We start from the raw sequence: 144179 nt of genomic DNA on the forward strand, positions 1-144179 counted from the left end.
ATTACCGAAAGCTGAACAAAGCCACAAGGAAGGATCATTTCCCTCTTCCATTTATTGATTAGATGCTTGACAGGTTGGCTGGTCATGAGTATTATTGTCTTCTGGATGGCTACTCAGGGTATAATCAGATTTGTATTACACCAGAGGATCAAGAAAAGACTACCTTCACTTGTCCATTTGGCACGTTTGCTTTTCGCAGAGTTTCGTTTGGTTTATGTGGCGCACCGACCACTTTTCAGAGATGTATGATGGTTATATTCTCTGACATGATTGGAAATAATGTCGAGGTGTTCATGGACGACTTCTCCGTCTTTGGACATTCGTATGATGAATGTTTGAATAATCTTCGTGTCGTGCTCAAAAGGTGTGTGGAAACTAATTTGGTGCTCAATTGGGAGAAATGTCTTTTTATGGTGCGTGAAGGCATTATTCTTGGGCATAAGGTCTCTAGAAAGGGTCTTGAGGTGGATAAAGCCAAGGTGGGAGTCATTGAAAATCTTCCACCACCTATTTCTGTGAAAGGAATCCGTAGTTTTCTTGGTCATGCGGGTTTCTATCGGCGGTTCATCAAGGACTTTTCAAAGATATCTAAGCCATTGTGCAACTTGCTTGAGAAAGATGTGCCTTTCAAATTTGATGATGAATGCTTGACGGCATTCGAGACTCTCAAGAAGAGTTTAATCACTGCACCAGTTATTACAGCACCGGATTGGACAGAGCCGTTTGAGATGATGTGTGATGCGAGTGATTATGCGGTAGATGCAGTTCTTAGGCAGCGCAAGAATAATCTCTTTCATGTGGTCTACTATGCTAGTAAGACCTTAAATGGGGCCCAAATGAACTACACCACTACTGAGAAGGAGCTCTTGGCTATAATCTTTGGTTTCGAGAAATTTTGATCTTATCTGCTTGGGACAAAAGTGACAGTATTCACTGATCATGCGGCCATTCGCTATTTGGTTGCCAAGAAGGATTCGAAGCCGAGACTCATTCGTTGGGTGCTCTTACTTCAGAAATTTGAGTTAGAGATCAAAGATCGAAAAGGTATTGAGAATCTAGTAGCTGACCATCTCTCTAGATTGGAGAATCTCGAGTCTACTTTACAAGATAAGACATTGATCAACGAATCTTTTCCGGATGAGCAGTTGTTCGCAGTTCAGGAGGAAGAGCCATGGTTTGCAGATATTGTAAACTATCTTGTCAGCAATATAATGCCTCCTAATTTGACCTCAGCTCAAAAGTAGAAGTTTCTGCATGTGGTGAAGTGGTATATGTGGGATGAACCATATTTGTTTAGACAAGGAGCTGACCAGATCATCAGGAGATGTATCCCATTCTGTGAGACGGAGGGGATATTACGAGACTGCCACTCCACAGTTTATGGTGGACACTATGGTGGTGAGAAGATGGCAGCTCGTATTCTGCAAGCAGGTTTTTTCTGGCCTACTATGTTTAAGGATGCCCACCAGTTTGTTTTAAGGTGTGATCGTTGCCAAAGAGTGGGAAATTTGACGAGAAAGGATAAGATGCCGTTAAATGTGATGCTTGAAGTCGAGGTCTTTGATGTTTGGGGAATCGATTTCATGGGGCCTTTTGTCTCATCCTGCAATAATCAGTACATCTTGCTGGCAGTCGATTATGTCTCAAAATGGGTAGAAGTCAAAGTTCTACCAAAAAATGATGCAAAGGCAGTGTTGAATTTTCTTCATACGCAGATTTTCACAAGGTTTGGAACGCCTCGGGTAATCATAAGTGATGAAGGGTCACATTTCTGCAACCGTAAGTTCACTTCTATGATGCAGCGTTATAATGTGAATCATCGAGTTGCTACTGCCTATCATCCACAAACAAATGGTCAAGCGGAAGTGTCTAACAGAGAGATCAAGCGCATTCTAGAGAAGGTTGTTTGTCCGTCAAGGAAGGATTGGTCTTTAAAGCTTGATGAAGCTGTTTGGGCCTACAGAACAGCATACAAAACTCCACTTGGTATGTCCCCGTTTCAACTGGTGTATGGTAAGGGATGTCATTTACCTGCGGAGCTTGAGCATAAGGCCTATTGGGCGTTGAAAAAGTTGAACCTGGATTTAGATGCAGCTGGTAAGAAGAGAATGCTTCAGCTTAATGAACTTGATGAATTTCGACTTCAAGCATACGAGAATAACAAAATGTACAAGGAAAAGGTGAAGAGGTGGCATGATAGGAAGCTACATCCTAAGTTATTCGTGCTGGGGCAACAAGTTCTCTTATTCAATTCTCGTCTCCGACTTTTTCCTGTGAAGTTGAAATCAAGGTGGTCTGGACCTTTTATTGTCAAAACTGTGTTTCCACATGGAGCGGTGGAGATTTTTGAGAATGATCCGGACCAAGCATTCAAAGTTAATGGTCAGCGTTTGAAGCACCACTATGGGGACACGGCAAACCGAGAAGTGGTTAGTGCCATTTTATTGTCAACTTAAGGAAGGTACGCAACGTCAAGCTAATGACGAAAAAGAAGCGCTGCGTGGGAGGCAACCCATGAATTGTTGTTACAGGAACCCTTAGAAGTTAATAACCTATACAAAACCACAAAAAAATCAGAAAAACGGGCTCGAAAAAAAAAAATTCCAGAGACCCCCTGAGCGCCTGCTCAGCTCTGCTGAGCGACCGCTCAGGGGTCGACTGCCAAAATTTTTTTAAAGTTCAGAAAAAAATCAGAAAATTAGAAAACCAATTACAGCCCCACTACCCACGATTTCTTTTCCCATTAACCCATGATTTTATCCCTCAAACCCACTCCTAATCTAATTTTAACCTAATCCATACCCTATATATACATACACTTATTCCATACATCTCCAACACACCTTTTACACTCAAACTCTCTCCCAAACACAAAAACACTATTTTCAAGCACTTTTATTCAGATTCAATGGCATCCAAGAGAGCAAGGACTATGACAGCAGCAGCACGGTCCCTACTGTTGATTCATCGAGGGGTACTGCTGCGAGGTCTCGGTTGAATGACAGAGCTGCGGAGGAGGAATACACTAGGCTTTTGGGGAAGCCGATTCTGAAGGAGAGGGGGTTTTTACCATCGGGGAGGGATGGTGAGTTGCTACCGATGATTGCTGAGAAGGGGTGGATAGCTTTCTGTGAGTCACCTGAAGCAGTACCGATGAGCGTGGTTCGCGAGTTCTATGTGAATGTGAAGGCTGAGAAGAATGGGTTTTCTGTGGTCCGAGGGCTGACGGTTGATTATCACCCATCGACGATTTGCTGTGTGATTGGGCAGCGAGAGAGGAAGCCCGAGGAGGAGAACTGGAATGAGAAGACGGCTGAGGATTTTGACTTGGATTTGATTTGTGCTACTCTCTGTAGGCCGGGCACAGTTTGGACCTTCAAAACAGGAACTAATGAGTATCGTCACTTTCCGGCGATCGCTATGAACAGGTATACCCGTGCATGGAATGCGTTTATTTGTGCTAATATTCTGCCTTCTTCACATGCATATGAGGTCACAGTTGAGAGAGCACAGTTGTTGTGGGGAATTTTGAATGAGGAGTACTATTTGGACCTTGGTGAGTTTATCTACCAAGGAATTCTAAAGTTTTTGAGGGGAGCTAAGCACATGAACATCCCTTATGCATCCACGGTCAAGAAGCTTTGCCGAGCAGTGGGAGTGAACTGGCCGTCTCATGAGCAGTTGCAGTTGCCGGCCGCTCCGATTGATTCTGGGACTCTGAATGGGATGTAGGAGTGGACCGGTGGTGAGCCCGAGGAGCTTGGGCTGGGTTATCGTCTTCCAGGAGGGCATCCAGCATGAGGTGCTACTATGGCTAGGCCTCAGCGTGATGAGGTTGGTTCTTCGAGAGCTCAGGAGGGTGCTGGGATGGTTGACGCCCAGTATAGGAGGTTGTCACGGCGGATGGATGCCATGTACGAGACACAGAGCAGGTTTGCTCAGGAGCTCACCCTTGCGTTAGGGACTGCTTTTCGGGGCCTTGGAGCTGACATCCAGTGGCCAGTTTTTGGTGAGGACTCTGCATACCCGCCGCCTGATACTCCACCCACTGAGGGTGATGATGATGATGACTCCGAGTAGGTATACCCTGTGTTCCTTTCTACTACCTTCACTGGGGACAATGAAGATTTTATGTTTGGGGGTGGTAGTTAAGGAATATTTTGTGTGTGTGTCATATAGCTGGTTGTATAATTTTTGCCATATAGTTTTTTTTTATTTATTTATAGCTTTATTTGTTTATCATGTCATGTAGCTCATGCATATGTCATGATCCCTTTTGCGATGATTTACCGACTGAATTAAGATATTGATACAAGTGTAGTGATAGCATTAAAGTGATGTTGAGTCGTGTAGGTTGATATGCATGCTAGAAAGACTTGTATTTTCACTAAGTCTTAGAGAATGCGTAAGGACTAGATTGTTGTTATGATCTGATTGCTTTCGAGGTTAATCTATTTATTATGCTTAAAATTTGATAATAGGTTCTTAGTGATAAAGGCATGAAAAAGAAAAAAAATGGAGTAAAAAATGGAATTTGTTGCTAGTTGTGGCTAGGCGTCAAATGGCTAGTAGCTGGCTCGCATGTTATGCGAGTAGTCTAGGGTTGAGCAAGATGGAGCGAAACGCACTTGCTCAGAAATTTTTAAAAAAAAAAGAAAAAAAATATAGAAAAGAAAGAGAAAAAAAGAAAAAAAAAGAAGTATGTGTTTATGCATAATTGATCACGAGTGGGCTCTTTGGTATTCGAGTTATTAAGTTCTTAGGGGACTTTGTGCCTAGTGACCTAAGGCTTTTAGAGTCTGGGATCCGCTTACCTAACGCTCGCTACATGGATGCCATTGTATAAGTCTTTTGTGGACCTCACTCATTGCACGGTCAAATAGGCATTATTGTTGTGAATAAAAAGCATGATTCCGTAATAAGCTCCATGATTCTCGTAGTGTTATAAGTCAATTTGTGCCTAGAATTTTTATTCTTTGTATAATCATGTGATTGCCTTGATGATAGTTGAGTTATAATAATTGGTCTAGTTCTGAAGCATGTCTGTTAAGCATCTGCACACACCACGTTTCTGGCTGTATGTTAGTTGGCATAATTTGATTGATCTTTAGTCGCCTAGCTGCATTTGTTGAGATGTTGTGAATTGGTTGGTTTGTTTGTAGTAAGGGGGATCGCTGCATTTCATATAGATTGCATTCATGCATGTTTTTATTTGTTTTTGAGTCTGTGACGCTTGAGGACAAGTATCGATTTAAGTTTGGGGGTGTGATAAGTGGCATTTTATACCACTTAGAACATCTTAAAATAGCTTAAATTGGTGTCTTGAAATCAAGTATTTTGTGTATTTGATGCGTTTTTCTAGTGTTTGTGCATTTCAGGTTATTAGTTGCATTTCTGAGGAGTAATCATCAAGAATAAGCCTTGGCATGTGTTCAGCATTGCGAGAGGAAAGAAAGGGGCAGATTACAGCGAAGAAACGGAGCAAACTCAGGAAAATTCCAGTAGGGTCCTGAGCGCCCGCTCAGCCATGCTGAGCGGCCGCGCAGAAAGCTGAGCGCCCGCTCAGCTATGCTGAGCGGCCGCGCAGGGTCGGGAAATTTGATAAATTATTTTAGACTTCTACTTCTGTTTGGCTTCCAACTTCTATGTAATCTGAGTTTTGTGAGACTATTATATAAGTAGATTTAGAGACGTTTTCACGAGATTGGATCGTGGTATTAAGCAAGGAGAAAAGGAGACAAGGAAGAAGACCGTGTTAGCACACCGCAATGAAGAGGAAGCATATTTTCTTGTGATTCTTATTTCGTTGTAACGTTGGATGCTAGTTTTCTTTGCTTTGAACCTATTACTCTTGTGACGTACTCTGGTTTAATATAATTAGTTTAGTTATTATTCTCTTGTGTTTGTTTATCATGTTTTCATATGAACCCATGATGACGATAAGTGCTATCATGGGCTAATCGTGATCATAGGGTCGTAACGGATTTACTATGAAATTCTTTAGTTAGTTGTTTAATACCTTAGTGTGTGATGATTGTATGATATCTAGTATTGGTTGTGCGTATTCGTCTTATGTGCGTCGTAAACATATGAGATAGGGTGTTAATCTCTTGTGAAGCGACAGTGGATCTCGAGATTTAGAACTTGCCATGCTAGCATAGGTTCATGTATGATGTGCATGATTAGTGGGTAACTCTAACCGTTTTATTCGCCCTGTGTAATCAAAAGGAATAACTTGTGCTACAATCGTTATGTTGTCAATTTCTGTAGACATATAGGAACTCAACATAATTGATGCCTATTCAACTTCTATCTTAATTGTGGATGCTTGGTAGAATGGTATTAGTACAATAAAAGTTGGCTTTTATCAGTTTCATGTTATTCGATTAATATCATAATTGTTGCATGCTAAGGGTAATAACAATAACTATTGAAGGAAGTAGTAATGAAGTTGTGATCTCATGAGTGTTTTAATATTGTTAATTCGAAGTTTTAATTTAGTGATTAATTAAGTAGTTAATTGTAGTTAATATTTAGTCAACAATTTTAAGTGTTAGTGTCTTAACATTGAGAAGTAATCATACATTGGTGAGTGAGTTTAATTGAACAGTAATTAGTCTGAGTCTCCGTGGGAACGAACTAGAAAGTATTCTATATTACTTGCGAACGCGTATACTTGCGTGAATATTAGCGTGTTTTCACCCTAACAATTACCTTCACCAGGGACAATGAAAATTTTAAGTTTGGGGGTAGTAGTTAAAGGAATATGTTTTGTGTGAGTTGCATATAGTTGCATATTCATGATAGTTTAGTGCATATAGTTGCATATTTTTGCCATGGTAGTTTTTTTTTTCAGTTTGGTAGTTTTTATGATAGTTTGTTCATATAGTTTCATGCATGTGCATTATAATATGATCCCTTAGATGATTTTTCCGATTGATTTGTGATATTGATGCTAGTGTAGTGATGTCGTATTTAGTGATGTTAAGTCTTGTCGAATTGATTTGCATGCTAGAGACAGTTGTATTTCACTAAGTCTTATAGGTTGCTTGAGTGCTAGATCATGATCATGGTTTGTTGTTTATCGAGGTTTAATCGCTTGTTTATATTTATAATTTAGGATATTCTCTCAATGATTGAATAACATGGATTTTTAAAAATTGGAGAAAATTGGATATCATTGCTAGTTGTGGTGGCTAGGTGTCAAATGGATAGTAGTCGGCTCATATTTATATGAGTAGTCTAGGGTTGATCGAGATGGAGCGAAATGCACTCGTTCAGAAATTTGTGAAAAAAAAGAAAAAAAATAAGTGTCATGTATAATTGATCATGAGTGGGCTCTTTAGTACTCGAGTTATTAAGCTCTTAGGGGACTTTGTGCCTAGTGACCTAAGGCTTTTATAGTCTGGGATCCGCTAACCTAACGCTCGTTACATGGGTAATATTATATAAGTCTTTTGTGGACCTCACTCATTGCACGGTCAAATAAACATATTTATGTTATTTTGTTGTAAATAAAAGCGTGAATCCATGTAAAACTCCAAAATAAGAATTGAAGTGTTATAAGTTAATTTGAGTCTAGCTTTTATTTTATTTATAACCTTGAGATTGCTTTGATGAGTAGTGAGTGATGATTATTGATCTATTTGCGATAGTATATCTGTAAGCAGTTGCACACACGTACGTCTCTGGTTTGTAGGTTGATTTGTAAGGTTTGATTGATCTTTATGCGAATCGTTGCATTTGTTGAGATGTTGCTTATTGATTGGTTTAGTTATTCTATTGAGGATCGTTGCATTCATTTAGTTGCATTCATGCATTTTCTTCTTGTTCTTTGAGTCTATTTATGCTCGAGGACAAGCATCGATTCAAGTTTGGGGGTATGTTGAGTGGCATTTATGACACTTTATTATGCTCCGTAAAGCTTTGAATAAGTGTATTTTTACTCGAGTTGTTGGTGTTTTTACGTGTTTTTGTATTGCAGGCATTTTCCAGGTAATCAGGTAAATTAGCATGGTTGTAGTGCTAATTTGGTGTTTAGATGGTGTTGGAATAAAGGCTCGTGAAAAGACCGGCTCAAATCAGCAAGAGAAAAAAAGAACAGAATTTTATTCAGGAGGACGGCGCGCCCGGGCTGAAGTAGCACGCGACCGCGCCCAATGAGCAGAAACTCAGCGCGCCCGTGCTGGTCAACCTTAGTATCACGAATGTGTTTCCATTCCGAATACTACCACAACTTTATTACTCCTTTTTCAGCTATTTCTATTTCCCAAAGTTTGATCAATCATATAGAAGTAAAGGAATTTGTTGAGAGATCACTATGATCATGAACACTTGTTATATCGCATAGTTAGTACAGAAGGTGGCCAGCCTTTAGTACTTGACAAGCAATTAAATAATAGATGGTATCCTACTAGGCTTCTATCACACAGATAGATAGAGGTTTGTCATAGGAGAACAAAACATATATGTATTTATATCAACATCAAGTATTATAGCATCGTATTTCACATGCCTAAATATTTTTGCTATTCCGTCCATCATTCTATGGACCCATGCTCTTCCTCGAGCTTATACACAATCACCTTTGAAACTCCCTCGATATCGAAAATTGAATCTGGGATCTCATTCTAGACATCATCGTTACTAGAATTCTATGCTTGCACTGCAACCTTCCTCATATAGTAATACGACTCTCTTTTCATAAGAGAGAATAAATATTCAATAGGTAGATACTCTACTTAATTAGTCTATCAATGATAACTTATACACTACCACGACCCGATTAGTGGTACTCAATCTCAACATCCATTCCAATACAACTCTCACGGTTGTAATCAGCTCATTACTCGCAGAATCATTGCTGCATTACTATGGTCCACTACTGACCTACTGTCGTCATTTACGTTCCATGAAATCTTAATATCTAACCATACGGAGTCCATACATGTCGTACCAAATCCTTCTAAGGAGGTAACATAATCACCATTCATGATTCATGAAGAACACTCCTGATCCTGACATACATACATGACATGAAGCAGATAAAATTGCAGAAGAGTTTCAATCAAAGCAACGATAGCAGGTTAATACCATTCTTAATCGTATGCCTTAAATAGAAGACTTAACTCAAGGGTTCATCTAGTCCTTTTTGAAACATGGTCCTGGCTTATCTCAAGATAGTATCTTCTGAGATAGATAGCCCGCTCATGGCGATTACACGAATTAAACCTTTACCAACTACTATTACGGTTGGGTATTGCACAGTCATCAGAAGGAATATCAATCTTCCAAACCATAATACAACCTTCAGCTTTAACCATCATCACTGTATTCCTTTGGCACAAGCGCCTATAATTATCCTCTTACCTTTAAAGTGTCGGCCACCTCTTTGGCATTTCTTGTTAGTAAAATTTCCTTACAGTCAATGTCATTTTAACCACCTCCAAATAAATTTTCTACTTCATTTCAATCACAACTTATGTGAAGATGTTTTCCTTAAAATCTGATGAGTAAAAAAAAATATCATCATTTTTCCATAAGTTATTGCCTCAGTCTTTAAAGGTTAATCACTGTCACGACCGACTCTCATTCATACTTAGAACATCTTTTATCTTAAGTCCTAATTGCCCTGAACAATTTCGACCATTACTGGTTCGATCCATACTTTCTCGTGGTTTAACACGTGCCCCACTTGGCATCATTATAATTACGTCATATTTCCTTTATCAACATTTCTATTCTTGAGAATTTTGAATATTACCTTTCTCCTTGTAAAACCTTTAAGGTTATCCATGAATCGTTCCTCATGTATTCCCTAGATACAGGGCATATCAAGATACCATTTATTAATACCAGAATCATTGTCTATATACTTCTGGAAAAAAAAATCTCCACTGATTCTTAAAGATTGTTATTACCTTAATCCTTTCCAATTCATACTGTCAAAACTCATACTATCCCTATTAAGGGTGAAATGCCAACCTTTATGCATTCCCCTAGGATTCATTTTAAGTTATCGATGTTCTATCCTTAATTCCACCTTAAAAAGGTACATGCATCCTTCCATGGATAAATCAAGTCATATATCCTTGATAGATTATCTTATTCAATCATTCTCACCTCAATAGTCTATACCAATTTCACAATAGCATCCTTATTCAAACTGAGGTCAATCAATATGGCCTCCAAAAGATAACAACGGTTATCCGGTTGTCTTGCCTAATTTGGTAACGATAACAAGGATGTTTGGAAGATATTGGTCGTGTTCAACGTGAACTTCTTTTTAATAATTCCTTATTTACTTTTGTTGTTTATCTCAACAGTCACCTCAATGTTGGGATATCTTTCATACCTGGCGTCTCCCTTTCTGGGTATCAAGCCACCGGTCTTACACTTCACATTCTTGAAGGTCACTTCCTTCATCCAATTTTCCTAATTTCTTACTTCCTTGTCTCCTCAGTCTATCCGCGTCTCATTATTTATCCTTCGAACTACCTTAAGGTTTCCTTGAATCCTCCCAACTTAAAGGGGGTACAATATATGTATCTCTTATGCCTTCAACCATCAATTTTAACTCATGGTGAATCACCCTCATCCTAACGATTACATACTTTTCTATTTCTATTGCTACGAGTCTTTAGGGTTTCCTCATACCCAACTCCTTTATCATTCCTCAAACTCTATTGCCTTTATATTCCTTTCCACTTCAGTTTCTTTTTATTTTCCTTTCTCTTATCATTATTTCATGAACCAACACAACATAAGCATTGATTTCAAACATCCCGTCATTCTGGATTCGTGTCCTCAGAACGAATCTTGACAACTTTTACAACTTAGATTCATAATTCTTCATACTCGTTTGCCTTTGTTCTGGCTCTAAAGCTTTTACACTATCTCCATAACCTTGGGAAGTACTATCCTGAAAATAATTGACTGAACTTAAATCAGTTTATTATAATCTCTTGCTCCGTGCCTTCCTTGGCCTTTCACCAGCGGGTGGTCTCTCTCTTAGGAGGGTAAGTGACAAAAACAGTCTTTTGTGATTCGTCAATCATTCAAAATCTCAAATGATTCCTCTATTTCCTTTAGCCAGGTTCTTGCCTCGACTGGGTCAACCTGTTCCTTGGAACTCTGAGAGCTTAGAGACTTAAAGGTCCTGAAATAATTTCACACCACATTGTTTCCTCAAGGTGGTGGTTGGGAATAAAGTATAAGTTCTGTTTAGACAGGTCCATGAATTGTCGTATAGGAGTACCGTCTCGGGTCTCCTTTCCTTACTCGACTTTCTATTTCCTTAGTCTGGACGTTCCCTCCTCTTCCCCATAATCGGGGTCATCCTACATGTTTTAAATCCTCATTTTCCACTTCATTATGTTATGGGTTCCTTTTTTTTATCTTGATGGCGACCTCCCTGACTATCACGTTCAGGGTTTACTCTAAATCTTATTCCTCAAACTAGCTTTCATCTAAGATCTCATCTTTAAGCTCTTGAACATTTGGAACCCAAATTCTGTAGAAATACCTCATTATTCCCTTATCATCTTTCTCGGTATTAATCTTTTATCTAATTGTTGGCTCTCTGCCTTCATTCATCACTTTTTCTAGCATAATATGTTCTTTTCCAATAATTCAGACTGTATTGCAATCTCAACATCTTTTCGGTACCGGCTCCGGTTACCTTCACTTCTATTTCCATTTTCTCAAAATCTCTTATAAACTCTCTCAAAGACATTATCATCTTGAGTCTCTCCTTTTTACTAAGGGCATCAGCCACCACATTGGCTTTCCCCGGATGATAAAGAATCTCATAATCGTAATCCTTGATTAGCTCTAACCACCTCATTTGGCGCATGTTGAGCTCTTTTCTGCGTGAAAATGTACTAGAGCACTTATGGCTTAGGTAATTCTCGCACTTCTCTCCATACAAGTAGTGCCTCCAATCTTTAGGGCAAAACTATTTCCATGAGCCCAAGCTCATGGGTGGGGATATCGAATTTTATATTCCCTTAATTTTCTTGACGAGTACGCGAGTACCTTGTTGTGTTGTATAAGAGCACCCTAATTCCTTATGCGAAGCGTCAATACAAACCACAAAATCTCCTTTTTCCATCCGGCAATGCCAACATAGGGGCCATCACCAATCTTTGCTTCAGTTCTTGAAAGCTGTTCTCACATTTCTCTGTCCATTCGAACTTCTGAGTCTTACGAGTAAGTCGTGTTAAAGGGGCTGCTATCTTTACAAACTTGAACGAACCTTCGGTAGTGACCAGCCAATCCTACCTCTGGTAATTCCCCTAACCATGGTCATCAATTCCTCAGTGGTCCTTAATTCATTCTTGTCAGGATCCTCCACGGGATCCTCCCCAGCAACAATCCCTTCTAGGACAACATCCTCAACCGCTACATCCTCAATATGAACATCATCCGGTCCTGCGTTAGGATGCTCTATTGGATCCATAATCTGATCTCCAATAACTAATAAAACATCATCGCGTTGCTGCTCCTCAACCTCAGGGTTCGGAGTCCCGCTACTATATACGATAACGAACTACGCTTCTATCACGATATTTATAAGGGTTCCCATAAGGGTTGTAACTGTCAGTACTACGTTAGGTAGCCCGACTATGAACTTGGCAAGAGTTCTTATTATCTTAGTGAACTTATTATCTTAACGTCACATCATCTCTGAGGTTTATAATGCTTAGCTCTGATACCATTTCTGTAACACCCCCAAATCCGGGGTCGGGGATCCGGGTTGTCACGAATTCCATTTCCCTTAATAACACCCAATCTTAATAAATAATTAACTACTCTGTACTGTGACCCCACAATAAACACACACACTACAAGTTATAGTCTCAGAGATGAATATCCAAAAATAATCACAAGTCATTTTATTCCACAATTATCTGCTAATACACCTTAAAAGGGTTTCTGAATAAATTTACATTTCTTTGCCATTATTACAATTCATAAATATACATAAATCTGGTACATCAAAAGTTGAAGCCTAGCCTATTGGTAGTTCCTACCTCAGCTACAGCGACATCAATGCCTATAGGAAACTGCGGAACGTTTCCTATCCGCTCGCGAATTGGGAGCTTGGTCATGTTCATCTTTTCTATCTGTTGTTGTGTGATGAAAGAAGAAAGCAAGGGTGAGCAGCAAGCCCAGCAAAATAATATGTATAATGATTTATAATATATGAGCCTTCTCATAGTACTCATGAAAGTCTTGGTCAAAAGAAATGAACCAAGTTTGATATCTTAATACGATGAAGTCGTAAAATATTCAGTATATATACATATATACTTTTCAAAATCTTGGAAGTCCTCTTCCATGCATAATATACACAGAGTTCCAGTTTATAACTGTATAAAACTATCGTTGCAAGGTGATCTCATATATCTAACCTTGTCTCAACGTTTTTCTGAAAATCTTTGACATGCATAAGATAATCATTTACTAGATATAAGTTTAAAAGATGAAGTTACAAGATACTCCAATATACTTATATCTTTTCCAAATACTACTTGAACTACCACCGTTCAAGTTATAATTAGTTTCAAAAGTTCATCACATAGATGAGACTACAAGACAAGATTTGAATAGATTCAATCTTTGAACGTCATTATAAATATTGAACTTACGAGATACTTCATTAAGTCCCGATATATATATACACCTATATATATATACATTTCATACACTCCTTGAAAACCTCTGTTATGAAAATTATAAACAGAGTGGCAATATCCAATGAATTTGGAAAGAAAAGAATTTTGGCATAAACCTGATATCTTGCTGATCAGGCAAAGATACCAATAAGTAACCTTTTCTACTAGTAGATGGATGAATCCCCCACCGGTCATCACCCTGGCCACATAAGGACCTTGTGCTGGACCGCCACCCGTCCTCTTACGCGTTGATGGACTGCCACCCAGCCACTTACACTTTGATAGACCGTACCCCGGCCTGTCGCTTATGCCAACTCAATTAGATGGACTTACTTCCCGAACGTTGGGCAAGTAATCAATTCATTTATCAAAACAGCAATCTCGTTGCGAATATAAAATACACCACAGAGCCGGATCCCTCAGGTTTTGAGCGAGTATTTAAATCCCCTTTAAAAGGAAGATCTTAAATATAAAAATGAGTTTTGGGATCCGCTCTAACTTTTAAAATCATTTTGAAGACTCGAAAATATTTTTAAGAATGTTTGGAGTAATGCTGATTTATTAAAATAAATCAGTCCCGATATATTAGAAATATATGAATATTATTATTTAAATAATATTCTCATAAAGATAATCCTTATAAAAATAATCGAAGTAGAAGTTTTAAAACTCATACTTGAAATGAATATTAAATAACCAAAGATATACTTATACAAAAGTACTATCTTTATTTGAATAATCGAAAATAAGTTTGATTATCGAAACATTATTCTTTAATAAAATAAAGAATATTATTAAATAATAAGCGGAGTCATAATACCTCGAATGAATATTATAAATAATATTCATTAAATAAAATAAAGTGAGTCATACATCCTCAAATGAATATCCAATTAATAATCATTAAATAGAATAAACAGAGTCATAAGTCCTCGAATGAATATTCAAATAATATTCATTAATATAATAAAGTTATCGAATAAACCTTATTCGATCAATAGTTTTGAAAACTATATCCATATATATATATAAATATATATATATATAATATACTCGGGAACATCGACTCCCGGTTTAGAAATATGTTCACCTTTTGATCCCCTATACTAAGGGTAAACTCAAATACTGCTTATTTCTAGCATAGGTATTATGCAACTATAAGCATTTGAACCAACAGATATATGAAACAGGCATGCATATATACCATATCACATGCTACAATATATCGCAAGAATTTGCTAATAACAAATATGCATTTATCGCAAGATCATGCATATACACATATACATCACAACAACAGTTATACGGGTAGAAAACTTGCCTGAGTGCTCCCGGATAGACTTAAGCTTAGAGTGGGTCCGATAACCTATGAACAACAACATAAGTCGGAATTAAACCCCGGTTGCTTAAGAAACTAGATTTTAACCATTTAGAGTCCTAACGTTTGCTTTCGCGCTTAATGATTTACTTAAATCGCTCAAGTACCTTTGGCTCCACCATTTTTAATAAATTAACCATTAAGGGTTTTAAGGCGATTCTTTCGCGAGTACCTTACCAACTGCCTAATCCACTTTACATAATTTTTTCTTACCCCAATTAGTCATTTAAGGTCCTTAACCAAGGTTTCAAAGTAAGGCGAGGGGTAATGGTTCGGTCGCGAAACGCCGTTACTTAAAACGGTCGTTTCTCCTAAACCGTACATCGGATTCAAACGAACCACATATCAAAACGAAGCTCGTAACATGAACTATCTAATCATGGCAATGGTCCAAACGTAACAGTGAGTTCTCGGGTCCTGATGTTATGAACAAAAACAGTCTAAAGTAAATCGGACATTACGACGGCTATGTTTACGCGATTTCCAATTTTTATTCTACTCCAACCAACTACCAATCATCCACAATTCATTCATACAACCAAAATCCATCCATACCATACTACAACAGCCCCAACAACTCAATATTACCAATTCATACTTATTTCTCAATTATGAACTAAGAGTTTACTTAAGTTCATTCACTAATAACCAAGATTTCCAACTCCAAAAATATCACAAAACCAACCAATCTCTAAACACACAATAATCATGCCTCTCATCAACTAAACTACTCATAACAAGCTCTAAACAGGATTACACACCCATTACACTAACCCATCATCTAAACATTAGGAAATCTAAACAACAAAACTTAAGACTAAGATCATGAAGAGTTATACCTTCCTTGAAGCTTTTAATCCATGAAAGATCCTTGGAATGCCCATGGAAGCCTTAATCTAACCTCCTACAAGCTTGATCTTTCAAAGAAATCAAGAACACAAAAATTAATTTCAAGAAAGTACTATTCACCATCTTCTTGAATGATTTATAGGAAATGCTAGGAATGGATTTTGAAGCTAAGATTCCTAGGAAGTATGTAACTTAACTAGGAGAAGCTAGGATAATTACCTTGTAAATTAGCAAGTGGAGGAGCTTGGACTTCCCTTTTCTTAAGAAAGAGGCCGAGAGCTTCAATGGAGAAAAAGAGGTGAAGTTGTGTTTTTGGTGAAATGAATGGTTGGTTGGTTGTTTTTGGTGTTTTTGTTTTGTTTTATTACTTTTTACCATGGTAACTTTTGTGTGGTTCTTAATCAACCAATAACACACCTTTCTTTGTCATGCTTATGTTACCTTGTTATGTCATCCTCCCCCACTTGTCCTCCTCTTATTGGTTTAATGACATCATCCTCACTAACCTCTTTGATTAGCTTCTAATTACTTGGCCAATGACCGCTGATCTGTTATACGGTTCGCTTAATTTTCGTTTTCGTTTATCGTTTGAAGGATCATACCCGGGATCTTATTACTTGGGTTTCCTTAACCTTTCTCAATACATTATATCCCTTTTATGATCCTCTCTTATAACCCTTGAATTTAAATCCTTTTTATCATGTTACCTTATACTCAATTCTTTCGGTATCTGGTGGATTTTCAGGAAAAATCAAAGTGTTCGGATTTGGATTCTGACGATCTTTACATACACTTATATCCCATATAAAGTACTAATAAGATCTCAGAATAACAATAAAAGAACCCCTACATAGTGTGGCATGAAAAGTTTTCTTATTCAGCATAATCTGCAAAATCACTATTCATAAGGGTTTCAAAAATTTCCAAAAATTGGGGTTATTACAGGTGCAGTGACTGGGTCTTTAGCACCAGTTTACACTAAGTGTGTGCTCTGTGCATCCCCAAGGATGTTTGGTTTCTTCTTTCTGATATAGGTTTGGGGTGAGCTTGTGTGCCTTATCCTCTTGGCCTGTGCTCTTCGCTGAGAGCTTTGTTCAATAGTCACATCCTTCTGGGAGGATGCAACTAGTAATGAGCATAAATCCTTTTTAAGCACTGCAGTTTGTTGAGAAACTGTAGTGTGGCTAGGCTGGGAAACACTCACCTCTCCAACCTTATTCTTAGGGCTTCTTTGATTTTCACCCTGTCCCTCACCTTTCTTACCCTCCTTCACACTCCCCTCTTTAGGTTTAGTAGATTTTACAACTGATTTCTTTTGAAAGAAATCAGAGGGGGCTTTCTTAGCTTTGGATTTTGGAATTTTTGTTTCGGCAGCTTGGGTAGGCATCTGTTTGGTCATTAGCACAGATGTCATAGCTACACTAGAAGGCAAAGAAATATGTGAGGTTGGAAGAGTAGAGACAGTAGAAATTACCTTACTTACCTGAGGTCCCTCTATTGTTGGAAAATAGTATAAAGGTACCTCCTTGTGATGATTTGCTCTATTAAGATCTGCAATTATTCTTCTTTCTTAAACCCAACAATTCAGCTTGTTGGTTGGGTTCTCAATCACAATATTCTCAATAAGATGGTTAGCAAGCATCATAAAGAATCTAGCATAATAGACATTTTTACCTCTCTTATTAAGTTCTCCTAACTTAAAGCCTAACTCAAACAAAACCAAGTCACTGAAATTAAAGTACTTATCAGTAACTAACATGTAAAGCATGTTGAGCATGGATATATTGATAGAATTAAAATTGCTAATCTTACAAGAAAACACTTTAATTACCACATCACACAAATAACTCCATTCTTTCCTAAGACCAAACCTTCTAATTTCACTTAACTTAGAGGTAGTGAGTGCATAGCCCATAAAGTTAAGCATGTTAACAATGTTAGGTGTCTGGTGTGAAGTAGTTACAGTATTATCAGGAATCCTAAAGTATGCTTTGACAATATCACTATTTATGCAAAACTGCTTACCTTTTAGAGTGAAAGTGATGGTCTTGTCTGTTGAGTTGTACACTGTAGTTGTCCACATCTCCTTTACAACCTCACAGTAAATGGTGGGAGATTCCAGCATGGCATAGTTGAGTTTGCAGTTCTTCACAAAATTCATCATTTTGTGATAGTCACCGGACTGTTGAATCTCCTTGTTTACTAAAGCTGAGAAGTTGTTTTTCTCATAGATGTAACCGGTTTGAGACATGATTTTCACTACAGGTGCCATTGCTAAAGATTTGAAAGTTTGCAGAGAGAGAGTTTGCTTTTGAGAAGAAAGAAATTAGAGCAATTGAATCTTGAGAATGATAAAAGAAAAGAATGAAAAAGAATTTAGCTTTTATACTATCTCAGAGATAAACTGACAAAAATGATAAAGTGTAATAAAGGATCAATGAAAATTGCCAAAAATAGCCGTGTAAAAATGAATAAACTGTAAAAATTCCGTCACTTATCCGTTGTGTCATGCTTACAAACTGTAAGTATACTCGATGGATAATGTTCAGAGAATTAATGGCTAAGATTGAAATAATTCAACGGATGAAGATAAAACAGTTATCCGTCGAGTTATAAAATATTCCAGAAAAATAATTGATTTTTATTGACAAATTATATTCCGAAGGATGATCAAACTCGATGGATAATGATCATCCGTCGGGATGTAAATTTTGACTTAGCCAAAATTTCATCCAAAATAGAAAAATCAATTAAATTTCTGGCTACATTGTAACTTGCAAAAGTATCTGAAATGATTCAAGAAAAATTAAGCATACCTAACTCACTTACCAACCTTGAAAAGGTGGATTCATCAAGTGGCTTGGTAAATATATTTGCAAGCTGCTTTTCACTTAGAACAAAATGCAGTTCCACAATACCATTCATCACATGTTCCCTTATGAAGCGGTACTTGATGTCTATGTGCTTTGTTCTTGAATGCTGTATTGGATTTTCAGTGATGGCAATTACACTTGTGTTATCACAGAAAATAGGAATCCTATCCACTTATAGACCATAGTCCAACAATCGGTTTTTCATCCATAAAATATGTGCACAACAACTACCAACAGCAATATATTCAGCTTCAGCTGCAGAAGTAGAAACTGAATTTTGCTTTTTACTGAACCAGGACACAAGCTTGTTCCCTAGAAATTGACGGGTTCCTGTTGTACTTTTTCTGTCTATTTTACAACCTGCATAATCTGCATCTGAATAACCAGTTAGATCAAACCCAGAATCTCTAGGGTACCAAATGCCAAGTTTTGGTGTTCCCTTGAGATATCTGAAAATTCTCTTAATAGCTACTAAATGGGATTATCTAGGATCAGCCTGAAATCTAGCACAAAGACAAGTAGCAAACATTATATCTGGCCCACTAGCTGTTAAGTACAGAAGTGAGCCAACCATGCCCCTATGGCTTGAAATATCCACAAACTTTTCAGTAGTGTTTAATTCAAGCTTAGTTGCAGTGCTCATGGGAGTTTTTTCAGATGTGCAATCCATTAGTTCAAACTTCTTTAAAAGATCATGAATGTATTTAGTTCGACTAATGAATATTCCAATCACTAATTTGCTTAACTTGCAAACCAAGAAAGTAAGTTAGTTCTCCCATCATGCTCATTTCATACTTACTTTGCATCAATTTGGCAAACTTTTTGCAAAGTTTTTCATCTGTAGATACAAATATAATATCATCTACATAAATTTGAACAAGTATACTAGATCCATTAACATTTTTAAAGAGTAAATTTTTATCAACAGTACCTCTTATGAAGTGATTTTCCAAAAGAAACTTTGATAAAGTGTCATACCAGGCTCTAGGTGCTTGCTTCAGTCCATAAAATGCTTTCAAAAGGTAGTAAACATGATTTGGGAAGTTTGGATCTTCAAAACCAGGAGGCTGACTAACATAGACTTCCTCCTCCGAATCTCAATTCAGAAATGCACTTTTGACATCCATTTGATAGAAGTTGAAATTGGCATGAGCTGCATAGGCTAAGAAAATTCTGATGGCTTCAAGTCTTGCAACAGGAGCAAAAGTTTTATCAAAATCTATTTCTTCTTGTTGACAATAGCCCTTAGCAACCAATCTAGCTTTGTTCCTTACTACTATGCCATTTTCATCCATCTTGTTTCTGAATACCCATTTAGTGTCAATTGGATTCTTTTCTTTAGGCTTGGGTACCAGCTTCCATACTTTATTCCTTTTAAATTGGTTTAGCTCCTCCTACATAGCTAAAATCCAATCAGGATCCAACAAAGCTTCTTCTATCTTCTTTGGTTCTTCCTTAGATAGAAAGCTGCTATAAATGAGCTCACAGGGGTGATCTTTTGTCCATTTTCTTTGTTGAGGTAGATTAGCTCTAGATGAAGAGGCCTCATTATTGTCTTGATGTGTGTCTGAGTTTTGATTATTAGAAACTCCCCCTGAGTTTGTGAATCTTTGAATAGAGAAAGCGGAATTTTCTGTTAGTGATCTATTCTGACTTTTAGCTTCTCTTAATGACCCGACGGATGGTGCATTTTGTGTCCCGCCGGATGAAGCTGATTGTCTCCCGACGGATAAGGCAGATTGTCTCCTGATGGATGAAGCATTTTGCAACTCGACAGATGTTAAATTTTGTGCTTCATTTGTAGTAGATTTTTCTGCATTATCCTTTGCCATTATTTCTTGATCACTTTCATCATCACTATCATCACTTACCATCTCCACATTATCAAACTTGAGGCTTTCATGAGAATCTTCATCTTGCAGTCCTTCAATCTTTTATCATCAAACACAACATGTATTGATTCCATAACAATGTTGGTTCTCAGATTGTAGACTCTATATGCTTTTCCCACAGCATATCCAACAAAAATTCCTTCATCTACTTCAGCATCAAACTTCCCATGTTGATCAGTTTGATTTCTCAAGATATAACATTTGCAGCCAAAGACATGAAGAAAATTTAGAGTTGGTTTCTTGTTCTTGAACAATTGGTAGGGTGTCATACATTTTGCTTGATTATTCAAAGAAATATTCTGAGTGTAGCAGGCAGTATTCACAGCTTCAGCCCAGAAATATGTTGGTAACTTTGATTCTTCAAGCATTATCCTTGCAGCTTCAATAAGAGATCTGTTCTTTCTTTCCACTACTCCATTTTGTTGTGGAGTACTTATTGCAGAAAACTCATGCATTATCCCATTCTCTTCACAAAATGATCTTATCATAGAATTCTTGAACTCAGTTCCATTATCACTCCTAATTCTTCTTACTTTAAAATCAGGATGATTGTTGACTTGCCTTATGTGATTGATAATGATTTCACTAGCCTCATCTTTAGACTTTAGGAAATATGTCCAAGAGAACTTTGGGAAATCATCTACAATTACTAGGCAAAATCTTTTCCTTGAGATGGACAACACATTGACTGGTCCAAACAAATCCATGTGTAGAAATTGCAAAGGTTCTTCAATTGTTGAATCAAGCTTATTTCTGAATGATGTTTTAATCTGCTTTCCCTTTTGGCAGGCATCACACAGTCCATCCTTAGAAAACTCGACTTGAGGAATACCTCTAACCAGTTCTTTCTTGACAAGCTCATTCATGGTCATGAAGTTTAGATGGGATAGCTTCATGTGCCATAGCCAACTTTCATCTTGACTTGCTTTAATGAGAAGACAAGTAACAGATTCTGTGTTTGATGAGTTGAAGTCTGCTAGATACACATTTCCTCTTCTCACACCAGTGAGAATCACTTTGTTGCTCCTTTTGTTTGTCACAACACAGGCTTCTGAGTTGAAGGTTACTGAATTGCCCTTATCACAAAGCTGGCTAATACTCAACAATTTATGCTTGAGACCATCCACTAGGGCAACCTCCTCAATGATGACATTGTCTTTTGAAATCAAGCCATATCCCACAATATAACCCTTGTTGTTATCTCCAAAGGTAATATTTGGGCTAGCTTTCTCCTTGAACTCTGTGAGCGGGGTAGAATCTCCAGTCATGTGCCTTGAACAACCACTATCTAGGTACCAAAGATTCTTTCTGTTTCCCTACACATATCAAAACCAAATCAAGTTGATTTTGATACCCAAGTTTCCTTGGGTCCTGCCTTGTTAGCTTTCTTCTTTGGTTTCTTAGGTTTGATTTCATTTGACTTGGGAATTTCTGATTCATCCTTAGTCATTTGAGTTGGGCCTTTGAAACCAGTCATTAATACAGAATTATCATGCACACTTTGATTAAAAAGGAAAGGCATGTTGTTTGTAAGCATGTTATTCCAGTAAGGTATGCTAAATGGCATTTGAGGCATACTAAATGCAGCATAATAAGGATTAGGTGCAAATGGCATATTAGCAAATTGTGCATTCATATTCTGAGCAGACATAGAATTCATAGGCATAGAAGGCATGGCAGTCATATTGGGAAAAGAAGAGGGTACAGATATGGGAGTTGGCCTGGCAAGTTTGTAATTAACAGACAAATGATTAACACTACCACACTTAACACAGATTTTTCTTGGAGCATATTTATCAAGAGTGTAGTTATTATGTTTGTTAATCCCTACTTTCCCATTTCTATTATTTTTCCTTTTAGCTTCTGTTTTAATCTTAATCTTCTCCAATCTGTCATTCAATTGCTTGATAGACATATGACCAACATTAACTTTCTTTTCTTTCCTCACTTGACTTGATTCTCCTGGAACAAAGTTTTTGGAAACTGATCCATATTTCTCATTCAGCTTGGCCAGCTTGGCTTTGCTCACAGATTTGCTTACAGCCGACGGATGAGGACTTGTGTCACTCGACGGATAATCCATTTGATTATCCGACGGATTACTCTCATCATCCGTCGAGTCCACATCTGTTAGTAATCCTTCAACCAAATTGGATTCCAGCTTCTCTTTACTCTTTTTCCAGACTGCATCACAAAAGGACTTAATACCTTGAACTTTAATAATTTGTGCATGAACATCTCTAGATGATTTCCATGCCTTAATCACCTCTTGTTCTCGTTCAAGATGCTTCTTCAAAATCTATTATTTCTTCAAGGACTTAGTTAATTCATCATTATCAATCTTACATTCAATTCTCAATTTTTCAAATTCAATAAACTGAGATTCTAGCACATTATTCCTCTCACTTAAAAACAAATTATTTTCTTTAAGTTTAGCATTTTCTTTAGTGAGTGACTTAAGTGTAACACGCAAGTGATATAATTCTGTAGATATGTCATTAATTGCATCATTACACTCAGCTTTAGATAAATGTGCTAGGTTAGTGGTGATTACCTGATTACTTGAAGAACTAGTTTCTGTTTCATCAGACATGGCCATTAGGGCTAGATTGACATAGCTGACATCCTCATCTTCATCCAAACCATCAGCTGCCCAGTCATTTTCCTGTGTAATGAAAGCCCTTTCCTTTTGCTTGAGCAACTCAAAATATTTCTGTTTGTAATCAACAAGCTCAAACTTCTTTTTGCTGGAATCTGACTTTCTACACTCACTGGCACAATGCCCTGCCAAGCCACATTTGAAACACTTGAATTTGGATTTATCCACCATATTTCTATTTGGCTTGGCTGCTCCAAAGTTCTTTTTGAACTTGAGCTTGTCAAATCTTCTGGAAAGGAATGCTAAATGCTCATCAATATCATCCATGTCATCTTGGCTCAAATGATCTTCATTCTCAGCTACCAGCCCTTTACCCTTGTTCTCACAAACCTTTGAAGTAGACTCAACAGCTTCTACCTTCATCTCTTTCTCTTTCTCTTTCTCTAACTCAGCAACCAGTGCTATGGACCCTCCTTTCTTCCTTCCTTTATCCATCCTTTCATCTTGCTCTATTTCAAGCTCATAAGTTTTCAGGATGCCATACAGTCTCTCCAAGGTAAACTTCTTGTATTCTTGAGAATTTCTCGATGAGACTGTCATTGGTTTCCATTCCTTTGGAAGAGATCTAAGGAACTTGAGATTGGAGTCTTTTATATGATAGACTCTTCCATGCAACTTCAGAGCATTTAGTAGTTTTTGAAATCTACTAAAAATGTCAGTGAGAGACTCACTATCTTCACAATGAAAGTGCTCATATTTCTGAATTAGCAGTTGCATCTTATTATCTCTTACTTGCTCAGTACCATCACAGATAATCTGAATTGTGTCCCAAACCTCCTTGGTTGTTTTGCAGTTGATGATGTTATCAAACATATCACCATCAACTCCATTGAACAATATATTCATGGCCTTCTTGTCTTTCCTGACTTGCTCAATATTAGGATCTGACCATTCATGCCTAGGCTTGGGAACAGATGGTTCATTGCTTGTTGCACTTCTCATTGGTACATGAGGACCTCTCTCTATGCAATCCACATATGCCTCATCTTGAGAAAGGAGATGTAGGTGCATCTTCACCTTCCAGTGGTGATAGTTGTCTTTGTCCAGAAATGGGATCTTAACTCAAACATCCTTCTTGTTCATCTTGTTGTTTGTTGTGATCTTTAAACTCTTTGTACTTCAAGAGCTTGCTCTGATACCAATTGTTATTCCCTAACAATACAACAAGAATTACAGAAGGGGGTTGAATGTAATTCTGGCTTCTTTTTGAGATTTTTAGTAGTGTTCTAACTCAATAATATATAATTGTTTGATTTGCAAAGTGCGGAATGAAAGAATTAAATAAATCAAAACACAAATAATAAAAACACAAGTCTTTAAAACTTTTTGGTGGATTTGAATGTATCCACCATATATATATATATATATATATATATATATATATATATATATATCGAGGGAACCCTGTGAAGCTTGAATAGCTCACAGCTGCTTTTACAAGTGAACAAACAAACTACAAAGAAATTCTTAACAGTTACAGCTTTTTCTATTTTTCTTCTAAAATGTGTTTGCTTGGTTGTTTTTTCTACTAGCTACACTTGGTTTATATATATCACCAAGTTTACATGGTAATAAGACAGGATAATAAAACAAAACCTATCAAGTCTAACTCCATGCTGCTTCACTACTCTATTCCAGCATCTTTGAAAATCTTAATAACTTGCATGGAAATGGTAATGCTTCTTTGTTCTCATTTTCCTGCTAAACAGGCTGCCACATTCCTTTTTGCAAACACCCAACGCATGTGACTGTGTTGTCACTGTCAACAGATATTTGAATTGATCATCCATCGGGTACTTTCTTGACATCCGTCGGGTAGCTTTGTTGCTCATCCGTCGGGTAGCTTTGTTGATCATCCGTCGGGCAGCTATTTGACACTTGACTTCATTTCACTTATACAGAATTACAAGACATCTTATATTCACAATTAATCAACCTATTCTGCATATCTACTAGTAGTCAACATGACTCATATGTTACTACAGAATCTACACAAAGTTGTTTGCAGAAATGTGTTGCTATACTTATTCTTACATAAGCTACTCACTCGATGGATATCAACTCATCATCCGTCGGGACTATATTGAATCATCCGTCGGGACTGCATTTGATCATCCGTCGAGTGCTACAAAATTCACTAAGTTAAATCTACTAATGTGTTTTGTATGAATTATCATCAAGTTCACAATATATTCCTAACAATTTTGCACTTATATTATAATTGCAACTCAAAATATCATTATTGACTAATTAAACATCTTTTCACTATTAGGTATAATTTATAACTATGCGCAATAATGAGACAGTTATATAATCAGGATAAGCAAGAACATGAAATCAACCAAATAACGAAACAAAATACGAAGGTAAACAACAAGGTATCATCAGTAACTGAATTGACAAAGAGAGAATAGACCACTTAGCTCTAACAGAAGCTTTAACAAAGAGAAATATGAAAGAACTATCAACAGCTGAGGCGCCTAGCCTTGAGAAGTCTAGACTGTTCTTGAAGTGATTAATGCCCCACTTATGATGTGATAGGTTCCACAATATTGCTACCAGTATACAACAACATCGAACAATGCGTCCACAATCACGTAAAGCTCAACAGAGGCCTATACTTCAGTTCGCCCAGAAAAACTATGCAGAAAACTGTATGTATGTGGAGAGAAGAGAGAAGTAGCAGTTAGGGTTTCACAAGTATTTGTGTTCAGTATATCTTTTAACAAACGTTTAGTTCTGTATATAATACAAAAATAAAAAGTAACTAAAGATATTACATTAATTACAATAGATATCCTGACTTAATATGCATTTAATAGAATATATCTCAGAATCAGAAACGTAACAGTGAGTATCAGTGTTTTTAAAATCCTGATACACACAGCCCAGCACATCAGTATTTACCACGGCAAATCCTAATTTATTCAGCCTAAGCAAATCCTGATCCAGGCATCAGGATTTATTCAGCCTCAGCAAATCCTAATCACGTTAGGATTTATTCAGCCTGTGCAAATTCTGATCCAGGAGTCAAGATTTATTAAGCAAATCCTGATCAGTATTTATTTCAGCAAATCAGAGTTTGTAAATTTTGATTAGCAAATATTGATATTCCCTCTTACACAGATTCAATATTCATATTAAAATAATATAATAAGTCAGTAAATATTTTAATTAAACAAGAACAAAAATTTCTCTCCCAGGTCATCTCGTGTAGGCGAGACGCCGAGATATTCGCCCAAATTACCCTTCGACCCGACTCGAGTCGAGTCAAGTCTTGTCGTGTCATGGCGAGGCAAGGCGAGGTGGCGGCGCACATGTGTGTGCGTGCGAGGCACACAATAACAACATGCACACCCACATGCCTTAGTAGTTGTATACTACTCTTGGACATGGTACTATATAAAGTATCCAACCCCTCTTTACCTTATCAATGTAGGATAAACCCACACAACCCATTTCAAGCTGCTAAGTTCACCTCAAATTCTATATGGATTCCACTAAGAAAATGACTTAGATCCAAACATGAAAATTTAATTCCTCATATCAAGGATCAACCTCCAACAATTAGTTTTAGGAAATTGCATCAAGAACATGTCTAAAACAAGTCTCAAACTTTCCATTTTCTACTAATCCCCCACAAATCCATACAGAAATGCATATCAAATTTTATCATGACTTGCTTTTCAAAGTCGGAACCCTTCCGGGTTTGAACCCTTCTAAGTCCCCTACTTCGATGGTTACCGAATATAGATAGAATGTTTCACCTTGAATCTCTTTCCGTTTGGTATAACCACACTCAATAGACGATGACAAGTCAAAGGCTATGGTGCAGATCTACGGCTTTAAGACGTTATGGTCGTGTCTAGATATCGTTTGTTGAATGCTTCAAGGAATAACCCTTTCCTTTAATTGCGACCTTACAATTATATTTGCTTAGTTGGGCATCTCCAAAGATGTACTGCCAACATCTTTTCTTATGACTTGACCCCATTCAGAGTTTATAAATCCTGACATAGTATTTGGTCCATCAGAGTTTATCAAATTTTAATCCAAAACTGTTTCCATCAGAGTTTATTTAAACTCTTGTTAACTAACAGTTCATGTACCTCTTAAGGTTTATAGAGGATATACTCAGATACATAAGTATCTAAATGTATATGGTATAGGTACTACCAATTCATCCTTACAAATTGTTATTACCACATTAAATACAATTCAGTCTAACTTGGATGTGTCTCTTAATTGTCTTAGCATTGTACTTCACACTTCTGATCTTATCGATAGTTGTACGACTATCACAACGAATAGAAATGGTAGGAAGCGGTTTTCTTACTATAGGTAACATAGACATAAGACCATGTAACCATTCAGCCTCCGTCCATGTGGCATCAAGTGCACACAATTCAGCCTCAAAAGTAGACCGAGTAATCAAAATCTGTCTAGAAGACTTCCAGGACACTGCTCCACCCGCAAGGGTAAACACATATTCAGTCACTCCTTTGGAACCGGATTTCTTAGCTATCCAACTTGCATCACTTTACCCCTCGAGTACCCCCAGAAATCTCTGATAATGCAAGCCAAGGGAAATAGTTCCCTTAAGATATCTAAGAACTCTATATAGTACCTCCCATTGAGTCTTGTTTAGACAACTTATATATCTAGCTAACTTAGACACATAATAAGAAAAATCTGGTCTAGTCACATTAGCAAGATATTGCAAACTCCCAATAATCTGAGAATACCTTAACAAAGACACAGGAACTCCTGAACTATTCTTGACTATAGCAACTTTCGAATCATATAGTGTACTAGCGATTCTACAATTTGAATAAATGTACTTCTCAAGTATATAGTTCTCTATATAATGAGACTGTGACAATATTATTCCATCAGTTGACTGAATTAACTTGATCCCAAGAATCACACTAGCCTCACCCATATTCTTCATTTCAAAGTGCCTATTCAAGAAACTCTTTGTCTCATTAACAATCTCAATATTAGTTCCAAATAACAAAATATAATCTATATACAAGCACACAATCATATAATCATTACCTCTAACCATATAGTAGACACATTTTCACTTTCATTAACTAAAAACTCGAAGTCTAAAATAGTTTCATCAAATTTATTATTCCAGTCTATAAGTGCTTGTTTAAGGCCATAAATAGACTTGATTAGTCTACATACCTTTCTCTCATTACCAGAAGCAACAAATGCCTCAGTCTGATCCATATAAATGTCTTCTTCAAGGTCACCATGAAGAAAAGTTATCTTTACATCCATTTGATGGATGATAAGACCATGTACTGACTCCAATGCAAAAAGCAATCAGTGCAAAAAGCATTCTGATTATTGTTATTCGGGCAACAGGAGAGTATGTATAAAAACAGTCAATGCATTTCCTTTGCCTAAAGCCCCTAGCAACTAGCCTAGCCTTGTACTTATCTATTGAGCCCTCAGGGTTTAGCTTCTTCTTGAAGATCCATTAACATCCAATAGTAGAACACCCATGAGGGGAATCAACTAACTCCCATGTTCCGTTAGAAATAATTGAGTCAATTTCACTATTCACAACGCCTTTCCAATGCCTTGATTCCGAAGAATCCATGGCTTGATGAAAATTTAAAGGCTCATCCTCGACGTTGTAAGTGATACATTCATTTCCAAAGTCCTTGACTACCTTTACATGCTTACTCCTTCTTAGTTCCTCTACTTTGTTAGGAGTAGCTAGTACCAGTATCCGCCCCTATATTTGTCATCTTTTCCATTTGATCAAGAATAAAACTCGATATGTGAGTGGGATCATCCTCAGAATAACCCAAAGGTATACCAGTCTTCATCGGGAACACTTCCTCAAAGAAAGTTGCATCACGAAACTCAACTATCATATTCGCCACAATCCCATCTATGTCAGATTTTAAAACTAAAAATCTCATAGTAGTTGTGGTTTCAAGATAGCCCAGAAAGATACAATCAACAGTTTTTAAACCTAGTTTATTTCTCTTGTGTTGAGGGACAAGCACCATAGCAAGGCACCCACACACATGAAGATAAGTCAAACTTGTCTTATGCTTTCTCCATAATTCATAAGGTATCTTGTCCATATATTTCAGAGGGACTCTATTCAGAATATGACAAGCCATATTCAGAGCCTCTCCCCACATGTACTTAGCCAACCCAGAATTAATCAGCATATAGTTAATCATATCTTTAAAAGTTCTGTTCTTTCGCTCTGCCACCCCATTAGACTCAGGTGTGTATGGTGGAGTAACCACATGAACTATACCATTGCTTGCGCAAAATTCATTGAACAAGGTATTAGTATACTCACCACCTCTTTCAGACCTCAAACGTTTAAGTACTTTGCCATTTTGTGTTTCAACTTCATTTTTAAACATAATAAATTTATCTAGTGCTTCATCCTTATGTTTAAGAAAATAAACATACCAATATCTATCACAATCATCTATAAAGATAATTAAATATCTACATAATGAAGTTTTCTTCTAGGCATATTCTATCTCTCACCAGAGTGCATCATGTTCCCGCTATTAGTAGAAATATAATAAGTGGGAGTTGTTTAGTTAAGAATGGCTTTGAACTTTCTTTGAAATGTAATAAAGTAGTGATTACTCACACTAGTACATTTTTTGGCAGGGGTTACTTGTCTGATGGTTTTTTTTGATAAATGTTGAACCCGTTTTGGGTGATTTTATTAAAGTGTGTAGAATAAGGATTACTGTAGATATTTCATTACCTTTATAGATTATTGTAGTAGATATTATTATGTTTATTTGCTTAAACATAAGGATGAAGCACTAGATAAATTCATTATATTTAAAAATGGAGTTGAAACTCAAACAAGTAAAGTACTTAAACGTTTAAAGTCTGATAGAGGTGGTGAGTATACGAGTACCTTGTTTATTGAATTTTGCACAAGCAATGCTATAGTTCATGAGGTTACTCCACCATACACACCTGATTCTAATGGGGTGAAAAAGCGAAAGAACAGAACTTTTAAAGACATGATTAACATTATGCTGATGAATTATGGGTTGCCTAAGTACATGTGGGGAGAGGCTATAAATACGACTTGCCATATTCTGAATAGAGTCCCTCTGAAACATATGGACAATACACCTTATGAATTATGGAGAAAGCGTAAGACAAATTTGAGTTATCTTCGTATGTGGGGGTACCTTGCTAAGGTGCTTGTCCCTGAACACAAGATAAAGAAATTAGGTCCGAAAACTGTTGATTGTATATTTTTGGACTATCTTGAATCTACAACTGCTATGAGATTTTTAGTTTTAAATATGACATAGATGGGATTATGGCGAATTGGATAGTTGAGTTTCGTGATGCAACTTTCTTTGAGGAAGTTTTCCCTATGAAGACCGGTATACCTTCGGGTAATTCTGAGGATGATCACACTCACATATTGAGTTCTATTCCCGATCATGTGAAAAAGATGACAAATATGGGGGCAGATCCTGGTTCTAGCTCTACTCCTAATGAAGTAGAGGAACCTAGAAGGAGTAAGCATACAAAGGTAGTCAAGGACTTTGGAAGTGATTTTATCACTTACAAGGTCGAGGATGAGATGTCGAGGATGAGCCTTTAACTTTTCTTCAAACCATGGATTCTTCGTAGTCAAGGCATTAAAATGGCATTGTGAAGAGTGCAATTGACTTAATTATTTCTAACGAAGTATAGGAGTTAGTTGATCTCCCTCATAGGTGTTCTCCTATTAGATTAAATGGATCTTCAAGAGGAAACTAAACCATGACGGCTCAATAGATAAGTACAAGGCTAGGCTAGCTGCTAAGAGTTTTAGACAAAATGGAAGTGATTGACTATTTTGATACATACTCTTCTGTTGCCCAAATGACAACAATCAGAATGCTTATTGCATTGGCTTCTGTACATGGTCTTATCATCCATCAAATGGATATAAAGAGAGCTTTTCTTCATGGTGATGTTGAAGAAGAGATTTATATGAATTAGTCTTAGGGATTTGTTGCTTCTGGCAATGAGAGGAAAGTATCTAGACTAGTCAAGTCCATCCATGGCCTTAAACAAGCACATATAGACTGGCATAAAAAGTTTAATGAAACTGTTTTAGACTTCGAGTGTTTAGTTAATGAAAGTGACAAGTGTGTATATATAAGGTTAGAGGTAATGATTGTTTGATTGTGTGCTTGTATGTAGATGATATTTTGTTGTTTAGAACCATTATTGAGATTATAAACGAGATAAAGAGTTTCTTGAAGAGGCACTTTGAAATGAAGGATATGGGTGAGGCTAGTGTGATTCTTGGGATCAAGTTGACTCATTCAACTAATAGAATAACATTGTCATAGTCTCATTATATAGAGAAATATATACTTGAGAAGTACGGTTATTCAAATTGTAGAATCGCTAGTACACCATATGATTCAAAAGTTGATATATTCAAGAATAGTTCAGGATTTCCCGTGTCTCAGTTAAGGTATTCTCAGATTATTTGGAGTTTGCAATATCTTGCTAATGTGACTAGACCAGATATTTCTTATTATGTATCTAAGTTAGCTAGATATACAAGCTGTCCAAACAAAACTCATTGGGAGGCACTGTATAGAATTCTTAGATATCTCAAGGGAACTATTTCTCTTGGCTTGCATTACCGAAGATTTTTGAGGGTACTCGAGGGGTACAGTGATGCAAGTTGGATAGCTAAGAAATCCGGTTCCAATGGAGTGACTGGATATGTGTTTACCCTTGCAGGTGGAGTAGTGTCCTCGAAGTCTTCTAGACAGACTTTGATTACCCGGTCTATTTTTTAGGTTGAGTTGTGTGCACTTGATGCCACATGGACAGAGGCTGAATGATTTAATGGTCTTATGTCTATGTTACCTATAGTAAGAAAACCACTTCCTGCCAATTCTATTCATTGTGATAGCCGTACAACTAGACAAGATCAGAAGTGTGAAGTATAATGCTAAGATAACGAGACACATCCAAGTTAGACTGACGTCTATAAGGGGTCTTATGTTTGATAAAATTATTTCTATATAGTTCATTGAAACTCAAGAAAATATAGATGATTCGCTGACTAAGGGGCTTAAGCATGCTGTAGTTCTTAAGTAGAGGTTGGGGATGAGACTGGTAACCCATTATGATTTATCAACAGCGGGAATCCAATACACCTGAAAGGAGATCCTTCGAAGTGTATTCATTGTGATAATAACAAGTTGTAAGGATGAATTAGTAGTACCTCTATCATATATATTTAGATACTTTTGTATCTGAGTTTATCCCCTGTAAACCTTAAGAGGTACTTGAACTGGTAGTTAGCAAGAGTTTTAATAAACTTTGATGGAAACAGTCTTGGATCAGAATTTGATAAATATTGATGGACCAAATACTGTGTCAGGATTTATAAACTCTGAATGGGATCAAGTCGTAAGATGAGATGTTGGCAATATAACTTTGGAGATGCCCAGCTAAGCGAATGCAATTGTGAGGTCGCAATTAGAGGAAATGGTTATTCCTTGAAGCATTTGACGAACAGGATCGAGACACGACCATAACGTCTCAAAGCCGTATATCTGCACCATAGCGTTTTGACTTGTCGTCGTCTATGGAGTTTCGTTACACCAAACAGATAGAGATTCAAGGTGAAATATTCCATCTATATCCGGTAGCCATCAAATTAGGGGACTTAGGAGGGTTCAAACCCGGAAGGATATCGACTCTGAAAAGCAAGTCTTGATAAAAACTGATATATATTTCTGTATGGATTTGTGGGGGATTGTTAGAAAATGGAAAGTTTGAGGCTTGTTTTAGACATATAATTTCCTAAAACTAATTGTTGGAGGTTGATCCTTGATATGAGGACTTAAACTTTCATGTTTGGATCTAAGTCATTTTCTTAGTGTAATCTATAAAGAAATTGAGGTGAAGTTAGTAGTTTGAAAGGATTGTATGGGTTTGTCCCACATTGATAATGTAAAGAAGGGTTGTGTGCATTATATAGTACCATGTACAAGAGTAGTATTCAACTACTAAGGCATGTGGGTGTGCATAGTGTTATTGTGTGTCTCGTGCGCGCGCGCGCCGCCGCCTTGCCTCGCCACGACACGATTCGTTGCTGAGGCTGATAAATCCTGACGCCTGGATCAGGATTTGCCAAGGCTGAATAAATTCTAATGGGTTGGGCTATCTGTATCAGGATTTGACAAACACTAATACTGACTATTACGTTTCTGATTCTGAGATATATTCTATTATATGCATATTAAGTCAAGATATTTATTTTAATTAATGTAATATCTTTAGTCACGTTTTGCTTTGTATTATATACAGAACTAAACATTTGTAATAAGATATACTGAACACACAGACCTGTGAAACTCTAACTGTTACTTTTCTCTCTTTCTCTCCTCCATAACATACAGATTATATAGCATAGGTTTTCTTGGAGAACTGAGGTATGAGTCTCTGTTGAGCATTACGTGACTGTGGACGCATTGATCTGTGTTGTATCTCAGAAGTGATATTGCTGGAACCCAACACAGCGTACATAGGGCAATAATCTCTTTAAGAACAAGTTAGGCTTCTCAAAGGTTAGGCGCCTCAGCTGTTGATAGTTCTTTCAGATTACATATTTGATAAAGCTTCTGTTTGAGCTAAGTGTTCTATTCATTCTTTATCAATTCAGTTACTGATCATATCTTGTTGTTATGCCTTCGTATTTTTTGTTTCGTTATTTGGTTTATTACATGATTTTGCTTAGTCATGATTATATAACTGTCTCATTATTACGCGTAGTGTTAATAATTACCCAACAAATATCACCCTTTATTTTCTTACAATATTCATGTGTAGATTTCTTATGTCACAAAATTGTATGAGTTTTTTTCCGACTCGAATGCTAAGTGATTGCATCTTTAATTTTACTACTATAAGTTTTCTACTTGTTGATTAGGTGGCAGTTACAACATGATAATCTTGATTGAGACTAAGACATAAGTGAATATTAGGCGTTTTTGGCTATAAGAGTATGGCATTTAATGGAATTCATGCGGAAGCAGTGGAATAACATTGACTTGTTTGTGTTTGAAGATTTTTTTATAGCTTATGTGGCATATCAACTGTAGAAAATATTTGTTGGTTCAGGTTTTATCAATAACTCTCTTTCGTTTTGTACAAGTTGCACTACACTTATTTTGGTACAACGTGGCTGTGAATTTAGAGGTCATTTGAGCTCTTATGATCACAACCATAAACAGGTAAACAATGTTAATATATAGAATGATATTATATTATTTGATAGTTTCACTATTATAATAGTTTTCTTATTAGGATATTTTTCTTTATTATATTTAATTATTAACTATATAAGTCCCTTTTCTATTGTAATTGAGAACAAGTCAGTATTATAATAAAACCCGACTTTTCTCTCTTCTCTATACTTTATTATGATATCAAAATCTATGATTCGATCCGGGATAGGTTAATGATGAGTTATATCGGGTTGTGTTCCACATGTTGAGTTTAAAACATGTGTTATAATTATTTTTTCTTCTTGTCTTCTTCTTCTTCTTATTCAAATCATTTTTTTCCTTTTTCTGGATGATTTTGAGTTTTAATCATGACTATTTTTTTTCTTTGATTTGGTTGGATTTCTCATGGGTACTTGATTTTGGATGAAGTTTTTTTTTCTCCGCTGGTTTTGGTTGAGACTCTCATACAACTTTTCTGCTGGTTCTGGTTGAAATTTTCATATAATTTTTCTACTGGTTTTTGTTGAGACTCTAATACACACTCTCGGTCTCGTTTTGAAGATATTGGCTCCTTGATAATGTTTATTTTCTTTTCTTTCTCTCTCATCTTCCTTTCCTTTCTCGTGTTGATTATGGGGGTAGTTCTAGGCACATCTGTATATTTCTCCTCCTTTTATTTTATTTTATCTGGTGCTCTAGGCACAATGGTCCTTCGTGGGATTGGTGTATGTTATTTAGTGCTCTAGGTATATTAGTTTAGTATATTTGGCACATTGGTCCTACGAGGGATTGTTTAGTTTATTTGATACTCTAGACACATTGATCCTTTGAGGGATTGATTCAGTTTATTTAGTGCTCTAGGCACATTGGCCCTTCGCAGGGATTGATTAAGTTTATTTTGTGCTCTAGGCATATTGATTTAGTTGATCTGGTGTTATAGGCACATTGACCCTTTGGGGGATTTAATTAGATTTGAATACAATTTAAATTGGGATGCAATTTTTACTTGATTGAGGATTTGATACAATTTGTTGACTTGGATTCAGTTATTTGGAATTTGTATTGGGTTGGTTATGGAGTTTGGTTTTGAATTTGGATTCAGTTTCGCATGCAGTTTTGGTATTGTTTTCGATGGTTGCAGATTTGTTACTTTGGTTATTTGATTGTTTTATTTTCTCTTGGGTTGCTGCGTCTTTGAACGAATTCTCTTTTGTTGCTGCGTTCTCTTTTGTTGTTGTATCTTTGGATTCGTTTGAAAGTTTTTGATTTGTTTGGATTGATAACTCTATTTTTGGATTTATCTGGATGCACTTGAATTTGGTGTTACAGCTTTTGAATTTATTTGATTACGTGGCTCTGTCTCTTGATTGACAAACTACCGATTCAATATAGGATGTCAACATATAAAATAATATAATATTATTGGATATTTTCATTATTATAATAGTTTTATTATTAGAATATTTTATAATAATTGAGAACAAATTTTATTATAATAAACCCTACTTCTCACTTCTCACCATATTTTATCAAACGGAACTATTAATGACTTTATGTACCTTTCTGACCTTGGTCACGTCTATTGTCTTCAAGTGTACCGGTTATCTATTTCTTGTATCTAGAAATTCAAGGAAATGAGAAAAAAAAAGTGTATGGAAGTAGCAGTTGTGATGATAGGCAGAAGCGTGAACCAGGGCCAGGAGAGGGAGATGACAAAATTTGCTTAATTGGGCACCTCGCTTAATTAAAAATTAAACATTTATAACTCTTAATATTATGGCGATCAATTTTACAAAGTCATTGTTTACATCTGATTTTTTTTAAAAACACTTTTTCCATCCACAATTTTTCTAACCGCACGACAATTTTATAGTAATTCCAAACAGAATCGTAGTCACTCTTACAAGTCACGGGGAAAGCGGGGGGAAAGCGTTACCGTGCTTGCTGACCAGGATCATCAAGGTGCTAAGAATTGGGTTTTCGTCAGAAGGTGGCACATCCAAGGTAGACTCAATTCCAGAAGAGATCCAGGGCGTGACGCAAATAAAGCATTTTGTAGGCATAGATGAGGATGGTTCTGAATGGGGGAAATGGGTTGAAATAGTAAAATACAAGTTGATAAAGATGATACAATTCTTCTTGAGGTGATAGGTAAACCAAATGACCATGTACTCTTCATCTTATAGTATTGTATTTTTTATTCTTTTTGTCCAAATTAATGATGCAGAATTTTATTTCAAGGTTAATGTGTTTATGAGTCGTAATCTCATTTTATGTATTGAAATTTTGCTATATATATATATATATGAGAATGATCAAATACAAACTAAAATTAAAATATAAACTAGGAATAAATTTAAGCATTAAATCTACCTAATCTAATGATCCCCTAAATCACCCCACCCAACTACTTTGCACCCCTCCCACACCCAATTTCAGTTTTTCCCCTTCGTTTTTAATTTGATTTTTCCCGTCAAACCATATATAGGGGCTACTTCAATAGAAATCAATTTAGAATAGAAACTAGAAACTAAATAATTTTTTTAAAAAAACTAATTCGAAATATAAAACATATGATATGTAAATCGATTGTTGAGAGATGTAGAAAAATATAGTGAAATCGAATTTAAAAAAAAAAACTTACGATTTGACGGGAAAAATCAAATTAAAAATGGAGGGAAAAAACTAAAATTGGGTGTGGGAGGGTGCAGAGTAGTTGAGTGGGGTGATTTAGGGGGACCATTAGATTATGTAGATCTAATGGCTTAGATTAGTTCGTAGTTTCTATTATAATTTTAGTTTGTATTTGATCATTCCCGTATATATATATATATATATATATGATTCCCGTATATATATATATATGATGATGATTGAAATGCATGATGCATTTCCATTTCGATTGTATGATGTTTTATTCTCATTTTCATTTTTTTTTCATTAGTGCCATTAATTCTAATTTTTTTATTCTCATTTTCATAAACAATCTAATCATGCATAATATTAATATTTTGACTAGATATTACTTTTCTATATATAAAATCTAATTAAGGTCTAGTTGACATCATATGAGACTGTTTAAGTAACATATCATCTCTAAATAGTTAAATGATAAAATAAACGATCTAAATTTGAATATGTTATCATCTAATGATTTAGAGATGATATGTTATTTAAACCATGCCCTTAATTAACTACATGTTCATATTTTCATTCACGATCAACTGTGTCAATAAAAAGCACTACATGCACAAAATATGTTTTAATTGAGCTGTTGATGTGAATAGAGCCTCATTTCAATCAACACCTACCACATGCCCATTTTATAAAAAAAATTATAAATAATTTTGTGAATCTAGCATTATTCAATAAAAGAAAAAAAACCAATTAGGGGGTGAAACAAGTCTACACGAAAACAGAACACAATTGATAGTCCTAAGGGAAGCAAGACAGAAAATTTTGGGGCCAAAAACAAGTGTACAAAAGAAAGGAAGTGAAACTGTCATGCCAGACAATTATACAACAAAGAAAAAGCAACACATTTCATATCAAGACACTTGACAACCAACACACTTGCACCAACATAGATAGCCCAAAAGCTCGCGAACTTTCTTGGAATTTTTAGGGCCTAGTTCCTGCCTGTTAGCTGCATTCCCCTTGTCCGAACTCGAAGGTGAAGCTTAGTAGCTGCAGCCAAAAACTCGATACACTGAACCGGACTTAAAATCTGAGTCACCTTCCCCACTGTTGCAACTCTCAGAGAATCAGCCCATGTTAACACCGTTTCCATACTCGTCCTCAATCCTCTCAGTACAGTATCAACCTCAACAATCTCACCATCAACCAAATTCTCCATCTTCTTCACCGCTTCCATAATTGCCTGATCAATAGCCACTTTCTCCTGAGTAGACGCCATCTCTTTAGCTACATCAGCTTCCTCTCTTGCCACATTATCCTTCAACATATTCATACGTTGTCGTTGCTGCTCCGTCAAGTCCTCATTCTTAATCACCGTCTCCATCACCTTAAAGGCCAAGCTAGGCCTAAACCCTCCGACCCAAAAGAAGGTTTTCTCAAACGGTGTAAACCAGGTTGGAGAAAACACAATGAAAACATTGTGAGTTGCCATTTCTGATTTTCTTTCGTAATAGAGATGGTAGTGAGATAAAACCTTAGAGACCAAGACAGTAAGATCATCTTCATCATGTTGGTGAATGTTTTCGAGGGTGGTTTGAAGTAGTTGATAGAAATGTTGTTGACGGACTAACCAGCCTTGAAGAAATGTTTCAAAGTCTGTAGAACAGGAAATATTGTTCCTGCTTGGCCCTGCAGCTGGAGAGTTGCTAGAAGACATTGAGAGAGATAGGTAAGTATGATGCTGCAGCAGTATTGCCTATGAAGCTGTTTACTAAATACACACAAAAATAGGTTGCTAATGTGTGTCTACTATACTTAATTGCGAAGATACCTAGGTGTAGACAGTTAACTGTTTACAAGTGGAAGGTGTAGGATGAGATGCTTCTAGTGTTATATTGAAAATTGGGGAGCATGGTGACAAGTGTACGCATGCATGCAATACTAACTTTTTTGGGAGTTACCAACAGGAAACAGCATTAATCACACAGTTCACTCCAGTAACTTAAATTTGGGGTTTTCTGGTATGCATTCTTTGTAAGGGGGCATTTTTGACGTTATCACCTAAAAGCTTACTGTATTCCCACGACCACATCATCTAACAATGTTTAAATTTATTTAATTTTTGTGATTGACCTCTAATTTCTTTTCATATAACTTTGTCACACAGATAAATTTAGTCAAAATTTGAACTTTTTCTTATGAAAACAGTTTTACCCCTACAAAATGAAATATGTAGGATGTAATATATATAGTATCAAAAGATTTAAAAATTATAATAATCATAAATTATTCAATTTTAACATTAAAGAATCTATAACCTACAGTGTTATTCAATCAAGATTTTTTAAAAGTCTAGAACCTTTATTTTACAAGTATTGCATTATTCATAAAGGACTTTAAAAGAGAATGACCTTAATAACCTTTTTTTTAATCTATAACTACATAACTTGTAAAAAAATCGTCTTTCTTTCACAAGATTTGACATAAAATCTAATAACCCTATGAGAAGTCACCTGGAATTCCAATAAATTCAATAGAAATAGTTAAAAGTATGTAAAATTGATGAAAATCAGTTACTTGAAAAAAGTCATTTAAAATAATCCTTAGACTTGAATTACAAAGAATTTCCAGCCAAAAATGGAGAGATATGGGCACGAACTGAACAACTTGGGCTTATAGTGAGGGCCCAGTTGTTTGTCCTTGAGTGCATAAGCCATCGAAAAGAGTCCCAAACACTGACATTATAGATGAGGTGCGGGATCATTATCCATGCTTTCTCTGTAGTATTTAACATTAACCTCAACTACTCCATACAGTCAGATAAACATCAAGAGAGAAGTCTGTGGCTCAATTCATGCTTATCTTACACAAATGCATGCACCCTAAATGTATTACACTACAAAATGACTTGCCTTCCCAAGACAGACCTAATAATCAATTCACGCAATGCAACATATAAATATGGTCGAACTACAATAACATAGATATGTATAGTTCAAATTGAGTGCAACAACATTCTCATAACTCGAAATTAACCAAATGAACTGGAATAAATGCAAATAAAGAGGGTTTCTGGAAAATTCTTAAGGTTGAGCCTTTTTTTCATGTGAATCACATAGGACTAGTTCTTTAATAAAGGAAATAAAGTGTTATTACCAAGATTTATCTCTTCTTAAATCCATATTTTTTCCTTTCATAGAATAGATCTGTTTTAGCACTTCCCAAATTTACTATTTTGGGACACCCATCTCTGTCTTTTTCCTGCTGAGTGCACTCTTTGCAGTAATATGCATCAGAAATTCCTACCCCTCCGCATATAACGCACCTCCCCTGGAAAGATCCGTAGTTGCACTCATCACATACCCGAACAAGTGTACAAGGACGAACATATGAATCACATATTACACACTTGCCATCACATTTCTCGCATAAACGTCCTATAGCAATTCCTGGTTGCTTACGGCACATAATCAAATCGGGATGATGCTTGGCCATTCTTTCTCTAAAGCTTTCTCAAGTTGCTCTGCAGGCATAATTGAAAATACAATTTAAGTATGTTCACATTCAAGGAAACAAAAGAGATGCGGTGATAAATAATGATTAATAATTACCAACTCTGAATTTAAAAACAGACAACGACTAGATCAGTTACCAAGACACTTAATCTGGCTAGAAATGTTTCCAGTTATACCACATTCTATAAGAATTATGCAGTTGTAATAAAATTTCATGAAGAACTTAATTCGTTATTAGAATTTTTGACTATAATTACAAAATTACATTTTAAACCACCCAGGACCAATAACAGAAATTGATCTACTGCAGTTCATTTCTGCCCAAATAATTGCTTCAATAATTAGTTAAGTCAGACAATAGGATAGTCAAACCAACAAGCACAGGCATGGATATATGAACGCTTTCAAAAGGGTCATAAAACATTTTCAGGAAAACTGCATAACAAAAACACATTGCACCACAATATATAAAAACATGCTAATTGTTTATTTACATTCTGTTATTTTTCATGCATATCTAAAACTAAGACTTTTGAGCTATTTCACTCCTAATTTTAAGTGAATGTATATAAAAGATATGATTATGCTGCTTACCGTGAGACTGTAACTATAGCATTATTCACAATAAACTGAAAACTACTTTTGTCCGAAATCCTAAAAAGGGGACTTCCCTTAATTCTAGCCAAGAAAATTGACTTGCCCAAACCAGAAAGCAGGATATCTTGGCTTAGTGACAAGATAAGTTAGATGCCAATTTTGTTGGGGTAAAATAGCTAGTAGCCTAGTAGTGTTTGGTGGCCGGTTCAAAACCTGATCTCTACATATACTAAAGAGCTACTGGTTCAAGCACGCATAAACCAGAGGGTTGAATCGTCAATCCTGTATCTAGAATATAAGATACAATGCCTCTCCCTTTTTGATTCAATAAATGGGTAAAAGCAAGAATTATGGGCCCGCGCCCATGGCGCCAAGCACTTTTTATTATAACCCCCTTTATTCATGTGACGCCCCCGACCTCGGGGTAACCTCAGGAACCCGACCCGGGGACGCCAAGCTAACTACAAACTCGTTATATGCTTACATAACCATAAACTTAATTAATAATATAAAAATTCGTACAACATTTTCAGTCTATAACAAAAGTTTACGATACATTTTAAGACCCTAACTGGTACAAACATAAGTCTATTACATAATTTTTTTTTCATTATTATACTACATATTTCTCGTCATCCACTAAAACCTTAGTTCATCACATTTTTATCCTTTCCCGAACATCCTTCTCCGAAATTCTTTCCCGTGAAAGTTAGTGACATAAAAGAGTGAGCTCATAAAGCTCGGTAAGCATATATCGTATATTTCAACTGAAGTTTATCTAGAAACCAGAATTTCAAATCATCCAATAAAATAAACAACTTTAAACAAGAGAGTCATCGAAAGCTCATCACGATCATCAAGAGTTCATCTTAACATAATAGTTCTCGCAAGATTAAAACGGAATATTCAAGCACGATAAGTTCATCAATTCATCAAGTTCACCAAGTTGGGATCCCGGCCAGCTAAACAATTGGTTTAGCTTGCTTCCAAAAGAAAGCATCATCATCAGTTCATCAAGTATCAGTGCAAGAATACTCATTTTTTTCCAGTAAATCATCAGTCGAATCAAATCAATCATCATTTAAAGATCAAAACATCAACAGTGGAATAGTACAGTATATACTTACCTTAAATCGCTTTTAATACAACTTCTAATACAATTTCATTCTCGAGTCTCAAGTCCCTTTATTCTTGACTTAGTACCCTAACAACATCATTCACAATTCTAAGTGACATAATTTTTATTATTTAACTAAAATCTAAATCTTACCAAGTAAATTCTAATATTTACTTAAATTAACTAATACAAATTACTATAAATAATAATAAAAAAATAATAGAGGAGGGCGTAAGAAGACTTACCAACTTAGAAGTTTTTCTTTTAGCTTCTTCCACCCTCTTTAAAAATAACCCACTTCATTATCTTATAGGTAGTGAAACTTTGCTACTTCTTTTCTTTTTCGATGTGGTACTCAATTTGACAAGTTTTAAAAAAATAATTTTTTTTTCATCTCTCAAGACAAGTCACAAAAGCGGACAAGTAACCCCAAAGGCAAGCCCTGCACACAACAACCTCAAAGCTTGCTCAAGGCATGGTGCACACAAGTGCACTTGCGCCTTGGCCACAAGTATGCTAAAGACTTCCCCATTTATTCTAGTTTATCTTATATTTTCTCCTCAATGTGGAACTATGACATTCTCATATGCTCTTACATCCCAAGTCCCACATTGCTTATGTTTTGAAGAGACTCACTCCCATCTCATCTATAAAAGCAAGGCTTGGGGCAGCACAAGCCTTAGTTAACTCTTGACATTCTTGGTTCCCACATCGAGAGTGAATAGACACAAGGCTATACTCATCTCCTATATAAAGGAACCTATATAAAGGAAGGGGTGGCAAGTAATTTATTTTTAACAAGTGTAAAAAGGATTTCACTCGACTTCTCTAAGTCAATATACTTAAATAAGCTAAAAATTCTTTTTATCAAGATAACTAGATTTAGAGTTTGATCTGAACTAGTTATCTAGTCCCACATTGACTAGATTATGATTCTAAGACTTGCTACAACTCTATATAACTCACACAATGGGTGGTTTTGAGTTGAGAGTTCACAACTTTGAAAGGCAAGTTCAAATTTATCCCACATCGAGGGAGTTTTGAAAAGAACCACATCTCCGCTCTATTTAAGGGACTTGGGTTTTAAGTATTGAAATCATATCAATTTTTATTTGGCTCTACAACCGAAATAATGTTAAGAATATAAAATATTTGGAGCATTACTAATGCAAGGAAAAATTAGTTCAAAATTTTTAAAATGCAAGAAAAACAGAAGGCACTAAAATGTATTTGGATGTTTAAAACATGATAGTATTTCGTCCCAAATCGAAAGAGTGTGAAACTAGTTGTCTAACATTCTCTATATAAGCATGTGTGGGATCTATTTAGGATCACAATTAGTGCACTTGGAACACTTGTTGTTTCATTGAACTAAATTCACTTGTCCCACATCGAGGGGATTAAAGTGAAGGTTCCCTTATTTCTCTATATATGCACACATTAGCTTTGCATAACAAAATAGCATGGCATAATATGGGGCTAATACATGTTGGCTCTTTGAATTAGTTCAAAATTTCATCTTTTCTTTCTTGGGCATCCAACCCTCTATTCTCATTCCTCTTAATCTTTCCGTGTTTCTCTTTCTTTCGTTCATTTTCTTTGGCCCTCGATTAATTTCGGGCCTGACTTGTAGTTAAATTTTATGGGAGCTTCGATCCAAAGAAGCAAACCAACACTCAAAATAAAATAAAATAAAATTTCATACTAAGTATTATTATTATTCAAACAAGTCGAATAATGTAATAAAAGCACTTTATTATATTATATAATCAAAATGACTTGGGATATTACACTTCATCCCTACAGACTCTAACCTCTTACAGTTACATTTATTATCCACCAAACCAACAAACCACATCCAACTCCGAAGTAGGCCTTTTTCCACAACGTACATAAAACCCAAGCCCTACATCTGTTGCGTCTTTGCACGCAAGTCAATACAACAAACACATACTCTTACAAACATCAAGTTTCATATGTTATTTTATACTAGTCGCATTACACTGTGATAGTTGACAGGCAAGCCGCTCGACGGGCACATGATGTTAAACAAAAAAGAAATTACGAAAGCACTAATATGTACTTCATATTACTATTTAAGAATAAAGTTAATGGCAATATCTCATTAAAGTTAATTTTAACCAATTAGAAGTAATTACCCAAAAGGGACTTTCCTTGATGCTCAAATTAGGACAAAACCCACATTATATCTGGAGGGGTCCTAGAGAGACGGACTCGGCTAAAAGGAGCTAGGTAAGTGGTTGTATTAATATTGTTTTGGGGAAGCAGGGGATTCCCTTCAACGTACAACTTTATGTTTAATCAAATCATATAGGTTTGGAGGGGATAAACATTAAGAGCTTGATGGTCGTAGGAGCTATAAGCTGGGATGTAGACATTATTGGAATTTTTTTGACCAGTGGGACAAACAATTAGTCTACAACATTCCTCTATCATAGGGTGATAAAAAGATGGGTGGTACCGGACTCTGGTAGCATATGGACTATGGAGTATATTCAGTCAAAAGTGCATATAAAAGGCTTATAGAAGATGTAACTATATTGATAATTCTGGATTCTGGAAGAAGACATGGAAACTTAGTATACCCCCAGTAGTAAGGAATTCGTTATTGAGGGCTAGTTCAGGTTGCCTTCCAACTTTAACTAAGCTTTAGGGGAGGAGACTGGAGGTTAACAATGTTTGTCCTTTTAGTTCCTTGGCTACTAGTTCACTGAACATTTGCTAATACATGCTTGGCAATTGCAGTACTGAGTTTTACACGCCATAATGCTAATAATTTTGGTAGACTTTTTGAGTATGTTATGTCAAAAAAAGGGGACATGGCTCCTTTGGTAGCTGTGGTCTGTTGGGCAGTAAGGAGAGCTCGAATGAGCTAGTTTGAAACACTAAATGGTCAGTGTTTGGCGTGATTACACATTGCAGAGGATTACCTTTCACAGTTGAGAAGTCTCCAAAATAACGAGATTTTACCTTGGGAAACATTACACAGGTGGATATGTTGGAATCTGGAGGAAACCAGGGGATAATCGTCCTAAGGTCAATCCCGATGCTGCCACAATTTGAGCCAAGTCAATATATGGTATGGGTTGAATTGCTCGAGTCTCGAGATACAGAAACAGGGGTGATCAGGGCTTATGCTATGCCTTATGATGGTGATGTAGATCCTCATTTCGTAGAGATGGTCGCAGACTGGGAGGTAAGGAGGCGCTAGGCTGGATTAAAAAGTAGCAGGAGGGGATCAATGATACGAACAAAACTAATATACTTGAAACTGATTGTCATATGGTGGTTAATGCCATTAGATGCCCTGTCCTTATTCTATGACCTTTTGGGACAGTAATTTTGAGGTAAGGCCTTCATATAGAGTTTAATTGATGCTTCAATACAGTTTGATAAGCAATTTGGGAACGAAGAAACTGATTTTTAAGCTCGCTTTTCTTTATCAAATCCATGTTTTGCTGGGAGGGGGATGTCCCTTTCTGTCAGGATAGCAGTACAGCAGTATAGTAGTAGTGAGTATTGGAGGTCATATAAGTAGCAAGGGTAGTTAAGTACTTTACTATGTCTTTACTTGTAGCAGAAGTTGTTAGCAGTAGTATATATAATACTGGAACTTTGTAAATCAGGTATGCATATTATGAAATGGAACTTGTTCCACAAGTCTCTCTCTTCTCTCTCTAGGGTTTCTCTCTAGAAATCTATCTTCTTCTTCAAGTTATTATCTGTTCTGTCTCTCTCTCTACAATTTCTGACTCCATCTCTCTGTTTCTGCCTCTAATCTGTTGTTTCTCTCTGTTTCTTTGCTATATCTAGCTGTTATCTCTCTCTCATATAACTAGAAAATACCAAAAACAGTTACAAAACTAGTTCACGAACCACCAATTCCTGACAAATTGGTATCAGAGCATCAGATTTGATCTTATACTGCTTTTGATGTGTTCAACACTCGAGCAGATCGAGCTAGGTGATGCAGTAATCTCAGCTGCAAGTTCAGAAATTTCTCAGAAAGTGATCAGGTGTCTGTTTCTAGCTTATCTCTTTAGATCTGTTAAAATTCGATTGTTAATAGCTAGAACTTAAGATGTTTAAGATGTGTGAACTCGTTTTCATTCAAGTAGTTGTTATTAGCTGTTGTTAGTGAAGAAAGGATCTCTGTTGTGAAGTAATTACAGTTCTGTGGAGTTGTAGTGTTGCTTCACAGGTGTTTGAGTAATTGTCTGTGAGGATGAGCTATTATAGGACATTGCAATCCTCCTGTAGATCTGAATTTGAAGGAGAGCAATATGATGAGATGTTGCAACAAATGCAACAACAGATCCAGATGTATACGGAAAGGACTAATGCTAAACTACAGATGATTGAAGAGTTAGTCAACTTAGCAGTGTTGAAGGTGCAGGATCAAAACAGCAAAAATAATGAGTTCATCAATCCTTTTGGAGGATCAAAGAGTGTAGTCGGCAGTCTTTGGGAAAATGAGGCATTAGAGACTCTTAGACACCTCAAGTTGAATTTTCCCCGATATGCTGAAGGTAAAGGAGTAGCTGAATGGATTGAAGATTATGAACTCTACTATGAAATATTTGGAATTCAAAATAGTAAGAAGGTAATGATTGTTGGAATGCATCTTGAAGGAGTGTCCAAGAGTTGGTATAAGAGTATGCTATTGGAAAATTGGAGTTGAACTGGTCAGACTTCTGTAGTCAATTTACAGCAAGGTTTGGTGTGAGAAAATGAATTGTTGTTTGAAAGGTTTAAAAACCTGAAACGGGAGGAGTCTGTAGAATTGTACTGTAAACAATTTGCAGAGTATATGGGATAGTTGAAGGTTAGGATGCCACAATTAACTGAAGAGTACTACATAGAATGCTTTGTAAGTGGTCTTCAGAAAGAGATTAAGCAAGTTATGAAGCTGTTGAGTCCCAGCAGTATGGAAGGGGCCTTCAAAAGAGCTAGATACTGTGTGATGGAAGGTAAACTTGGGCACAGTAAGAAGAATGGCTAGACACATCCAGGAAAATTAGATTCTGTGGTAGCTGTTAAGGGAAAACTATCTCAGATGCAGAGCACAGGACCTGAGACATCACTTGAGGCTGTAGAAGGAAAGACTAGCAATCAAGGCTTAATCAGGAGTACCAAGGATATTCACTGTGACAAGAAGCAGCAGCTGACTGAAAGAATACTTAAGGAGAGTGTTTTGGAGCATCCTGCAAAGGAAGCAATGATAAAGGAAAAAGAGTCAGATTATACACTTACCATGGGAGTTTCAGTTCATGCTATAGAAGGAGATTACAACAATCAGGCTATCACTCTTCCTGGTACAAGAGGAAACAAGGAATTTTCAATATGGTGGATGGAGGAAGCACCCACAGTTTTCTGGATGAAAAGACTGCAGTAAAATTGAGGTGTGAAGTAGTTGAAACAGTACCAATGCAAGTACTGGTGGCTAATGGTAATCACTTGGTTAGTAAACATGAATGCTCAAACTTCACTTGGAAGGTAGGAGATCAAGAGTTTCAAACATCTATCAGGACTCTGCCCTTGGGAAGTTATGATCTAGTGTTGGGTGTGGACTGGTTAGGTTCATCGGGACCAGTGACTTTTGACTTTAAGAGTCTGTTGTTACAATTCGAGAAAGAAGGTAAAGTTGTAACACTACAAGGAAACAACAAACCTGAGAAGCCCAGCCTACAGCAGATGTCTGCCAAAGATTTTGTAAGGAGTTGTGAAAGACAGGAACATGGGCTCATGTATGTCATTTATGCAAATCCTCAGTTAAATGCAAAGCCAGTTGGTGATGGAGAATCAGGTTGTTCTCAGGAATTGCAGCAGCTCTTGAAGCAATATGATGATATTTTTCAGCCACCAGAGGGATTACCTCCACATAGGGGAATTGAGCATTCAATTGAACTAAAAGAAGGATCACAACCCTTCTATATCAGACCCTACAGGAACTCCTTTGATCAGAAGAATGAGGTGGAAAAACTTATAATGGAGATGTTGGATTCAGGAGTCATTAGACCAAGTAGTTCTCCATTTGCTTCACCTATTCTCTTGGTGAAGAACAAGGATGGCAGTTGGAGGTTTTGTATAGACTATAGGAAGTTAAACTCCTTAACCATCAAAAACAAGTTTCCTATTCCTTTGATTGAAGAGCTGTTAGATGAGTTGAGTGAGGCTAAGGTATTCTCTAAACTTGACCTTAGAGTTGATTACCACCAAGTCAGGATGAAAGAAAAAGACATAGAGAAGACAGCCTTTGGAACACACTTGGGACATTATGAAATCACAGTAATGCCTTTTGGCCTTACTAATGCCCCTGCCACTTTTCAGAGTTTAATGAACCAAGTTTTTGCTCCTTATCTCAGGAACATGGTTGTCATGTCGGTCGACTAGTCGCGACTAGTTGACGACTAGTCGACTAAGCAGTATTTGGAGGTCGACTCAACATGTCGACTAGCTGAATGTCGATATTTCGGTCGCCTGGTCGTCGACTAGTCGAGCTGCTCAGTTTATATATTTTTTACTGCATAATTTTTTTTTTACATGCTGCACTACCACATCAAATCACAGTTGTATCAGACAATTGTTATTGAATAATTGTTACATATTTCACATGATTGCAAGTACTTTTTTTTGTTGTACTAAATTGTTAGATGATTGCAAGTACTTTTCTTTGTTATCATTTGTTAGATCTTCTAGCTTTTTAATCATTCTCTCCAAGTGTTGGATTCTTAATTCCTTACAATCAGAAATAAAACATTGTGGAATGAGTTGGAACTTAAAACCTAGAACTTAGAAATCTAAAATACATAATATATATACATTTGTGTGTGTGTATATATATATGTATATTGTATTTTTAATTTATAATAATATATTATTTTTTTGTCGACTAGTCTACGACTAGTCCACGACTAGTCGACTAGCGGGAGGTCCGTCGACTCGCCTCGACTCATCGACGTGACAACCATGCTCAGGAAATTCACATTAGTCTTCTTTGATGATATCCTAATCTACTCAAAGAATGAAAAGGAGCATTTGAAGCAACTGCAGTTGGTATTTGAGGTTATGAGGAAACAGAAGTTGTTTGCTAAGATGCCTAAATTTGAATTTCTACAACCTCAGGTGGCATATCTGGGTCATGTGATTTCAGGAGAAGGTGTAGGAGAAGGTGTGGCAGTAGATGGTAACAAGGTGAAGGATATGCTAGCTTGGCCAGTACCTAGAAGTTTGAAGGCTTTGAGGGGATTTCTAGGGTTAAGTGGTTACTATAGGAAGTTTGTTAAAGATTATAGCACCATTGCCAAACCTTTAACCATGCTATTACAAAAGGATAATTTCCTTTGGAATGAGAAGGCTATTGAAGCTTTTGTGATGTTAAAGAATGCCTTGGCAAGCATTCCTGTGTTAAAGTTGCCAGATTTTTCCAAGCCTTGATGCTTCTAACACGGGCGTTGGGCCAGTGCTCACTCAAGAAGGCAGACCACTGGCATTTTTTAGTAAAGCATTAGGGGTTAAGGGACAAGCAATGTCAACCTATGAAAAAGAATTAATGGCTGTGGTTTCAGCTGTTAAAAAATGGTCACCTTATCTGATGGATAAGCATTTTGATATAAAAACAGATCACTAGGCACTTAAGTTCTTGACTGAACAGAAGATAAGCAATTCATTGCAGCAGAAATGGGTCAGCAAGCTCCTAGGGTACAACTATACTATACTCGACAGAAAGGGCAAGGAGAATACTGTAGCTGATGCTCTTTCCAGAATGCATGAACAACATGCAGATACTGACAACTAGAGGTGGCCAAACGAACGGTTTGGCTCGGCACGATCGTGATTCGGCTCGCCAAAAACTCGTATAACTCGCTCGTCACGTGCCGATTCAATATTCGGCACAAACCGTGTATTTAGACGAAGCGAGCACGAATTAGACTTTGTTGAACCGGAACCGGCCCGGAACCGGCACGCGGTTCTGAACCGGCACGCAGCTCGGACCGGCCCGCGAATTGAACCTCCAGCTTGATTCATATACACAGCTTGATTCATATACACTTGCACTTGATTCATTCTGTTCTTTGATTAAAATAAATAATTTTAATTATTATTATATTAAACACGTGAGATGTGATCATGTAAAAGCTGACAAATTAAAATAATCAATTATTTATGTTGTGTTGTGCTTGCACTTGTACCACCTGGATGTCTATTACACCTTAATTAAAAAAAAAAATATAGCTCGTGTAAATCGGCTCGCCAAACTCGGCATGCCCAGCTCGCCGTCTCCACTCCACAGTTCACACGTGGCAGCAAATCGTCAAATTCGTCTGACTCGTGTAAATCGTGAGCCGTCCACGAGTTGCCGTTTGTCAAACCGGCCCGAACCCGGCACGGCTCGTCCTGTCGTACGGGCCGTTTACGAGTTCATAGTTAAAAAAAACGGTCCGCCGAAAATTCGGCACGGCACGCACGGCACGTTCGTCTGGCCACCTCTACTGACAACTCTAGTGGTGTTATACAAGACAACCATGAGGACATGGTTCATTTGAAGGGGGAAGGGTTGTCAGGATAGCAGTACAGCAATATAGTAGTAGTAAGGAGTATTGGAGGTCATATAAGTAGTAAGGGTAGTTAAGTACTTTACTATGTCTCTCCCTTTACTATGTCATATAAGTACTTTACTATGTCGAACGCGTAAAAGGATCCAATGACTTCGAAAGAATTGAACGAGGAGCCGTATGAGGTGAAAATCTCATGTACGTTTCTGTAGAGTGTCAGTAAGGGTGACTTATCTGTCAACTTTTCCACTATCACCCCCAAAAAACCAAACTCTGCCCTACGTAAAGTTGCCAGAGTACGATTAACCTTGGATTTGAAATCACTGCTTATATACCCGGTATTGGCCATATATTTCATTCTGGTTGTTGCCACCAAGTCTCTTGCAGAAGTTGTTAACAGTAGTATATATACTACAGGAACTTTGTAAATCAGGTATGCATATTATGAAATGGAACTTGTTCCACAAGTCTCTCCCTTCTCTCTCTAGGGTTTCTCTCTAAAAATCTATCTTCTTCTTCAAGTTATTATCTGTTTTGTTTCTCTCTCTACAATTTCTGACTCTATCTCTCTGTTTTTGCCTCTAATCTGTTGTTTCTCTCTGTTTCTTTGCTATATCTAGCTATTATCTCTCATATAACTAGAAAATACCAAAAACAGTTACAAAACTAGATTCAGGAACCACCAATTCCCGACACTTCCAAACTGCAACCTATTTTTGAAGCCGGCGTGATTTAATATATACAATTAGATTGGTTTGAATATAATATATATATATATTGGATAAGAAAAAAAATAGAATTTAGATATATGGTAATAGTTATTTACTAGGAATCTAGATAATTGATAAGATTAGTTCCACAATGTCGAAGATAGAATTATACTCCTATAAAAGAGATGTATATTTTTTTTTGTTAGAGGCTTAAATTGAAGTTGAGATTATTCTCTACTGAATTGCAATAAGTAACTTTGTCCCTTTTGTGGTTAGGAAATCGTAGGGATAGTGGTTCTTTAGCGTTTAATTTACCTTAGTGATGCAGGACAAGTATTGGAAACAGTGAATTTTCAGAAAAACAAAGAAAACGTGAATTTGGATGGATTAACTGTAAAAACTTTACTCTCGTAAGGTGACTCGACTGCAAAGAACCATTACCACTAATATAATTAAACTTTATAATAAAATTCAATAAAATCTATACCTAAGTAACAACAATATATAGTAAGACTTTTTTCACTATCAAGCATTAAACTACTATGCACACAAGCATAACACTAGACTAAGCTCTCTATATCCCAGAATGATCCTGCCCCACAAACTCTCAAGTAGCAATAGGCCCTAACCTCAGAACTCCTGACTGCTAAATTCCTCAATCCTATATAAAATTCAACCAATCTAATTCAGCATCTCTAGAACTGGTTCTTGACCATATGACGGAGTTTCATCCAACTATTTTATCTTTATAAATATATGTCGCTAGCTTTTCATATATAAAAGTATTGAGCTTCTTCCGGAATAGAAATTAAAATAATGATTTATTTATAGAAAAATAGTAAGCTTCTTCCGAAATGAAAATAAAATACTGATTCATGGATGCACTAATACCACTAGCACAATGGAAAATTAAATTGAGATCCCTTCAAATATAAATCCTTATATAAACTAAATAAACAAATAGTTCCTTCTATTGTTTTCCATTAATTTGTTTTAATTTATCTTATTAATGATCTTTCGTTGGGTTCCGTTATCAATTCATTGCATTGTGTTTACGTGAGATGATGACATGATTTTCACCAACAAAATTCTGAGCTGAAACCAGGACTCCTAAACCACATTCGCAAGACCTAACTCATAAATCAACCGAGTACACGAGAAGAGCCTAGAATGCAATGAAACTTCAAAGTACAAACACAACATACACTACTAAAAATGAATATAAATTGCCTAATTTTCGCAACAAACTTAAGTATCTAAATCGAAACAGATTAAGAACATATAATAACAACATAATTTATAAAAACAGCAGAAATTGAAGCAAAATTAGGCATCAATTGGTGTAATTACAACTAAACCCTAGATTGAAATTGATGTATGTAGCAACAGAAACTGATAGATAAACAACATATAAGATAGATGCATACATTATACATACATGGAAATGCTAAAAAAGGATTCTAACCTTTGGTTTTGCTGCTGCTGCTGATTTTTCACAGGATACCCGAGTATATTACTTCACGGGCTATATTTGAGCTTTTACTTTTAATTTTTTAGAGGTTTTCCTTCGTGATTTTTAAGTAGATAAATAATAGAGCAATTTTGATGAAAAAATAAATATGTACGGGAAAGTCACATTACACCCTTTAACTTATATTAGCTTAAATTCCGTGCTTAAATTCCATGTGATTTACGATTCCCGTTAATATTTAAATTTTTTATTTATTTAGTTATATTATAATTTTAAAATTATTTATATAAATATATAATAATAATAAATTTATGAAAAAAATAATAGCATAACTTATGATCGTAGTTTTGTAGGATAAGTATATTATATTAAGTAATTTAACAATTTAGTAGTTTAACGGGGATATAACACTTTTTTTAATAATAGGATAAATTGTGGTTGTAGTTTAGTACAATAAGTAGACTATGTGTGTATTAGTTTAATAATGTAGTAGTTTAGTAAATATATAATACTATTTATTTATTTATTTTTTTAATAACCAAAATTAGGGGATAACCGTTGAACCAAATTATACGACATTCCGGTTATTATAGTATACTAGCTTAAATTCCGTGGCTTCCTGTTAATATTTAAATTTTTTATTTATCACATCATATTATATTTTTAAAATATTTATATAAATATATAATGATTATAAATTTATAATAAAAATAATAGGATAATTTGTGCTCGTAAATTAGTAAAATAAGTAGAATATATCTAGTAGATTAATAATTTAGTAGTTTAATAGATATATAACACTATTTATTTTATCTCATTATATTATATTTTTAAAATATTTATATAAATATATAATGATTATAAATTTATAATAAAAATAAATTTAGTAAAATAAGTAGATTATATCTAGTAGTTTAACAATTTAGTAGTTTATCGGATATATAACACTATTTATTTATATTTTTAATAATAGGATGAGTTGTGGTCGTAGTTTAGTAGAATAAGTAGACTATATTTAGTAGTTTAACAATTTAGTAGTTTAGTGAATATATAACACTATTAATTTATTTTTGTAATAATCAAAAATAGGGAATAACTGTTGAACCAAATAATATTTAATTCCGGTTATTATAGTATAGTATAAATATATATAAATATATATACTAGTTTAAAACTCGTGCGATGCACGAACGGCACAAATTTTTTTTTAACATTATATAATTTGAAAAAAAAATACTTGAATTCAATTCTTAATTGTGTTCATATAAAACTTTAAATGATATAATTTCATGATAATTATATATGTAAACGTATATGCTCATAACTTTTTAAAATATTTAAACTTATTTAAATTGATAACATTGGTAATACAGAAATATTATTATAATAAAATTATTATTTTATTGAGTGTAAAAATATAATGTCTCCAATATGTTGGTATCTTAAAAACTATTAATTTAGCATGGTGATTACTTAATCGATTAACTATAACTTCATAAAAGATATTTGAAAAAAGTAATATTACTCATTGAACGAAATAATTTTATTGATAATTCTAAGTGTATTTAAAAGAATTATGTTTTAAATAAAATTTGATTTTTTATTTCACATGAATATGATACGAATTATACTTAGTCTAATATTAATTTGATTTATCTCGGATCAGTGATTTACATTATTTTATCTTAGCCCAGTGTTTAATACACCGACCAAATCAACCTGATTATTTTTATTTTAGTTTTATTTATTTTTAAATTCCGGATCAATAAGATAATTTTATTTTAGACTGAAAATTTAGTATATATATTTTTTTATTGGTCGAATTGTATTTTTATTTTAATTTCGTGTTAGTCTGAACCAATTACATAATGTATTTTTTTTATCCTTGATAAATAAAATATATTATTTTGTTTATCCAAGTTCATTAGTATAACTTTTTTAGGAGGATTGACAGTATTATTATTTTATCTTAGTCCGAGTCACATTATATATCAACCAAATCTTAAGAATTATATTTAGTTTGTTCAAATTTAATTTAGCCCGAATTATCAAATTAGAATGATATAGAACTCGATATGGATTAAAATTTAAATTGGTAGAAGATGTTGAATTTAACATAAATTATAGTGATATAGAGTTCGATATAAAATAGAATTGAAATTGGTAAATTAATATAGGAAGTTGATTTCAATATCAATTAGAATTATAGAATTGATAAACATAATAATTAGAATTAGAACAATTAAGTAAAGGAAATTAAGCAATTTCAGCATGTACCGACTACCAAACTTTTAATGTTTAGTCTATTATAATATAATATATATTTTGTTTATGCAAGTTCATTAGTATAATTTTTTTAGGAGGATTGATAGTATTATTATTTTATCTTAACTCGAGTCATATTATATATCAACCAAATCTTAAGAATTATATTTAGTTTGTTTAAATTTAATTTAGCCCGAAGTAACAAATTAGAATGATATAGAACTCGATATGAATTAAAAATTTAAATTAGTTGAATAAGTTGAATTTAACATAAATCATAGTGATATAGATTTCGAAATAAAATAGAATTGAAATTTATAAATTAATAGAGGAAGTTGAATTCAATATCAATTATAATTATAATTGATCGACCCAATAATTAGAACAATTAAAGAAGGGTAATTAAGTAATTTCAGAGGCACTGACCGACCGACAACCAAACTTTTAATATTTCGTCTATTATAATATAGTATAGATAGTATATAGATTTTAGCAATTGTTATCCCTTTTCATAATTTCACTAAATTGGAGAAGGGTAAAATCGGAAATTTAGCAAAAATATTAAGTAAATTGAATTTTATATATTTTAAATAATGTTAAAAATTGAATTTTGATACAAAATTGTAAGTTTTTAATTTTTGAATGATAATAATAATTTCAATTTTGATTTTGAATTTATATTATTATTGCTTATATTTTGTAATTCTACAAAAAAAAAATTAACAATTATTTTGTATTACATAATAAAATTTAATTAAGTAGAGTAATAAAATTTTGAAATTGATATTATAAAAATGAAAATCAAATGTAAAATTAATAGTTCTATTTGAAAATTAAAAAATTATTATTTTATAGTTGATATAAAAAACATAATTTTTTTAATATTATTTGAACAATAAATTTTTTATTTTAATTAAGTATATTGCTGAATTTCCGATTGTACCGCTTCCAAGTAAACAAAATTTTGGAAAGAGGAGCATGATGAATCCCAAAGGGGTGTAATGGTACAAATTTGTTTTTAAAGAAATTAGTAGGGTGTAAAGTGCATTTAATCCTAAGTAATAAGGTAATCTATCTTCATAGGCAGGCATAGGGTCCCAAAATATTTTATATCCTTTTTTTGGGTAAATGGTAATCTCTTCATCTCATTAAATTATATACGTTTAGTTTATGTAGGGAGTTTAAGAATAATTGTAATTTTGTGACAAAAAAGTAGGCACGGAGGTCAAAAATGTAATTTTGCAGGAAAATAGGAAAAGTGGGTAAAGCAATGAGACCCATCAATATTTAAATACATACAGTTAGTGTGGTGGAAGAAAATAATGGTTTTAAGTGGGATGTAGTTATTTTTTATTTTATAAAATTTTGCCATTTTTTATATGTTTTGAAATTTATAGAAATGAATAATACATCAAAAAAGGAAAGTACATAGAAATGAATATGAATAAATATTTTGTAATTTATTGTTTTTGGGTGTTTTTCATGTTTGGGTTAACATTATCTTTACTTGTAAGTTACATTTTTATCATTGAATTTCGCTTTACTTTATAATGTTTGGAACAAAATTGTGTTAAAAATTATTGCATTGACCCTGATTAAAATCGGAATAAAGGCTGCACCTCATAATTTCAAATTCTAAAGATTAAAAGTTGATTTTAGGGATATTATTGAGATAAAATCTCAACTTATATTAACCAAATAGAAATTATAATCAAGCCCTAACAGATTTTATCCTCTAAATCACTAAAAGATGTAAGAAAAAAAATAACTCAATTTTAGGGTTATTATTTTGAATTGGAGATTATATTCATCGTTAGAATACATCGTACAAATATTTTAAATTACTTTAATATTTAAAATTATAAAAAATAAAATTATATTATGTTGTACCATTTAATTTAATCCATTTTATGTTATTTAAAAAAATACATTGTTCAGTAATTTGAAAGGATTAAAAAGTTCAAAGTAATAATTATAAACTTATATCAAATTAAAAATTATTTAATTTTATGAAAATAATGTACAATGTTATCAAATGAATATATGCTTAGCAAAAAAAAAGAATATAAGATGAAAGATTAGAATCATAAGGAAAGAAACTTGAAAACATTTAAATAATGATATTAGTACAATTTTTTTCTTCTATTTCTTCAAAAAAAACTCATTAATATCAATAGTTAATTTTTATAATTTATAAAATATTTTTAAGTCACAAGCATGCTCGGTTGAATAAAATTAAATATAAATTGTTTGTTGGTGATATTAGGACTACAAAGTATAAATAATTGTAATGTATCTACTAGATAATTATTATAATTTTTAGATAATATAAATGCATATAATTTGAGTAAACAACTAGCTTAGTAAATGTTAATATTGATTAAACATATATATTAATAAAAAATTTAGCATATTAATAAAACAAAAGCACCACAGTTTAATCTAAAATATAACTAACAATAATTTAGATACACATACAACTTTATATTTACTAATTGTAAAGGATTTACATATATATACATATACGACTTTATTTTTACTAATTGTAAAGGATTCATTATTAATGTTGTATTCAGATTGATGGATAAAAACAATAAAAAAAATTATGTCGTGGAAATGACAATAATCAAGGGGATTTTTTAGATGTGTAATGTGAGATTTTTTTAATATATTAAAAATTATATAAATTAGGTCAGTTTTAATAAATAATATTATAATTGCAAATTATAAATTATATAAATTAGGTCAATTATATAAATTATGTATTTCAGTTTAACCCTGCTAGCAATCACTTATCTTGTTATTCTCACATGTTGTGGCTGTTTCTTCTCTCAGCTGTGAGACTGAAACTAATTGTTATTGTTTTAGAATGATTCTAGTAAATGGCACCGATACTAAAATGATGATAAAAATGGATACAATATCAGTGTAAAATTGTAATAAATATTTTATGAAAATTCTAGTTACAAGGCAATTTTAGAAAATAATATGCCAAAAATTCTTGTCACCCTAGTTTGCCAAAAATGACTTTTAACATGAATACCTCCATGACTCCAAATTAGTTTCATTGAAAGTCAAATTGTCATGGATTTCTCCTAATTCACTTGTTTTTACAAAACTAGTTGTTATTAGTACATCAGTATAGTTATAGTTATGTATCTTAATATACATAGGTAAGATTATCAATTAACCTATGTATAGTTATTTAGTTAAGAATATATACTTGTATAAACGACCAAACCTACTAGCTTTAGTACTTAGTAGGATTATAGAACAGTTAAGAACAAAAATAGTTGCAAGTGACTAAATATACAAATTTAAATGTGGACACTTATATTATCATTGTGGAATATTATGTCCTTGCATGCATAGGAGTATGATAAACAAAGCAAGTTGATTTCTGTCATTGCCAACAAGTTCATAGGCTGGTGCAGAAAGTATGCAATAAAATCTTTTTGGTGATTTTATAATACACAACAGGCTGCTGGATGCATCAAACAAGAACTATCAACCATAACTAGCTAAAATTCCGAAGTTAATTTATTGTGTACAAACAGATAGCAGAGGTTTAAGAACTAATTGTGCAAATCTCTAATTGATCATACTTAAAGACAGACATTACAAACCTTTAATTATAAAATTGAAAGGAGGAAATCTCTATAGATGTTTATAGCAGCAACATTTAATCATAAGAGATTGATTACTGGATATAAAGAAGAAAATGCATGCAGCTCTTCCGTATCAAGCATCCTTTTTAGGCACAAGATTGAAGATACCTCCCAAGACCCAGCTACCAGCTGACTTGTGTTCTGCACATAAAAAATCACATTGTTAGGTTTTAAATCACTAGATTCGGTAAATAGATGACATATGTACTCGAAAGCACCACTACTTACAGGATGATGCACGCGTTCATTAGGAACTATATTTTGCTGAGATTAAGCTACTTATAACATATGCAGGAGTTAAGTTATCCTACTCAAATTAATTAATATTTTTAATAACTGATGAAAGCATCCTTTGGGTAATTATAATTCCTCAGGTAGCAGCTGACTTGTCTTCTGCACTAGTGGCAAGAAAATCGTATTAGAAAAGAATTTACATGACTTCAGACTGAATGTGCTTCACATGTACAAAACACTTACAATTTGGAACAAACTGTATGGCATTAACAACTTTTATATATAGAAATTAGACCAAACAATGTCAAGCTATGCTTGAGCTGTAACCTCGGATGGACCATAGACCAGTGCTCATCTAGAAACACAACCTCTGTGTAGGGGTACCATCATTACTTTCGTGGTAATCCCATCTGCCTCAGAGTGTTAAAATCTAGTTTAAATTATATTGAAGTTCAGAACAATGACAGTGCATGGATTTTGCAATTAAAGAAGTCATCAGACAGGAAAAACTAATATAATATCATATTGCTGTTTATTTATAAACTTGACAACAGAGTGAATCTTACATTAGATATAGCCGGACCTTGACCTTATATCTTATATGTTATTAGACCATACAACAAAATCAGAAGCTAAACGTTGCAGAACATATTACACATAAAATCTTCACATATATTTTGAAAAATCAAGTATTTAATTGTTATTATTTTAGACATCCAACATATCATTCCTATTCCTAACCCTTTTCACCTTTATCCACGAACGAGATGAAGAGATGAAGAGAGGGAGCAGGGAAACTATGAGAGGAACACGTAGCAAGCCCACAACCTTTCACTGGCTAGCGCTCATTAGGCTGAAAGTTAGAAGATAAATTTCACCTCCGAGAGGAGATAAAAAAAATTCTTACATAATCTTCGCTATTAATTATAACAGTATTTCCAAAAATACATAGATAGGTTATTCACTATATAATTAGAACATAAATATTATACTTACTAGATCGCCAAGTACATATAATTCTTTAAGAGGGTTTGTTATTATGGCTTTTATTCTAAACTCCTTCAGTTCCAAATACAGCAAAAACAGTAGCTTATTGGAATAATTTTGGCAGCATGTAATTGGTTTACTTTTCTTCATATGTAAAATTAAGACATCCCTAACTTGGGTCAAACTGGCTGTGAAGAAATTGGATCAGATCTTTACTTGAAAGTCACAAGTCAACAGCCCAGTTAATTACATTCCCAAAAAGCTTTTCTTAAAAGAAACCGAAATACAAAAATTGTGCAGAAATAGAGGTTCCTGCAGGTAGCACGACCTTTGTAAAAATGATTTACCCAAAGCAAAATAAATAGTTGAAGGACATAAAATTTGCAGCCTTGTAAGAGTAAGCACTTCTAGAAATTGGAAGCATATTTTAGAGCTATGCTGGACTGTTCAGTTTAGGACGATCAATATTGCTCCACTAATGGCAGAGGAGACTGCCAGAATTAAGGCAAACAAAAATTTAAACTAATATTTTGTGTTTTTAGCTTATGAAGCCTATACAATGACTGTTACAGACTATATCTGACTAAACTAGTGTAGCAAAGTGCTTATCATTGGTTATAACCTAGTCTCTTATATCAGTTAGGCTACTTAAGGGATTTTTTTATATAACAGTTCTTAAACTATTAAATTGATTGGTTTAAAAATCAAAACCAATTTATTCATAACCGGAAAGTTTAAAGATGAAACTGAACCATTAATTTGGTTATGGTTTTTATCTTTAAAAAATGAACTAAGTAGCTACAACTGTGATTTGACTCTAAAACTGAGCTGGACGATTTGACTCTAAAACTGAGCTATGCTCCCGTCTTGGTACCGCACAAAGTGTTCGATTGGTGGATATGTTAGAAAGTTCAGTGGAGGAAGACAGTGGATATTGATAGAAAGAAATTGTGAAGTAGTGGAAAAGAAAAATAATTTGTTAAGCACTTAATATGGCAAATAAATATCGACCAACTCTCAGACCTAATAGCAGGCAACAAATAGAAAGACCTTTGAGAGGATCAGCCAATCACTATAGACAAAACATCTACAATTAGAGGAAACCTAGATACGCCTTCATCTATATTTATTTCTAATTTCTGGTGACCTAAATCGGCAACAGTCATTTCATCTTTAAAACCCACAACCTAGTTACCTTGGCAAAAGTTAACGAAGAAGAATCACAGAAAGATATTTATGCAATAGAATTGCTCCCACCAATATACGAGTTCCTGGTAGACCATGTTTGCAAAAATGAGTCTGGCAAAGCATATAAAGAGGAAGGGACAGGGACTTTGCAGCCTTATAGAAGTGTCGAGTTTCAGGACATGTAATAGGATTTAGGCTTTGTCACATGGATGGACTTAGTAGTACTTTGAAAAATTGACATGCTTTGGCCTGAAAAAATTGCCCAAGTCTCTATACCCATGTCCAATACTGGTACTCGTGGCAAAATGAAGAGTCGGGTAACAATGAAAATTTGGGGCTATTTTAACTTTGAGGTCTGGATATTAGTTGTTAATGGCAGAGAGGAAAATGAGTTGTAAAACTTAGATTTTATGCTTCCAGCTTATAGAAGTCATGCAGGCATTTACTTACCACATAATAGTGTTCAGTGGTCAAGTTAAAAAGGTCTAGTGGAGGAAGATTATAGATATTAAAAGAAAGATATCATTAAATCGTGGAAAGGAACGAGAATGAAACAATTCTAGCCTACTAATCTGCTAAAAAACATATGAGAAAGACAACCTGGGGTAAGCATATATAGTACGTAATAATTTAGTAATTGGGCACATAAATATTGACCAACTCAGAAACCTAATACCAAGACAAAAAAACAAAGAGACCTATGAGAGGTAGGCAATTAAGGCGAGAAATCCAGGTAAAGCTTCCTCTAATTATCTTTCTTTTTACTAGTAACCTAGAAAGGATTAAATCTTAACGTGACGTCAAGAGGAACGAGCTGTGACTCTGCTGTGCATCACCTATCTTCCAGTCATCTCAAACATTTAAAAAGCAAAAGAATTACATATTCAATTAAGAAACTACCATTTTAAATGCCATTCTTAAACAATGCACCTAGTAAATATTTCATGGCAGATTTTAAGGCTAAAATAACAATGCTGAGAGAGAAAACTGGTGAAAAGAAAAGAAAATAAAATAAAGCTTAGTGCAGAAATTGTACCTCATACACTTTGTTATTCTGAAGAGCATGTAGCAGAATCAATTAAAAGAAAAGTTTAAGCTTGCAAGTTGTTGATTTTCTTTGATAGTTTAACAGTTCTTTCCGGACCCTTTTACCTCCCCGCAAGTTTGATAAATTAATTGATACATTTCTTAACGCACTTCCAAAAGCTAGCAAGTATTCAACGAATGACAACTCATCATCTGTTCCAGAAAATTCTCTGATATCTACTGTTTTGAGATGCGTTGATAAACATTGTGCAGTATGTGACCATGACCAGGCCCACGTGAAGCGCCAAGTTTCATCAGAGAGAGTATCAACAAGTCCCTAACAATTGAAAAGAAAGGGAAGTCATAAGTTCAGAACCAATTGTACAAATCCGTCACATCTCAGTTGTAAAACTCACCTGTGGAAACATAAGACTTTCAAGGTTTGGTGAATTCTCAAGGAAGTCATACAGTAAAGTTTGGTCACAATATACTTCAACAGTAAGCTTCAACTCGGTCAGGTTATGGAATGGAGGAAAGGCATTATGAATTGTGCTATAATCAGAATCATATGCGCTATTGAGGACCTTCATAAAAAGAAGACAAAACATGATAGTCATATAAATTCACAGCAAAGATGAAAATTATTAGTTCATATATGTTAAGATTTAGGCAAAACACTTACCTCGATAGTTCTACCACTTAAACTCAAAGATTTGACATGGTTAATCTTTTTAAGCAGCCCAAACGTGCAATCACCAAACACACCGCTTGGTGCAACTCCTTCTACTATCTGTTCAACATGGAGATAAGCGTTTGTTAGGAACGGCAAATTCTCCTTGATCAAGATATCATCGGATGCGAAAGAATTAAGTGAGAGAGTTTCTAATCCTGGTGTATCTATTAAAATTTCAAGACAATATTCTTCATCAATTGGCGAAAGAGAAAGCAATGAAAACTTCTTCAATGCAGATCCACTAATACTCAGACAATATCCGCTAAGCCATTTGCAACCAAAAATTGATAGATCTTCAAGCACCGGACACTTGGTCAAAAGCTCACCAACTGACTCGTAGCTCGAAAACGTAACTTCACTGAATTTAAGAACTCCAAGGCTCGAAAACTTAACATCCTCCGGAATATCAACTAATATCTTACAAGTTAGTTTAAGCTTTTCAATACTGGTACACAAGAACACTTCATCCATCAATTCGAACATCTCTTCGAACCAGAACAAAAGGTCTATCTCTTTTACATCACAGTCAAGCGCATGGAGTATCCAGTCATCAACACGGTCCAAATAGTAATCTCCGCCACAATGTAAACCAAATCTATCGAGTTTCAAATCATTCGGCCTATGCATTAAAAATCTATCAACAAAGTTGGCGAAATTTAATGCAGAGTCGTTACGATTTGGATGGTGAAAAACAAAATTTGGGAGTGACATGCAGAGCAGGCGCCACCTTTTCGATAAAATACAAGTACGCACTGCTGATTCAGTTGGAAGCAAAGAAAGAATGATGAGTAGTAGTGAGTCAGGCAAATCGCTGATTCGATCTTTTTCAGAAATCTTTGATTTCTTTGCCATTGTTTTTTAGAAATTTGAATTGAGGGATTTGAAGTTACTAGAAAGGATGAACAAAACAAAGTAGTTGTGGTATTTCTGAATGAAAGAGGACCGATTGACCGATAGAGTCTGTCTGGTGATTTAAGCAGACTTTCTTATCGATACTGTTCTGCAAAATTATTGTCTAGATTCAATGTATATGCCCCTGTATATATTTTATATCGAAATCAGATTTAATTTTCATTTCTATATCAAAGAATATAATATTACCAGATATATAAAAAAAAGAAGAAAAAAGCGACTACTTATGAATATTTATCCTTAAAACAAATTTTTATTTTGTTATCTTGGCCCGATCATATTTTCCATTTTGGTCAAGTAAATATTTTTTTATTTAATATTTATATTTTTAATATATTTAACTAATTTTTGAGTTGAGATCTTACAAATTTATTTTAAATTATATCTCAAAAATACGTGCTCGTTATTTTTGGAGAATGTCCATAATAGTCCCTATTGTTACTTAGAAACGCAAATTAACCATGCTTTTATGAAAAAATGGATTATTGTCTCTTTCTTATTGAGCCAAGAACTTGGGCCCTGAAATATTCTTAATAATAAAAATGTGAATTAAAATTTTCTTTCGTAAAATGAAAATAAAAAATGTGCTTTTGTGTAATATAAAGCGCATTATTTTGAATTGTGAAATTTTATATAAATTTTTATTTTAGTTGTTATAAAAATGAACCAACACCTGTCTTTTTGCTTTTTATTATTTGATCTTTTTTGAGAATTTAATTTATTATGTTGGATCTAATAATATTGTATAATTTAGTCCATTAACATGTTCATGTCTCGGCGAATAATAAAGTTTACAAACTTTCAGAGTTTCATAAGTGTGTTGAAAATTTTAAAATAAAAGTGCCGCAAAAAAAATCAGTAACACATGCAGTGTTTGATTTATACTCATTGAAAAAAACTCATTTATATGTTCAAGCGTCAATGAAAAATAGAGACTGAAATATTCAAGATTGTACTATCAGCAAAGACGTTGTCTAAGTACTAGAAGAAATTACAGTAAATTTACATTGTTTATTAATAGTCAGTATTTGAAATAATGAAGTGGCTACAAACTTAACAATGCAATCAATGCTATAATGCGAAAATCTGAATTGAAGTTAGTCGTCAGTGAAGCATACCGATTGCACTAGGCGTTAACATTTCGTGAAAGAAATACAAGTTTTATTTGAAATACAAGTTTTATTTGTAGAAGGATTGTTAATTTTGAATTTGTACTCAGAAGAAATGTTCATTTGATTAAGTATGACGAGAAGGGAAGACAAGTAAAGATGAAAAAAATGCAAAAATGATGCAGACAACAAGCATTTATGAGTTGCAATATGATACAAACAACAAACTGTTTGGCTTACACAGTAATGCGAACATCGGGATGTTATAGACTCAAGATATGACAAATAACAAATTATTACTCATTCGAGAATATTTTTCCCAAGGAAAAATAATCATATACTAGAGTTGTTGTTGAACCCAAACTCTCCAATAAGTGTATTGTCGACCACAGAAGGCATAAGGGTCGAGACTAGAGTGAAGGGATGTAAAAACTAAGTCATAAAAATGTTAAAAGATGATGTTGGTTGAATCAGGTGATTTGGCCAAGTACCAAGCTCTACCAAGGACTAAATGGTTGAGCCTCAGCACTACTAGATGACATGGTCGAGTGGGCCTCCACAAGGCATCCATATCGAGTTCCAGTCTATTTATAAGACATTTCGTCGAGTTCAGGTGGGATTCTCAGTATAGTTTTTGAATTCAATGGTGAATCAAAAGTTGTTACTCCATAAGTAGTTCGAGATGCTCTTCATATCCCCACCCATTCAAACCTTCATTGGGTATCAGGAAATGAGACGTTTCCTAAAACAGATTGGATATGACAAAGACATGAAGAATCTAGGTCAACTGAAAAGACCTGGATTTCGAAAGAAATGAAAATTTTATTTTGACTACATCACACGTGAATTCAATAACAAAAGCACCAACTCAACTTTGATGCATTGCCCATCATGTCACAATAAATTCGGTACTCTTTGATTCATTCTACTCATTATGATTTTGGTAGAATACTATTATGTTTTATAGGTGATAGGTTGAATATTGATCGTAATATAGTATACTATGCTAAATTTTATCAGCTTATATTTAATCATATTTGTCCTAATGTCGATATTCCCTTTAGTCAAATAATTTCAGTTTTTAAATTAACAAGAAAGAGCATTCTCTGATTTGATTTCCAAGGATGAGAGTGAGGGTATTCTTCCTAATCTTGTTATTCCTGTTGAAGCTAGGAACTTGCTACGTGCAAGACTTCCTGAGACCTATGCACAACAGAATGTGCAAAGTGCTAAATTACAGGTAATTACTAATAAGAACCTCCCCTCCTCGGTAGCTAACCCCAACACTACAACCCAAACACAAAAACAAACACAATCCACCTCAGGTATCTCTCAAAAGGTATCAGTTGTAAAAAAAAAGGCAACAAAGTCTGATGCTCCTCAAGCATCAAGACTGAGACCTTCTCAGATGCCATCCATAAAATCTATGAAGAAGCAGGGTGGAAAACAGGCACAAACTTCTCTATCTACTAAATCTTCAACTACATGAAAAAGGAAAGTTTGTTGCTGGGTTATTAGACTCTGATGAATAGGACAATGCTTCTTTGTCATCCAAATTCAAGAATCTAAAGTCTGATCTAGTTACAGTTGGCCAGGATTCCAATAAAAAGGCCAGGATGATAAATACTGATGATTCACATGACACATCTCAAACTCAAAAAACAGCCAAGGAGTGATAAGGGGAAATCAAGTGTTGAGGGTCCTGTTGGAATTTTTGTTTCACCTGTCAAGGAGAAAAGAAAAGTCAGACATGTTGAGGTCACTCATGAATAGGGGGACAAGATAATGTAAGAAATTTTAGGAAGAAAAAAAGCTGAAGGTAGAGATCCTGCTACAAGATTACCAACTTCTTCTAATAAGAAGTCGAGAAGAGAAAGCCAACACTCATCAAAAGAGAGAATAGTTGTATCTCTCTTTGAACCCAACACACAAGAACTTGTGTCTCAAAGGGATACAGTAGTTACTAGTGGTCCAGTCATAAAAGACCCTTCAACTGAAAGGGTTAAAAATATGACATTGATGCTGATTTTGGTACTGGTGAAGGTTTGTTTGCAAACATTGATGATCCAGTAAAGTCTGATGCTGCACCTCATGCTACAATTGTTGCACATGATGAGTTTGTTAGAATTTTTTTATTCTGATTCAAAAGAAAGCCCACAGAATCTGTTATAAATTCTTCCAAATCTAAGGTAATAACAGCTCTAGTTCCATTCCACACCTACAAACAGAAGTTGCACAAAGTAAATCCACTAAGGAGTTTAGCTCATGATGCTTATGTTGGTGGAGAAGAATGTTGGTTGATGAAGCTGGGAAGGTGCAGAGTATACCAAATACTGATGATATTCTTGATGTTCAGCCTCTCTCTTCCATGCCTATGGATAATTCTACTCCATCTGCACAAGGTACAAATTTTTATTTCACACTATCAATATTTATCTTAAATATTGATAATGTTTCAGAATTTCCGTTTACCTTAAATACTAATAGGATGAACATGGATAGTCTTTATCATAAGGGTACCTCCGTTCATGTGACTATACCAATCTTTTCTCAGTCACCTCTTATTTTTGTAGGACATGAACATCTTAGACTTTCTTGTGAGTTTGTGAGAAAAAGATTTAGAGAAAAAAGAAATATTGAGAGGCAAGCTCCTGACCCGGAAAAAGGAGAGGTAGTTAAGAGAAAGCATTTAGTTAATCCCCGTGAGTAAACTCTGAATCTTAAAAAGTCATGGAATGAGTGGTGTGATAAGTAGTGAGACTACTTTAAAAGAACATATAGATCTAAGTGGTTATCTGTTTTCTTTTGCAGGTGCACAAAGTATAACAGAAACGGATGAGGATCTTCAGCCTATAGTCACTCATACACATTTTGATGCACCTAGTGCATATGCTGATATTCTTTCAGCAGGTATATGCATTGATACTTTCCTGCAGTTCACTTCTGTTATCACATCTCCCATTGTTGCAATCCATGTTTTTGTTGAAGATGAAGTTACAGAACAATCCATTTCAAATATTGATATTTCTGTGTCTACTCCATTCTAAAATATCCAACTCATTCCAATGCAACAAAGGTTTTGTAGGTAGATACTGATGCTATATTCCTATGTTCACCATTCCCGAGGGAATTGAGGTTCACACCATTGATGGTGCTTAAGATGTTGCGATGGAAGTTTTTGAAACTGTTGGCTCTCACACTGTTATTCTTGATGAATCAATACTAAATTTTGATGTTGAAGGGAAAGTAGCATATAAGTTCAAAGAGTCAGTTGCTAATGATGATGCTTCAATTCATTCTGATGATGAAGATGATATTGATTCCTCTAAGATCAATGTGACTTTACACTCTGATGAAGATCTTGATGACATTATTTTTTCTGATGATATTCCAGAGATGGAAAGAAAGCATAAGATGAATGCGAGATTTGCTTCAGTGTTGAAAAAATATTTGGAAGAAGAGTGGAACTCTAAGTGGAAAGATGAAAATTATCCCATTTCTATTCACAGTGCTTTTCAACACTTACAGACAGCGGAAAGAAAAATTACATATCCTAATGTACTTGCTCATCTGAAAGCTTCTTCTCTTATGGTCAAGTCCATTCATTCTACTTAGGTCAAGACTCAATCCCATCTGGATGAGCTTAAATTCTACAGACACAACTAAAGCTTCTTGTGTCCAGACAAGATAGATTGGAAGAAAATCAAAACAGGATGTCTGGTCAACTTGATGAGGTTCAGGAGTCCTTAGAGCTAATTGTCTCTCAGTTGTTTGGCGATGATGCCAAAACGAGGGAGATAATTTCCAAATCTAAATGCAAACAGCTCAAGTCAAATACTAATGACAAAGATGATGTTCCTAATGAAGGTGATAAGGGAGGTAAACCACCCAAGAGTAATAAGGGTGAAGATGATAATAATGGCTCTAGTGGTGTTTCAAAATCCACTAAATAAACAAGAGGAAGAGGAAATGAAAGAACTAGAGGCAGAGGAAAACAATAAGTATACCAGACCGTGCTTACAAAAGAAATGGCTACAATTATGACTACTACTGAAAAGCAAATTTTGACATTCACAAATGCTGATGATGACCATCCTAAAAGGGTGATAGAAGCTGATACTGAAGCTTGACATTCATGCTGACTCTGAAGTATAAAGGGAGAAAGACAAATCTACACTATAAAGATCCAAAACTTTTAGCATTTGTTGTTGAAGTAGTTAGAAGAGTGTTTGAAAGAGATTGTCTAGATGTTGTTATTGAACATGTCAGACAGTTGGAAGAAAATTTCAAATTGCTAAAAGCTGAAGCTGTAAATACTGATGCTGATTTAATATCTAATGATATTTTAAAGGTGGAAAACCTAAGGAGAAAGGAACAGTGATCAAATATGTTAGTCTATTTTCAGATGTTGAATGACCTAACTTTAGGTATCAAGCCATCTTAAATTGTTTGATATATTTGAGATGTCATGTCTAATATGATTCATGATTAGTTTTCAGATCTTAACAAACATGAACATATCAGGACTTACTGGAATCAGGACTTACTGGAAGTCAAAACTTAATATCAGAACTTAAAGTCATATCAGAACTTAAGTGCGGGAAGAATTTCATAAAAGGAAGGAAGCTGATTTACAGTAGAAGATCGAGACTAAAGTAAAAGAAGATATGCATAGAAAGAGTTAGAAGACTGGAAGACTTGTAGAAGATGTCTGATTGATATATTTTAGGAGACAGAATTATATTCCATATTAATTAGAAGTTATCTTGTAACTGTGTACTATATAAACACAGACTTAGGGTTTACACTGTATCTGTTATCATTATCGAGAAGATTATACATTGTAATTTAACAGCTCTTAGTGATATTTGTTCATCACTGAGAGAGAACATCTCCATTGTAACAGAGTTTATCTTATTGAATATATCTGTTTACTGTTACTTGTGTTTAAAATCGATTTGATTGTATAAACACTGTATTCAACCCCTTCACCTAACAATTAATATTAGAGCTTTTCTGTTAACACACATATAGTAAAGATCCAAACAATCATGTCTGAAGAAGCACAAACTCCAACCAAGCCCACCAAAACTGAAGAAACTCAAAAGACTCAAACCCACAGTCGATATAAGACTATTAGGGTTCCCATACTGAGACCTTCTGAGTATCCCATATGGAAAGTGAAGATGGCTATATTTTTGGAAGCTACAGATCCAGAATACCTTGATAGAATTAATGAAGGACAACATAAGCCTATCAAGCTCTCTGTTGTAGTTACTGATCAACCAACAAAGACCATACTAAAGGAGAAAGGTGAGTACACAGCTGAAGACATCTCATCTATTGCCAAGGATGCAAAGGTAAGGCATTTGCTGCATAGTGCCATTGATAATGTCATGTCAAACAGGGTAATACATTGCAAGATTGCAAAAGAGATAAGGAAGCTTTGGAGACAAGATGCTAGGGAACTGATGCTATCAAGAAGAATAGGAGGACTATACTCACTCAAGAGTATGAGCACTTTGACTCAAAAGCTGATGAGTCTTAAACTGACTTATATGACAGGTTTGTCAAACTCTTGAATGATCTGTCACTGGTGGACAAGGAATATGATCTTGAAGATTCAAATCTAAAATTCCTTTTAGCTCTTCCTGAAAATTGGAATTTGAACTCTACTACCATAAGAGACAACTATGACCTTACTGAAACTACTCTTGATGAAATTTATGGTATGCTCAAGACTTATGAACTTGAGATGGATCAAAGGAGCAAGAGGCATGAAAGAAAGTCAAGGACAATTGCTCTTAAGGCTGAGGAGGAATCTCCTAAAATGGCTGCCTCAAAAAGGGGAAAAGGAAAGGCTCTCATCATAAAGTATGATTCAGAGTCATCATATTCTGATGATGATGATTCAGAAACTGAAAGTTTACCTGAAATAGATGCTGATGAAGAGATGATGAAATTGTGTGCTCTTATGGTAAAGGGTATCACAAAGATAGCCTACAGGAAATTCAGAAAAGGCAAGAAGTTTTCCAGGAAAAGTGGAAGTTCTGATAAGAAAGGGTTCAGAAAGTCTGAAGGCAAGGGAGGAAAGTCCGACAGAGGAGACAACTCAAATGTCAAATGTTACAACTGTGGTGAAAGAGGCCACGTATCTCCTAACTGCAAGAAAGGAAAAAGTGACAAAGGCAAGGCACTTGTCACAAAGAAGAAAAGCTGGACAGACACTTCAGATTCTGAACATGAGGTGAACTATGCCCTGATGGCAAATGCTGATAGCAGTCCTGAAACTGCTGAATTGAAGGTACCTCAAACAACTTATATTTTTCATACTGATGATATTACTGAGTTGAGATTATATCTTAAAACCATGTTTATTAGTTATAGAGATCAGACTTTAACATGCGAAAGATTAACATCTGAAAGTTCTGCTTATAAAAAGAGAAATGATTATTTAGAAAAGGAGTTAGTTTTTCTTCATCAAACTAAGAAAGAAAAGGATGATGCTTTATATGTTAGAGATGAAGTGTTAAAATTGAATGAATCTCTAAAAGCTGACTTAGAAAAGGAAAGAGAGATTATCAGAACTTGGACTAACTCTGGTAGAACAACTCAGAATTTATTAAGTAGTAGAAACTGGAAAGAGGGCTTAGGTTATGGAGATGATAAAAGTAAAAAAGGAACTGAACAAATTGAGCCAATTATTGTTAAACAGACTGCTAAGCCAAAGGTAAATCCTGTTAAGTTTATAGCAAAAACTGTAAAGTCTGATTCTGAAAAGATGAAAGAGTTTGTGACAAAAGTCAAAGATAAGTCAACTTCTGACACATTAAAACAGGATAAATCAGCTGAAGTCAACATAGGCTTAATGATAAAGAAGCAGCTTAAGCATAAGCTAGCTAAAAGAGATTAAGAATGTCAACAAGGTAAAGGAAGCTAGGAAAAATAGAAATGGAAAGGAAGGTGTGAATAAAAGCAATAACTATATGCCTGCTCCTAACGCTCCTAGAAAGAAATATTATAACTGTGGAAACTCTAACCTTCTTGCTTTTTTTTGCAGGAAGAATAAAGATATAAACTCTTTACCTCCTAGATCAGGAGTTAAGAGTCAGTCTGTTAGGTTTAAACCACAAAATCCTTGTTTTCATTGTGGTAGTTTATGACATTCCATTTATTCTTGTAAGGAATATCATAGTCTGTACTATGATTATTATCAAATAAAACCTTCTTTGAAGAAAGTTACTGTAATTCCTTCTAGTATAAAGTCTGATATAAATTTTGATAAGCAGCATGTTAGTGATAAGTGGATTTTATATCCGCTTGGAATGCTTTATTACAAGCTTAAATTGGTGTTTTGGACTCAAGTTGTTGGTATTTTGATGTATTTTTGTGTTATTGCATTTCAGGTATCAGTTAAATGAAGAAAAGAGCTTTTAAAGGAAATATGATAAAAAGTGGTCATATTTGGAAGCCAAGGCCATTGTCAAGTTGTAGAGAATCTCAATAGCTTCGCGTGGGCAGTTGAATCGCCTAATTCTGACGAGTAGAACTCAAGTTATGGCCAAAACAAGATTCATCAGAAATTTTTCCAGACAGGAGCTGAGCGCCCGCCCAGGAGAGCTGAGCGGCCGCTCAAGGCGCGGCTGGTCGCTGATTTCGCTGAAAAAGCCTTTTTTGAGTGGAATTTGACGATTTTAAGGGTCCAGGTCCACTAGGGGCGTATATATACTTAAAAAAAGGGTTTTCATCATCCGGGAAGATTGGGATACCAAGGAGAAGACCTAGAAGCATAGAACAACTCCGAAAAAGAAGATCTTGTTTTCAACTTGTGATTCTTTGAATTAGTTGTAACTTTGGATGCTCGTTTTCGTTCTTGTTGAACCTAGATCTCGTTTATTCGTACTTTAATTATTATTCAGTTTTATTATGACCTTGTTTATACCATGCTTTCATTGGAACCCATGGTTATGATGAGTTCGATTATGGGCTAATCGTTATCATGGGGTTGTAGCGGATTTACTTATGGATTTCAATAAATAAATTGTTCTGATATCTTGGTGTGTGGTGATTGATTGATATCCTAGTATTGGTTGTGCTTATTCGTCTTATGTGCGTAGCTAACATATAAGATAGCGTGTTAATCTCTATTGAAGCGACATTGAATATAGAGGTTTAGAACTTGCCATGCTAGCATAAGTTCATGTATTGTATGCATGATTAGTGGGTAACTCTAACCGTTTTACTTGCCCTATGTAATCAAGATAGATAACTTATGCTTAAGCCGTTATGTTGTCAAATTCTATAGACATATAGGGTCTCAATATAATTGGTGCCTATTCAGCTTCTATCTCTTTTGTGGATGTCTGGTAGAATGGTACTCGTGCAACGAAAGTTGGCGTTTATCAGTTTCGTGTTATCTGATTAGTGTCATCACCATCACATGCTAAGGTTAAGAACAATAAGGCTATTGAATGAAGTATTTAATGAAGTTAGAATCCCATGTTTGTCATATATAGTAATTCAACCTCAATTCTCTTAGTTAATGTTATTTAGTATAATCTCTTAGTTTAATCAAAACCCAATTTGTTATTTATCTTAGCATTGAGCAATAACCATACATTGTTGCATAGGTGCATAAATTGAACTTAACCTAAACCAATCTCTGTGGGAACGAATCTGATTTATATCTTATACTACTTGCAAACGCGTATACTTGCGTGAATATTAGCGCGTGTTTTTGCCCTAACAAGTTTTTGGCGCCGCTGCCGGGGACTCGGTGTTAATTTTTAGTTTATGTGCTTGTCATCAGTGGTCGTTAAAGTTCACTGACTCGGATTCTTTTACTTTCACGATTTATTTGTTTGTGTTTCAGGTACTCATTACAATGGGAGATCCAGCAGCACGAACGAAAGCCTTGATGGATTTTTCTCAACCCAAGATCAATGACATTCAATCTAGCATTGTCAGGCCAGCTATCACAGCTAATACCTTTGAGATCAAGCCTGGCATAATTCAATGGGTGCAGAATTCATTCCAGTTTGGGGGTTCTCCAACGGAAGATCCCAATACACACATTAGGGATTTCATAGAGATCTGCGACACCTTCAGGTTCAATGGTGTTTTTGAAGATGCTGTGAAGTTGAGACTGTTCCCATTCTCTCCGAGGGACAAGGCTAAGAGCTGGTTACACTCTCTACCAGCTGGTTCGATTACTACTTGGGAAGATCTTGCTCAGAAGTTTCTTACTATATTCTTCCCTATGGAGAAGACAGCTGTAATCAGGAATGTTCTTACTCAATTTGCGCAGCAATCAGGAAAATCTTTATATGAAGCTTGGGAGCGCTACGAGGAGATGCTTATGAAGTGTCCTCATCATGGAATGCCTGATTGGATGATCATCAATTGTTTTTACAGTGGGTTGGGAGCACAGTCCAATCCCATACTCGATGCAGCAGCAGGTGGAACATTATGGGCAAAGAGCTATGAGGAAGCTTATGATCTAATTGAACTGATGGATGCTAATGAATATCAGCATCCAACCCAGAAATTACCACAGAGCAAGGTAGAAGGAGTTCTTGAGGTGGATACAGCTACGACTATCACTGCTCAACTAAAGGCGTTGTCTATGAAGATCGATTCTCTGGCTAACTATGGTGTTAAGCAGATAATTAGTGTTTGTGAGCTGATATGACACAATAATGCACTATATCTAGTGAATCAGCTCAGTTTGTGAGCAACTTTCAGAGATCACAGCAACCAGTTCCAGACACTTATCATCCTTACAACTGGAATCATCCTAACTTCAGCTGGAGGAACAATCAGAATGTGATGCAACAGCCATTCCAGTAGTTTGGAAATAAGCTATTCAATCCTCCTGGTTTTCAGCAACAATTTGCACCAAAACAACAACTCCAAATTCAACAACAAAATCATGATGCAGGTCTATCTTCGAATGAAAAATCTGAATTGGAGGAGTTGAGGCTTATGTGCAAAAACCAGGCTCTTATATGCCAAAGCCAAGCTATTTCTATCCAGACTCTGGAGAACCAAATAGGGCAAATTGCTAATGCCTTATTGAATCGACCACCAAGAACGCTTCCTAGTGATACAGAAGCCAATCCAGGAAAGAGGGAAGTTGAAGAACATGTGAACGCCATCACCTTAAGGTCTGGAAAGGTCACAAGCCCCAAAATTCAGCAAGACGAAGAGCCTGAAAAGTCTCAAGTTCCAGAATCTGAAGTTGTGGCTGAAGAAGAAGTGCAGAAGGAAGCAGAGGTGGAACCAAGGAAGACTACTGTGGAACAAACTCTTCCTGAGGGTAATATAGGGGAGAAACAGATCTATCCTCCACCTCCTTTTCCTAAGAGGCTGCAGAAGAAAAAGTCGGATAAGCAGTTTGAGAAGTTTTTGGAGGTGTTCAAGAAACTTCATATCAACATACCTTTCGCTGAAGCTCTTGAACAGATGCCTAGCTATGCGAGGTTTATGAAAGGTATTCTCTCTCGAAAAGTGAAGCTCGATGACTTAGAGATCGTTGCTCTAACGGAGGAATGCATTGTTGTGCTCCAACAGAAGTTGCCTCCGAAGCTTAAGATCCTGGAAGCTTCACTATTCCTTACACCATCCGAAACTTATCGTTCGACAAGTGTTTATGTGATTTAGAAGCTAGCATCAATCTGATACCCTTATCTATCTTCAAGAAGCTTGGTCTGCCTGATCTGAAACCAACATACATGTCATTGCAACTAGCTGACCATTCCATCGCTTATCCACGAGGTATAGTGGAGGATGTCTTGGTCAAGGTTGTAACACCCCCAAATCCGGGGTCGAGGATCCGGGTTGTCACGAGTTCCATTTCCCTTAATAACACCCAATCTTAATAATTAATCAACTACTCTATACTGTGACCCCACAATAAACACACACACCACACGTTATAGTCTCAGAGATGAACATCCAAAAATAATCACAAGTCATTTTATTCCACAATTATCTGCCAATACACCTTAAAAGGTTTTCTGAATAAATTTACATTTTCTTTGCCATTATTACAATTCATAAATATACATAATCTGATACATCAAAAGTTGAAAGCCTAGCTTATTGGTAGTTCCTACCTCAGCTACAGCGATATCAACGCCTATAGGAAACTGCGGAACGTTTCCTATCCGCTCGCGAATTGGGAGCTTGGTCCTGTTCATCTTGCCTATCTGATGTTGTGTGATGAAAGAAGAAAGCAAGGGTGAGCAGCAAGCCCACCAAAATAATATTTATAATAACTTACAATATATGAGCATTCTCATAGTACTCAAGAAAGTCTTGGTTAAGAAGAAATGAACCAAGTTGATATCTTAATGCGATGAAGTCGCAAAATATTCAGTATATATATATATATACTTTTCAAAATATTGGAAGTCCTCTTCCATGCATAATACACACAGAGTTCCAGTCTATAACTGTATAAAAATACCGTTGCAAGGTGATCTCATATATCTAACCTTGTCTCAACGTTTTTCTGAAAATCTTTGTCATGCATAAGTTAATCATTTACTAGATATAAGTTTAAAAGATGAAGTTACAAAATACTCCAATATACTTATATCTTTTCCAAATACTACTTGAACTACCACCGTTCAAGTTATAATTAGTTCAAAAGTTCATCACATAGATGAGACTACAAGATAATACTTGAATAGATTCAATCTTTGAAATATTATTGAATGAAATAAAGTTACGAGATACTTCATTAAGTCCCGATATATATATACACCTATATATATCTCTCATACATTTCCTTAAAACCTCTGTCATGTAAAGTATGAACAGAGTTGCAATATCCAATGAATTTGGAAAGAAAAGAAATTTTGGCATAAACCTGATATCTTGCTGATCAGGCAAAAATACCAATAAGTAACCTTTTCTACTAGTAGATGGATGAATCCCCCACCGGTCATCACCCTGGCCACATAAGGACTTTGTGCTGGACCGCCACCCGGCCTCTTACGCGTTGATGGACTGCCACCCAGCCACTTACACTTTGATAGACCGTACCCCGGCCTGTCGCTTATGTCGACTCAATTAGATGGGCTTACTTCCCGAACGTTGGGTAAGTAATCAATTCATTTGTTTTCTCAAAACAGCAACCACGTTGCGAATGTAAAATGCACCATAGAGCTGGATCCCCCAGGTTTTGAGCGAGTATTTAAATCCCCTTTGAAAGGAAGATCTTAAATATAAAAAAAATGAGTTTTGGGGTCCACTCTAACTTTAAAAATCATTTTGAAGACTCAAAAATATTTTTAAGAATGTTTGGAGTACTGCTGATTTATTAAAATAAATCAGTCCCGATATATTAGAAAATATCTGAATATTATTATTTAAATAATATTTCCATAAAGAATAATCTTTATAAAAATAATTGAAGTAGAAGTTTTAAAACTCTTACTTGAATGAAAATTAAATAATCAAAGATATACTTATACAAAAGTACTATCTTTATTTGAATAATCGAAAATAAGTTTGATTATCGAAACATTATTCTTTAATAAAATAAAGAATATATCTCAGCAAATAATCGGAGTCATAGATCCTCAAATGAATATTCAAATAATATTCAATAAATAAATTAAGCTGAGTCATAAGCCCTCGAATGAATATTCGAAATAATATTCAATAATAAAATAAAGGAGTGATAAGTCCTCGGATGAATATTCGAAATAATATTCAATAATAAAATAAAGTTATCGAATAAACCTTATTCGATTAATAGTTTTGAAAACTATAACCATATATATATATAAATATATATATATATAATCTACTCGGGATCCTCGACTCCCGGTTTTAGAAAATGTTTTCACCTTTGGGTCCCCTTTACTAAGGGTATACGCAAATAACGCTTATCTCTAGCATATGTATTATCAACTGAACCAACAGATATATATGGCAAGAATACGAAACAGGCAAACATATATATACTATATCAGCATGCTTCAATATATCGCAACATTTGCTAATTAACCAACATGCATCTATCGCAAGAGAATGCATATACATATATACATCACAACAACAGTATAACGGGTTGAAAACTTGCCTGAGCGACTAGGGGTTACGAATGGCTCGGGACGAGTCTGGTAACCTATAAACAACAAGTAAGTTGGAATTAAACCAAAGTCACTTGTAAATCTATACATTAACCAACTTAGACTCTAACGCTCGCTTTGCGCTTACTGATTCTCTTAAGTCACTCGAGTACCCTCGGCTCCACCATTTTTAATAAATTAACCATTACGAGTTTTAAGGCGATTCTTTCGCAAGTGTCTTACCAACTGCCTATTACACCTTACATAAATGTTTCATACTTCAATTAGTCCTTTAAGGTCTTTAACCTATGTTTTAAAGTAAGGCGAGGGGTAAGGGTTCGTTCGTGAAACGTCGTTACTTAAAACGGCCGTTTCTCCTAAACCGTTCATCGGAATCAAACGAACCACATATCAAAACGAAGCTCGTAACATGAACTATCTAAACATGGCAATGGTAAAAACCTAGCAGTGAGTTCAAGGGTTCTGATGTTAAGAACAAAAACAGTCTACGGTAAATCGGGCATTACGACGGCTATGTTTACGCGATTTCCCAAATTTAAACCATTCCAAAACAACCACCAATCAATCCCAATTCACAATCCAATCAAAACTGCATCCATCCTACATCATAACAGCCCCAAAAACTCCATATTAACAATTTATACTTATTCCCCACATGAACTAAAAGCTTTACTTAGGTTCCTTAACTAATTATCAAGATTTACAACCCCAAAAATACCACAAAACCAACTAATCTCTACAAACTCAACCAAACTTTAAACAATCAAGCATCATGCTTCACATATGCTATATCAATCATATTCATTCCTAATTACTCAAAACTAAAGCTAGGGTTTGGAGTTTATACCTTCCTTGGAGAGTGGAGAATCAAGAGAATGGCTTGGAATCACCCTTAAAGTCCTTATCCAAGCTTAAACTAAACAAAACTTCAAGAACAAAAATTTTAGTTCTTGAAAAACACTATTCACCATCTTCTTCCATGATTTATTGGAAGAGATTGTGAAGGAATTAGAAGCTTAAACTCATGGGATAACTATATCTATGTATAAGGAACCTTAGATAATTACCTCATGATTTAACAAAGCTTGGATCTTGGTTTTGGATTTTTCTTTCCTTTGAAAATGGCAAAAGCCGAAAGCTAGGAAGAAGGAAATGAAAAGTTTGTGTTTTTTTTGGTGAAAATAAAATGTTTGGCTTGGTTGGTTGATTATTGATTTGTTTTGTTTTTGGTTAATTACCTAATTAACCTTGATTTTGTGTGGTTATAATTCAACCACACTTCCTTCCCTCCTATGTCATGCTTATGTCATCTTGTGGTGTCATCCTTCCCTCCTTGTCCTCTTCCCATTGGTTGGATGACATCATCCCCTCTAATCTCTTTGATTAACTTCCTAATTGTTTGCCTAATGACCGCTAATCTGTTATACGGTTCGCTTAACTTTCGTTTTCGTTTATCGTTTGAGGGATCATACCCGGGATCTTATTACTTGAATTTCCTTAACCTTTCTCAATTCATTATATTCCTTTTATGATTCTCTCTTATAATCCTTTAATTTAAATCCTTTTTATCCTGTTACCTTATACTCAATTCTTTCCGTATCTAGTGGATTTCTGGGAAAAATCAAAGTGTTCGGAATTGGATTCTGGCGATCTTTACATACACTTATATAACACATAGAGTACTAATAATATCCCAGAAGACCAATAACAGAACCCCTACATAGTGTGGCATGAAAAGTTTTCTCATTCAGCAAAACACTATTCATAAGGGTTTCAAAAATTTCCAAAAATTGGGGTTATTACAGTCTCCCCTCCTTAAAAGGATTCCGTCCCGGAATCAGATAAAAATGAATAGGGATACTCTCTTAGCATTGCACTTTCTAACTCTCGAGTAAATTTTCCCACATTGTGGTTCTTCCATCAAACTCTGAATAGTTTGATAACCCTTCTCCTAAGCACTTGTTCCTTTTTACTCTATAACCCTTCCTGGTTGCTCCATATAGGTTACGTCGGGTTGCGTGTTTATGTGCTCATATGCCCCTATTTGTCTGGCATCCAAATTATACACTTCCTTAACATTGATACGTGAAACACGTTATGACTTGCTACATGTTCTGGGGTAAGGCTAGCTCATATGCTAACCTCCCAATACTTCTTAATATATCCAAGGGTCCAACAATTGGTGGACTTAGCTTTTCTTTCTTTCCGAATCTCATCAATCCTTTCCGAGGGAATACCTATAACAACACTAGGTCCCCTACTTCCTATTCCTTGTCCTTTCGTGTCAAATCAACATATGTATCATGTCCATCTTGGGCTACTACCAGCTGTCCTCTGATTAGATCTATCATATCCTTGGTCCTTTGGACCACTGCTGGTCCGAGCATTTTGCGCTCTACAACTTCATCCTAACATAAGAGAGATCGACATTGTCTTCCCTCAAGGATCTCATAAGGCGATATCTCAATACTGACATATGATCTATTGTCATAAGAAAACTCAATCCACGTTAAGTGATCATTCCAAATTCTTTCAAGTCTATTGCACAGATTCTCATTATAGCTTCTCGCATTATAGCTTTTGCTTCTCACTACCCATCCTTTTCCAGTTCGTAGTCATTACTATCTTCCGTACATAATATTATACTGGTTACACTTTTGCTCGTTAGCGTTCTATAACCTTTTAATAACCACGTCAACCTTAGTATCACGAATGTGTTTCCATTCCGAATACTACCACAACTTTATTACTCCTTTTTCAGCTGTTTCTATTTTCCAAAATTTGATCAATCATATAGAAGTAAAGGAATTTGTTGAGAGATCACTATGATCATGAACACTTGTTATATCGCATAGTTAGTACAGAAGGTGGCCAACCTTTAGTACTTGATAAGCAATTAAACAATAGCTGGTATCCTACTCGGCTTCTATCACACAGATAGATAGTCATTCGGCAATACCTCCCCTTCTGGAAGGGTTGTTCTTCTCAGTTTATATGAAATGAAAAGAAGAGAAAAGAACGAACTGAAGAGAATTGTATATACGTAAAAAAATTTATTGCCATAAAATATCTGGCTTGGAATCTACCTCTGAACTATAGAGGTTTGTCATAGGAGAACAAAACATATGTGTATATATATATCAACATCAAGTATTATCGCATCGCATTTCGCATGCTTAAATATTTTTGCTATTCCGTCCATCATTCTATGAACCCATGCTCTTCCTCGAGCTTATACTCAATCACCTTTGAAACTCCCTCGACATCGAAAATCGAATCTGGAATCTCATTTCAGACATCATCGTTACTAGAATTCTATGCTTGCACTGCAACCTTCCTCGTATAGTAACACGACTCCCTATTGATAAGAAGGAATGGATACTCAATAGGTAAATAATCGACCTAGTTTTTCTATCAAAGATAACTTATACATCAACATGACCCGATTAGTGGTACTTAATCTCAACCTCCATTCCAATACAACTCTCACGGTTGTAATCAGCTCATTACTCGCAGAATCATTGCTGCATTACTATGGTCCACTACTGACCTACTGTCGTCATTCACGTTCCATGAAATCTTAATATCTAACCATACGGAGTCCATACATGTCGTATCAAATCCTTCTAAGGAGGTAACATAATCACCATTCATGATTCATGAAGAACACTCCTGATCCTGACATACATACATGACATGAAGCAGATAAAATTACAGAAGAGTTTCAATCAAAGCAACGATAGCAGGTTAATACCATTCTTAATCATATGCCTTCAATAGAAGACTTAACTCAAAGGTTTGTTTGGTCCTTTTTGAAATATGGTCCTGGCTTATTCTCAAGATAGGATCTTCTAAGATAGATAGCCCGCTAATGGCGATTACACGAATTAAACCTTTACCCAACTACTTTACGGTTGAGTATTGCACAGTCATCAGAAGGAATGTCAATCTTCCGAACCGTAATTTAACCTTCCCGGCTTCAACCATCATCACCGTATTCCTCTCGCACGAGCGCCTATAATTATCCTCTTACATTTAAAGTGTCGGCCACCTCTTTGGCCTTTCCTGATAGTAAAATTTCCTTACAGTCAATGTCATTTTAACCACCTCCAAATAAATTTTCTACCTCATTTCAATCACTACTTATGTGAAAATGCTTTTCTTTAATATCTGATGAGTAAATAAAAAAAAATATCACCATTTTTCCATAAGTTATTGCCTTAATCTTTAGAGGTTAATCACTGTCACGACTGACTCTCAATCATACTTAGAACATCTTTTATCTTAGGTCCTAATTGCCCTGAACAATTTCGACCTCTACTGGTTCGATCCATACTTTCTCGTGGTTTAACACGTGCCCCACTTGGCATCATTATAATTATGTCATATTTCCTTTATCAACATTTTTATTCTTGAGAATTTCGAATATTTCCTTTCTCCTTGTAAAACCTCTAAGGTTATCCTTCAATCGTTCCTCCTGTATTCCCTATATACAGGGCATACCAAAATACCATTTACTAATACTAGAACCATTGTCTATATAATTCTGAAAAAAAATTCTCCACTGATTCTTAAAGGTTGTTATTACCTTAATCCTTTCCAATTCATACTGTCAAAACTCATACTATCCCTATTAAGGGTGAAATGCCAGCCTTTATGAATTCCCCTAGGATTCATTTTAAGTTACCGATATTTTATCCTTAATTCCACCTTTAAAAGGTACATGCATCCTTCCATGGATAAATCAAGTCATATATCCCTGATAAGGGTGTCTTATTCAATCATTCCCACCTCGATAGTATATGCCTAGTTTCACAATAACATCTGTATTCAAAATGAGGTCAATCAATATGGCCTCCAAAAGATAACAACGGTTATCCGCTTTTCTTGCCTAATTTGGTAACGATAACAAGGATGTTCTGGAAGATATTGGTCATGTTCAACGTGAAAATCTTCTTAATAAATCCTCATTTTTTTTGCAACAGTCATCTCAACGTTGGGATGTCTTTCATACCTGGCGTCTCCCTTTCTGGGTATCAAGCCACCAGTCTTACACTTCACATTCTTGAAGGTCACTTCCTTCCTCCAATTTTCCTAATTTTCTTACTTCCTTGTCTCCCCAGTCTATCCGCGTCTCATTATTTATCCTTCGAACTATCTCAAGGTTTCCTCGAATCCTCCCAACTTACAGGGGATAAAATATATGTATCTCTTATGCTTTCAACCATCAATTTTAACTCATGGTGAATAACCCTCATCCTGACGATTACATACTTTTCTATTTCTATTACTATGATTCTTTAGGGTTTCCTCATACCCAACTCCCTTATCATTCCTCAAACACTATTGCCTTAATATTCCTTTCCACTTCAGTTTCTTTTTATTTTCCTTTCTCTTATAATTATTTCATGAACCAACACAACATAAGCATTGATTTCAAATATCCCGTCATTCTGGATTCGTGTCCTCAGAACGAATCTTGACAACTTTTACAACTTAGATTCATAATTCATCATACTCGTCCGCCTTTGTTCTGGCTCTAAAGCTTTTACACTATCTCCATAACCTTGGGAAGTACTTTCCTGAAAACAATTAACTGAACTTTAATCAGTTTATTGTAACCTCTGGCTCCGTGCCTTCCTTGGACTTTCACCAGCGGGTGGTCTCTCTCTTAGGAGGGTAAGTGACAAAAACACTCTTTTGTGATTCGTCAATCATTTAGAATCTCAAATTATTCCTGTATTTCCTTTAGCCAGGCTCTTGCCTCGACTGGTTCAGCTTGTTCCTTGGAACTCTGAGAGCTTAGCGACTTAAAGGTCATGAAAGAATTTCCTACCGCATTGTTTCCTCAAGGTGGTGGTTGGGGATAATAGTCTAAGTTCTGTCTAGACAGGTCCATAAATTGCCGTATAGGAGTACCGTCTCGGGTCTTCTTTCCTTACTCGACTTTTTGTTTCCTTAATATGAAATGTTTCATCCTTCTCCCATACTTGGGGTTATCTTATACGTTAAAAATCCTTATTTTCCACTTCATTATGTTATGGGTTCCTTCTATCTTGATGTCGACCTCCCTGACTATCACGTTCAGGATTTGCTCTAAATCTTATTCCTCAAACTAGCTTTCATTTAAGATCTCATCTTTAAGTTCTTGAACATTTGGAACCCAAATTCTGTAGGAATGCCTCATTATTCCCTTATCATCTTTTTCGGTATTAATCTCTTATCTATTTGTTGGATTTCTGCCTTCATTCATCACTTTTTCTGGCACAATATGTTCTTTTCCAATAATTCGGGCTGTATTGCAATCTCAAACAGCTTTTCGGTACCGGCTCCGGTTACCTTCACTTCTATTTCCATTTTCTCAAAATCTCTTATAACTCTCCCAAAGACATTATAATCTTGAGTCTCTCCTTTTTACTAAGGGCATCAGCCACCATATTGGCTTTCCCCGAATGATAAAGAATCTCCCAATCATAATTCTTGATTAGCTCTAACCGCCTCCTCTGGCGTATGTTGAGCTCTTTCTACGTGAAAATATACTAGAGCACTTATGGCTTAGGTAATTCTCGCACTTCTCTCCATACAAGTAGTGCCTCCAATCTTTAGGGCAAAACTATTGCCATGAGCCCAAGCTCATAGGTGGGGATATCGAATTTTATATTCCCTTAATTTTCTTGACGCGTACGCGATTACCTTGTTGTGCTGTATAAGAAGCACCCTAATTCCTTATGCGAAGCGTCAATACAAATCACAAAATCTCCTTTTTCCATCCGGCAATGCCAACATAGGGGCCATCACCAATCTTTGCTTCAGTTCTTGAAAGCTGTTCTCACATTTCTCTGTCCATTCAAACTTCTTAGTCTTACGAGTAAGCCGCGTTAAAGGGGCTACTATCTTTACAAACTTGAACGAACCTCCGGTAGTGACCAGCCAATCCTACCTCTGGTAATTCCCCTAACCATGGTCATCAATTCCTCAGTGGTCCTTTATTCATTCTTGTCAGGACCCTCCACGGGATTCTTCTCAGCAACAATCCCTTCTAGGACAACATCCTCAACCGCTACGTCCTCAATATCAACATCATCCGGTCTTGCGTTAGGACGCTCTATTGGATCCACAATCCGATCTCCAATTAGTAATAAAACATTATCGCGCTGTTACCCCTCAACCTCAGGGTTCGGTGTCCCGCTACCATATACGATAACGAACTACGCTTCTATCACGATATTTATAATGGTTCCCATAAGGGTTTTAACTGTCAGTACTACGTTAGGTAGCCCGACTATGAACTTGGCAAGAGTTCTTATTATCTTAGTTATTATCTTAACGTCACATCATCTCTGAGGTTTATAATGCTTGGCTTTGATACCACTTCTGTAACACCTCCAAATCCGGGGTCGGGGATCCGGGTTGTCACGAGTTCTATTTCCCTTAATAACACCCAATCTTAATAATTAATCAACTACTCTGTACTGTGACCCCACAATAAACACACACACCACACGTTATAGTCTCAGAGATGAACATCCAAAAATAATAACAAGTCATTTTATTCCACAATTATCTGCCAATACACCTTAAAAGGTTTTCTGAATAAATTTACATAATCTGATACATCAAAAGTTGAAAGCCTAGCCTATTGGTAGTTCCTACCTCAACTACAGCGACATCAACACCTATAGGAAACTGCGGAACATTTCCTATCCGCTCGTGAATTGGGAGCTTGGTCCTGTTCATCTTGCCTATCTGATGTTGTGTGATGAAAGAAGAAAGCAAGGGTGAGCAGCAAGCCCGCCAAAATAATATTTATAATAACTTACAATATATGAGCATTCTCATAGTACTCAAGAAAGTTTTGGTTAAGAAGAAATGAACCAAGTTGATATCTTAATGCGATGAAGTCGCAAAATATTCAGTATATATATATACTTTTCAAAATATTGGAAGTCCTCTTCCATGCATAATACACACAGAGTTCCAGTGTATAACTGTATAAAAATACCGTTGCAAGGTGATCTCATATATCTAACCTTGTCTCAACGTTTTTCTGAAAATCTTTGTCATGCATAAGATAATCATTTACTAGATATAAGTTTAAAAGATGAAGTTACAAGATACTCCAATATACTTATATCTTTTCCAAATACTGCTTGAACTACCACCGTTCAAGTTATAATTAGTTCAAAAGTTCATCACATAGATGAGACTACAAGATAATACTTGAATAGATTCAATCTTTGAAATATTATTGAATGAAATGAAGTTACGAGATACTTCATTAAGTCCCGATATATATACACCTATATATATCTCTCATACATTTCCTGAAAACCTCTGTCATGTAAAGTGTGAATAGAGTTGCAATATCCAATGAATTTGGAAAGAAAAGAAATTTTGGCATAAACCTGATATCTTGCTGATCAGGCAAAGATACCAATAAGTAACCTTTTCTACTAGTAGATGGATGAATCCCCCACCGGTCATCACCCTGGCCACATAAGGACCTTGTGCTGGACCGCCACCCGGCCTCTTACGCGTTGATGGACTGCCACCCAGCCACTTACACTTTGATAGACCGTACCCCGACCTGTCGCTTATGTCGACTCAATTAGATGGGCTTACTTCCCGAATGTTGGGTAAGTAATCAATTCATTTGTTTTCTCAAAACAGCAACCACGTTGCGAATGTAAAATGCACCATAGAGCTGGATCCCCCAGGTTTTGAGCGAGTATTTAAATCCCCTTTGAAAGGAAGATCTTAAATATAAAAAAAATGAGTTTTGGGGTCCACTCTAACTTTAAAAATCATTTTGAAGACTCGAAAATATTTTTAAGAATGTTTGGAGTACTGCTGATTTATTAAAATAAATCAGTCCCGATATATTAGAAAATATCTGAATATTATTATTTAAATAATATTTCCATAAAGAATAATCTTTATAAAAATAATTTAATTAGAAGTTTTAAAACTCTTACTTGAATGAAAATTAAATAATCAAAGATATACTTATACAAAAGTACTATCTTTATTTGAATAATCGAAAATAAGTTTGATTATCGAAACATTATTCTTTAATAAAATAAAGAATATATCTCAGCAAATAATCGGAGTCATAGATCCTCAAATGAATATTCAAATAATATTCAATAAATAAATTAAGCTGAGTCATAAGCCCTCGAATGAATATTCGAAATAATATTCAATAATAAAATAAAGGAGTGATAAGTTCTCGGATGAATATTCGAAATAATATTCAATAATAAAATAAAGTTATCAAATAAACCTTATTCGATTAATAGTTTTGAAAACTATAACCATATATATATAAATATATATATATAAAATCTACTCGGGATCCTCGACTCCCGGTTTTAGAAAATGTTTTCACCTTTGGGTCCCCTTTACTAAGGGTATACGCAAATAACGCTTATCTCTAGCATAGGTATTATCAACTGAACCAACAGATATATATGGCAAGAATACGACACAGGCATGCATATATATACCATATCAGCATGCTTCAATATATCGCAACATTTGCTAATTAACCAACATGCATCTATCGCAAGATAATGCATATACATATATACATCACAACAACAGTATAACGGGTAGAAAACTTGCCTGAGCGACTAGGGGTTACGAATGGCTCGGGACGAGTCTGGTAACCTATAAACAACAAGTAAGTTGGAATTAAACCAAAGTCACTTGTAAATCTATACATTAACTAACTTAGACTCTAACGCTCGCTTTGCGCTTACTGATTCTCTTAAGTCACTCGAGTACCCTCGGCTCCACCATTTTTAATAAATTAACCATTACGAGTTTTAAGGCGATTCTTTCGCAAGTGTCTTACCAACTGCCTATTACACCTTACATAAATGTTTCATACTTCAATTAGTCCTTTAAGGTCTTTAACCTATGTTTTAAAGTAAGGCGAGGGGTAAGGGTTCGTTCGCGAAACGTCGTTACTTAAAACGGCCGTTTCTCCTAAACCGTTCATCGGAATCAAACGAACCACATATCAAAACGAAGCTCGTAACATGAACTATCTAAACATGGAAATGGTCAAAACCTAGCAGTGAGTTCAAGGGTTCTGATGTTAAGAACAAAAACATTCTACGGTAAATCGGGCATTACGACGGCTATGTTTACGCGATTTCCCAAATTTAAACCATTCCAAAACAACCACCAATCAATCCCAATTCACAACCCAATCAAAAATCCATCCATCCTACATCATAACAGCCCCAACAACTCCACATTAACAATTTATACTTATTTCCCACATGAACTAAAAGCTTTACTTAGGTTCCTTAACTAATTATCAAGATTTACAACCCCAAAAATACCACAAAACCAACTAATCTCTACAAACTCAACCAAACTTTAAACAATCAAGCATCATGCTTCACATATGCTATATCAATCATATTCATTCCTAATTACTCAAAACTAAAGCTAGGGTTTGGAGTTTATACCTTCCTTGGAGAGTGGAGAATCAAGAGAATGGCTTGGAATCACCCTTAAAGTCCTTATCCAAGCTTAAACTAAACAAAACTTCAAGAACAAAAATTTTAGTTCTTGAAAAACACTATTCACCATCTTCTTCCATGATTTATTGGAAGAGATTGTGAAGGAATTAGAAGCTTAAACTCATGGGATAGCTATATCTATGTATAAGGAACCTTAGATAATTACCTCATGATTTAACAAAGCTTGGATCTTGGTTTTGGATTTTTTTTTCCTTTGAAAATGGCAAAAGCCGAGAGCTAGGAAGAAGGAAATGAAAAGTTTGTGTTTTTTTGGTGAAAATGAAATGTTTGGCTTGGTTGGTTGATTATTGATTTGTTTTGTTTTTGGTTAATTACCTAATTAACCTTGATTTTGTGTGGTTATAATTCAACCACACTTCCTTCCCTCCTATGTCATGCTTATGTCATCTTGTGGTGTCATCCTTCCCTCCTTGTCCTCTTCCCATTGGTTGGATGACATCATCCCCTCTAATCTCTTTGATTAACTTCCTAATTGTTTGCCTAATGACCGCTGATCTGTTATACGGTTCGCTTAACTTTCGTTTTTGTTTATCATTTGAGGGATCATACCCGGGATCTTATTACTTGAGTTTCCTTAACCTTTCTCAATACATTATATTCCTTTTATGATCCTCTCTTATAATCCTTTAATTTAAATCATTTTTATCCTGTTACCTTATACTCAATTCTTTCCGTATCTAGTGAATTTCCGGGAAAAATCAAAGTGTTCGGAATTGGATTCTGACGATCTTTACATACACTTATATACCACATAGAGTACTAATAATATCCCAGAAGACCAATAACAGAACCCCTACATAGTGTGGCATGAAAATTTTTCTCATTCAGCAAAACACTATTCATAAGGGTTTCAAAAATTTCCAAAAATTGGGGTTATTACAAAGGTGGATAAACTCTTCTTCCCTGCTGACTTTGTAATTCTTTATTTCGAGGAAGATAAGAAGATTCCCATCATCTTGGGAAGACCATTCTTGGCTACAGGCCGAACTATGATAGATGTACAAAAGGAGAGCTTTCGATGAAGGTTTACGATCAAAAGGTCACTTTTAATGTGTTCAAGGAAATAAAGTAACCCACAGCTAAAGAGGAGTGCATTAAAGTAGAGCAATTGCAGGTTTTGAATGCACCTCAGTGGAAGAGGAAGTTAGATATGCCATTCGATTCTCTTGGGTTAGCAGAGTTAAAATTTTCTGAGGAGCGTTTTGAACCATTTATTCAAGAAGCTCCCATACTTGAGTTCAACCGAAAGCCAGATCACTTGAGTTATTCATTCTTCGGTGTACCCCATGATAAGGGGTTGGGATATATTTTTGATGATGTAGAGAGTGGCTGGACGGATCTTCCAGTGCCTACAGAGGGTTCTTCTCATGCGCCACAGGTAGTTGACAGGACTGGTGTTGGTGATGAGCAGTACAAGCGAGTGACTAGGCGTATGGAGGCTATGCACGACATTAACCATCATTTTGCTGAAGATTTGACACAAGCTTTCGGTACTATTTTTCGAGACACTAGTGGCGAGGTTGATTGGCCACCTGATCCTCAACCCGAAGAGGGTAATCTTTCCGACGACTAGGTATGCCTGAAATCCTTATTATTACATTCAATGAGGACATTGAAAATTTTAAGTTTGGGGGTGATAATGTAAGGATTAGTAGTGTGTGTGTCCATATAGATTCATATAGATTCATATTGCATGTTTAGTTGTAGTTCATTCATATTTTTGCATGATTGTTCATTTAGGACATATTTGTTTATTTTTATGCGATTTCATATAGTTGCATTTGCATGCATATTTAGCATGATCCCTTAAGATGAACTATGATATTTGATAAATTGATGTTGATTTCAGTGTGGTGATGACGAATAGAGGGATGTTTAAGTCCTAATGAATTGATTTGCATGCCAGAAACAAATATTTTCACAAAGTCTTATAGGGTTGCTTTTGATCTAGATCATGATCATACTTGTTTGTTGTTGAGATTTAATCACTTGGTTATATTTAGAATTTGTGATATTCTCGTAATGACGTAAAAATACTGATTTTTTATCTGGAGAAAAACTTGGATTTCATTGCTAGTTGTTGTAAGGCTAGTGTAATATCTGGGATATACCGTGTAATTATTTTTGTTAATTAAATAATTATTATGTGTGTTCAATATATATTCTGTGAATTGACTGTTAAGTGTTATTTGTATTTGAATATTCAAAAATAGTATTAATTGAGTATTTCAATTTTTATATGTCCAAAATAAAATATAGATAATTGTCATATCTTCCTAACTATTTTTATGTTGATTTATGAATTTATATGAATCATATGAAATTTCTAAAATCTTTTTCCGAGTATTTAAAATCTATTTTATAAAAACGGGAACCAACCGACGTCAACCGTTGTTACGTTTTTGGAACCCGAAACTCTTCCGAGAACTCCTTCCTAACCTAATTGTAATATTCCGAGCATTTTCCATGTTTCGACTTTTTCGATCCGGGGTACGGTTTGTCCTGCGCGGGTCCCGGCGCAATATTTTTGATATAGTATTCGTTTCGGTAAATCAATAAAAAAACCCGTATTTTCGATAAACGGGAGCTTTTTGTTAAACTATCACAATTATCACTTCATAATACGTGTAACCAGACGCTGAGACCAAGACCGCAGTACAAATTGTACTGATTTGGATAATTATCCCGAAAACCGATACCGTTTGGATCAGTTTTTATAAATAAACGTACCATTTTACATCCGGAATGATCCAACGGGATACTAATTTTCCGTAAATATAAATAGCCTTTTACCGTATTTTATTTCGTATCAAAATCATTTGCAGACAGATAAATATATAATTTTACAGAGAAAAATCCTATATTCATAAACTGTTTCAAGAATCAAACCAACTTTTGAAGGTGTTATTGATCTTTGTTTGAAAAGCTCGAGTACTGGATTTGAAGGTCTTGAGAAGCTCTATCAGAATCTGTAATCCATACACCTGCAGAATCAAAGGTTTAATTTCTAAAAAATTATTTATTTTCAAATTATTTTTATGAAAAATATGAATTTTTGTTCGGATGATTGTTTATATGATTTGATGATTGCATGTTGTAGAGCTTGTTTTCTTGATGATTTTGGTATATTATACGTCTGATTTGGAGTTCAATAACAAGTTCAAATTTGAGTTTGATTTTCGAATTTTAAAATTAGGGTTTATATCCCCATATGAATGTTTTCAATTGAAATTTGGGGGTTTTTGATTCAGGGGTTATTAGCTGTTGATTTATAGTGGGTTGTGTTCCTTATGAAATTTGCAATCGATTGATATATAGATCGTTAACAGAGGATGCTTGAATCGAAGGGAGTTGTGTTTTAAAGATTTACGATGTTCGCCGGAAACCGGCGATGTTCTTGGCCAATTTCCGGCCAGAACAGGGATGATTAGAATATTTTGATTGCATGAACAAGTTCCTGGTGTTGTGTAGTGTTGATCTGGAGGTGTTGGTGGGGTGAGGACGCCGGGATCGTCTTCTCCGGCCACCCCCGATTTTCCGGCGACTGGAACTGCAAAATTGCAGTTTAGTCCCTGTAATTTTGAAGATGGTGAAGTTTAGTCCCTGTAGTTTGCAAAGTTTTCAAAAATAGGATTCCTGTTTATAAAATGTTTAAAAATCATATTTCCTATTTATTTTTATTATAAAAATTCATTTTTAATTTCTGAAAATTCAAAAAAATTAGTATTTTAATTCCGAAAATTATTTTTAATTCAAAAATATATCTGAATTAATTAGTAAATTAATTTCAGTTAATTTTTAATTGATTAATTGGTCAATTAATTCGAAAATTAATTGATTAATTGATTTAATTAATTATTAATTGATTTTAATTAATTATTTAATTAGATTTAATTATTTAAAGATAATTTAAAAATTCCAAAAAATAGTTTCGAGCTTTAAAAATATTATTCTAAATTATTTCCAAGGCTCGATAATTATTATAAAATTGTTTCGGAGCCAGAATTGGCCAGCCGAACCCTGTTTATTAACCCGAAATTGATCCAACGACCCGTTTTAATTTCGAAAAATGGTTTAAAAATCATTTTAAATACCCGAAAGCCTATTTATAACCCGAGACTTCTTTATAAATGATTTGTCATTGATTATGTGATGTATTATGTGTTATATGTGACTTGTTGATTGACTATCGGTCTATACATTCGGTGTTTACTTGATTATTGCATAACTTTTAATCCGTTAATCGGATTTGGGTAAAACGAAGGGTAGATAGAAGTATGTGTTGAATAGAATCCTATGAGTTGATGATTGATAGATGCTTATAATATGTGAGCAGAAGAGGCAAGACGTAGGAAAGGGAAACAAGTAGTTGAGGAGTAAAACGATTGTGATTGGAAGCGAGTGCAGGATAGTAAGATAATACCAGGCAAGTGTTCTGAACTTTCTCGAGATATTGTAGTACTTGATAGTCTTGTTGACATTGCAAGTGCTTTGAAGCACAGAAACCTAAACCCTAATTTCAGTTATTGTTCTTGAGCCATGAACCATACTCTTTCTAAGCCATTGATTATTGTATACCCAAACATGAACCACAAATCTACGATACCACTCCACAAATACATACAAACTAAATACCAAACACTGAACTGAATTATTTTATACTCAACCCATGGTATCTTATGCTTTGAAAGACTAAATTCTTGAAACCCTGAAACATTGATTCCTTTATTATCCAATTCTTTCATTACCCAACATCCAAACCTTGAAAGTACCTTGTTGATCCACACAAGGGTTGAAACCCTTTCATTTTTAAACACTCACTGTTGTTAATGATTCTGATTATTGTTTATTATTGTTTAATTTTGTTATTATGTTAGAATTGGATTGTTTTCATAAAATTGTGGACCAGATTCTTGGTCAGACCATATAATGGTCAAGTTAGGCCAATGTGTGCCTTGGATCCAGTAGTTAGAGCAATGTTGTGTGCTTTGCTCGGGGTTAGTGCATGACTGATCAGTAGCCTAACCTTGGTTTTAAAATAAAAGTATAGTATCCAATTCTAAATCATAATCCATTATTCACTTGATATCATAACCATATTCACTTGATAATCATTATTCTCAGTTTTGTCATTGTGACTTGCTGAGCTAGTTAGCTCATTTGTGCGATGTTGTTTATACTCTTTCCAGTTAAAAAGGAACCAGTTGGTAGGCAAGGTTCCCCAGTCCAGTGCGAGAGCTAGGGATTAAGGCTGTTGAAGCTGAGCTAGTAGGCTTCTTTTGGAATAATGTAAATTGTAAAAGTTTATAATATGTTTAATACTCAGTTTGAGTTTGAATCGTTGGGATTTAATCGGTATGTAATATATTAGTGTGTTTGGCTTGTGTGCATACTTTAACCTGTTGCGATCCGTGGTAGTTGGTAAGTAGGGTCACTGTATATTATTATTATTATCTTTATTAATGTTATAAGCAGGTTGTAAACAGTGTGTGTGGACCCCAAACTTCTGACCCGGGTTTGGAGGGCGCCACAGCTAGGCGTCAAATGGCTAGTAGCCGGCTCATATTTTTATGAGTAGTCTAGGGTTGAATGAGATGGAGCGAAACACACTCATTCAGAAATTATTGAAAAAAAAGAAAAGAAAAAAAAAGAAAAAAGAAAGAAAAAAAGTATGTGTTTATGCATAATTGATCAAGAGTGAGCTCTTTAATACTCGAGTTATTAAGTTCTAGGGGACTTTGTGTCTAGTGACCTAAGGCTTTTATAGTCCGGGATCTGCTAACCTAACGCTCGCTACATGGTTATTATTGCATAAGTCTTTTGGGACCTCATTCATTGCACGGTCAAATAAGCATCTTTGCTATGTGTTCAATAATAGTGTGAATCCTTGTATAAATCTAGTAGAAAGGAGGTGTTGTGAGTCATATTACGTTTATTGTCTATTCTGTTTATAAACTTTTGATTGTTTCAATGATAGATAAGTTATGGTTATTGATCTAGTATCGAGAGATATCTGTTAAGCATTTCACACACGCACGTTTCTGGTTTGTGAGTTGGTTTATGGGATTTATTCGAGCTCTTTTTAAAGTCATTGCATTCTTAGAGGCATTGGCTTATTCATTTGGTTATGGTTATTCCCAGGGGATCGATTGCATTATCATTTAGTTGCATTCACGTAGTTGCATTCATGCATTAGGTTTGTTTTGTAGTTTTGAGTTTGTTTATGCTTGAGGACAAGCATTGATTCAAGTTTGGGGGTGTGATAAGTGGATTTTATATCCACTTAACGCTTTATTACAAGCTTAAATTGGTGTTTTGGGCTCAAGTTGTTGGTATTTTGATGTGTTTTTGTGTTATTGCATTTCAGGTATCAGTTAAATGAAGAAAGAGATTTTAAAGGAAATATGTTAAAAAGTGATCATATTTGGAAGCCAAGGCCATTGTCAAGTTGTAGAGAATCTCAATAGCTTCGCGTGGGCAGTTGAATCGCCTAATTCTGACGAGTAGAACTCAAGTTATGGCCAAAACAAGATTCATCAGAAATTTTTCCAGACAGGAGCTGAGCGCCCGCCCAGGAGAGCTGAGCGGCCGCCCAGGAGCTGAGCGCCCACCCAGGAGAGCTGAGCGGCCGCCCAAGGTGCGGCTGGTCGCTGAAAAAGCTTTTTTTGAGTGGAATTTGACGATTTTAAGGGTCCAGGTCCACTAGGGGCGTATATATACTTAAAAAAGGGGTTTTCATCATCCGAGAGGATTGGGATACCAAGGAGAAGAGCTAGAAGCACAGAACAACTCTGAAAAAGAAGATCTTATTTTCAACTTGTGATTTTTTGAATTAGTTGTAACTTTGGATGCTCATGTTCGTTCTTGTTGAACCTAGATCTCGTTTATTCGTACTTTAATTATTATTCAGTTTTATTAAGACCTTATTTATACCATGCTTTCATCGGAACCCATGGTGACGATGAGTTCAGTTATGGGCCAATCGTTATAATGGGGTTCTAGCGGATTTACTTATGGATTTCAATAAATAAATTGTTCTAATATCTTGGTGTGTGGTGATTGATTGATATCCTAGTATTGGTTGTGCTTATTCGTCTTATGTGCGTAGCTAACATATAAGATAGCGTGTTAATCTCTATTGAAGCGACAGTGAATATAGAGGTTTAGAACTTGCCATGCTAGCATAGGTTCATGTATTGTATGCATGATTAATGGGTAACTCTAACCGTTTTACTTGCCCTATGTAATCAAGATAGATAACTTATGCTTAAACCGTTATGTTGTCAAATTCTATAGACATATAGGGTCTCAATATAATTGGTGCCTATTCAGCTTCTATCTCTTTTGTGGATGTCTGGTAAAATGGTACTCGTGCAACGAAAGTTGGCGTTTATCAGTTTCGTGTTATCTGATTAGTGTCATCACCATCACATGCTAAAGTTAAGAACAATAAGACTATTGAATGAAGTATTTAATGAAGTTAGAGTCCCATATTTATCATATATTGTAATTCAACCTCAATCCTCTTAGTTAATGTTAATTAGTATAATCTCTTAGTTTAATCAAAACCCAATTTGTTATTTGTTTTAGCATTGAGCGATAACCGTATATTGTTGCATAGGTGCATAAATTGAACTTAACCTAAACCAGTCTCTGTGGGAACGAATCTGATTTATATCTTATACTACTTACGAACGCGTATACTTGCGTGAATATTAGCGCATGTTTTTGCCCTAACAAGTTTTTGTGATAATGTAAGGATTAGTAGTGTGTGTGTCCATATAGATTCATATATATTCATATTGCATGTTTAGTTGTAGTTCATTCATATTTTTGCATGATTGTTCATTTAGGACATATTTGTTTGTTTTTATGTGATTTCATATAGTTTCATTTGGATGCATATTTAGCATGATCCCTTAAGATGAACTATGATATTTGATAAGTTGATGTTGATTTCAGTGTGGTGGTGACGAATAGAGGGATGTTTAAGTCCTAATGAATTGATTTGCATGCCAGAAACAAATATTTTCACAAAGTCTTATAGGGTTGCTTTTGATCTAGATCATGATCATACTTGTTTGTTGTTGAGATTTAATCACTTGGTTATATTTAGAATTTGTGATATTCTCGCAATGACGTAAAAACACTGATTTTTTTATCTGGAGAAAAACTTGGATTTCATTGCTAGTTGTTGTAAGGCTAGGTGTCAAATGGCTAGTAGCCGGCTCATATTTTTATGAGTAGTCTAGGGTTGAATGAGATGGAGCGAAACACACTCATTCAGAAATTATTGAAAAAAAAAAGAAAAGAAAAAAAAGAAAAAAGAAAGAAAAAAAGTATGTGTTTATGCATAATTGATCAAGAGTGAGCTCTTTAATACTCGAGTTATTAAGTTCTAGGGGACTTTGTGCCTAGTGACCTAAGGCTTTTATAGTCTGGGATCCGCTAACCTAACGCTCGCTACATGGGTATTATTGCATAAGTCTTTTGTGTAGGATTTTATCTATCACGGAAGTATGGTAAAACAATTTTTACGATATAAAATCCATATAATACGCATACAGATCATGAATTAAATCGAGGGATCGTTTCTAACCTTTAAAAGCGATCCAAGAACCACGAACGGAGATCCTTAGCAGCTGATCCTCAAGTGTGAAGCACTCCACCGGTATCCACCAAGAAATCAATTTAATGGAGGAGGAGGAGGTGGAGAGAATTAGGTTTTTTGTAAATTTTAGGTTGAGGCAAAAAATAGGGTTTATAATAGTATATTTATAGGCAAAATTTTCAGCTGAAAATTTTCCATAAAATATTATTATTATTAACCCTTTAATTGATTATTCTTATTAACCAATTAACTAATAATTAAAACACATTTTAATCATTAATCCCTTTTCTAAACACTTTAGAAAAATAATTCTCTCACTTGATTTAATTTCCAAAATTAAATTCTTAATTAATAATATTAAGAATTAATTAAATCTCATTTAATCAATTATTAAATCTGCTAGTTAATTATTTATTTCACAAATAAATAATTACCAGCCATTATTAATTAATTACTCCACCATTAAATCATTCTCTTTTATGGTGTGACCCTGTAGGTTCAATATTAAGCCGGTAGTAGAAATAAATAATAATAAAACTATTTATCATTATTTATATAAATTCTCTAATTCATTAAATATGATTAATTAATAAATTAATCTTATTTATTCTACATCGTGAGGGATACTTCTCAGCATATCGCGACTATCCGGATAATACGAATTCACTGCTTAGAATACCAAGAACTTATTCAGTGAGTAGTTACCGTACAATCAATTCCTTCTACCCTGCAATGTCACGATTAAATACAAGGCATGGAACTTGTGTCAAGCCTATCATATTTAATCATTTGCTTTCCCATTCACTATGTTTAGTTCTATTTAATGTAAATTAGAAACTCCTTTCTAATTTCATTCACTCTGGCCAGAGATTCCTGAACTAGCATAAGTTGATCAACATTGAACATTCTCTTCCTTCACTGGAAGGGGCAGATCCTTTATTGATCATACACTATCTTTGTGTACAAATTTCTATACCCAGTAGAGCCCTTATAATTGTCCCTGGAGACTAAGAACTAAACCAAAGCATAGTTCAGTGTACACAAGATGACTATGATGGCCTCAAGTCTAAGGATACTTGTACAACTATCACTATGTGAACAACTGCTGACACATGAGTAAACTCCATCAGTTGTTCAGCGGTGTGAGTCATGTTCAGTGAACTTATTCTATAATAAGCACCTACATACTAGCTATAGTGTCACCACACAAATATCTATGAGAACAGACATCCTTCATAATGAAGCAAGCATAGTATGTACCGATCTTTACAGATTATTAATTACCAGTTAGTAATCCTACGACCAGGAACTATTTAAGTTTAGATTTATCATCTTTTAGGTCTCATTATTATGATCTCATCACAATCCATAAAAAGCTTTACTCTAAACTGTGGTATATCTTATTTAAACACTTAAAATAGATAGAGCCCGCAATAAAAAAAAACAAGTCTTTTATTAATATCAATGAAATCAAAACAGATTACATAAAAGTTATTCCTAAATCCTCATACATGATTGGACTTAGGACATATCTCTTTCAATCTCCCACTTGTACTAAAGCCAATCACTCTGGTATCTAATACCCATATTATCTTTATGACGATCAAAGTGACTTTGAGAAAGTGGCTTTGTTAAAGGGTCTACTATGTTGTTATATGTGTCAACTCTCTCGACGTTGACATCTCCTCTTTCAACAATCTCCCTAATCAGATGAAAGCGCCGCAGGACATGTTTGGAATTTTTACGAGACCTAGGTTCCTTGGCTTGTGCTATTGCTGCGTTGTTATCACAATACAACATAATTGGCTCTTCAACGCTAGGAACAACTCCCAACTCAGAAACAAATTTCCTCATCCAAACGGCTTCTTTGCAGCCTCACTTGCAGCTATATATTCTACTTCCGCTGTGGAGTCAGCCGTTGTAGACTGTTTGGAACTCTTCCAACTAATCGCACCACCATTCAGAGTAAACACGTACCCTGACATGGATTTGCTATCACTTTCTGATTGAAAACTAGAGTCAGTATAACCTTCTATTTTCAACTCAGATTCACCACCAAAAACAAGAAAAATGTCCTGAGTCCTTCGTAAGTACTTAAGGATGTTTTTCACTGCTTTCTAGTGGTCTTCACCTGGATTGGACTGACATCTGCTCGTCACACTAATTGAATAAGCAACATAAGGCCTAGTACACAACATCGCATACATGATAGATCCTATTGCTGAAGCATAAGGAATCATACTCATATGCTCTCTTTCCTCAGGTGTCTTAGGAGACATTTTCTCGGAAAGGGACACTCCATGGCTCATCGATATGAGACCTCTTTTGGAGTTTTCCATGCTAAACCTTTTAAGCACTTTCTGGATGTATGTACCCTGGGTAAGACCTATCATTCTTCTAGATCTATCTCTATAGATCTTCATACCGAGAATGTAGGATGCTTCTCCCAAGTCCTTCATGGTGAAGTTCTTTGATAGCCATACTTTGACTTATTGCAGCATCGGTATATCATTTCCTATAAGAAGTATGTCATCTACATACAATACAAGAAATGTTACTGCGCTCCCACTAACCTTCTTGTAGACACATGGTTCATCTATGTTTTTGATAAAACCAAACTCTTTGATTGTCTCATCAAAACGGATGTTCCATCTACGAGAAGCTTGCTTTAAACCATATATGGTTCGCAGCAGCTTACACACTAGGTGTTCATTTCCCTTGGAAAGAAAACCCTCTGGCTGTGTCATATACACTTCCTCCTCAAGTTCCCCATTGAGGAAGGCCGTTTTCACGTCCATTTGCCAGATCTCATAGTCATAGTAAGCAGCAATCACAAGCAAAATCCAAATTGATTTTAACAGGGCTACAGGCAAAAAAGTTTCATCAAAGTCAATCCCTTGCCTTTGTTTGAATCCTTTTGCCACGAGCCTGGCCTTATAGGTCTCCACCTGGCCATCTGCTCCAATATTTCTTTTGTATACCCACTTGCACCCAATAGGCTTAACACCTTCAGACGCCTCAACCAGAGTCCATACTTGGTTGGTATACATAGGTTCAATTTCGGATTTCATGGCACTATGCCATTTCTCTGAGTCAACGCTACTCATAGCCTCATTATAGGTCACAGGGTCGTCATCATCAATAATTGACAACTCATTGTCATTCTCAACGACAAGGCCATAATACCTCTCAGGTTGGCGAGACACTCTCCCTGACCTACGAATGGGCTGTTCCACAGAAGGTTGTTCAGTCTGAACAGGTGTTTCCACTTGATCCTTAGTAGTTTGTGCTTCTTGAACTTCATCAAGTTCAATTTTGCTCCCACTGTTTCCTTCAAGGATAAACTGCTTTTCCAAGAAGGTAGCATGTCTGGAGACAAACACCCGATGATCGGTGTAAAAGTAATACCCTAAATTCTCTTTAGGATATCCCACAAAATTACATTTTACGGATCGAGATTCCAGCTTATCTGGGTCAACTTTCTTGACATAAGCTGGACATCCCCAAATCTTAACGTGTTTAAGACTCGGTTTCCTTTCTTTCCATATCTCATATGGAGTTTGAGGAACAGATTTGGAAGGCACCTTATTCAGTAAATATGCTGAGGTTTCCAATGCATAACCCCACAGGAATACTGGAAGATTCGCATAGCTCATCATGGACCGAACCATGTTTAACAAAGTTCGATTTCTCCTTTCAGATACCCCATTCAACTGTGGAGTATATGGAGGAGTCAACTGGGAGACTATACCATTTTCTTTGAGATAATCTAGACACTCTCCATTCAAGTATTCACCACCTCGATCTGATCGAAGAGTTATAATACTATGTTTGGTTTGTTTCTCCACTTCATACTTATATTCTTTGAACTTTTCAAAGGCTTCAGACTTGTGTTTCATCAAATACATATATCCGAATCTAGATCGATCATCTATGAAAGTATTGAAGTATGAAAATCCACCCATAGCTTGTGTAGACATTGGTCCACATACATCTGCGTGTACCAATCCTAGCAAATCTGCAGCCCTTTCTCCATGTCCACTAAATGGAGTTTGGTCATTTTACCCAATAGACAAGACTCGCATGTAGGATATGATTCAAAATCAAAGGGGTCAAGTAACCCTTCCTTATGCAATGTCCGCAGTCTATTTTCACTAATATGACCTAGTGACATATTAACTTCGATCATGAACATGCCTGAATCAGAAGCGGTAGTCTCACTACCCTTCTTCTTCTTCAATTCTGCAAGGTAAACCTTGCAGTTCCTCTTCCAGTGCCCCAACTTGTTATAGTGAAAGTAAACAGCTAAATTAGGACCAGTCAACTTGCGAGCATCTAGTATGCTTCGGAGTGATAGTGCAGAAGACATGACGAATATAGTAAATCTGTAAAAGATAAACATATAACAACACTTAGCAAATATTCAATTTCATTTCAAAATACTATATGAATCGGGTCTTTATTCATAAGTATCTCCCATTAGTTTATCTAATTTATTCAACCCCTAAGTGAAAATTAAGCATTCATAATGCTAGTGGGAATAGGGATCCTACATTCTATCACACAACCTCGGCTGTAGCACGAAACGTCATGTGATGTTCAATAGGAAGAAAACTCTTGTCAATTACATCTTATATTATTCCCTAATATAACTTTAGCCTCTTGAATAATTGAGTCACGGCTGTAGCACGACAAACTCAATATTCTAAGTCAAGTCTAACCCAACATTTCGTACAATTGAATCAGTCTCCAACGGCCCACGGCGGTAGCACGTAACGACCTTTAGATTCTAATTCAATGTACACATCTCTATATAATAGACAAGTATTTCTTATTTCAAAATCAAAGCCCTCGGCTGTAGCATGAAACGATAATGATTTAAAAATAAGAACCATTTTCTACCATGTTGGAAGGCTATGACCGACACAAGCCCGTTGTGTCATTGGCCAATTACTACTTGATATTATTTAATTTTAGAGGGATTATATTACGTTACAATCATAATAATATTATAAAGAGATTCTTCCTTTTAAATTAAATATTTCAAATCAATAATCGATAATCAGATGATTCCCAGATCGGGTGGAGCATTGTCGAGAGGCGTCACTTAATAACCCTTTCTTACAGATAGAAATCTGTTGTTGATAGAATCATCCTTTCTCTCAATATTGAAAATTCATATTCAATTACGTGTTTCATAAACACAAGAATCTCATGATCATATTCATAATATTTATATTAAGGTCATGAAACAATTTCACTATACTAGATTGTCTAACAAACGCCTTATGTTAATAACGTTCACCTAAATCTATCATCGCATGATAAACTAAGCATATATCACATATAAAAGCATGAATAAACGTAATGGTAGGCATGTTAAATCATGTAGCGTATGGGTCTAAGCACTATACATCTCTATGTATCACATGAGGCATTTAAAGTAATTAAAACAGTTAAAAACATGCTTTAAAATACTTCTGTTAGCTATAAACAGTCCGAAACAATTTCAGAAAATAAAATATAATATACCATTAGATACGTCTCGAAAAGACGAATCCAACGGCACCAAGCACGCCCCATTCTGACCAAGCACGCGCCCACACGCGCCTCGAAAAGAAAATCCACGCGCCGCCACGCGCACACGCGCTGTCAGGCGTGTGTAAGACTGTCGTCTACGCGCCCCCACGCGCACACGCGCCTCACGCACCCAAAACCCTAAGCTGACGTCAGCATGACGTCATCTGATGACGTCAGCATGACGTCAGCACTACGCTGACCTTTGACTCGCGCATGTCTGATACGCGCCGCGTGTGACACACGAGCGTGTGTGCCCCACGCGCGCACGTCAGATGCGCGGCCCCCCTGTTCCGACAGTCGCCGCCGTACTTGTTTCGCACAGAAAAACATGCCGCCTTCTCTCTTTTCGTGCCACCATTAAAGCTTTAAAAGCCACAACAGCAAGAAAACATATATATATACTTTACAGATTATATATATATTTAATTATGAATTTAATTAAAATAACTTCAAAAATTCATAACAATTAATCCATACATCATAAAATTATGAAAAAAATACCCAGACGATCTACAACACTTGTAGAACCCAGATCTACAATCAAAATAATTCTGAGAAACAATTTCTAATTAGTCATAACTAATCCATGATATTACTTGTAAAAATCATAATTAATTCATACAAGCACATAAAATTCTAAAATTTTTATCACAGATCTATATGCATACAACCTATGCTCTGATACCATTTTAGGATTTTATCTATCACGGAAGCATGGTAAAATAATTTTTACGATATAAAATCCATATAATACGCATACAGATCATGAATTAAATCTAGGGATCGTTTCTAACCTTTAAAAGCGATCCAAGAACCACGAGCGGAGATCTTTAGCAGCTGCTCCTCAAGTGTGAAATACTCCACCGGTATCCACCAAGAAATCGATGTAATGGAGGAGGAGGAGGTGGAGAGAATTAGGATTTTTGTAAATTTTAGGTTGAGGCAAAAAATAGGGTTTATAATAATATATTTATAGGCAAAATTTTCAGCTGCAAATTTTCCATAAAATATTATTATTATTAACCCTTTAATTGATTATTCTTATTAACCAATTAACTAATAATTAAAACACCTTTTAATCATTAATCCCTTTTCTAAACACTTTAGAAAAATAATTCTCTCACTTGATTTAATTTCCAAAATTAAATTCTTAATTAATAATATTAAGAATTAATTAAATCTCATTTAATCAATTATTAAATTTGCTAATTAATTGCTTATTTCACAAATAAATAATTACCAGCCATTATTAATTAATTCCTCCACCATTAAATCATTCTCTTTTATGGTGTGATCCTGTAGGTTCAATATTAAGCCGGTAGTAGAAATAAATAATAATAAAACTATTTTATCATTATTTATATAAATTCTCTAATTCATTAAATATGATTAATTAATAAATTAATCATATTTATTCTACATCGTGAGGGATACTTCTCAGCATATAGCGACTATCCGGATAATACGAATTCACTGCTTAGAATACCAATAACCTATTCAGTGAGTAGTTACCGTACAATCAATTCCTTCTACCCTGCAATGTCACGATTAAATACAAGGCATGGAACTTGTGTCAGGCCTATCTTATTTAATCATTTGCTTTCCCATTCACTATGCTTAGTTCTATTTAATGTAAATTAGAAACTCCTTTCTAATTTCATTCACTCTGGCCAGAGATTCCTGAACTAGCATAAGTGGATCAGCATTGAAAATTCTCTTCCTTCACTGGAAGGGGTAGATCCTTTATTGATCATACACTATCTTCGTGTATAAATTCCTATACCTAGTAGAGCCATTATAATTCTCTCTGGAGACTAAGAACTAAACCAAAGCATAGTTTAGTGTACACAAAATGACTATGATGACCTCAAGTCTAAGGATACTTGTACAACTATCACTATGTGAACAACTGCTGACACATGAGTGAACTCCATCAGTTGTTCAGTGGTGTGAGTCATGTTCAGTGAACTTATTCTATAATAAGCACCTACATACTAGCTATAGTGTCACCACACAAATGTCTATAAGAACAGACATCCTTCATAATGAAGCTTTACTCTAAACTGTGGTATATCTTTTTTAAACACTTAAAATAGATAGAGCCCGCGATAAAAACAAAAACAAGTCTTTTATTAATATCAATGAAATCAAAACAGATTACATAAAAGTTATTCCTAAATCCTCATACATGATTGGACTTAGGACATATCTCTTTCATTTTGGGACCTCATTCATTGCACAGTCAAATAAGCATATTTGCTATGTGTTCAATAATAGTGTGAATCCTTGTATAACTCTAGTAGAAAGGAGGTGTTGTGAGTCATAATGCATTTATTGTCTATTCTGTTTATAAACTTTTGATTGTTTCGATGATAGATAAGTTATGGTTATTGATCTAGTATCGAGAGATATCTGTTAGGCATTACACACACGCACGTTTCTGGTTTGTGAGTTGGTTTGTGGGATTTATTCGAGCTCTGTTTAAAGTCATTGCATTCTTAGAGGCATTGGCTTATTCATTTGGTTATGGTTATTCCGAGGGGATCGATTGCATTATCATTTAGTTGCATTCACGTAGTTGCATTCATGCATTAGGTTTCTTTATAGTTTTGAGTCTGTTTATGCTTGAGAACAAGTATCGATTCAAGTTTAGGGGTGTGATAAGTGGATTTTATATCCACTTGGAACACTTTATTACATGCTTAAATTGGTGTTTTGGACTCAAGTTGTTGGTATTTTGATGTATTTTTGTATTATTGCATTTCAGGTATCAGTTAAATGAAGAAAAGAGCTTTTAAAGAAAATATGATAAAAATGATCATATTTGGAAGCCAAGTCCATTGTCAAGTTGTAGAGAATCTCAATAGCTTCGCGTGGGCAGTTGAATCGCCTAATTCTGACGAGTAGAACTCAAGTTATGGCCAAAACAAGATTCATCAGAAATTTTTCCAGACAGGAGCTGAGCGCCCGCCCAGGAGAGCTGAGCGCCCGCCCAGGAGCTGAGCGCCCACCCAGGAGAGCTGAGCGGCCGCCCAAGGCGCGACTGGTCGCTGATTTCGCTGAAAAAGCCTTTTTTGAGTGGAATTTGACGATTTTAAGGGTCCAGGTCCACTAGGGGCGTATATATACTTAAAAAAGGGGTTTTCATCATCCAGGAAGATTGGGATACCAAGGAGAAGACCTAGAAGCATAGAACAACTCCGAAAAAGAAGATCTTGTTTTCAACTTGTGATTCTTTGAATTAGTTGTAACTTTGGATGCTCATTTTCGTTCTTGTTGAACCTAGATCTCGTTTATTCGTACTTTAAATATTATTCAGTTTTATTAAGTCCTTGTTTATACCATGCTTTCATTGGAACCCATGGTGACGATGAGTTCGATTATGGGCTAATCGTTATCATGGGGTTCTAGCGGATTTACTTATGGATTTCAATAAATAAATTATTCCGATATCTTGGTGTATGGTGATTGATTGATATCCTAGTATTGATTGTGCTTATTCGTTTTATGTGCGTAGCTAACATATAAGATAGCGTGTTAATCTCTATTGAAACGACAGTGAATATAGAGGTTTAGAACTTGCCATGCTAGCATAGGTTCATGTATTGTATGCATGATTAGTGGGTAACTCTAACCGTTTTACTTGCCCTATGTAATTAAGATAGATAACTTATGCTTAAACCGTTATATTGTCAAATTCTATAGACATATAATGTCTCAATATAATTGGTGCCTATTCAACTTCTATCTCTTTTGTGGATGTCTGGTAGAATGGTACTCGTGCAACGAAAGTTGGCGTTTATCAGTTTTGTGTTATCTGATTAGTGTCATCACCATCACATGCTAATGTTAAGAACAATAAGGCTATTGAATGAATTATTTAATGAAGTTAGAATCCCATGTTTGTCATATATAGTAATTCAACCTCAATTCTCTTAGTTAATGTTATTTAGTATAATCTCTTAGTTTAATCAAAACCCAATTTGTTATTTGTCTTAGCATTGAGCGATAATATCTTATACTACTTGCGAACGCGTATACTTGCGTGAATATTAGCGCGTGTTTTTGCCCTAACAGTTAGCATAAACTCTGAAACTAAATCCGCTGCAAATGCTAACACACTTAAAAAGGCCAATGGATCCAAGAAAGTCTGGGTCCTTAAAACTAACCATTAGTGGTCTTTGTGATTGTAAGGCAACAGGAAAAATATCATAGTTCTGGACATTGGATGTTCAGGACATATGACTAGAAATAAAGCCCTACTATCAGACTTTGTGGAGAAAGCTGGCCCAAGAGTTTCTTATGAAGATGGTAACATGGGAAAAACTCTGAGATATTGCAATATCAATCGTGGGAATGTCATTATTGAATCACTAGCTCTTGTCTCAGGACTTAAACACAATCTGCTAAGTGTGAGTCAAATCTGTGACAGAGGTTATCATGTGGATTTCTTTGAAGAACACTGTGAAGTGGTAAGCAATTCTACAGGCAAAGTGGTTCTGAAAGGTTACAAGCATGGTAACAATTATGAAGCCAAACTTTCAACAAGTTCTGATGGTTCTACAATCTGTCTATTGAGTAGAGCATCAATTGAAGAAAGCTGGAATTGGCACAAAAGACTCTCTCATTTAAATTTCAACAACATAAATGAGATTGTAAAGAAAGATTTTGTGAGAGGACTGCCAAAATCAGTATTTGCTCCTGATGGCCTTTGTGATTCATGTCAAAAGGCAAAACAAAGAAAATCTTCTTTCAAGAGCAAAACTGAATCCTCAATTCTTGAGCCTTATCACCTACTGCATGTTGATCTATTTGGTCCAGTCAATGTCATGTCTATTGCAAAGAAGAAATATGCTATGGTTATAGTGGATGAGTTCACAAGATACACTTGGGTGTATTTCTTGCACAAGAAGAATGAAACTATATCTACTCTAACTGATCATGTCAGACAACTGGATAAATTGGTCAAAGATTCTGTTAAAATTATAAGAAGTGATAATGGCACTGAGTTCAAGAATTCAATCATGGAAGAGTTCTGCAAAGAGCATGGAATCAAATAGGAATTTTCTGCACCTGGAACTCCACAGCAAAATGGAGTTGTAGAAAGAAAGAACAGAACTCTCATTGAAGCTGCACGAACTGCTTGATGAAGCAAAGTTTTATCAACCTACTTTTGGGCTGAAGCTATGCAGACTGCTTGTTTTACACAGAATGCTACACTCATAAACAAGCATGGAAAAATACCATATGAGATGGTCAAGAAAAAGTAGCCAAATCTGAAATACTTTCATGTATTTGGATGTAAATGTTTTGTTCTTAAGACTCATCCTGAACAGCTGTCAAAATTTGATCTAAAAGCTGATGAAGGAATTTTTGTTGGATATCCACTTTCCACAAAAGCCTTCAGAGTCTACAATTTAAGAACAAGGGTTGTCATGGAATCTATCAATGTATCTTTTGATGATAAGAAGATTACTGGACTTGAAGATTTTAATGATCATGATCAGCTGAGATTTGAAATTGAAGATTTAAATTCTGATTATATAAATTCTGATGACTTAAACTCTGATCCTGTAAGTACTGACGGGTTAAGTTTTGATGTCATTGAAACTATGGTAACAACTCTAAAGGAAAATGCACCTGTCCAGGGGGAGCAAGCTAAAGATCCTACCACAACTCAAGACTCTCAAGAAGCATCAGAACCTGTCACTGGCTCTTCAAGTTCTGATTCATCAAGTTCTGATGAGCCAAATTCTGATAATTCTGGAAACTCTGATTCTTCAAATCCTGAAGGATCTAACTCAAATTCTGAAGTCTCAGAGAGCATAACTACAAGGGGAGCATCAGAAAATGCTGATGGAGATAGCATGGATCATGGGGGAGGATCCAGTTCTAGAAATCAACTTCCATCTGCAAGAAAGTGGACCAAATCATATACACCTAACTTAATAATTGAAGATCCTGAAGCAGGTGTCAGAACTAGAACTGCAATATCAAATGAATGTCTCTATCATTCTTTTCTATCTCAGACTGAACCAAAGAAAGTGGAAGAAGCTCTTCAAGATGCTGATTGGGTGCAAGAAATGCAGGAAGAGTTAAATAAATTTGAAAGAAATAAAGTCTGGACCCTAGTGCCAAGACCAAAGAACAGATCAGTAGTTGGCACAAAGTGGGTGTTCAGAAACAAAACTGATAGTGATGGCATAATTACAAGGAACAAAGCAAGGCTGGTTGCTAAAGGCTACTCTCAACATGAGGGTATTGATTATGATGAAACATTTGCACTAGTTGCTAGATTGGAAGCCATAAGAATCTTTTTTGCTTATGCTGCTCACAAAAAGTTTAAAGTCTTTCAAATGGATATGAAAAGTGCTTTTCTCAATGGAGAATTTGAAGAAGAGGTATATGTTGAACAACCTCCAGGCTTTGTAAATTCAAAATTTCCAAATCATGTCTACAGGCTTGACAAAGCACTTTATGGCCTTAAGCAAGCTCCAAGAGCATGGTATGAGACTTTAGCTCGATTCCTTCTGGAAAGTGGATTTCACAGAGGCACAATTGATAAAACACTGTTCTACCTCAACCATGGAAAGGACTTTATTTTGGTACAAATATATGTTGATGATATCATATTTGGTTCTATAAATGCCAAACTCTGTGAAAGGTTTGCAAAGTTAATGCAGTCAAGATATCAAATAAGTATGATGGGAGAACTTAGTTATTTTCTGGGACTTCAAATCAAGCAAAATGAAGAAGGTACTTTCATCTGTCAATCCAAGTACACCAGAAATTTACTGAAGAAATTTGGAATGCAAGACAGTTCAACTGCATCTACTCCTATGGCCACTGCAACCAAGTTAGATAAATATACTGGTTCATCAGTAGATATTACTAACTACAGAGGTATGATTGGCTCTTTACTCTATTTAACTGCTAGTAGACCTGATATCATGTATGCTACCTGTCTTTGTGTAAGATTTCAGGCTGATCCAAGAGAATCTCATCTAATAGCTGTGAAAAGAATTTTTAAGTACCTCAAGGGTACAGCTGATCTAGGATTGTGGTATCCTAGAGAATCAGATTTTAAGCTAATAGGTTACTCAGATGCAGATTTTGCAGGATGCAAAATAGACAGGAAAAGCACAAATGGAAGCTGCCAATTTCTTGGAGGCAGATTGGTTTCTTGGTTTAGCAAGAAACAGAAATCAATTTCCATATCAACTGCAGAAACATAATATATTGCTGCAGGAAGCTGTTGTGCACAGATTCTTTGGATGAAGAATCAGTTACTGGATTATGGGTTAGAATTTTCTAAAATACCTATTTACTGTGATAATCAAAGTGCTATTGCTATGACAGGTAATCCAGTTCAACACTCAATGATAAATCACATCAGCATTAGGTACCATTTCATAAGGGAACATGTGATGGAAGGTACAGTGGAATTGCATTTTGTTCCAACAGATCAATAACTAGCAGATATATTCACAAAACCACTATGTGAAGCTACTTTTACAAGACTGGTAAATGAACTTGGAATGGTTTCAGGTTCTTTCTCTAAATCTGCTTAGTTTTTGTTCTCATGCATCAGACTTTATGATCAGTATTTACAGATTGTCTTATCTTCATGTAATCTGTACTTAAATTGAAATACATTAAATGCTGATTGTTATCTGATGTGGATCTATATACTCTGATAGTGACGTGAATATTTTGTGACTATTCAATTCAATGAGGATAACTGTGCTAGATGCTGTCCTAGTAGTCTTTAACATACTAGAAATCCCATGTTTGAATTAGTTGTTTATATGGAAATTCATTAACATAAGCAAATTCAGATTTTCAGCTTAGTCAAATTTACTTTGTGTATCTTATTACTAAGTCACAAACTAGATTCTTGCTTCTTATCTGTTAAATTCTGATGTCAGTAAATCTTAAGGATGAACTAAATGCTGATAAGCCTCACTTATCAAAAGAAAAGAAAAGAAAAGAAAATTAAAGTCAGGTACTCCTTTGAGATCTAGAGTAAATATGTGGAAGGGAAGATCCAAGTGCATTGCTGGTATTAAGTAATATGCATTAGAAAAGCAAATAAATTTTTCTTGGTGACTTTTCACATTCTCTGATTACTGGAGAAATACTCTGATAATAGCATAAATTCTGATAAGCAGTTGTGACTGACTTACACTGAGAAGCCACAGTAAAAAGGAATTTCAAAAGATGCATAAAATGAGCACAAACAGTTGAGGTGGACTCATGCACAAATTTATCCTATAGTAGACTTCATTATTAATGACAGATTTTAAGCATTTTTCTTAGTTATGCCTTATTTCTAAGATGTACTGAAGTTTATCAGACTTTAATCTTTATCTAATATTCTGCTAGGCACACACTCTCACTCCATATGAATGATGAAAATTACTGTGGTGATTAAGTTGTTTTTGACAAACAGTTAAGTGTCATTTACATAAATTCTGAGGACAAGTTCTGATGGAAGTTCTGATGATTAAACTCTGAAGAATCAAGTTAGTATTTGTATGAAGAAGCACATAAACTGACATTCACTTTTTGAGTAAAGAAGCCATGTTCTGATGACTGTTAAAATCTGATAATAGTCAAGTTCTGATATTAAATCCTGATGGAAACTCTGATGCTTACGTGGCATTATTTATTTACTTGACTTATTTGTGGTAAATACTGAAACGGTCATATTTAATCAGAATATAATTAGGTGAGATAAAAACAGTCATAATCATTTGGGTTAGTGGTAAACGTGTTTGTCTTGAAAAACTGCATGTGCACGTTAATTATTGCTTATTTCTCGTGCCCACTAACTCTGCTTTAACTATTTACTGGCTGACAGGTGTACAAGTGTCAGTTTTACTTCTAAAAAGGACTATTGAGTGGAGAGAGTATATATATGTGAGTTAGAAGATTTTCTAATCTTTTACCCACTTTTCTATTCTTAAACTCTCTTATTCTCTCTCTCTCTCTCTAATATTCTCTGAAGCTTTTTTCATACATGACTTTTATCAAATACCTTGTGCATAATATATTTTCTCACTTATTTTTTACAGAAATGGCACCAAAAGATATTATTTTTAATAGAGCGAAGTTTGTCCCCAACAATTACTTGGCTATTCTAAGCAAGAGTGAGCCCCATCAGATCTTCATTTCGTTCAGGACTTTCTCTCTAACTCTGAGATAGGTTATGCACTGACCCAACCAGACACATTCTCAGGAACTCAAGTGCTGGAGTTCTGGAGGTCAGGCGTGTATGATGATGGTGGTGTCAATGGGTCCCCAAGTATTGTCTTTACTACAGGGGAGGATGCCCATGTGGTGACTTTGGCCACAGTTCGACAAACACTCCATCTGCCAGAAAACTGCACATATTCAACAGTTGAAGAGCCAGTTCTTCAATAGCTAATGGCCAATCTGGGCTATGAGAAGACTCTGGCGAAGCTGGGATAATTGAAGAGACCTCACATAAGGAGGGAATGGAGTTTCTTTTTCGACTGCATCACCAGGACTTTTATAACACCCCCAAATCCGGGGTCGGGGATTCGGGTTGTCACGAGTTCCATTTCCCTTATCAATACTTAATCTTAACAGTCAACCAACTACTGAGTACTGTGACCCCACAATATACACACACACACCACAAGTTATAGTCTCAGAGATGAATACCAAAAATAACACAAGTCATTTTATTCCACAATTATAAACCGTTACACCTTAAAAGGGTTTCTGAATAATTTACATATTCCTTGCCATTATTACAATTCATATTATACATAAGTCTGGTTCATCAATAGTTGAAAACCTATCCTATTGGTAGCTCCTACCTCAGCTACGGCGGCATCAACGCTTCCAGAAAACTGCGGAACGTTTCCTAACCGCTTGCGAATTGGAAGCTTGGTCCTGTTCATCTTTTCTATCTGTTGTTGTGTGATGAAAGAAGAAAGCAAGGGTGAGCAACAAGCCCACCGAAATAATATGTATAATAATTAACAATATATGAGCATTCTCATAGTACTCATGAAAGTCTTGGTCAAGAAGAAATGAACCAAGTTGATATCTTAACGCGACCAAGTCGCAAAATATTCAGTATATAAGTATATATACTTTTCATAATCTTTGAAATCCTCTGACATGCATAATATACACAGAGTTTCAGTTTATAACTGTATAAAAATATCGTTGGAAGGTGATCTCATATATCTAACCTTGTCTCAACGTTTTTCTGAAAATCTTTGTCGTGCATAAGATAATCATTAACCAGATATAAGTTGAAAAGATGAAGTTACACGATACCCCAATATACTTATATCTTTTCCAAATACTACTTGAACTACCACCGTTCAAGTTATAATCAGTTTCAAAAGTTAATCACATAGATGAGACTACAAGAAAAGGTTTGAATAGATTCAATCTTTGAAATATCATTCAAAAGAAATGAAGTTACGAGATACTTTATATAGTCCCGATATATATATATATATCCACATATATATCTCTTATACATTTCCTGGAAACCTCTGTTATGTAAAGTATGAACAGAGTTTGTAACATCCAATGAATTTTGGAAAGGAAAAGAATTTTGGCATAAACCCGATATCTTGCTGATCAGGCAAAGATACCAATAAATAACCTTTTCTACTGTAGATGGATGAATTCCTCGCCGGTCATCACCCTGGCCGCATTAGGACCTCGCGCTAGACCATTACCCGGCCACTCACGCGTGGATGGACTGTCACCCAGCTTCTTACACCTTCATAGACCGTACCCCGGCCTGTCGCTTATGCCGACTCAATTAGATGAACTTACTTCCCGAACGTTGGGCAAGTAATCAAATTGTTTTCTCAAAACAACAATCTCGTTGCGAATATAAAATACACCACAGAGCCGGATCCCCAAGATTTTTGAGCGAATATTCAAGTCTCCTTCGAAAGGAAGATCTTAAATCTGAAAATGAGTTTTGGGATCCGCTCTAACTTTTAAAATCATTTTGAAGACTCGAACTTTAAGAATGTTTGGAGTAATGCTGATTTAATGAAATAAATCAGTCCCGATATATTAGAAAATATCTGAATATTATTATTTAAATAATATTCCCAAAAGGATAATCCTTATAAAAATAATTGAAGTAGAAGTTTTAAAACTTATACTTGAAATGAATAGTAAATAACCAAAGATATACTTATACGAAAGTACGATCTTTATTTGAATAATCGAAAATAAGTTTGAATATCGAAACATTATTCTTTAATAAAATAAAGAATATTATTTAATAAATAAACGGAGTCATAAGTCCTCAAATGAATATTCAAAAATAATATTCCTTAAATAAAATAAACGGAGTCTTAAGTCCTCGAATGAATATTCAAAATAATATTCATTAAATAAAGTAAGCGGAGTCATAAGTCCTCGAATGAATATTCAGAATAATATTCATTAAATAAAATAAAGTTATCGAATAAACCTTATTCGATTAATAGTTTTGAAAACTATATCAATATATATATAGTATACTCGGGAACATCGACTCCCGGTTTAGAAAAATGTTCACCTTCGGGTCCCTAATACTAAGGGTATAGGCAATTACTGCTTATCTCTAGCATAGGTATTATGCAACTTATAAGCAATTGAATCAATAGATATATATCAAGATTACGAAACAGACATGCATATATACCATATCACATGCTCCAATATATCGCAAGATTTGCTAATTAACCATCATGCATCTATCACAAGATAATGCATATACGTATGTATACATCACAACAACAGTATAACGGGTAGAAAACTTGCCTGAGCGACTGGGGGTGGTAAAAGTTCTGGGATGAGTCTGGTAACCTATAAACCATATATAAGTTGGAATTAAACCAAAGTCGCTTAAGAATCTATACTATAACCAATTAGACTCTAACGCTCGCTTTGCGCTTAATGATTCACTTAAGTCGCTCGAGTACCATTTTTAATAAATTAACCATTAAGAGTTTTAAGGAGATTCTTTCGCAAGTACCCTTCCAACTGCCTAATCCACTTTACATAATTGTTTTATACTCTCATTAGTCATTTAAGGGCCTTAACCAAGGTTTCAAAGTAAGGCGAGGGGTAATGGTTCGGTCGCGAAATGCCGTTACTTAAAACAAACGTTTCTCCTAAACCGTAAATCGGATCTAAGCGAACCACATACCAAAACGAAGCTTACAACATGATCTAGATAAACATGGCAAGGTTACAGATTGGTCAGTGAGCTTTCTGTCCGAACACTAAGTACAAGAAGTTGAATAAAATGGGCATTACGACGGCTATGTTTACGCGATTACCAAGTTTCTCACTACACCAAAACCTCACCAAACAACCCACAATTATTAACACATCAAAACCTCAACTAAATAATACTATACCAGTCCTTATTATCCAGATTCTTCATCTCAACCAACCACAATCAAGTTCTATTAACTATAACAAGATTCATTCACCAAATCACTCCAAATTCAAATCAAACTACTAATAATCAAAGATCATGCTTCTCATTTAGAAAACCAACCATCAAACTCACTAATAATCAAAGTAAATGCTATGGTTTGAAGTTTATACCTTCCTTGGGAGGTGTTAAGTGGCTAGGAAGCCTTAGGGAACCTCCTACAAGCTTGATCTTTCCAAAGAAATCAAGACCACAGAGTTAGTCTTTGAAGTTTCAAAAAGTCCGATTGAAAGAACTGTAAAAATGAGGGTCTTACCTTACTTATTTGGACGAGAATTGTGAATAAGAGTTGTAGACCATCTCAATACCTTTCCAACGAGCTATAGAACACAACATTTGAGTGAGTATTGAGGGAGATATGGTAGTTTTGAGTTGCTGGGTTTGTTTTGGCCGAGAGCTTTGTTCTTGGAAGCAAAAGTCAACTCTCCTTCTTTTTGTTTTATGAAATAATGCTTGGTTGCTTCTTTTTTTGTCTTAGCCAATTATTTAAATTTTTTACCATGGTTAATTTTGCATGGTCCAAAATCAACCAACAAAATAAAATCCCTTTATCATGCTTATGTCATCAAGCTTGTGTCATCTTTTTACACTTGTCTTCCCTTTGTGGTATGATGACATTATCACCCACTAACCTCTTTGATTAACCCTTAATTACTTGGCTAATGACCACTTATCTGTTATACGGTTCGCTTACGTTCTCGTTCGTCATATGAGGGATCATATCCGGGATCTTATTACTTGGGTTCCCCTAAACCTTTCTCAATATTTTATATTCCTTTTTTGATCCTCTCTTATAATCCTTGAATATAAATCCTTTTAATCACGTTACCTTATACTCAATTCTTTCAGTATCTGGTGGATTTTCAGGAAAAATCAAAGTGTCCGGATTCGAATTCTGACGACCTTTACATACACTCATTTACTTTATGGAATACCAATACGATCTCAGAATTTCCATAACAGTACTCCTATACAGTGTTGTCTGATAATTTTCCTTAATTAGCATCATCAGCAAAAAGTTACTATTCATCAGTGTTTCAAAAATTCCAAAAATTGGGGTTATTACAGTGTCCCCTCCTTAAAAGGATTCCGTCCTGGAATCAGATAGAAAATGAATAGGAATACTTTCTTAGCATTGCACTTTCTAACTCTCAAGTCAATTTTCCACATTGTGGTTCTACCACCAAACTCTGACTAGTTTGATAACCCTTCTCCTAAGCACTTGTTCCTTTTCGATCTATAACCCTTACTGGTTTCTCCATATAGGTCAACTCTGGTTGCATGTCTATGCGCTCGTATGCCCCTATTTGTCTGGCATCCGTATTATACTTCCTTAATATTGATACGTGGAACACGTTATGAACTTGCTTCATGTTCGGGGGTAGGGCTAGCTCATATGCTAACTTCCCAATACGTCTTAATACCTCAAAGGGTCCAACAATTCGTGGGCTTAGCTTTCCTTTCTTTCCGAACCTCATCCATCCTTTCCAAGGGAATACCTATAACAGCACTAGGTTCCCTACTTCCTATTCCTTGTCCTTTCGTGTCAAATCAACATACTTCATGTGCCCATCTTGGGCTACTATCAGCCGTCCTCTGATTAAATCTATTATATCCTTGGTCCTTTGGACCACTGCTGGTCTAAGCATCTTGCGCTCTGCAATATCATCATATCATAAGGGAGATCGACATTGTCTTCCCTCAAGGATCTTATAAGGCGACATCTCGATAATGACATATGATCTATTGTCGTAAGAAAACTCAATCCGTGTTAAGTGATCATTTCAAATTCTTTCAAGTCTATTGCACAGACTCTCATCATAGCTTCTAGCATTATAGCTTTTACTTCTCAATACCCATTCTTTTCCAGTTCGTAGTCATTACTATCTTCCGTACATAATACTATACTGGTTACACTTTTGCTCGTTAGCATTCTATAACCTTTTAATAATTGCGTCAACCTTAGTATCACGAACGCGTTAGATTCGGAATACCACCGCACTGATACTACTTCTTTCTAGCTGCTTCTATCTTTGAAAGCTTGATCCATCGTATAGAAGTAAAAGAATTTATTGAGAGATCACTATGATCATGAACACTTGTTATATCGCATAGTTAGTACAGAAGGTGGCCAGCCTTTAGTACTTGACAAGCAATTAAACAATATGTGGTATCCTACTAGGCTTCTATCACACAGATAGATAGTCATTCGGCAATACCTCCCCTTCTGGAAGGTTTGTTCTTCTCAGCTTACATGCAATGAAAAGAAGAGAAAAGAACGAACTGAAGAGAATTGTATATATGTAAAAAATATTGCCATAAAATATCTGGCTTGGAATCTACCTCTGAACTATAGAGGTTTGGCATAAGAGAACAAAACATATATGTATTTATATCAACATCAAGTATTATAGCATCATATTTCACATGCCTAAATATTTTTGCTATTCCATCCATCATTCTATGGACCCATGCTCTTCCTCGAGCTTATACACAATCACCTTTGAAACTCCCTCGATATCGAAAATCGAATCTGGGATCTCATTCTAGACATCATCGTTACTAGAATTCTATGCTTGCATCGCAACCTTCCTCGTATAGTCATACGACCCTCTATTGATAAGGAGGAATACATATTTAATAGGAAAATAGTCTACTTAATTAGTCTATTCAATGATAACTTGTACTTCACCACGACCCGATTAGTGGTACTCAATCTCAACATTCATTACAATACAACTCTCACAGTTGTCATTGTCTCATTATTTATAGACTCATTGGAGCATTACTATGACCCACCACTGACCTACTGTAGTCATTCACTTTCCATGAAGTCTTAATAGCTAACCATACGGAGTCCATACATATCATATCGAATTCTTCTAAGGAGGTAACATGATCACCGTTCATGATTCATGAAGAACACTCCTGATCTTGACGTACATTCATGACATGAAGCAGATAAAATGTTGAAGAGTTTTAATGAAAGCAACGATAGTAGGTTAATACCATTCTTAATCATATGTCTATATTAGGAGACATGAAGCTCAAAGGTTCATTTACTCCTTTTTGAAACATGGTCCTGGCTTATTCTCAAGTTAGTTCCTTCTAAGATAGATAGCCCGCTCATGGCGATTACACGAATTAAACCTTTACCAAACTACTATTACGGTTGGGTATTGCACTGTCATCATAAGGAATGTCAATCTTCCAAACCATAATACAACCTTCACGGCTTCAACCATTATCACTGCATCCCTCTGGCACGAGCGCCTATAATTGCTCTCTTGCACTTAGAGTGTCGGCCACCTCATTGGCCTTTCTTGATAGTAATAGTTCCCTATAATCAATGTTTTTTTAACCACCTTCAACTAAATTTTCTACCTCATTTCAATCACTGCTTATGTGAAAATGCTTTTCTTAAGTCCTTGTGATAAAAAAAAATCACCATTTTTCCATAAGTCACTGCCTTAGTCTTTAAATGTAAACATTATTATGGCTGACTCTCGATCATACTTAGGACGTCTTTTATCTTGGGCCCTTCTTGCTTTAACAATTCTGACCTTCATTGGTTCAATCTATACTTCTTATGGTTCAACACGTGCCCACCTGACATTATTATAATTACGCCATATTTCCTTCATCAAAATTTCTATTCTTGAGAACTTTGAATATTACCTTTCTCCTTGTAAAACCTCTAAGGTTATCCTTAAATCCTTCATCAGGTACACCCTAGGCACAGGGCATATCAAGATACCATTTATTAATACCAGAATCATCGTCTATATACTTCTGAAAAATTTTTCCACTGATCCTTAAAGGTTGTTGTTACCTTAATCTCTTCCCATCCATACTGTCAAAACTCATACTGTCCCTATTAAGGGTGAAATGCCAACCTTCAGGCATTCCCCTATGGTTCATCTCAAGTTATCGAAGTTATATCCTTAATTCCACCTTTAAAAAGGTACTTGCATCCTTCCATGGACAAATCAAGTCATATGTCCTTGAAATATTATCTTATTCAATCATTCCCACCCAGATAGTCTATACCAATTTCACAATAGCATCTTTATTCAAACTGAGGTCAACCCATATGGCCTTCAAAAGATAACAATGGTTACCCGCTTTTCTTTCCTAATTTGGTAATGACAACAGGGATGTTCTGGAAGATATTGGTCGTGTTCAACATGAACTTCTTCTTAATAATTCCTCATTTACTTTTATTGTTTATCTCAACAGTCATCTCAATGTTGGGATATCTTTCATACCTGGCGTCTCCTTATTTATCCTTCGATCTATCTCAAGGTTTCCTCGAATCCTCCCAACCTACAGGGGATAAAATATATGTATCACTTATGCCTTCAACCATCAACTTTAACTCATAATGAATCACCCTCATCCTGACGATTACATACTTTTCTATTTCTATTTCTATGAGTCTTTAGGGTTTCCTCATACCCAACTCCCTTATCATTCCTCAAACTGTATTGCCTTTTTATTTCTTTCCACTTCAGTTTCTCTTTATTTTCCTTTCTCTTACAATCATTTCATGAACCCACTAATCATTGACTTCAAACATCACGTCATTCTGGGATTCTAGTCCTCTGAAAAAATCTTGACAACTTTTACAATCTTAGATTCATAATTTATCATACTCGTCCGCCTTTGCTCTGGCTCTAAAGCTTTTACACTATCTCCATAACCTTGGGAATTACTTTCTCGAAAATAATTGACTGAACTTTAATCAGTTTATCATAACCTCTGGCTCCGTGACTTCCTTGGCCTTTTACCAGCGGGTGGCCTCTCTCTTAGGAGGGTAAGTGATAAAAACAGAATTTTGCGCTTCGTCAATCATTTAGAATCTCAAATGATTCCTATATTTCCTTTAGCCAGGCTCTTGCCTCGACTGGGTCAACCTTTTCCTTGGAACTCTGAGAGCTTAGTGACTTAAAGGTCATGAAAGAATTTCCTACCGCATTATTTCCTCAAGGTGGTGGTTGGGAATAAAAGTATAAGTTTTGTTTAGGCAGGTCCATGAATTGCCCCATAGGAGTACCGTCCTGGTTCTCCCTATCTTGCTCAACTTCTATTTTCTCAGAATGAAATGTTTCATCCTTCTCCCACAATCAGGGTTATCTTATACGTTAAAATCCTTGTTTTCCACTTCATTATATTATGGGCTCCTTCTTTCTTAATGGCAACCTCCCTGACTATCACATTCGGGGTTTGCCCTAAATCTTATTCCTCAAACTATGGATTTCATCTAAGATCCAGTCCTTAAGCTCTTAAACGTTTGGAACCCAAATTCTGTAGGAATACCTCATTATTCATTAATCATCTTTCTTGGTATTAATCTCTTCTCCATTTGTTGGCTCTCTGCCTTCATTCATCACTTTTTCTTGGCACAATATGATCTTCTCCAATAATTCGGGCTGTACTGCAATCTCAAACAGCTTTTCGGTACCGGCTCCGGTTACCTTCACTTCTATTTCCATTTTCTCAAAATCTCTTATCAACTCTCCCAAAGATAGTTTCATCTTGAGTCTCTCTTTTATACTAAGGGCATTAGCCACCATTTTGGCTTTCCCTGGATGATAAAGAATCTCATAATCGTTATCCTCGATTAGCTCTATCCACCTCCTCTGGCGCATGTTGAGCTCTTTCTGCGTAAAAATGCACTAGAGCACTTATGGCTTGTGTAAATATCGCACTTCTCTCCATACAAGTAGTGCCTCAAATCTTTAGGGCAAAACTATTACCATGAGCCCAAGCTCATGGGTGGGGATATCGAATTTTATATTCCGTTAATTGTCTTGACGCGTACGCGATTACCTTGCTGTGCTGTATAAGAAGCACCCTAATTCTTTATGCGAAACGTCATTACACATCATAAAATCTCCTTTTCCATCCGGCAACGCCAACATAGTAGCTGTCACCAACCTTTGATTAGTTCTTAAAAGCTGTTCTCGCATTTCTCTGTCCATTCAAACTTCTGAGTCTTACGAGTAAGCCGTGTTAAAGGGGCTACTATCTTTACAAACTTCAACGAACCTCCGGCAGTGACCGGCCAATCCTACCTCTGGTAGTCACCCTAACCATGGTTATCAATTCCTCCGCGATCATCTCTTCAGTCTTGTTAGGATCCTCCACGAGATCCTTCTCAACAACAATCCCTTCTTGGACAACATCCTCACCCGCTACATCCTCAATATGAATATCATCCGGTCCCTCATTATGGTGTTCCATTAGATCCATAATCCGATCCCCAATCAGTAATAAAACATCATCGCGCTGTTGCTCCTCAACCTCAGGGTTCCGAGTCCCGCTACTATATACGATAACGAACTACGCTTCTATCACGATATTTATAAGGGTTCCCATAAGGGTTTTAACTGTCAATACTACGTTAGGTAGCCCGACTATAAACTTGGCAAGAGTTCTTATTATCTTAGTGAACTTATTATCTTAACGTCACATCATCTCTGGGGTTTATAACGCTTGGCTCGGATACCATTTCTGTAACACCCCCAAATCCGGGGTCAGGGATTCGGGTTGTCACGAGTTCCATTTCCCTTATCAATACTTAATCTTAACAGTCAACCAACTACTGAGTACTATGACCCCACAATATACACACACACACACCACAAGTTATAGTCTCAGAGATGAATACCAAAAATAACACAAGTCATTTTATTCCACAATTATAAACCATTACACCTTAAAAGGGTTTCTGAATAATTTACATATTCCTTGCCATTATTACAATTCATATTATACATAAGTCTGGTTCATCAATAGTTGAAAACCTAGCCTATTGGTAGCTCCTACCTCAGCTACGGCGATACCAACGCTTCCAGAAAACTGCGGAACATTTCCTAACCGCTTGCGAATTGGAAGCTTGGTCCTGTTCATCTTTTCTATCTGTTGTTGTGTGATGAAAGAAGAAAGCAAGGGTGAGCAACAAGCCCACCGAAATAATATGTATAATAATTAACAATATATGAGCATTCTCATAGTACTCATGAAAGTCTTGGTCAAGAAGAAATGAACCAAGTTGATATCTTAACGCGACCAAGTCGCAAAATATTCAGTATATAAGTATATATACTTTTCATAATCTTTGAAATCCTCTGACATGCATAATATACACAGAGTTTCAGTTTATAACTGTATAAAAATATCGTTGCAAGGTGATCTCATATATCTAACCTTGTCTCAACGTTTTTCTGAAAATCTTTGTCGTGCATAAGATAATCATTAACCAGATATAAGTTGAAAATGTTGGGAACCACGGACTTAGGGTGTTACTACGTTTTACGATAAAGATTACAAAAAGAGGATTACCTTGTTAATGGTTGATTCCACGCTCTTCTATTGTATTCCCAAATTCCTTTGAGCGAAGTGTGGCCTCCGTCTTCTCAAGTTATCCTCTCTTCTTGCTCCTTGGTGGCTACAATATGTTTTCACACAATTCCAAGCAAGAAGAGAATAAAAATATATATAGGCTACAATAGGGACCATGGATAATTAGATTGGGCCTTCTAATTACATCTTGAGCCTAGCCCAATGTAATTAAATATTAATTCAATCCACTAAAGAATTAATATTTGCACTACCTTTCCTAATACCGTAATTTAATTAATTCGGTTCCAATATTATTTGCTTATTAAATTCCCCATGTTTAAAATATCATATGTCCATTAATTAAATAAATTACTGATAATTTATTAAATTAATATCTTTTATCCTTGATCATCCACTCAACCTTTATTTAATTATTCCAGAATAAATTCCACCTGCAGGGTTTCACATAATTAAATCTTTTTGAGCTTTCAAGGGGACATCATTAACCCGAATATTATCAGGACATGGATTCCTTCAATAAATAATATCCACCATGTATATAATTCCATCACCCAAAATATAATGATATAATTCAAAAGAATTATTTCATATATAAATCAAAGCATGTAAATAATATACACGTGTCAATTACTATTTCCGGATTAAGAACCTAAGCATTAATAATAACATAGAATCTTAGTTCTCCTTCTTAATCAGTATTAAGGGAATAATTCTAAATTTGATCCTGTTCAATATACACAAAGTATACTAGTATTATTTATTAGTCAATATAAACTAATCTAAATAATACTACAGCCATACCAATGGATTGTCCAACACCACATGTGCTGTGAACCTTATTATATTATATAACCGTATTTAACAATCTAATATTCTGTATCCCATTTGATACTAGATTGTTCACAATATATAATATTAGACAACATGTAAACATTCAAATGATTCTCAAATAAACTGGCCAGAAATAAATGTACATACTTCAAATAAATATTTTTAGTATACACTAACAATCTCCCACTTATACTCAAAATATTCTATGTGTACATCAGTATTTATTTAATCCACTATTACATAAAAATCTATGTGTCCATCCATCTGACTCCTATCGCTTCCACATGCTTGTCAAAAACCTTGGTTGGCAAGCTCTTTGTGAAAGGATCTGCTCGGTTGTCTTCTGATGATATGTGAGCCACAACTATATCCCCTCGCTTTACGATTCCTCGTATGAGATGATACTTACGTTCAATATGTTTAGCTGCTTTGTGGTCTCGCGGTTCCTTTGAATTTGCCACAGCACCAGTGTTATCACAATACACCGTCAAGCTCCTAGGCAAATTAGGTACCACATCTAAGTCCAAAAGGAAGTTCCTGAACCATACAGCCTCCTTGGAAGCCTCAGAGGCCGCCACATACTCGGCCTCCATGGTGGAGTCTGCAATGCATTTCTGCTTTACACTCCTCCATATAACGGCTCCACCTTCCAAAGTAAAAACATATCCCGAGGTTGATTTCCTCTTATCCCTATCTGATTGGAAATCTGAATCAGTATATCCCAAAGGAAATAGATCTGAGGCCTTGTAAATTAACATATACTCCTTAGTCCTTCTCAGGTACTTGAGTATAGTTTTTACTGCACTCCAATGTTCCTGACCTGGGTTCGACTGATATCTACTAACCATGCCTACAACAAAGCAGATGTCAGGCCTCGTACATAACATAGCATACATTAAGCTTCCACATGCTGAAGCATAAGGAACTGCTTTCATGCTCTCTATATCCTTTGGTGTCGAAGGACACTGCTTCTTAGATAGAGCAACTCCATGCTTAAAAGGTAAAAAAACCTTTCTTGGAGTTCTGCATGTTAAAACGAGCTAATACTTCATCAATGTAGGGCTCTTGAGATAAAGCCAACATCCTTTTCTTGTGATCCGTTATAACTTTGATCCCAAGGATGTATGCCGCTTCACCTAAGTCCTTTATGTCAAATTGTTTGAACAACCATGCCTTTACTGATGACAACATCTCAACATTGTTTCCAATGAGTAAAATATCATCTACATATAGTACTAGAAAAACCACTGTATTACCTTCACTTCTCTTATACACGCACGATTCGCTTGGACTTTGATCAAATCCATATGACTGGACTGCCTGATCAAAACGAATATTCCAGTCTCTAGAAGCTTGTTTAAGTCCATAAATAGACCTCTTAAGCTTACATACCAGATGCTCTTGGCCTTCCTTAATGAATCCTTTTGGTTGCTGCATATAGATGGTTTCTTCAAGACTTCCATTAAGAAAAGCCGTCTTGACATCCATTTGCCAAATCTCATAATCGAGATGAGCTGCTATAGATAAAAGAATACGGATTGACTTAAGCATGACTACCGGTGAAAAGGTTTCCTCATAATCGATACCTTCTTTCTGAGTATACCCTTTCGCAACAAGTCTTGCTTTCCAGGCTTTCACCTTTTTATCTAATCCCCTCTTTTTCTTGTAGATCCACTTACATCCAATTGGTTTTATACCTTTGGGTGGTTCCACGAGCTCCCAGACCTGATTAGAATACATTGATTCTATCTTAGATTCCATCGCCTTTTGCCAAAGATCTGTATTTTGTCTTGTACTGCCTCTTCGTATGTACGGGGATCATCATCATGTTCACCAGGGACCAAGTCTGAAGACTCTCCCAAAAACATGAATCTATCAGGCTGTTGAACAACCCTCCCACTACGACGAGGCACTGGTGCGGTATTAGTGACAAGTTGTACATTATGTTGTGGTTGTTCTACTTGTACTACAGCTTCATGGGTATTATTTGTCCCTCCCACTAGTTCCTCTAAAACGACACTACTCATGGGTTTGTGATTCATTATATAGTCCTCCTCCAAGAATCTTGCATTGGTGCTAACAATGACATCCCGATTCTTCGGACTATAAAATAAATATCCTTTCGTTCCCATAGGGTAGCCTACAAACAACCTTACTTCTGTACGAGATTCTAACTTAGTCGCGTTCTTGTTCAGCACATGTGCTAGACAACCTCATATTCGAATATGTCTTAGACTCGGTTTATCCCTGGTCCACAATTCTAAGGGGGTTTTAGGAACCGACTTAGAAGGTACTAAGTTCAGAAGATAAGCTGCTGTCTCTAAGGCATGTCCCCAAAACAACTTGGGTAAATCTGAATAACTCATCATCGATCTAACACTCTCTAAAAGAGTCCGGTTCCTTCTCTCTGCTACACCGTTCTGCTGGGGTGTGCCTGGTGCAGTTAACTGGGATTCTATCCCAATTTCTGATAAATATTCCTTAAATTCTCCAAGCAAGTATTCGCCACCACGATCTGATCGTAGTGACTTGATACTTTTATTAAGTCGCTTCTCCGTTTTAGCTTTGTACTCTTTGAACTTATCAAAGCACTCAGACTTACGGTGCAACAAATAAACGTACCCATATCTAGAATAATCATCAATGAAAGTGATGAAATATTCATAACCACCTCTTGCTTGGATATTCATGGGTCCACATAAATCAGAGTGAACCAATTCTAACAGTTGTTTGGCTCTATTCCATTTTGCCTTGAAAGGCCTATTAGTTATTTTACCTTCCAAGCAGGATTCACAAACTGGAAATGGCTCCACTGCCAATGAGCTTAAAGGCCCGTCTACTACCAGTCTTTGAATCTTCCTCAAGTTAATATGACCTAATCTCAAGTGCCAAAGATATGTTTGGTTCAAACTAGAAGGTTCCTTTCTTTTAGTAGAGTTAGAAGATGTGTTGTTCAATTCCCTAAATTGCAGTTGCAGTGCAGGTTGACTAGGATTAATTATATACAAATTGTCTTGCAATGTACCAGAACATATAATTCATTTATTCATCATAATAGAAACATTACGATCCAAACAAACATTATAACCATCCAAAGCAAGTTTAGAAACCGAAATTAAATTCCTTCTAAAAGAAGGTACATAAAGACAATTGTTCAAAACCAAAATCCTATCAGAACCAAAAGATAAATGAATAACTCCTACTGCAACTACTGCTACTTTCGTAGCATCTCCCATGAACACGTATATCTCACCATCTCTAAGCATTCTGGATAGTTGGAACCCCTGCATAGAATTACAAACATGATCAGTGGCTCCTGTATCTACACACCAAGTGCTCGTAGATATAGCCGCTATAAATGTTTCTGTAACTAGAGAAAGAGACATACTAGTATTGTTTATCTTCTTAGGAAGAGGACAATCCTGTTTCCAGTGACCTGACTGTTTGCATCTGAAGCACTTTCCCTTAGGCTTTTTCATACCACCCTGAACTCCCACTGCATTCACAGCTTTCTGTGTCTGAGCCTTTTTCTTCTTCTTAATACCTTTCGGCTTAGAGGAAGAACCTTTCTCAGCCACATTCACTTGAACACTCTGCCGAAATAATCCTTCAGCTGCCTGAAGTTCTGTCAGCAGTTCCGCGAGACTATACTGCCTCTTGTTCATGTTGTAATTCAAGCGGAACTGCTCAAAACTCTTGGACAAGCTCATAAGGATAATGTCAATCTGGGTTTCCCCGTCAAGTTCAGCACCAAGGATCTCTATCTCATTCAGATGAGACATCATCTTGAGAACATGATCCCTTACAGGTGTGCCTTCAGCCATCTGAGTGTTCATTAAAGCCTTCATGGCTACTTGCCTAGCAGCCCTATTCTGATCTCCAAAAAGTTCCTTGAGATTAAAGAGCATATCCGAAGCAGTGGCCATAGACTGATGCTGATACTGCAAAACACCCGACATTGCTGCCAGAATGTAACATCGCGACATTTCATCAGCCTTAATCCACAGTTAATAATACTCTTTCTCATCTTCAGGAGCATCAACAGCAGGCTGTTCAGGCTTGGGTTCATAAGTGCAAAACTTGTACTCCTCAGCAGTCAACACAATGTCCAAATTTCGTTTCCATTCAATATAGTTAGGTCCGGTAAGTTTGTTATCCTTAAGTATGGTGAATAGTGGATTAAAACCCATTTTATCCTGAGAATCATGCATAAAAACATCACATAAATAAGGGTGCATTAATTATTAAGATCTATTGATTCCTCTAACAATTATTAAAATTTAATGCACTAACATATAAACACCATAAGTTTCTGGTACGCCACGATGTGTGACATGTATACCACCTAATTTTGTTTAAATGTTACTTCGGTCCTATTACTAAACAATATGCCACGTTGGGGTGGACTATATTATTTTTCATAGCTAAGTGTATACCATCATCAAATCTTAAATTATTCAAAATCTATGGAACTTGGTACGCCACGATGGGTGGCGTGTATACCTTCCAATATTCGTAATTTTGCCTTGAATTGAATACTTCAATTCAATATTCATCAATGGTTTGATTTCCAGGTAGTGGAGGAGTCACATCGGTCTCGCTTAAAACCCACAGCCTTACAAGTTCGATGAACCCATTTTTGACAAAATCGCCCCAAATCAGAAATAAAGAAAATCCGTATTTATTCCTTTCAAAATTTATTAATTTAAGAAGTTTGTTCTAGTAATTTCTATAACATTCTAGACACCATAAATTACATGCCACGATGGGTGACGTATATATAATTTATATTCGTCTTTACGTTAAATTACCTACAACCAATAATGGAGACCATGGGATTTAATTTCATATTAATTCCCTCTCCCAATTAGATTTTTTTTATTAAAATTGAGGAATTTTAAAATTAAATGGGGCCCTATGTTGTTATAATTATGTCTAATCATGCATTCAAAATATACACATAATTTTAGCAACATATAACATTTAATTAAAGCAATAAATAAAATTTATGTCCATGTCGTCCTAATTAAGTTAAACATGCAATTTTAAAAGAATTACACACATAATTAACGACACACATAATCAATAAATTAAAGCAATAATTAAAATTTAATGGAAAAAATTAAAATAAATTTTCCACTATTATGGCCCTTGAAAAAAAAATCCAGCTCTCAAAAAAAAATCTGCCCCAAGCGCGCCCCGACGCCCCCAGCAGCCCCAGCAGCCCCAGCAGTCCCAGCTGCCGTAGTAGCCCCAGCAGCCCCAGCAGTCCCAGCTGCCGCAGCGGCCCTAGCAGCCCCAGCTGCCGCAGCGGCCGCAGCGCGCGCGCGCCTGTTGCTTTTCTGTGAGTTTTGTTTTGATTTTGTTCGATCCAAACATCAACAGCAGCCCCTTGTAATCGCACAGCGGAACAAAAAACTACCGGAATTAATTTCCGATCGCACATAACTATTACAAAATACTCGGAACAATTACAAAAAAATAGATCTAATACAAAACTAATTTTGTAAAATCTATTCTAACACGATCAACCCTCGTGTAAATTACAACCACGATTAAACCACGTGGAAACCAAAATAAAAATTAACCACGATTAAACCACGTGGGATCCAAACACATAATTAAAATATACATGGCCATAATAGTGGATTAACAACCTGCATCAAAACCAATACAAGCAAAACACTATATACACGCATATATAATTACGACATGGACATTATATCATAAAATATAGAACCCATTACCAGGCTCTTGATACCAATTGTTGGGAACCACGAACTTAGGGTGTTACTACGTTTTACGATAAAGATTACGAAAAGAGGATTACCTTGTTAATGGTTGATTCCACGCTCTTCTATTGTATTCCCAAATTCCCTTGAGCGAAGTGTGGCCTCCGTCTTCTCAAGTTATCCTCTCTTCTTGCTCCTTGGTGGCTACAATATATTTTCACACAATTCCAAGCAAGAAGAGAATAAGAATATATATAGGCTACAATAGGGACCATGGATAATTAGGTTGGGCCTTCTAATTACATCTTGAGCCTAGCCCAATGTAATTAAATATTAATTCAATCCACTAAAGAATTAATATTTGCACTACCTTTCCTAATACCGTAATTTAATTAATTCGGTTCCAATATTATTTGCTTATTAAATTCCCCATGTTTAAAATATCATATGTCCATTAAATAAATAAATTACTGATAATTTATTAAATTAATATCTTTTATCCTTGATCATCCACTCAACCTTTATTTAATTATGCCAGAATAAATTCCACCTACAGGGTTTCACATAATTAAATCTTTTTGAGCTTTCAAGGGGACATCATTAACCCGAATATTATCAGGACATGGATTTCTTCAATAAATAATATCCACCATGTATATAATTCCATCACCCAAAATATAGTGATATAATTCAAAAGAATTATTTCATATATAAATTAAAGCATGTAAATAATATACACGTGTCAATTTCTATTTCCGGATTAAGAACCTAAGCATTAATAATAACATAGAATCTTAGTTCTCCTTCTTAATCAGTATTAAGGGAACAATTCTAAATTTGATCCTGTTCAATATACACAAAGTATACTAGTATTATTTATTAGTCAATATAAACTAATCTAAATAATACTACAGCCATACCAGTGGATTGTCCAACACCACCTGTGCTGTGAACCTTATTATATTATATAACCGTATTTAACAATCTAATATTCTGTATCCCATTTGACACTAGATTGTTCACAATATATAATATTAGACAACATGTAAACATTCAAATGATTCTCAAATAAACTGGCCAGAAATAAATGTACATACTTCAAATAAATATTTTCAGTATACACTAACAATCTCCCACTTATACTCAAAATATTCTATGTGTACATCAGTGTTTATTTAATCCACTATTACATAAAAATCTATATGTCCATCCATCTGACTCCTATCGCTTCCACATGCTTGTCAAAAACCTTGGTTGGCAAGCTCTTTGTGAAAGGATCTGCTCGGTTGTCTTCTGATGATATGTGAGCCACAACTATATCCCCTCGCTTTACGATTCCTCGTATGAGATGATACTTACGTTCAATATGTTTAGCTGCTTTGTGGTCTCGCGGTTCCTTTGAATTTGCCACAGCACCAGTGTTATCACAATACACCGTCAAGCTCCTAGGCAAATTAGGTACCACATCTAAGTCCAAAAGGAAGTTCCTGAACCATACAGCCTCCTTGGCAGACTCAGAGGCCGCCACGTACTCGGCCTCCATGGTGGAGTCTGCAATGCATTTCTGCTTTACACTCCTCCATATAACGGCTCCACCTCCCAAAGTAAAAACATATCCCGAGGTTGATTTCCTCTTATCCCTATCTGATTGGAAATCTGAATCAGTATATCCCAAAGGAAATAGATCTGAGGCCTTGTAAATTAACATATACTCCTTAGTCCTTCTCAGGTACTTGAGTATAGTTTTTACTGCACTCCAATGTTCCTGACCTGGGTTCGACTGATATCTACTAACCATGCCTACAACAAAGCAGATGTCAGGCCTCGTATATAACATAGCATACATTAAGCTTCCACATGCTGAAGCATAAGGAACTGTTTTCATGCTCTCTATATCCTTTGGTGTCGAAGGACACTGCTTCTTAGATAGAGCAACTCCATGCTTAAAAGGTAAAAAAACTTTTCTTGGAGTTCTGCATGTTAAAACGAGCTAATACTTCATCAATGTAGGGCTCTTGAGATAAAGCCAACATCCTTTTCTTGCGATCCCTTATAACTTTGATCCCAAGGATGTATGCCGCTTCACCTAAGTCCTTTATGTCAAATTGTTTGAACAACCATGCCTTTACTGATGACAACATCTCAACATTGTTTCCAATGAGTAAAATATCATCTACATATAGTACTAGAAAAACCACTGCATTACCTTCACTTCTCTTATACACGCACGATTCTCTTGGACTTTGATCAAATCCATATGACTGGACTGCCTGATCAAAACGAATATTCCAGTCTCTAAATGATTCACTTAAGTCGCTCAAGTACCCTCGGCTCCACCATTTTTAATAAATTAACCATTAAGAGTTTTAAGGCGATTCTTTCGCGAGTACCCTCCCAACTGCCTAATCCACTTTACATAATTGTTTTATACTCCCATTAGTCATTTAAGGGCCTTAACCAAGGTTTCAAAGTAAGGCGAGGGGTAATGGTTCGGTCGTGAAATGCCATTACTTAAAACGAACGTTTCTCCTAAACCGTAAATCGGATCTAAGCGAACCACATACAAAAAAACAACATGATCTAGATAAACATGGCAAGGTTACAGATTGGTCAGTGAGCTTTCTGTCCCGAACACTAAGTACAAGCAGTTGAATAAAATGGGCATTACGACGGCTTTGTTTACGCGATTACCAAGTTTCTCACTACACCAAAACCTCACCAAACAACCCACAATTATTAACACATCAAAACCTCAACTAAATAATACTATACCAGTCCTTATTATCCAGATTCTTCATCTCAACCAACCACAATCAAGTTCTATTAACTATAACAAGATTCATTCACCAAATCACTCCAAATTCAAATCAAACTACTAATAATCAAAGATCATGCTTCTCATTTATAAAACCAACCATCAAACTCACTAATAATCAAAGTAAAGGCCATGGTTTGAAGTTTATACCTTCCTTGGGAGGTGTTAAGTGGCTAGGAAGCCTTAGGGAGCCTCCTACAAGCTTGATCTTTCCAAAGAAATCAAGAACACAAAGTTAGTCTTTGAAGTTTCTAAAAGTCCAATTGAAAGAACTGTAAAAATGAGGGTCTTACCTTGCTTATTTGGACGAGACTTGTGAACAAGAGTTGTAGGCCATCTCAATACCTTTCGAACGAGCTATAGAACACAACATTTGAGTGAGTATTGAAGGAGATATGGAAGTTTTAAGTTGCTGGGTTTGTTTTGGCCGAGAGCTTTGTTCTTGGAAGCAAAAATCAACTCTCCTTCTTTTTGTTTTATGAAATAATGCTTGGTTGCTTCTCTTTTTGTCTTAGCCAATGATTTAAATTTTTTACCATGGTTAATTTTGCATGGTCCAAAATCAACCAACAAAACAAAATCCCTTTGTCATGCTTATGTCATCAAGCTTGTGTCATCTTTTTACACTTGTCTTCCCTTTGTGGTATGATGACATTATCACCCACTAACCTCTTTGATTAACCCTTAATTACTTGGCTAATTACCGCTTATCTATTATACGGTTCGCTTAACTTTCGTTCTCGTTCATCATATGAGGGATCATATCCGGGATCTTATTACTTGGGTTCCCCTAAACCTTTCTCAATATTTTATATTCCTTTTTTGATCCTCTCTTATAATCCTTGAATATAAATCCTTTTAATCACGTTACCTTATACTCAATTCTTTCAGTATCTGGTGGATTTTCGGGAAAAATCAAAGTATCCGGATTCGAATTATGACGACCTTTACATACACTCATTTACTTTATGGAATACCAATACGATCTCAGAATTTCCATAACAGTACTCCTATATAGTGTTGTCTGATAATTTTCCTTAATCAGCATCATCAGCAAAAAGTTACTATTCATCAGTGTTTTAAAAATTCCAAAAATTGGGGTTATTACAACTTTTGCAAACAAGTGCTCCAATTTTGATGCAATCCCAATTCTCAGTCAACAAATCGGGTATGCTCTCATAAATCAAACTCATTTTGATTATGCAAATGTTGTTTTAGGCTTTATTGGGGATAGGATGACAGAAGATAGAAACACTGTATATTTTACTAGATCCTGTCAGCTTATTTATAGTTCTTGTTATTCTGATGCACCCCAATTAGCAAGTGAGTCAATTGAACCATTTAAGCTTGCTAAGAGAGCATTTACTGACTTATTATCTGCTGATAATAAGAAAACTATTTTGAGACCCCTCCAAATTCCCAAATCTGTCAAACAGTTTTTGGTAAATTTTGATCCAGCCGCATACACTTCTCTATATCCTGATGTCCAACCAACCCAACATCCATCAACACCTACCACCACTACACAAACACCTCAAACTTCTCAACCACAACCATAACCTACCATCAGGACATACTTCAAACCAACACAATCATCACAACCTCAACCATTAACACATACCATCAGACCTTCACCTTCCAGGCCTAAGAGGGCAAAGTCTGTTCCAAAACCTCCACAAAAGAGAAGGAAAATGATTCTCAGGGATGAATTTGATAGTGAAGAGGAAGCAAAGGTTCATGCATCAGAACCTGTGACAGTTAAAGCTGAGAATGTCACTTCTTAGAAAGCAACTGCAGCTGAAGGTTCTGATACCTTGAAGAGGAAATGAACTTTAAACTCTGATGATAAAGCAAGTCCTTCATTGGCAAGGAGATTAAAGAAAATGAGGGCTAAGAGGCATTTGGCTAAGTTTGCATCAGAAGATACTGAAGAAGCTGAGGAAGGAGATTAGGAATCTCTGATCTCAAAAGAGCCCATTATCATTGAATCTCTACCACCTCCAGCTAAAGATAAAGACATTGTTCAGGATACAGTGGTTACACCTCCTGTCTCTCCTCTTCATGAAGATGTTACAGTTGAAGATTCAGGCTTAATTCCTGAAATTGACATCAATAGGATGCACATTCCTACTATTATGTATTTGGAAGCTCCTATAGCAGCTCAGACATCTCCAACTCATTCTCCAATCTTAAATGCTGATGCTGAGATACCATCTACACCAATTCTGGATCAAGAACCTGAAGATCAGAATTTAAATGAAGTTGAATCAGAAACTCCTATAGCCTCACACACTGTTGTGTTATCAGAGGATAATGAGTCTTCTTCCATCTCTGGAGACAGTGTCTCTGTACATACTCCAGCTCCTGTACTTGGAAAGGAAACATTGGTTAAGAAATTTGTTGAAAAGGATGCTCCTGTACCTTGGGATGAAACTCATAGAGGAGTAGAGTGGACCAAGAAGTGGAATGATTCTGATTTCATTCCAAGCTTTAAAGTTCTGACAGAGCACATTGCTAAAGCTGATGAGCTGATGATGAATTCTGATATCAAGACACAGCTCAAGATCACTGCTCTATCTACAAAGAATCTTCAAGGTCTCCACTCTCAAACTCAAGTAAAGGCTGATACACTACAAGAATCATTTAACAAGCTAGATAATTATCAGACCTACACTTGAGAAAGTAGAAGCAATTGAGAAAATTCAAGAAAAGCAACAGACCCAAATCTCTGAGGTCCTGGCTAATCAAGATTCTCAACAGGCTCAATTGAATGATATCCAATCTTCAGTAGAACTTCTTCTCTCACTTCTTCTATCAGATGATGCCAAAAATGGGGAGAAGATAATTAAGTCCAAATGCTCTAATAATCAAATACTGAAGAAGAAAGATGATGAAACTGATGACCAGGGAAACCCTAGCAAGGGTAGAGGTCAAGTTCAAGGAAAAGAGCAGAGCAACAAGGTTTCTTCAAGGAAACTAATTACTGAAGCAATCAAATCTTCTACTCAAAAGAAGACAAGTTCTGAAGCTGCTCAAACTCAAAATCTAATAGCAAGTACTGAAACTCAAAATCTGATATCAAGTTCTGATGAGCAAAGTCTGATGACAAAGCCTGATGTTCTGATACAAGGTGGAAGTCAAGATTCTCAAAAGTTCATGCAAACTCTGAAGCTCAAGGGAAAGCAGACTACTGTCTACTACAAGGATCCCAAGATTCAGACACTTGATGAGGAAATTGCTAAAAGATTATTTCTGAAGCATAATCCAGAAATGGATTTTGAAAATCTCAAGGAGGAAGAAGCTAGATTTAAAGCTGAAAAGAAAAATCTAAAGCCAAAAGCTTATGTTGAAAAGAAACCTCCAAGGCCTAAGGAAAAAGGCATTGTGATCAAGGAGAAGTCAATTTCTGAGGCATCTAAAGCCAAAACTAGATCACAATCTGAGATTGATCCCAAAGACAAAGGGAAAGGAAAAGTTGATGAACCAAACAAGCCACTGGAGATGAAAATTCCTCAAATTCTGATAAAGCCAGTGTGCAAAATGGTTCAAGTTACTGATGATATTCTTGCTGAAGATAAAGATGTTCAAACTTTGAAAAGAAAGAAGATTTCTGAAGAATCAAAGACAACCTCTGACAAGGCTCAAGTTGTTCAGAGTGAAGAACAACAAGCTATAACTGAAACAGCAAGTTCTGATAAAGTCATCAAGTCAACCTCTGACATTGCTCAAGTTGATTTTGACAAAATGGAAGTAGCTGATAAAAAAAACTTCTGTGGAAAAATGTCAAACCATCAGATCCAAAGAAAAGCCAATTGTTATATAATTTCATGACTGTTGGATTGAAAGCCAGAGAAGCAAGAGACAGAGCTGAACTAGGTTCCGATGAAGCTAAGATAAAAATAGGAGTTGAAGTGCTGACTAGAGATCCATTTTTATTAACTGACCAACCTCTTGAAGATGTTACACAGAAACACCTTGATAAGGTTATCTCTATTCAAGTGGAACTGGATGCTCATGCCAAGCACAATGTCAAGGAAAATCTGATTCTATTTCTTAAAGATGGAAGGACATATCAGATGTCAGAATCAAATGTGCTAAACAAATCATTGAAAAAACTTCAATCCTTTCATTACCTTTTAGAGGTAAAGTCTAATATTACCAGGAGATGGTCAAACTTCTTGTTTAATATATTTGAGATGTCATGTCTAATATGTTTCATGTTTAGTTTTCAGATCTTAACTAACAGGAAATATCAGTACTTACTGGAATCAGGACTTACTGGAAGTCAGGACTTAAGGATATCAGGACTTAGATTATCAGAAGATGAATATCAGAATTTAAGTAGTGGAGGACTAACAGTTAAGTAAGGAAGCTGATTCACAGGAAAGAAGATCGAGACTAATACAAGAAGAAGATATGCATGGAAAGAGTTAGATGACTAGAAAAATTATATAAGATATCTGGTTGATATATTTTAGGAGACAAAATTATATTCCATATCAACTAGAAGTTATCTTGTAACTGTGTGTCTATATAAACAAAGAAATAGGTTTACTCTATAAGAGTTACGATCATCGAGAAGATCATATATTGTAACCTAGCAGCTCTCGTGATATTTGTTCATCACTGAGAGAGAACAGTTCTATTGTAACAGAGTTTATTATATCGAATACATTTGTTTTCTATTACTTGTGCTTTAAATCGATTTGATTGTATTTTACACTGTATTCAACCCCCTTCTACAGTGTTGTGTGACTTAACAAGTGGTATAAGAGCCTATCTGTTAACACACATACATTAAAGATCCAAAACAATCATGTCTGAAGAAGCAGAAAATCAAACCAAGCTCGCCAAAACTGAAAAAACTCCAAAGACTCAAACCCCTAGTCGATATGAGACTATCAGGGTTCCCATGTTGAGACCTTCTGAGTATCCCATATGGAAAGTGAAGATGGCTATGTTTCTGGAAGCTACAGATCCAGAATACCTTGATAAATTTATGAAGGACCGCATAAGCCAACCAAGCTCTCTGTTGTAGTTGCAGATCAGCCATCAAAGACCATACCAAAGGAGAAAAGTGAATACACAACTGAAGATATCTCATCTATTGCCAAGGATGCAAAGGTAAGACATTTGCTGCATAGTGCCATTGATAATGTCATGTTAAATAGGGTAATTCAATGCAAGACTGCAAAGAAGATATGGGATGCTTTGGAGACAAGGTGTCAGGGAACTAATGCAATCAAGAAAAACAGGAGGACTATACTCACTCAAGAGTGTGAGCACTTTGACTCAAAAAGTGATGAGTCATTGACTAACTTATATGACAGGTTTGTCAAACTCTTGAATGATCTGTCACTGGTGGACAAGGAATATGACATTGAAGATTCAAATCTAAAATTTCTTTTAGCTCTTCCTGAAAGTTGGGATTTGAAAGCTACTATTATAAGAGATAACTATGCTCTTGATGAAACTACTCTTGATGAAGTTGCTCTTAATGCTGAAGAGGAATCCCCCAAAGTGGTTGTCTCAAAGAAAGGAAAAGGAAAGGCTCTCATCATAAAGTCTGATTCAGAATCATCAAGTTCTGATGATAATGATTCAGAAACTGAAAGTCTACCTGAAGTAGATGCTGATGAAGAGATGATGAAGGTGTGTGCTCTTATGGTGAAGGGTATCACAAAGATAGCCTACAGGAAATTCAAAAGAGGAAAGAAGTTTTCCAGGAAAGGTAGAAGTTCTGATAAAAAGGGCTTTAGAAAATCTGAAGGCAAATGAGGAAAGTCTGACAGAGGAGATTACTCAAATGTCAAATGCTACAACTGTGGTGAGAAAGGCCACATATCTCCTGACTGCAAGAAAGGAAAGAGTGATAAAGGCAAGGCTCTTGTCACAAAGAAGAAAAGCTGGACACACACCTCAGACTCTGAAGATGAGGAGAACTATGCCTTGATGGCAAATGCTGATAGCAGTTCTGATGCTGCTGAGTTAAAGGTACCTCAAATAACTTATGCCTTTTATACTGATGATATTACTGAGTTGAGATTATATCCTAAAACCATGTTTATTAGCTATAGAGATCAAACTTTAACATGTGAAATATTAACTTCTGAAAATATTGCTTTTAAAAAGAGGAATGATTATTTAGAAAAAGAGTTAGTTATATTCCATCAAACTCAGAAGGATAAAGATGATGCTTTCTATGTTAGAGATGAAGTGCTAAAAATGAATAAATCTCTAAAAACTGAGTTAGAAAAGGAGAGAGAGATTATCAGGACTTGGACTAACTCTGGCAGAGCAACTCAGGATATACTAAGTAGTAGGAATTGGAAAGAGGGCTTAGGTTATGGAGATGAGAAAAGTGAAAAAAGAACTGAACAAGTTAAGCCAATTATTGTTAAACAGACTACTAAGCAAAAGGTAAATCTTGTTAAATTTGTAGCTAAAACTGTTAAGTCTGATTCTGAAAAGATGAAAGATATTGATACAGAAGTTAAGGCAGAGTCAACTTCTGACAAATTAAAACAGGATAAACCAACTGAAGTTAACATAGGCTTAATGACAAAGAAGCAGCTTAAGTATAAGCTGAAAGAGATTACCAGTGTAAACAAGGTAAAGGTAGCTAGGAAAAATAGGAATGGAAAGGAAGGTGTGAATAAAAGTAACAATTATATGTCTGTTCCTAATGCTCCTAGAAATAAATGCCATAACTGTGGAAACTCTAACCATCTGGCTTCTTTTTGCAGGAAGAATAAGAATATAAACTCCTTACCTTCTAAGTCAGGAATTAAGAGTTAGTCTGTTAGATTTAAGCCACAAAATCCTTGTTTTCATTGTGGTAGTATATGACACTCCATTTATACTTGTAAGGAATATCCTAGTTTGTACTATGATTATTATAAGATAAAACCTTCTTTGAAGAAAGTTGCTTTAATTCTTTCTAGTGTAAAGTATGATGCAAAGTCTGATACTGTTAATACTGATAAGAAAATTGTTAGCATAAACTCTGATGTTAAATCCACTGCAAATGTTAACAAACTTAAAAAGGCCAAATAATCCAAGCAAGTCTGGGTCCTTAAAACTAACCATTAGTGGTCTTTGTGATTGCAGGGCAACATGAAGAACATCATAGTTCTGGACAGTGGATGTTTAGGACATATGACTGGAAATAAAGCCCTGCTATCAGATTTTGTGGAGAAATCTGGCCCAGAAGTTTCTTATGGAGATGTCAATATTGGAAAAACTCTGGGATATGGCAAGATCAATCTTGGGAATGTCATCATTAAAAAAGTAGCTCTTGTCTCAGGACTTAAACACAATCTGTTAAGTATAAGTCAAATTTGTGACAGAGGTTATCATGTGAATTTCTTTGAAGAACACTGTGAAGTTATAAGTAATTCAACATGCAAAGTGGTTCTGAAAGGATACATGCATGGTAACATTTATGAAGCCAGACTTTCAACAAGTACTAATGGTCCTGCAATCTGTCTGTTGAGTAGAGCATCAATTGAAAAAAGCTAGAATTAGCACAAAAAACTCTCTCATTTAAATTTCAACAATATAAATGAGCTAGTAAAGAAAGATCTTGTGAGAGGACTACCAAAAACAGTATTTGCTCCTGATGGCCATTGTGATTCATGTCAGAAGGCAAAACAAAGAAAATCTTCTTTCAAGAGCAAAACTGAGTCATCAATTCTTGAGCCTTATCACCTACTGCATGTTGATCTATTTGGTCCAGTCAATGTCATGTCTATTGCAAAGAAGAAATATGCTATGGTTATAGTGGATGAGTTCACAAGGTACACTTGGGTGTACTTCTTGCACAAGAAGACTGAAACTACATCTACCCTAACTGATCATGTTAGACAGCTGGATAAATTGATCAAAGATTTTTTTAAAATCATAAGGAGTGATAATGACACTGAGTTCAAGAATTCAATCATGGAAGAGTTCTGCAAAGATCATGGAATCAAACAGGAATTTTCTGCATCTGGAACTCCACAGAAAAATGGAGTTGTAGAAAGAAAGAACATGACTCTCATTGAAGCTGCACGAACAATGCTTGATGAAGCAAAGCTACCAACCTATTTTTGGGCTGAAGCTGTGCAGACTGCTTGTTTTACACAAAATGCTACACTTATAAACAAGTATGGAAAAATATCATATGAGATGGTGAAGAAGAAGAAGCCAAATCTGAAATACTTTCATGTATTTGGTTGCAAGTTTTGTTCTTAAGACTCATCCTGAACAGCTGTCAAAATTTGATCTAAAAGCTGATGAAGGAATTTTCGTTGGATATCCAATTTCCACAAAAGCCTTCAGAGTCTACAATTTGAGAACAAGAGTTGTATGGAATCTATCAATGTATCTTTTGATGATAAGAAGATTACTGGACATGAAGATTTCGATGATCATGATCATCTGAGATTTGAGAATGAAGATTTAAATTCTGATTCTGGAAATTCTGATGACTTAAATCCTGATCCTGTAAGTTCTGATGGATTAAGTTCTGATATCGTTGAAACTGTGGTAACAACTCCAAAGGAAAATGCACCTGTCCAGGGGGAGCAAGCTGAAGAACCTACCACATCTCAAGACTCTCGAGAAGCATCAGAACCTGTCACTGGCTCTTCAAGTTCTGATTCATCTAGTTCTCATGAGACAAATTCTGATAATTCTGGAAGCTCTGATTCTTCAAATCCTAAAGGATCTAACTCAAATTCTGAAGTCTCAGAGAACATAACTACAGGGAGAGCATCAGAAAATGCTGATGGAAATAGCATGGATCATGGGGGAGGATCCAGTTCTAGAAATCAACTTCCATCTACAAGGAAGTGGACCAAATCACATACACCTGACTTAATAATTGGAGATCCTGAAGCAGGTGTAACACCCCCAAATTCGGGGTCGGGGATTCGGGTTGTTATGAGTTCCATTTCCCTTATCAATACTTAATCTTAACAGTCAACCAACTACTACGTACTGTGACCCCACAATATACACACACACACCACAAGTTATAGTCTCAGAGATGAATACGAAAAATAACACAAGTCATTTTATTCCACAATAAGTCATTACCCCTCAAAAGGGTTTCTGAATAAATTTACATATTCTTTGTCATTATTACAATTCATAATATACATAAGTCTGGTACATCAAAAGTTGAAAGCCTAGCCTATTGGTAGCTCCTACCTCAGCCATAACGGCATCAACGCCTACAGGAAACTGCGGAACGTTTCCTATCCGCTCACGAATTGGGAGCTTGGTCCTGCTCATCTTGTCTATCTGTTGTTGTGTGATGAAAGAAGAAAGCAAGGGTGAGCAACAAGCCCACCGAAATAATATGTATAATAATTTACAATATATGAGCATTCTCATAGTACTCATGAAAGTCTTGGTCAAGAAGAAATGAACCAAGTTTGAAATCTTAATGCGACAAAGTCACAAAATATTCCATATATATACATATATACTTCCCAAATCTAGGAAGTCCTCTTCCATGCATAATACACACAGAGTTCCAGTGTATAACTATATAAAATATCGTTGCAAGGTGATCTCATATATCTAACCTTGTCTCAACGTTTTTCTGAAAATCTTTGTCATGCATAAGATAATCATTTACTAGATATAAGTTGAAAAGATGAAGTTACAAGATACTCTAATATACCTATATCTTTTTTGAATACTACTTGAACTACCACCGTTCAAGGTATAACCAGTTCAAAAGTTCATCACATAGATGAGACTACAAGATAAGAATTGAATAGATTCAATCTTTTAAATATCATTCAAAAGAAATGAAGTTACGAGATACTTCATTAAGTCCCGATATATATACACACCTATATATATATCTCATACTTTCCTTGGAAACCTCTGTTATGAAAAATATAAACAGAGTTATAATATCCAATGAATTTGGAAAGAAGAAAACCTTGGCATAAACCTGATATCTTGCTGATCAGGCAAAAATACCAATAAATAACCTTTTCTACTAGTATATGGACGAATTCCCCACTAGTCATCACCCTGGACGCATTAGGACCTATGTTGGACTGCCACTCAGCCACTTACGCATTGATGGACTCCCACTGAGCCACTTACACTTTCATGGACGCCCACTGAGCCCATGTTGCTTATGCCGACTCAAATAGATGGACTTACTTCCCGAATGTTGGGCAAGTAATAAAAATGTTTTATCAAAACAGCAACCTCGTTGCGAATATAAAATATACCACAGAACCGGATCCCTCAATTTTTAAGCAAGTATTGAAATCCCCTTCGAAAGGAAGATCTTAAATTTGAAAACGAGTTTTGGGATCCGCTCTAACTTTTAAAATCATTTTGAAAACTCGAAAACATTTTTAAGAATGTTTGGAGTAATGTTGATTTAATAAAATTAATCAGTCCCGATATGTTGGAGAATATCTGAATATTATTATTTTAATAATATTCCCATAAAGGATAATCTCTATAAAAATAATTGAAGTAGAAGTTTTAAAACTCATACTTGAAATGAATAATAAATAACCAAAGATATACTTATACGAAAGTACGATCTTTATTTGAATAATCGAAAATAAGTTTGATTATCGAAATATTATTCTTTAATAAAATAAAGAATATTATTTAATAAAATGAGCGGAGTCATAAGTCCTCGAATGAATATTCAAAATAATATTCATTAAATAAAATAAGCGGAGTCATAAGTCCTCGAATGAATATTCAAAATAATATTCATTAAATAAAATAAAGTTATCGAATAAACCTTATTCGATTAATAGTTTTGAAAACTATATCTATATCTATATATATAAATATATATATTATACTCGGGAACATCGACTCCCGGTTTAGAAATATGTTCACCTTTGGGTCCCCTATACTAAGGGTACACACAACTACTGCTTATCTATAGCATAGGTATTATGCAACTTATAAGAAATTGAATCAACAATTAGATATCAAGATTATGAAATAGACATGCATATATACCATATCAGCATGCTCCAATATATCGCAAGATTTGCTAATAACAATCATGCACTTATCACAAGATAATGCATATACATATGTACATCACAACAATAGTATAACGGGTAGAAAACTTGTCTGAGTGCTCTAGGGTAGACTTTAGCTTAGAATGGGTCCAGTAACCTATGAACAACAACATAAGCCGGAATTAAACCACGGTCGCTTAAGAAACTAGACTTTATCCACTTAGACCCTAATGTTCGCTTATACGCTTAACGATTTGCGTTAATCGTTCGCACACCCTCGGCTCCACCAATTTTAATAAATTAATAGTTACGAATTTTAAGGCAACTCTTTCGCGAGTACTTTACCAATTCCTAATCCACCTTACATAATTGTTTCGTAATCCAATTAGTCTTTTAGGGGCCTTAAACAAGGTCTCAAAGTAAAGCGAGGGGTAAAGGTTCGTTCACAAAATGCCGTTACTTAAAACAGCCGTTTCTCCTAAACCGTACTTCGGAACCAAGCGATCCACATATCAAAATGAAGCTTACAACACGATCTAGCTAAACATGGCAATGTTACAGTTTTTTTGTTGAGTTTTCTTTCCTGAATACTAAGAACAAGCAGTTGAATAAAAATGGGCATTACGACGACTATGTTTACGCGATTACCAATGTTTTAACTACTCCAATTAACCACCAACCAACTCATAACCATCAATACAACAAAACTTCACCTAAACCATACCAC

The 144179-nt window shown here is 35.5% G+C and overlaps 4 protein-coding genes and 1 non-coding gene across 7 annotated transcripts; 1 reads left to right on the plus strand and 4 right to left on the minus strand.

The window, feature by feature from the left end:
- Window positions 1-37973: 37973 nt before the first annotated feature.
- On the minus strand, window positions 37974-39123 carry LOC141705970 (protein RESPONSE TO ABA AND SALT 1-like). Its single transcript, XM_074508824.1, has one exon. It carries the CDS (start codon window positions 38955-38957, stop codon window positions 38232-38234), a length of 726 nt encoding a protein of 241 aa, XP_074364925.1. The 5' UTR covers window positions 38958-39123; the 3' UTR covers window positions 37974-38231.
- A 1071-nt stretch (window positions 39124-40194) lies between these two features.
- LOC141707477 (PHD finger-like domain-containing protein 5A) lies at window positions 40195-53360 on the minus strand. The gene is made up of 2 exons (XM_074510658.1): window positions 53221-53360; window positions 40195-40763 (listed from the first exon to the last, which is right to left on the minus strand). Exon 2 carries the CDS (start codon window positions 40733-40735, stop codon window positions 40403-40405), a length of 333 nt encoding a protein of 110 aa, XP_074366759.1. The 5' UTR covers window positions 40736-40763; window positions 53221-53360; the 3' UTR covers window positions 40195-40402.
- LOC141690344 (putative mitochondrial protein AtMg00860) lies at window positions 49460-49927 on the plus strand. Its single transcript, XM_074495136.1, has one exon. It carries the CDS (start codon window positions 49460-49462, stop codon window positions 49925-49927), a length of 468 nt encoding a protein of 155 aa, XP_074351237.1.
- Window positions 53361-58921: 5561 nt separating the features above from the next.
- On the minus strand, window positions 58922-64296 carry LOC141707478 (F-box/LRR-repeat protein At4g14103-like). 3 transcript variants are annotated; one of them, XR_012569056.1, is made up of 5 exons: window positions 63277-64296; window positions 63011-63178; window positions 62605-62931; window positions 59388-59557; window positions 58922-59300 (listed from the first exon to the last, which is right to left on the minus strand). XR_012569056.1 is itself a non-coding variant. In XM_074510659.1 (4 exons), the coding sequence occupies exons 1-3, from the start codon at window positions 64177-64179 to the stop codon at window positions 62647-62649; spliced, it is 1356 nt and encodes a 451-aa protein (XP_074366760.1). In that variant the 5' UTR covers window positions 64180-64294; the 3' UTR covers window positions 58928-59300; window positions 62605-62646. The 3 variants fall into 3 exon arrangements, 1 of the variants encoding a protein (XP_074366760.1); XR_012569057.1 differs by having other exon boundaries at window positions 58923-59300; window positions 59388-59552; XM_074510659.1 differs by lacking the exon at window positions 59388-59557 and having other exon boundaries at window positions 58928-59300; window positions 63277-64294.
- Window positions 64297-74622: 10326 nt separating this feature from the next.
- On the minus strand, window positions 74623-74729 carry LOC141710241 (small nucleolar RNA R71). The gene has a single exon (XR_012570771.1). It is a non-coding gene; the product is annotated as a small nucleolar RNA R71 (small nucleolar RNA).
- Window positions 74730-144179: the final 69450 nt, after the last annotated feature.

Source organism: Apium graveolens, chromosome 2, assembly GCF_009905375.1.
Source record: "Apium graveolens cultivar Ventura chromosome 2, ASM990537v1, whole genome shotgun sequence".
Taxonomy (NCBI): Eukaryota; Viridiplantae; Streptophyta; class Magnoliopsida; order Apiales; family Apiaceae; genus Apium; species Apium graveolens.

What these genes read in the sequence shown, in the direction of transcription:
- LOC141705970 (XM_074508824.1), bottom strand. Translation starts at nt 38,957, where the DNA reads ATGTCTTCTAGCAACTCTCCAGCTGCAGGGCCAAGCAGGAACAATATT.
- LOC141707477 (XM_074510658.1), bottom strand. Translation starts at nt 40,735, where the DNA reads ATGGCCAAGCATCATCCCGATTTGATTATGTGCCGTAAGCAACCAGGA.
- LOC141707478 (XM_074510659.1), bottom strand. Translation starts at nt 64,179, where the DNA reads ATGGCAAAGAAATCAAAGATTTCTGAAAAAGATCGAATCAGCGATTTG. An exon ending in TAAGTGGTAGAACTATCGAG is followed by an intron (nt 63,179 to 63,276) that starts GTAAGTGTTTTG and finishes CTTTTTATGAAG; the next exon opens with GTCCTCAATAGCGCATATGA. An exon ending in AAAGTCTTATGTTTCCACAG is followed by an intron (nt 62,932 to 63,010) that starts GTGAGTTTTACA and finishes TTCAATTGTTAG; the next exon opens with GGACTTGTTGATACTCTCTC.
- LOC141690344 (XM_074495136.1), top strand. Translation starts at nt 49,460, where the DNA reads ATGCTCAGGAAATTCACATTAGTCTTCTTTGATGATATCCTAATCTAC.